This window comes from Lissotriton vulgaris, chromosome 6 (genome assembly GCF_964263255.1).
Source record: "Lissotriton vulgaris chromosome 6, aLisVul1.2, whole genome shotgun sequence".
NCBI classification, from domain to species: Eukaryota; Metazoa; Chordata; class Amphibia; order Caudata; family Salamandridae; genus Lissotriton; species Lissotriton vulgaris.
Genome location: NC_141694.1, coordinates 380,650,318 through 380,794,496, shown reverse-complemented (window position 1 = coordinate 380,794,496; position 144,179 = coordinate 380,650,318). Strand labels below are relative to the sequence as shown.

The 144,179-nt window shown below is 45.0% G+C and overlaps 1 protein-coding gene across 1 annotated transcript; it reads right to left on the bottom strand.

Annotated features, from left to right (window-relative positions):
- Positions 1–111,211: 111,211 nt before the first annotated feature.
- On the bottom strand, positions 111,212–112,863 carry LOC147707362 (uncharacterized). Its single transcript, XM_086925204.1, has 2 exons — positions 112,437–112,863; positions 111,212–112,161 (listed from the first exon to the last, which is right to left on the bottom strand). The coding sequence occupies exons 1-2, from the start codon at positions 112,861–112,863 to the stop codon at positions 111,212–111,214; spliced, it is 1,377 nt and encodes a 458-aa protein (XP_086781330.1).
- Positions 112,864–144,179: the final 31,316 nt, after the last annotated feature.

Here is a 144,179-nt window from a genome sequence, read left to right as displayed (position 1 = left end):
AGGTCAATCGCGTACCAAGAGGGCTGAGGATATACACCATTCCGGCCTACGAGAACCCGGATCCCCAGTTGTTAGATGCCTGGGCAGAGCATACGATTCAAAAAGGGGGTGGTGACGAACAGAGTGTCTGAATTAAGCAGACCACTCTTACCCAGTCAAGAGATCAGGGCTTGATCCATCACCGTTATTTAGCTCACTGCCTCACCCCAGTTCAGAACCTGGTTATATGCAAATTAGTCTGACTCAGTGGCTCATGGGAACAGGGCAGACCAAACTACCAAGCCAATTCTTCACCGGAAAGGAGACAAGCTTCCGGGGACCGGTTTCTGGCATTTCAGCCGTCGTTGTCGGAAGCAGTACCTGAATTGTCCTGATTTCCGTGGGAGCGAGTGACCAAGGCTTCTATGAAGATTATTTCCACATTCCCAATCACCCCTGCACCCGGATTGCTCCAAGCCCAGGAATGGAAGGGAAAGGGGAAGTGGATAACAAACAACAAAGAGAGACTTCCACACGGGTGATTTGAATAATTTCAGTGTATGTAACACACAATACACATTTCCTTCTTACGGGGACCCCCCTTTTATATGTATCACTAGTACACTGAAAGGCTGAATCACTGTGGAGTCTATTCGGAGTCACAAATACATCTTCTCAAATATTCGGAGCTACTCTTCCTGACAATGAAGTCTCTGACTCAGGAATTGCTCAATATAGCGCTGGACTGGAAATGCGCAAAAAAGTCTTTTGAGGAAATAATATTCTTACCGCTAAGGTGCTGAGGAGATGCGGAAGAATTACTTGCCAACTGGTATTGTCCTCTGAAGAATGCCGCTTTCATGAATAGAGCCGACTCCGCTGAACACTGGAATAGCGAAGCTGCGACTGAATACAGAATGCTGGAACCGGACTGGAACTTAGACGAAACTTGCTACCAAAGCCCAGAGTTAAAGTCTCAAGAGTTTCTGACTGGAATTGGGCCAAAAACCTGGAATTACGCAGTGACTTGACAGGAGCCAAAATCAGGGCGTCGAACTGCCGGAAACGAACAGTTGAAGTGCGCCACATAGAACGCGCGGGATAAGGAAATGGCGGACTGAATTGGAAAGACTAGAACGCTAACTCTACCACTAAGTGGCACAATCAGGAAGCGATAACTAACCCTCCCTCTGACTGCTGACATGAACTAATTTCTGGATGGAGCCCCAGATTGGAAATTGCTGCAATGCGTTAATTCTTCTTTTAACTGTAGGGACTGAAAGAGGCCTCTTGACGGAACCTGACATGGACCTGACAGTACCCCCCACCAAAGCCCCCTCCCTGGGCTTCAGAGGGTGAGTCTTATGGAACTCCGTGACCAGTCGGGGAGCATGAACATTGCTGATGGGTTCCCACGACCTTTCCTCAGGACCATAACCCTTCCAGTCCACTAAATAAAAGATTTTCCCTCTTTTCAACTTTGAGTCTAAAATTCTTTTGACCTCAAATTCTTCTGAACTCTGCACTTGGATTGGAGCTGGAGATAGGACACGTCTGAAATTTGGAGGGCTTCTTTTAATCAACGAGACATGAAAAGTTGGGTGGATCTTCAGAGACTTTGGGAGCGCTACTTTAACACTCACCGGATTCACCATTCGAACCACAGGGTAAGGACCCACAAACCTGGGTTGGAACTTCCGATTCCCCCTCAATCGCATGTGTCGAGTGGAAATCCAAACCTTTTCCCCTGACTCATAAATGGGACTGATTCTTCTCTTCTTATCTGCCTGCACCTTGTATGCCCCTTTTGCCTTCTTGAGAATAGAAGAGGCTACCTGATAGGATCTTTGCAACTCTTGTATCACCTCCCCTGCTGCAGGGACCTCAACATCCACCCGCCCCACCAGCATATTGGGATGACGACCAGAGTTAAAAAAGAATGGAGAAAAGCCTGTAGCAGAATGAACTGCATTATTGTAAGCAAACTCAGCAGTGCTCAACAAAGAAGGCCATTCCCCTTCCTGGTCCATCAAATATATCCAGAGATATTGTTCTAAATCCTGGTTCACTCTTTCCGTCTGTCCATCCGTTTCTGGGTGGAAACTGGTGGACAAGCGTGAGTCGACTCCTAAACCCTTAAGGAAGGATTTCCAAAACCGAGAAACAAATTGGGGACCACGATCGGAAATAACCACCTTAGGGACCCCATGCAGTTTGACAATGTTTTCAATGAATAGTGTGGCTAACTGAGGTGCAGTGGGGAGTGCCTTCAGAGGGATGAAATGGCTCATTTTAGTAAATTGATCCACCACCACCCAAATCACCGAATACCCCTGACTAGTGGGCAGATCTACAATGAAATCCATGGAGATTGTGTGCCAGGGGGATGGGGCAACAGGTAAAGGCATTAAAAGACCCTGCGGGGATTGTCTCAAACTCTTGCCCTTAACACACGGTTCACAAGTGGCGATGTACTGCCTCACCTGAGCGTCCATGCCTGGCCAGAAGAAGATTCTCTTGATCAATTCCAAAGTCTTCTTGGCTCCTCTATGGCCTGCTAACGGATGATCATGGAATTGCTGAATGACTTCATTTCGTAACTTATCACTGGGAACAAACATCTTTTCTTGCAAGAATGGTTTCCCATCTCTTACAGTTCGATCTGGACCTTCCAATTCCCAATTGGAAAATTCTGTTTTAGCGAATTCTTCTTTAATCTGATTCTCCAATTTATCTTCAACTGCAATAGCTACGATCTTTTCTTCGGGAATGATAAATCCTTCCACCTTGGCTTCAACTTCTTCTCCCATACTCAAACGTGAAAGGGCATCAGCTTTTCCATTAGCGGAACCTGGCTTATAGGTCAAAACAAAATCATAGTCTGCAAAAAAGAGTGACCAACGCAGCTGCCTAGGAGTTAACGTGCGAGCTGATTTTAAGAATTGCAAATTCCGATGATCTGTAAAGACTGTGATCACATGTTTCGCTCCCAACAAGTAGTGTCTCCACACTTTGAAGGCCTCTTTTACCGCCAAGAGTTCTTTAGCTGCAATGGAGTAGTTGATCTCAGCAGGGGATAGTTTACGCGAATGATAGGCCACTGGATGAAGTTGACCCGTATCCTTCTGACGTTGGGACAGAATTCCACCTATTGCCAAATTGGATGCGTCAGCTTCGATGAAGAATGGTTCTTTCAAATTGGTGTGTTGCAGAACAGGAGCCATAACAAAAGCTTCCTTTAACTGTTGAAAAGCCTCCTCTGATTCACGATCCCAAATGAATCGTACGTTCTTTTTGTGAAGACGGGTAATTGGGCTCACTTTTTCAGAGAAATTCAGAATGAAACGCCGATAAAAATTGGCGAATCCCAAAAAGCTCTGTATTTCTTTCACAGACCTTGGCACCGGCCAAGACTTGATCGCCTGTAACTTGGAATCATCCATGGATACTCCTTCTGGGGACAAAATGAAGCCCAAAAATTCCACACTGGAGGAATGAAAGACACATTTTTCCAACTTGATGAACAGATGATTCTCTAGCAGCCGTTCCAGAATAGCTCGTACATGGCCAACATGCTCCTCTCGACTGTTTGAATAGATGAGGATATCATCAATGTAAACCACCGCAAAGCGGTCCAAGAACTCTCGAAGCACGTCGTTCACAAAATGCTGGAAGGCTGCTGGGGCGTTACAAAGCCCAAAGGGCATCACTTGGTATTCGAACAACCCAAACCTTGTTCGGAATGCAGTTTTCCACTCCTCACCCTCAGCCATGCGCACCAAATGATATGCCCCTCGTAAATCGAACTTGGTATACACGCAAGCATCCTTGACCTGATCGAGAAGTTCAGAGATGAGGGGTAGTGGATAACGATTATTTTTTGTAGCTAAATTCAAAGCTCGATAATAGATGCAGGTTCTCAAAGTTCCATCCTTCTTTGGGATGAAGAATAGGGGCGAAGACACCGGAGATTGTGAAGGTCGGATGAAATCGTTGGCTAAATTTTGTTCTATATAGTCCTTCAAATGGATGTTCTCGGGCTCCGATAAGGCGTAGATTCGACTGCATGGCAGAGAAACCCCCGGCTCCAATTCAATCCGACAATCATACTCTCGATGAGGTGGTAATTTTCGAGCTTCTTTCTCATTAAAAACTTCCTTCAGATCTTGATATTCTTCTGGAATCTCTGGAGCCTCCAAGGCACACATCATCTGAACTTGATTAGCCAAATTCAATGACATGGTGGAACTGGAAATCTCAGGTATAGACTGAAAACAATGCTCACGACAAAAATCCGAACTCATTTCTACTGAACGTCGAGACCAATAACCAGGTTATGCTTGGTAAGCCAGGGCAAACCCAGTATGAGTTGAAACTGAGGAACATCTATGAGTATGAATCGAATGTAACTCCGATGTTCTCCTGGGCCCACTACGGTTATCAGTTTAGTATCATAGGCTATGGGCCCGAAGACAAATTTTTGCCATCCACAGCTCGAACTGGTTCTGGTCTTAACTTCTTTTCAAATTGAATTCCTAAAGATTTGGCAAACTGGATGTCACAGAAATTCCCTGTAGCCCCCAAATCAACCATCACGGAAACTTCCTCCATGTGAGTTTTTCCAAACACAATTTTACTAGGCAAAATTAAATGCGGGGCTGCAGACTACAGGGTATTTGCTAAAAACTGTGGCTTTGGAGTTGTCTCTTCACTCGCTCCCACCAGTGCAACTCCATCTACTGGTGGAGCCGGTCTTTTATCCACGTGCTGGTCTTAGGTTTCTTCGGACATTCCTTGACAAAATGGCCCGACTGACCACAATACATGCACAGCTTGCCTTGACGTCTCTTTTCTCTTTCCTCCTTGGTAAGAGGACCTCGAATTGTTCCCACCTGCAGGGGTTCTTCATTGGAATGACTTTGGCCTTCTAGGTTCTTTGCCAACTCCGACCTAGCCCGATCAAATCGTGGTGGGAGAGTACGAACGTCCCTCCGACGTTCACTTCGTCTTTCCGCCTACCGCTGGTCAATCTGCAACACTAAATCAATAAGTTCAGATACATCGGTTGGTCTTTTGGGGATCTGGGCCAGTCCATCCTTCAATTCATCCTTTAAACCTCTGTAAAAAATGGCCGCCCTCTTAGATTCTGGCCAACTGGTTTCAACAATTAATTTGTTAAATGTGCTAAATAGGCCACCAAGTCTCGATTTCCTTGCTTCAACTCTAGAAGTTCATTGTCTGTGGTCTGTGAAACGTTTCTTCGATCAAAGATTCGCAAGAATTCGGCCTTGAATTCTTCTAATTTATACAACACAGGATCGTTGCAAGCCACCAGGGGCAATGACTACGCTGCGGCATCTCCGCTCAGGTAGGACAGCACAAACGCCACTTTAGACTGATCCTCCTTAAACAAAATGGGCTTACAAAAGAAATGTAGCGAGCATTGGGTAAGGAAAATTTGGGCCTTATGGGGATCTCCTTGAAATCTCTCGGGGGGGGCCAATGGGATTGTAGGGGACATAGCGTGCATTACCTGTGTGGTTAACTCGGTAGAGGAAGAGGAACCAAAAGCTGATGACTTAATACTCCCAAAATTTGGACGAGGACCCTCAGAAAGCTCTTCTATTCTCTGACGCAAATAACTAGCCTCCTGATTGGATTTCCTAACTTCCTCCCTAGTTTCGCTCAACTGTTTCTGTAATCCCTCTAACACCGAGGCCAAGGCTTTGACGTCCAACCCTTCTGCCATCTCGCCCAGACAGAAGGTAATTAAGGCACTTCAATCTGTCAGAAGCAGTACCTGAATTGTCCTGATTTCCGTGGGAGCGAGTGACCAAGGCTTCTATGAAGATTATTTCCACATTCCCAATCCCCCCTGCACCCGGATTGCTCCAAGCCCAGGAATGGAAGGGAAAGGGGAAGTGGATAACAAACAACAAAGAGAGACTTCCACACAGGTGTCTTCGTCACTACCTCTGGGATGAGTAGCTGGTGAACACCTGAAACAGTTAACAGATCATTACTAACATTCAAAACCTCTTTTGGGAAAACAACTCTCTCACTCTTTCTCTTTTCTCAGCTCACTTCTAAATACCTGATGCTGTGTGGAAATTGCCTCTCTCTTGCAGAGCCCGATAAGAAGTTCAATTGGAAGATAGAGGACTCTTGTTGATGTTAGTGTCTATAGTCTGTTAATTGAGTTGAGGTGGTAGACAACAGTATTACCATATGCATATAATATATACTCTCGTTTACTTGTTGATTGACGTAGATGCAGAGCAGTAGAAGAATTCCTACACTTGACAACCACGGTCTAGTACACTGAAAGGCTGAATCACTGAAGAGTCTATTCGGAGTCACAAATACAACTTCTCAATATTCGGAGCTACTCTTCCTGACAATGAAGTCTCTGACTCAGGAATTGCTCAATATAGCGCTGGACTGGAAATGCGCAAAAAAGTCTTTTGAGGAAATAATATTCTTACCGCTAAGGTGCTGAGGAGATGCGGAAGAATTACTTGCCAACTGGTATTGTCCTCTGAAGAATGCCGCTTTCATGAATAGTAATCAAAAAACAGGGGTGCCAGGGCTCGATTTTGAATCACTGCAGCTTGTTTATTTAGCTGGTGTGTACCTCCATTTCATTATTTCACGAAGGTAAACATTTGTCATTCTTTCAACATTTCAAAGAATATTTACATTTTAAACATTATACAGAAGACAAAACATTCCTTTTTCTGCGGAAACAATACTAACAAAAATTCATATGTTTACAATACTTTTCGTGTGTTCAAACAAAACAAAATAAGAAAGATTCATATATGGTTATGCTTTCACTGTTTCGGTATGAGATGAACAATGAATCATGTACACCTAGGCTCATTCAGGTACCGATCCTATGATTAAATAGTCATAGTTAAGTGGACCAAGTATGATGGGCACTATTATTTTTACTGCATCGCCCTATGGTGTAATTTCAACCCTTAATATTCGGGTTGCCTCTTGCGGACAGCCGGATCGCCAACGCGTTTCCAAACCCTTCTTTTAATCAATAGGGTTCTTCTTCAGGGCTGGGCTGTGTACCTGTGGTGTAAAATTGAGGGACATTTAATATCTCCTTATCTCAAACTTCTTCTATATACTTATTGTACAGGTGAAAACCTTTTGACGATTTTTACCTTTTCTCTCGAAGTTTTTGGCTGATGTTTTCCAAAACGGGGCATCAAATACACTGAATTTTCGCCATATCCTGAATGAGATTAAAGGATGGCGATTTTTGTAAGTATGTGACGTTCTTTTGCAGTGATTCAAAATCGAGCCCTGGCACCCCTGTTTTTTGATTAGTATATGTTGTCCAGCCAGGACCCGTAGGACAAAACCCTTCGAGTTATACACTTAAAAAGAGCAGGCAAAAGCCTGCGTGGGTTTTCAGGCTTAAAAGCCAGAACAACTTCTAAGTAATCTCCACAACGGGTTATAGAATATAACCTGTTGGAACATGTCAGAGGAGGAAACCCTTTCCTTTTCTGAGGCACACATCAAAAATTTGATTTCGGGACCCTCTCCGTTCTCCTCAATAAAACTTAGCACAAACGCACAACAACAAAATGAAAGTGACAAGTTATTAAGATTACACAAGAAACACACACGCACAGAATTGCACGGGCACTTTTTGTTTGAACACCTCAAGGCAGGTACTATTCCTTGGGGGCCTTCAAGTAAAAAACATACCGGTGGTGTTCACGGAGGACCCTCTATACAAAAAGGGTTTTAGCTACATAGCGACAAAGTGCAGCAGAGACCTTATGGTCCATACTGTTGAAACGGCCAAGAGAATTTGTGAAAAAGAACAGGAAGAAATAGAGGCGCTGATCAAAGCCATAGAGGACAACCACACTGTAGACGAAGCCAAAGCTCTACTTGAAAAGATCAACAAGGAAATTGCCACATTTAGAGACAACACTATTAACTTCAGGTCAAATAAATTTGATAAAGACGTTAAGGCTTTTAAGATAGAGTCAGTGTACCCATACCTAAAGGAGGATTATTATACTCAAACAGAATCCCGAAGAGTGCTATCACAATATCAAGGGAGGTCCAAAAACAGATTTGTCACTTTTTCAGAAAGTTCGTCATCAGAATCCGTTAATGACCCAGACCCCAGGGAGGGATCTTCTAAAAGAAATCCTTTTTTAGAGAAGGGCGAAGGCAGAGGAAGAGCCAGATTCAAACCGCAACCCCAACCATGGGAAATGAGAACACGAAGAACCCAGTACAAGACATAGACCTTACCTCCATTGTTAATATATCAAATAAAGTATTAACTGTACATGAAAAATCGGTTTTGGAATTAGGTCTTAAATTCGTGCCAACAACCAATACCGACCTGACGCATTTAAAAATTGAAGCACTAGAGTTTTGCCGGAAATTGAGACTCAAGGCATTTTTTCACAATAGAGAAGATACTAGAATTCCAGAACCCTCTAATCTATCCAACAAATCTACATTCGTTCCCCCAACTTACACAATCCCAAAGGAAATAATAGCCTTTGAACAGATCGTTCTATCCTCCATCACACAATTAAGCAAACAAAAAATGTTCCTCAAAAGGAACATCAGTAGAGAACAAGAAAAGGCATTGAACAACTTACGCAATGATGATTCCATAGTGCTAAAACCAGCTGACAAGGGGGGAGCACTGGTGGTCTGGGCCAGAGAAAAATACATTGCTGAGGCCAACAGTCAAATTAAAAATACCGAGTGGTACAGAGAAGTCAAAGAGGATCCGACTCCACAAATAAAAGCTGAGATCCAGATAAAACTCACAGAGGGTCGTGAAAAGGGGATATTAGGAATGAAGGAGTTCCAATATCTAGACAAAAAAAGTCCACGTATTCCAGTTATTTATTTTCTACCGAAAATACATAAAAGCTTAACTGAACCACCCGGAAGGCCTATCGTCTCCGGGTGTGATTCATTACTGGAACCATTGGCAAAGTATGTGGATGTGTTCCTAAAACCTTTTCTACCTGAAGTAACATCATATCTCCAAGACACTAGAGATTTTATTAACAAGATTGAAGGGATCCCATTTGATGGAACTCAAGAGTTGATGGTATCCTTCGATGTCACCTCTCTATACACCCAAATCCCTCAAGAAGAGGGACTAGAAGCAATGGAGTACTACCTTGAGGCACGACCCAGACCACAAAGAGTCCCCACAGACTTCATTATTGACTTAGCGAGAATAGCACTCAAAAGAAATTACTTTCGGTTTATGGATGCGTTCTACGTGCAGGTGAAGGGCACCGCCATGGGGTGTCCTTATGCCCCAGAAATGGCGGTGCTCTTCATGGCCCTGTATGAGGAGCGCTTCATTTACCACAACAACCCATTCCAACAAAACATAACCAAATGCTATCGCTTCATTGATGATATCTGGTGTCAATGGAAAGGGTCCGAAGAAATGCTTGCCCAATTCCATCAGTGGCTCAACACCAGACATCCAGATATAAAATTTACAATGACATCCAGCAGAACATCCCTCACTTTTCTGGATGTGGTGGTTTTTCCGTATGAAAACAAGTTAACAACCACTTTACATCGCAAAAATACGGACAAGAATACAATCTTACATTATGCAAGTTACCATCCTAAAAACTTAAAATCAAACCTGCCGTACGGACAAATGTTGAGAATCCGACGGAACTGCTCCAGAAAGGAAGACTTTTTGACCCATTCCCAAATACTCAGTGATCAACTTCAACATAGAGGTTACCCTCCTAAATTGTTGAAACACTCAACCACACGGGCATGGCACACCCCAAGAGAAGAACTACTGAGAACAAAAAAAGACAACAAACCCCTTGAAAGGCCGGTATGTGTCACCACATTTGGGCCATACACTAACAAGCTGAAGTCTATCATCTTAAGAAATTGGCATCTGATCATGAACTCGGAAGTACCAATGGAGAAGCTGTTGTTCGCTCTAAAAAAAAAACAGAAGCATAGCACAGCACATTGTAAGAGCAGACCTGGGGGTCAGCCAAGTAAAAACTGACTTACGCACACTGTGGAAATTACCACCCATAACTGGCCACCATAAATGTGGGTCGTGTGCGTCCTGCCCCAATACAATAGAAGGGGAGGAATTCCAATTCAATACAACAAAATGGATACACAAAGGATTCTCAAACTGTAAAACAACCAACGTAATATATGCAGTCATGTGCCCTTGTCCCAAACTCTATATTGGGAAAACCACCCAAAAAGCAAACCAGCGAATAGCCCAACACAGATCAAGAATTAGACACATAGTGCTGTCTGCACCCATGGTACAGCACTTTGTGGAACACCAACATAATGAGACCGAATTCAAATGGACAATACTACAAGCCATGAAAGTTCCTCCCAGAGGAGGAAACATCGATGCCATGCTACTGAAGAAAGAAGCTTACTTAATTCTGAAATTTAATTGTGTGATGGATGGCCTGAACGAAATGTCTGAACTACAAAGATCAAACTATTGAGCCCCCCGTGAACCCCACCCTTTAAAAAACAGCACCAATTCATGAGGCGTTAGCCACCGCGCTATACACTACGCCATTCACTTAATCACAAACTGAACACAAGATAACGTAAACACGCGCTACCATGCAGCAGCACTACAAGTCCCAAAATGCCTCTCAGCATATTTAAACAGGAAACTGAGAGCCGACGGGTGTTGAAACGTGACCTCGTTAGCAGCATACGGAGTGAGAGTTACGCGGCCCTACTGAACCCCAAGCACAGCTCTAAAACCAATAGATAGAGGTAAGAAGTCGGCAAGCTATTAGACTGAACCGCAGGCTGAACAGAGATATGACCGTGAAGTAATGGCAGCCAACTTTGTGTTCACCTTGCAGAAACACGAAGCAGTCTCGGAACACATCCGTATAAACAAACATACAACAGTCTAGCAGTGCCTGGGTCCTCCGCCGCGCCCCATACAAGTAAGCTTGATAGAATTCAAACGCGTTAAAATTTCGAACAATTGTTCTACTCGTGGACTGATTTGAATTTTCATTCACACAGAATGGAATCATCGCGGAACACCCAATAGACTCCTCCAAAAAGCCACTTCGATGTAGTGAATCATTAGAAGCGTTAAAAACAAGTAAGTGTTAGCGCACCATAAAATTGAACAGTAAAATGTGTGAATAACCAAAAGAACGTCACATACTTACAAAAATCGCCATCCTTTAATCTCATTCAGGATATGGCGAAAATTCAGTGTATTTGATGCCCCGTTTTGGAAAACATCAGCCAAAAACTTCGAGAGAAAAGGTAAAAATCGTCAAAAGGTTTTCACCTGTACAATAAGTATATAGAAGAAGTTTGAGATAAGGAGATATTAAATGTCCCTCAATTTTACACCACAGGTACACAGCCCAGCCCTGAAGAAGAACCCTATTGATTAAAAGAAGGGTTTGGAAACACGTCGGCTATCCGGCTGTCCGCAAGAGGCAACCCGAATATTAAGGGTTGAAATTACACCATAGGGCGATGCAGTAAAAATAATAGTGCCCATCATACTTGGTCCACTTAACTATGACTATTTAATCATAGGATCGGTACCTGAATGAGCCTAGGTGTACATGATTCATTGTTCATCTCATACCGAAACAGTGAAAGCATAACCATATATGAATCTTTCTTATTTTGTTTTGTTTGAACACACAAAAAGTATTGTAAACATATAAATTTTTGTTAGTATTGTTTCCGCAGAAAAAGGAATGTTTTGTCTTCTGTATAATTTTTGAAATGTAAATATTCTTTGAAATGTTGAAAGAATGACAAATGTTTACCTTCGTGAAATAATGAAATGGAGGTACACACCAGCTAAATAAACAAGCTGCAGTGATTCAAAATCGAGCCCTGGCACCCCTGTTTTTTGATTAGTATATGTTGTCCAGCCAGGACCCGTAGGACAAAACCCCTCGAGTTATACGCTTTCATGAATAGAGCCGACTCCGCTGAACACTGGAAATGCGCAAAAAAGTCTTTTGAGGAAATAATATTCTTACCGCTAAGGTGCTGAGGAGATGCGGAAGAATTACTTGCCAACTGGTATTGTCCTCTGAAGAATGCCGCTTTCATGAATAGAGCCGACTCCGCTGAACACTGGAATAGCGAAGCTGCGACTGAATACAGAATGCTGGAACCGGACTAGAACTTAGACGAAACGTGCTACCAAAGCCCTGAGTTAAAGTCTCAAGAGTTTCTGACTGGAATTAGGCCAAAAACCTGGAATTACGCAGTGACTTGACAGGATCCAAAATCAGGGCGTCGAACTGCCGGAAACGAACAGTTGAAGTGCGCCACATAGAACGCGCGGGATAAGGAAATGGCGGACTGAATTGGAAAGACTAGAACGCTAACTCTACCACTAAGTGGCACAATCAGGAAGCGATAACTAACCCTCCCTCTGACTGCGGACATGAACTAATTTCTGGATGGAGCCCCAGATTGGAAATTGCTGCAATGCGTTAATTCTTCTTTTAACTGTAGGGACTGAAAGAGGCCTCTTGACGGAACCTGACATGGACCTGACAGTCGTCTGCCCGGCTTTCTTGAATCCTGGTGGTGCAGTGAGCAAGGGACTCATGTCTGAGTATACCCTGCCACACTTGTGGTGGCCAAAAAATGATTCAAAAAGGGGGTGGTGATGAACAGAGTATCTGAATTAAGCAGACCACTCTTACCCAGTCAAGAGATCAGGGCTTGATTCATCACAGTTATTTAGCTCACTGCATCACCCCAGTTCAGAACCTGGCTATATGCAAATTAGTCTGACCCAGTGCCTCATGGGAACAGGGCAGACCAAACTACCAAGCCAATTCTTCACCAGAAAGGAGACAAGCTTCCGGGGACCGGTTTCTGGCATTTCAGCCGTCGTCGGCCCGGCTTGCTTGAATCCTGGCGGTGCAGTGAGCAAGGGACTCATGATACCCTGCCACACTTGTGGTGGCCAAAAAACGATTCAAAAAGGGGGTGGTGATGAACAGAGTGTCTGAATTAAGAAGACCACTCTTACCCAGTCAAGAGATCAGGGCTTGATCCATCACCGTTATTTAGCTCACTGCATCACCCCAGTTCAGAACATGGCTATATGCAAATTAGTCTGACCCAGTGCCTCATGGGAAGAGGGCAGGCCAAACTACCAAGCCAATTCTTCACCGGAAAGGAGACAAGCTTCCGGGGACCGGTTTCTGGCATTTCAGCTGTTGTCGGCCCGGCTTGCTTGAATCCTGGTGGTGCAGTGAGCAAGGGACTCATGTCTGAGTATACCCTGCCACACTTGTGTTGGCCAAAAAATGATTCAAAAAGGGGGTGGTGATGAACAGAGTGTCTGAATTAAGCAGACCACTCTTACCCAGTCAAGAGATCAGGACATTATCCATCACCGTTATTTAGCTCACTGCATCACCCCAGTTCAGAACCTGGCTATATGCAAATTAGTCTGAGCCAGTGCCTCATGGGAACAGGGCAGACCAAACTACTAAGCCAATTCTTCACCGGAAAGGAAACAAGCTTCGGGGGACCGGTTTCTGGCATTTCAGTTGTCGTCGGCCCGGCTTGCTTGAATCCTGGTGGTGCAGTGAGTCCCTTGCTCACTGCGCCATCAGGATTCAAGCAAGCCGGGCCGAAGACGGCTGTAATGTCAGAAACCGGTCCCCGGAAGCTTGTTTCCTTTCCAGTTAAAGAATTGGCTTGGTAGTTTGGTCTGCCCTGTCCCCATGATGCACTGGGCCAGGGACAGACTAATTTGCATGTAGCCAGGTTCTGAGCTGGGATGGTGCAGTGAGCTAAAAACGGTGATGGATTAAGCCCTGATTTGCTGACTGGGTAGTAGTATTCTGCTTAATTCAGATACTCTGTCCATCACCACCCCCTTTTCTGAATCGTTTTGTCCACCATAAGCCTGGATGGGTATACTCAGATGTGAGTCCCTTGCTCATTGCACCATCAGGATTCAAGCAAGCCGGGCCGAAGACGGCTGTAATGCCAGAAACCGATCCACGGAAGCTTGTTTCCTTTCCAGTTAAAGAATTGGCTTGGTAGTTTGGTCTGCCCTGTCCCCATGATGCACTGGGCCAGGGACAAACTAATTTGCATGTAGACAGGTTCTGAGCTGGGATGGTGCAGTGAGCTAAAAAACGGTGATGGATTAAGCCCTGATCTGCTGACTGGGTAGTAGTATTCTGCTTAATTCAGATACTCTGTCCATCACCACCCCCTTTTCTGAATCGTTTTGTCCACCATAAGCGTGGAAGGGTATACTCAGATGTGAGTCCCTTGCTCACTGCACCATCAGGATTCAAGCAAGCCGGGCCGAAGACGGCTGTAATGCCAGAAACCGGTCCCCGGAAGCTTGTTTGCTTTCCAGTTAAAGAATTGGCTTGGTAGTTTGGTCTGCCCTGTCCCCATGATGCACTGGGCCAGGGACAGACTAATTTGCATGTAGCCAGGTTCTGAGCTGGGATGGTGCAGTGAGCTAAAAAACGGTGATGGATTAAGCCCTGATCTGCTTACTGGGTAGTAGTATTCTGCTTAATTCAGATACTCTGTCCATCACCACCCCCTTTTCTGAATCGTTTTGTCCACCATAAGCGTGGAAGGGTATACTCAGATGTGAGTCCCTTGCTCACTGCACCATCAGGATTCAAGCAAGCCGGGCCGAAGACGGCTGTAATGCCAGAAACCGGTCCCCGGAAGCTTGTTTCCTTTCCAGTTAAAGAATTGGCTTGGTAGTTTGGTCTGCCCTGTCCCCATGATGCACTGGGCCAGGGACAGATTAATTTGCATGTAGCCAGGTTCTGAGCTGGGATGGTGCAGTGAGCTAAAAAATGGTGATGGATTAAGCCCTGATCTGCTGACTGGGTAGTAGTATTCTGCTTAATTCAGATACTCTGTCCATCACCACCCCCTTTTCTGAATCGTTTTGTCCACCATAAGCGTGGAAGGGTATACTCAGATGTGAGTCCCTTGCTCACTGCACAATCAGGATTCAAGCAAGCCGGGCCGAAGACAGCTGTAATGCCAGAAACCAGTCCCCGGAAGCTTGTTTCCTTTCCAGTTAAAGAATTGGCTTGGTAGTTTGGTCTGCCCTGTCCCCATGATGCACTGGGCCAGGGACAGACTAATTTGCATGTAGCCAGGTTCTGAGCTGGGATGGTGCAGTGAGCCAAAAAACGGTGATGGATTAAGCCCTGATCTGCTGACTGGGTAGTAGTATTCTGCTTAATTCAGATACTCTGTCCATCAACACCCCCTTTTCTGAATCGTTTTGTCCACCATAAGCGTGGAAGGGTATACTCTGATGTGAGTCCCTTGCTCACTGCACCATCAGGATTCAAGCAAGCCGGGCCGAAGACGGCTGTAATGCCAGAAACCGGTCCCCGGAAGCTTGTTTCCTTTCCAGTTAAAGAATTGGCTTGGTAGTTTGGTCTGCCCTGTCCCCATGATGCACTGGGCCAGGGACAGACTAATTTGCATGTAGCCAGGTTCTGAGCTGGGATGGTGCAGTGAGCTAAAAAACGGTGATGGATTAAGCCCTGATCTGCTGACTGGGTAGTAGTATTCTGCTTAATTCAGATACTCTGTCCATCACCACCCCCTTTTCTGAATTGGGCAGAGCATACAGCAGAGTCCTGCAAAGGCATGTTAGTAATTTTGGTGCGATTTGCATGGAGCGTTCGAGATATGGCTTTAGCCTTAATCAAGGATCTGGAAGATGATTTACGTAAAGAGCAAGATCAAGAGACTTTAAAAAGAGATTTGATGAAAAAACTGGTAGAAAAATATGAACAGAAAATAAAACAACGTAATGAAGAAAAAATGTATAGAGATGAATGTGACTACAGCTTAGGAAGGGTCCTAACATTCGCCAAAAAATATGATAACACAAGGAAGGAACTAAGAAAAAAACAAGCGGGACTACCTTTGGTGGTACCAGAAACTTCTGAATCCTCAGTAACAGCGGATGAAGACTCCTCTGATGATGTTGAGAAAGCAGCAATTGGAGGGTGGCAGGGGCAAGCCACCGGAAAGAAAAGCAGCAAGAAGAAGACGAGGAGGGGGGGGGGGGCTGGAGCAAGAAACGTCTTAGGATCACCCCCTATGACCCACAGCAAGAAGACCTACAACAAGAGGAATTAATGGATACAGATAATCTGACTATCACCAACCTGACGCCAAAAACATTATCCCAAGAGGAAGAATCAATACTTAAATTAGGTCTTTCTTTTTGTCCTCAAAAAAGTTTTGAATTCACCCAAACAGGAATCGATCTTTTCAAATTTACAAGGAAGCTGAAGCTACACAAATTTTTCAAATTGAAACCGAAACCTATTCCTATGAAACCCACACTGGTATGTGAAAGTAACATTACTAACGTATTTGCTTGCAAAGACTTGGGCGGCATTAAAACTATGGAAGAATTAAGGTTAGAAGTGAATGAAGGCAGTGACATTGAACTCAGATCCACACAACTGTTGGCGGAGATGGAAATTCAACAAAAAGGAGGGTTGAGTATGTTTAAACCCACGTCAGGATTTATACCCCCGTCGAGTATGGATGCTATCGATACTTTTGCGGATGCCGTCATCAAAGATCTCTTGAGACTAAGACATGATACACAATATAAAAACAGACCTAAAAACTTTTCCATGACTCAACAGTTGGCATTAAAGAAACTATGCGATGATTCCTCCCTAGTGTGTAAACCCTCTGATAAAGGGGGGAACATTGTGTTAATGACAAAAGAATATTATGAGATGGACGCTTCACGCCAAGTGAGTGACGTTTCTTGTTATGCCAAGGTAACGAATCATGACTACCAACAAAGTATTACGGATTTTCATGAAATGATCAAAAGATGGTACAAAAAAGATATGTTAAATACGGAGGAATTTTTATTCTTAAAATGTTTAAATCCAGTAACACCTACATTTTATCAACTGCCTAAGGTGCATAAGGATAAAAACTTTCCACCAGGTAGACCCATTGTGGCTTCCCAAGGGGGTCTTACAGAACATCTTTCTATCTATATTGACTCTTTTTTGTCTCCACATGTAACCTCTTTGAAATCCTACCTCAAGGATACCACTCATTTTTTGAACTGTATGAATAACATCAAGTGGCATAATGGTTTTTGCATGATGGTATTAGATATGACTAGTCTATATACTAGTATAGCCCACAATATTGGTTTAAAAGCTGTGCAATGTTTTTGGGAAACTAGACCGGTCAGGTTTTATGAGCATAATAAAATGCTGATTGAGTTACTGACATTCAGTCTCCAGAATAACATTTTTATATTGAAAGGCCAATTATACAGACAACTGTAGTAGTAGTAGTAGAAAAGCTTTATTCGATTTTAGAACAATATAAAATCATAAAAGAAACAGTCATTATATACAGATTCATATGCATCGTAAGTACACAATAAAAATAGTATTAAACAATATATGTATATATACATATGATAAAGCCTTTCAACCATGCAATAGATCATATAAAAAAAGTTTGGATTCTGTCTGCTAATTATGCAAAATCAAGCATAACAATTCAGAGTGGTCCAATTTTAAGTCACTGTGGATCTCCATGAGTGGCTCGGATTTTCAAACAGGTCTTAAGAAACATGGCTATGCATTTGGCATTTGATACTGTATCTAAAAATTGTAAAGCCATAAAAGCTGGACGGCATCTTCTCAATCCCAGGGATAGCAGGATTGGAATAATCCAGCGTATGCGTGGTACATCATAATATTTTCAAAACAGCAATACGTGAATATTGGACTGTTCAGAGGTACCATCACAAGGGCACTGGGTGATGGAGTTTGACCAATCCTTTCTCCCTGGGAATGTGACCAAGCGGAAAAACAAATTAAGCCTTAACCGAGTTAACAAATATTTTTCATAGGTAGACAAACAAAAAGTAAGATACGGCTGGATGCCCAAAGTACATTGGATAGTTAAAATATGGCGATTGGTGACTTTATGGATTTCTTGAGCCATACGAAGTTCTCCCAGGTGAGATAAACAAAGCGATCTCAGGGCCTTTCTAGTAACAGTATTTAAGACTGCCGGTTCTTTGAAATATTTGGAAAGGCCCCGATCATTTAAAAAGTTATGTACATATATCAACCATAGGACATCCTGCCAGTAGTCTAAGACCGGGCAATCTGCAATTAGTGCACAGGTTAAGCTACACTGCTCCGTCGTCCAGATGCGATGCCACAGTAATATTGGCTGGATTTTTATATAGTCAGCAATATAATCCATGCCTAATTCAATATGGCAGGCAAAGGTTGGAGAGTACTATGGAACGGCCAGAAAGTAACGGATAAAATTGTTCTTTGCCCTTTGCAAGGTGACCACAGATACGTAGCCCCACACCCCAGCACCATATACAGCTACGCTATGGCACTTAGCGTAGTATTTTTGCAAGAGTTCTTTTGGGGGTGGTTTTCCTATTTTACGAGAAAAAGCAATCAACGCAGAGGTGGCTCTTAAAAATAAAAGATATCTACTATCAATTGGCGATTTCCAGGAGGAGGTATTGTCAAATAATATACCTAAGTAAGGATATGTCCTAGTGCAATCCAACTTAGCTTTTTCTATACATATCGGTTTTTTCTTGGATCTCTTTTTGCCTAAATTCATGACTAGTGTTTTCTTAATATTGACCATTAAGTCCAATGAGGCATGAATTTACAGTATGAGTTTAGTTGGTTCTGGAGTTGTACTGGGGTTCGAGCCATAATTACTGCGTCATTCGCGTAAAGTAACGCGGGAATCGGACGACGGGCAATTGTTGGGAGGTCCTGACTCCCTTCTAGCATGGCCTTCTCAAGGCAATTTGTATACAGATTAAATAGAAAAGGAGCCAGGACACACCCTTGTCTGACTCCCTTAGTTACTGCAAAAGAATGGGTGAGCTCCCCATTCACCCCAAATCTCACCCTTGCTGATGCTCCTGAATACAGCTCACGCAAGAAGGATATTATATGAGGGTCCACTCCCATTTCCACAAGGATTGACCACAGACTAGAGTGTGATACACAATCAAAGGCTCCGGTCAAATCCACGTAGACCAGGTGAAGATTGCCTTTCTTTGCCTGGTCGTATTTCCCAATTAGAAGGGAGAGATTCAAAGCTTGCTCCACAGTACCCAGTCCCTCCCGGAAACCATATTGCAGGTCTGTCATAATGTTGTTATCTTCAGACCAGACCCGCAATCTCTCCAGGATCAAACGACCTGCAACTTTACCAAGGGAATCGAGGAGGGAAATGGGCCTGTAGCATGCTGGATTGTTACGATCTCCCTTCTTAAAAATGGGGAGCAGGATAGATGTAGACCAGGTTTTTACAAGACCGCCTCTTAATGCCGCTTCGATTACTCTGGTTAGTACTGGCGACCAAAGCTCCTGGGTATGCGTATAGATGTCCAGTGGAACGCCATCCGGCCCAGGAGCTTTGCCAGGTTTTGAAGAAGACAGAGCATTAATTTCTTCCTCGTGGCTAAAAGATAGTTCGAGGGGATAGGGGGATGAATATAGGTTTTCACTAAAATGTGCGTCCTCACCTAGAAAAATCTGTGAAAAGTGGGAAACCCAACCCTCTGCGGTGATTGCTACTTCCACACTAGGGCCATTCTTCGCCGTGTTCAAGAAGGGCGAGTTAAACACTTTCCAGAACAGTAAGCTATCTTTCTTTTTACAACTCTCATGGAGCTTCTCCCATAGATCTTTTTTCCTCTCTTTTTTACAATCTTTTTTCGCCTTATTATAGAGTTTTCTCAGCCTCCTAATTTCTGGTTGGTTCCTCTCGGTTTTATGCAGGGCTGATTTTAAGGCGGATAGGGCTTTACGACTATCAGAATTAAACCATCCTTTTGCATGTTGGCCATTTTGCTTTTGTTTGCGGAGGAGCTCCTTACTAATCACTTTGGTTGTATCGATAAAATTATTCAATATTTCCTCTACAGTGGAAAGAGGGTTTAAACATATTTCTAGCATAGAAAGAGATTTAACAATGACATTTTGTGTAATAACGTCTGGGTCGACTTTAGCACATTTAATCGAATACCCATTAGTTTTATCCAAGTTTACAGACAATTGTTGGGGGTGGCTATGGGTTCCTGCTCTTCCCCCAGCTTCGTGAATTTATTCGTGGGCTGGTGGGAGGAGCGGGTTGCCTGGGCTGACACCAACAATAGGTGGTTCAAGAAAATTATAACGTGGCATCGATACATAGACAATCTTTTTATTATTTTTGAAGGATCGATTGAAGAAGCTAATGTCTATGCAAATATGTTGAATGACAATGAGGTGAATTTAAGGTTCAGTGGAGAAATTAGCACGTCAAGTGTAAACTTTTTGGATTTAACTGTTTATATCGAAAAAGGACAAATACAGACTAAATTATTTCGAAAAAAGACAGCAGGGAATTCTACCTTATTCGCTACTAGTAACCACCCCAAAAAACTGATTAACAATATTCCGTTTGGGGAGTTATTAAGACTCAAAAGGAACAACTCCGACACTAAAGAGTTTTTCAAGTCAGCCAAACACAGTCTAGATCGTTTCAGGACTCGCAGTTACAGTGAAGGGGTATTGAAACAAGCCTTAAATAGAATTAATAACTTGAAGCATGAGGATTTATTGAAAACTTAACCTAAAACTACCTCAGAGAACATGAGTTTTAGACTCATACCACGTTCTCTGACAATGCAGGGGATTTGAAAAGGATTCTAAAAAAACATTGGAGTATCCTATTAACTGACAACAGTATCAAAGAAGATTTGCCGACTAATCCATTAATCACTTTTCGGAAAGCTAGAGCTTTAAAAGATCATTTGGTACATAGTCATCATGCCACAGCAGGAATGAAACCCAAATCATTACAACCACTAAAAGGTTTTTATCCCTGTGGCCGATGTAAAGCCTGCAAAATGAGTAAACGTATTTTGAGTTATAAAATACCAGGCATTCAGAAACCTAGAAAAATCAACAAATTTATAACCTGCACAACACCATACGTGATTTACTGTCTAATATGTCCCTGCGGACTCAATATATCGGCAGCACGATTAATCCAGTTAAACTTCGCATATTCGAACATATGCGTGCAATCAGTAATGTTGATGAAGCATACCCTGTCACCAGACATTTTAATAAAGTTAATGGGCACAATAGGGACCTATTGGCCTATTATTGTCTGGATTGCATACCCACACATGCTAGGGGGTGAGATCGCTTACAGAAGTTGAGACGCTTGGAGTCTCGTTACATTATTAATCTCCGAAGTAAGAGTCCATTTGGTTTGAATACACATGAGAAATTAGCATCACACTTGGGCTAATATGAACTGTCTCCCTGCTCTTAAATATCTGACATCTGTTAGAATGAAATGCTTACATGATTTTGATGTGTTGTTTCTGATTTAATGTAGATATGTAATTAATCTTTTTAATGATTTATGAGCTGTCATTTATGGTCATTTGAAGTGTGTGATGTGCCCATCCATGGGCGAGATTGTGGTACTTTTGCGTTCCGCAAATGGCCAAATAGTGAGCCCATCCAGGGCTACATAACTTAATTTATTTGAGTATCATCAATTCTTTTCATCCTTTAAACATAGTGATGTAATTGAATGAATATGATTTCACGCATTCACTCGATTTCGATTTTGAATGTTGACTGTATTTTGCATATTCAAAGATGGCGGGACTGTGTTGATTACTATGTACCTTCTCTATGTTCATGATACCTATGACGTAGACAGCTGAAGTAAAATTTAAAAATGACCGCAGTGCGTTACGTGGTGCAATAGACAAAGGCTAAGTGCCGAAATGCGTCTTGCTGGTGCCTGAAGGTTTCAATAAAATATTGGAAACCTCCCCCTCGTGAGAGTGCTTTCTTCTTTCTTTATCGTATTTCGAAAGGACTTTGGGAGCTTACTTTGTAAAGCGGGTACACCTCTGCACTGACAGCACCCGCTCGTGAGTGCAACTGGCTGATGGTTCTTTGGAGCGGATGATATATATATATATATATATATATATATATATATATATATATATATATATATATATATATAACATATACAGAAAATCCTAACTGCATCGAGTTGCACCCTGGTTGAAACATTTGAGAAATTTCATCTTATAAGATCTTGATATGCGATACTGAGCTTTGTAATTGTTAGCCTCTCGTCCGAACTTCATGTATATATTGTTGATGGATTATTCTTTGTTATCAACAAAAAGTTTTTTTGCTTTCACTATTTTAATACTATCACTTAAACGCAGCAATCACTTAGGGCTTGTTTCAATATTATGGGCACTGGGAGCATATATTGACATATTCCATTAGCAAGTAAAATTTCCCTATATGAATTCTGAAATCCAGTGTACATATTATCAGTTACTGGGATACTGAGTCATGAGATTTGAAAGGTGTAAATAGTAATGTATATAGACAGATTATGTGTATATTAGTGTATATAGGAAAATTTGTATATATATATATTCATATATATATTTTTCTACGTGTTTATATTTTCTTTCTAATTTTGGTTGGAGCATTGCTCCAACAAATTTATTTGTCATGACTTTAGAAATCAGGAGTAAAAGATGTATGAGTATTGGTTTATGCATTCATGCAGTTATATCGTTTTCAGTGCCTTTCAATTTTTATTTAAATTTTGGTGTGCACTTATTTAAAGCATCAATAAGTATGTTTTCTATGTTTATACACCATGTGATTCACAATGAAGGTGGAGCATCACGTAGCAAAAAAAGTGTATAAAAATGTTTGCTGACCAGGTGTTTGGTGTGTGATCAAGAGCACTAGTTGCTCGAAACGCGTCGCCTGAGAGGTTGAAATAAATCTCCCTTACTGCAGCCTTTGGGTCCGTGTCTTCATTTGCAGGAGTGTGCTGATTGAAGATTTGGTTTATATATATATAGATATACATATATACATATATATACCAATACCAGTTACTACATACCCACTCACTGATTCCTAGGTCTACACAAACATCCACTCATTCACCCATACAGTCACTCATACATGCAGTCACTTATCAATACAGCACTATCATTTGCACTCATATGCCTATACAGACACTCACCCATCGCCATTCATCCATAGTTACTCACACACCTAGTCAATCATGCAAAGAATTATTCACACTGCCATTTACTCACCTATACAGTTATACACACACCACCTCACTTATATACCCAAACCACATTGCTTTTCCACATGGGGAGCTGCATTTTAGCAGTTCCCCCTTGTTGAAAAGTAATGCCACCTTCCGCATGAGGCAGGGAGCCGGCGGGACCGTGGGGGAATTGGGTACCCCCCTCCCCATTATAAATTTTTTTGTTTTAACTGAAAGGGCTGCCCGGGGGATGGGGTTCCTGGGGCCCTAAATGGCCTGAGGTGGGGGGCCATGCAACCCCCTCCAATAATTTAAACAAACAAAAAAAACCTGGCCATGCCCCAGGGGATGGGGTCCCCGGGGCCGAATGTGGCCTCCTCTGGAGGGGGGCCACGCGGTCCCCTACCAATTTATAAAAATAAAAAAAATAGGGGTCAGGCCCTGGGGGATGGGGTCCCCAGGGCCAATAAAAAAGAAAAGGAAGGGGGGGCACACTGCTCCACTTCTGAAACAAAATTTAAAAAAAGGACCGGCATCGCGCAGAAGGCTCCGCCCCCTCCCTGCAGCACTCTTCAAACGTGCCCCCTGTTGTGTTGTAAGATGGGGAGCTAATTCCCATTGAATACTGGGGGTCCCTGGGGGCCAACTAGCCCACCCGGAACCTCCAGTATGCGCCAGGGAGCTGCGTTGCAGAGAGGTGTTCATAGACCATGCCCCTTTTTACACCTCTCTGCAACACAGCTCTGTGGCGCTTACTGGAGGTACCTGGTGGGCTACTTGGACTCCAGGGATGCTCAGGATTGAAGGGGACTTAATCCTTCAACTTAATACGTGCCACGGGGCGCGATTGCACAGTGGTGAAGGGAGGGGGCGGGGCCTGAGGTGATATGTGTGCAAACATGCCCTGTGGTGCATTTTAAGTGTGGTAATCAATTCCTCTTCAATCCTGAGGGTCCCTGGGGGCCAATTAGCCCACCAGGTACCTCCAGTAAGCGCCAGAGAGCTGCATTGCAGAGTGGTGTGAAAAGGGTTGTGGCTCTGAACACCTCTCTGCAACACAGCTCCCTGGCGCATACTGGAGGTACCTGGTGGGCTAGTTTCCCCCCAGGGACCCTCAGCATTGAAGAGGAATTAATTTCCCAACTTAAAAAGTTCGGGAATTAATTCCCCTTCAATCCTGAGGGCCCCTTGGGGGCCAACTAGACCACCAGGTGCTTCCAGTAAGCGTCACTGCGCTGCGTTGCAGAGAGGTGGTCCAGGCCATGCCCCTTTTTACACCTCTCTGCAACGCAGCTCTGTGGCGCTTACTGGAGGTACCTGGTGGGCTAGATGGACCCCAGGGACCCTTAGGATTCAAGGGGACTTTATCCCACAACTTAAAATGGCCACATGTAACCTCGGGCCCCCCTCCCTTCACCAGTGTGCAAACACGCCCCGTGGCGCGTTTTAAGAGGTAGTTTTAATACAAAAGCCCTATTATGTACTAGGGACTTACAGAGGAGGCCATGCTAATCACAGGGTACCCCAACGCATAGTGTTCCCTAGTGTATGTAGGTGATTTCACTGTATTGTAAGTGTCTGTTAGCATAGTACTAGCTCTAGGCCTTGTTAGTTAGAGTCAGTTACCACCAGTACCCGTCTGAAAAAGTTGTGGACGCAGGAGGACTTTATGCTCCTCTGTTGGTTCTTTCTGCACATCTCTTCTTCTTCCTGCACTTTTCTTCGTCTTTGTGGACTTCTGTTGCTTCTTTGTACATTTCCTTTTTTTTCATTTTGTCCGTTGTTTCTTCTTTCATCACATGTCCTACCTCTGTAGGCATAGTTAGAAACTAGCATTTAAAAAACCTTTGAAATTCACTGAAAAACCATAGGTTTCAGGCACGTTATAGTTAGAAATTAGCATTTAAAAAACCTTAGAAATTCACTGAAAAACCATAGGTTTTAGGGAAAGTTATAGTTAGAAATGAGCATTTTAAAAAACCTTAGAAACCTTAGAAATTCACTGGAAAAACTGTAGGTCTAAGGGAAAGTTATAGTTCGTTGGACATTTCACTCGTACAAAACCATAGCAATTCCCCGTTATAGTTAGTTCAGCTAACTATAACTTGTGCACCCTCAAAAATGCATTGCTGATGAAGTCACATATTGCATCACTCATGACATGGTCAGTGACATCACCGATGACATCACTGATGACATCTCAAATGACATCACTGATGACATTACTGATTAAATCAGCCATGTGATAATTTCATGCATCTTCTCACACCCTAATATAACTTTTGATACACCCACTCTAAATTACAGATTGCCATTCTCAAAACCATAGACACTCCAACATCAATAACTACATACCCACTCACTGATTCTTAGGTCAACACACACATCCACTCACTTACCTGTACAGTCATTCATACTTACGGTCACTCAGTACAGGACTATCATATACACTCGTACACCTAGTCAGTCATGCAAATAATTAAGCACACTCTCATTTACTCACCTATACAGTTATACACACACCAGCTCACTTACTCATACAAATACTAGCACATGTTTACGCTCTTATACAATCACTGATACAAGCACACACTCATGCATACAGCTACTCTCATAATCATACACTCTCACTTGTAGCCATTTATATACTCTAACACACATATATACTGCCATTCACATATGTAGCTACTCACACATGTATCACTGAGATATACATTCACTCACTAACACACACACTCACCCACCCATACAGTCCATCACAGATGCACTCTTGAAACCATGCACCCAGTGAATCACCCACTCACACATCTATGTATAGAGTCACACACACCTCACCCACACAAACACTCAGGCACCCATACAGATACTCAGACAACCAATCAATAACCATATAGACACTCATGTAGCTATTCACAACCCCATGCAGCCGCTTACACACCAACAGACAGACGGATACAGACATTCACACAGTTTAGTCACTAACCCATGCATTCAGTGAGATACGTTTCATCACTTACTTATAGACTCAGTCACACACCTACTAAATCATCCATTCGGACACTTATACACCCACTCATTCTTCAATATGCCTTTCCCTATATATATATTAAACATATTTAAACTTTACTGAAAGACACAGTCACTGGTTGATGTAATCAGTGATGTCCTCAGTAATGTCATTTGAGATGTCATCAGTGATGTCACTAACCATGTCATGAGTGATGTCAATATGTGATGTCATCAGCAGTGCATTGCGGGGGCCCGAGTTATAGTTAGCGGAACTAACTATAACAGGGGAATTTCTCTGGTTTTGTACAAGTGAAATGTCCAACTAACTATAACTTTCCCTAAAACCTATGTTTTTTTCAGTGAATAGAATATAAAAAAATATATATGTATGCACGCAGGTATAGTCAGTTTCAGGCTTTCTTTATTTAAATTACATCCATCAACGCGTTTCGGGAGTCAAGCTCCCTTGATCACAATATATATATTCACTTAAAAAACCATAGGTTTCAGGCCTTATATAGTTAGGAATTAGCATTTAAAAAACATTGAAATTGCTCCTATATAGTTAGTTGTACTAACTATATTTCGCGCACCCGCAATCCACTGCTGATGAGGTCACATATTACATCATTCAAGACATGGTCAGTGACATCACTGATGACATCTCAAAAGACATCACTGATGACATCACTGATGACATCTCATTTGACATCACTGATGGCATCACTGATGACATCATCCAGTGACTGTGTGTTTCTGTAAAGTTTAAATATGTTTTACATATTGAAGAATGAGTGGATGTATAAGTGTCTGGATGAAGGATTTAGTAGGTGCGTGACTGACTGTATGAGTGAGTGATTAAATGTGTCTTACTAAATGCATGGGTTAGTGACTAAACTGTCTGAATGTGTGCATCAGTATGTCTGTTGTTGTGTAAGCTGCTGCATTTGTTGATCAGTAGCTATATGAGTGGCTATATGGGTTATTGATTGGTTGCCCAAGTATTTTAATGGGAGACTGAGTGTGTGTGTTGGTGGCTGGGAGGTGTGTGACTCTGTGCATAGATGTGTGAGCTGTTGATTCACTAGGTGTATGAGTTCAAGAGTGCATGTGGAAACAGCTATATGGGCGGTTGACTGTATGCATGGGTGTGTTGGTGAGTGAATGGATATCTCAGTGCTACATGCCCAAGTAAGTACATATGTAAAACACAGTGCATGTGAGAGTTGGCATATATAAATGACTATACATGAGAGCCAGTGAATGTGCGAGTGGCTGTATGGATCATTGTGTACTTGTATCGGTGATTGTATAAGAGAGTAAGCATGTGTTAGTATATGTTTGAATAAGTAAGGTGTTGTGTGTATAACTATATAGTTCAGGAAATGGAAGTGTGATCGATTCTTTGCATGACTGACTAGGTGTGTGAGTAACTCCATGGATGAGTGGCAGTGTGTGAGTGTCTGTATAGGTGTATGAGTGCATATGCTAGAGTTGTATTGATGAGTGACTGTATGTATGAGTGATTCTATGGGTCAATGAGTGAATGTGTGTGTAGACCTAGGAATCAGTGGGTGCGTATGTAGTAACTGGTATTGGTGTGTCAATGGTTTCAAGAATGGTAGTCTGTATTTAACACTGGGTGTATCAAAGGTTATATTAGAGTGCAAGGAGGTGCATCGTATTATCACATGAATGATATCATCATTGATGTGATCAGTGATGTCAAATGAGATGTCATCAGTGATGTCAGTTGAGATGTCATCAGTGATGTCACTGACCATGTAATGAATGATGTAATATGTGACATCATCAGCAGTGGATTGCGGGTGCGCGAAATATAGTTAGTACAACTAACTATATAGGAGCAATTTCAATGTTTTTTTAAAATGTTAATTCCTAACTATATAAGGCCTGAAACCTATTTTTTTAAGTGAATTTGCAAGGTTTTTAAAATGCTAATTCATAACTATATAAGGCCTGAAACCTATGTTTTTTTAAGTGAATTTGCAAGGTTTTTTAAATGCTAATTCCTAACTATATAAGGCCTGAAACCTATGGTTTTTAAGTGAATTTGCAAGGTTTTTTAAATGCTAATTCCTAACTATATCAGGCGTGAAACCTATATTTTTGTTCAATAAATTTCAAAGGTATTGTAAATGCTAATTCTATTAGCGGATAACGTTTATATATGTGATTATCCTTCTGGGACCACCTGAGCAGCCATCTTGTTTCTCAGGAGAAGTGAGGCACAAGAGAGCACAGAACAAGAGTGGAAAACGCGAAAAGGGAGCAGGGTTGAGACCCCCTGACTCCCTAGCCCAGAAGGACCACCAAGTACAAAAAAAAGTATTTTTTTTTTAAATCGCGGGGTAAGCGCACGGTACGCCTACAGTACGCGTACGGTGCGCGTACCCCGGGATTTTTTATTTTTTTTTGCCCTCGGGGTTCCCTTTTGGGATCCCCTGAAAAAGGCTAGAGGGTTGGGGGGGTCTCTACCCTGCCCCCTTTTCGTGTTTTCCACTCTTGTTTTGGGCTCTATTGTGCCTCAGTTCTCCTGAAAAACAAGATGGTGGACAACACTTCCTGGTTTGGACAGTTTGTAATGTTGACAGTCGACTGCCAGGCAATCAGAAACTCGCTCGCGCACGTAAGGGTACGCGCACGTATGCCTACGGTACGTGTACCGTACGCGTACGGTGCGCCTACGGTGAGCGCATATAGATATATAATTTGCTCAAATTCAATTGAGGAATTTGCGTGTAATTTTCCAAAATTTAGGCCAGCTCCGCTCTGCTCCTTCCCTAGCAGTTTCGGGGGGATTCGTCATGCGGTGGCCGAGAAAAAAGGGGGGTCCCAAAACGTGTTTTCCTCATGTTAATTTCCATAGGACGAATAGACAAGACTACAGCCCGAACCGCTGAACGGAATTACACCAAACTTTGCAAAATTGTAGGGACTGGTACGCAGAAGTGCCTTTTCTATATTTGGTTAAAATTGCTCCAGTGGTTTTTACGAAAATTAGGTTCAAAAACACATATATATCTATATGCGCGCTTCCAGCGCTTACGGGTACGCATACCGGGGAGCGCACCCGGCGCGCCACAGAAGTGCGCGAGCGGAAAGCTGATTGGCTCTCGGGTGTCTGTCAACATTATAAACAGTCTGGAGAGTCCACCATCTTGTGTCTGGGTAGAATCGAGACACAAGAGGTGAAAATAAAAAGGGGGAAATGATTATAAGGGGGCAAGGTAGACACCCCCTGACCCCCTAGGTTTTCTGAGGGGGGCCTAGAAGGACCCTGTGGTGCAAAAAAACGATACATTTTTTTTCAAAAATTTCGCGGGGTAAGCACTGGGTGCGTTCCCATGTACTTTTACAGGTACGCGTACCCTGAGCGTACAACGAGGAAAACCAGAAGAAAAAAAAAGTGGGGCCTGGGGGGTCCTTGTGGGACCCCCTGAGCAGGCCTAGGGGGTCAGGGGGCTTATATGCTGCCCCCTTTGCATGTTTTGCACCTTTGTTTCACTGCTTTCTTGTGCCTTGGATCTACCGAGGCACAAGATGGCTGCACTCCACACCACTGGATTCAAGCAAGCCGGGCTGAAGACGGCTGGAATGCCAGAAACCGGTCCTCGGAAGCTTGTTTCCGGTCCAGGGAAGGCATGGCTTGGCAGTTCGGGCTGGACTGTTCCCATGAGGCACAGGGTCAGACTGATTTGCATATGGCCGTGTCTGAACTGGGGTGGTGTGGAGTGCAAAAAAACGATGGATTTAGGCCCAGATCTATGTACTGGGGTGAATGTTGACATTGTTCTGCATTCTGTCCATCAACTGTGGTTTTTGCATTTGTCACCCCGAGTGGGATGGGTATGCTCAGACGTGAGTCCCATGCACTCCACACCACTGGATTCAAGCAAGCCGGGCTGAAGACGGCTGGAATGCCAGAAACCGGTCCTCAGAAGCTTGTTTCCGGTCCAGGGAAGGCATGTCTTGGTAGTTCGGGCTGGACTATTCCCATGAGGCGCAGGGTCAGACTGATTGGCATATGGCCGTGTCTGAACTGGGGTGGTGTGGAGTGCAAAAAAACAATGGATTTAGGCCCAGATCTCTGTACTGGGGTGAATGTTGACATTGTTCTGCATTCTGTGCATCAACTGTGGTTTTTGCAAGAGATGGCTCCCAACACTTCCTGGTTTGGAGTGGCCGCCAATCAGCATGCCTTTCACAGAAAAGCAGGAAGTGTTGGCATTCATCTTGTGTGTAGAACGCAAAAAGGGGGCAAGGTAGAAAGAACCTGACCCCCTAGGGCTGCTCAGGTGGTCCCACAAGGATATTAACATATGTAAACGTTATCCGCTAATAGAATTAGCATTTAAAAAACCTTGCGAATTCACTGAAAAAACCATAGGTTTCAGGCCTTATATAGTTAGGAATTAGCATTAAAAAACCTTGCAGGGGGAGGAGCTTCGCTGCCAACCAAGATGGCTGCGTGAGCTCGGAGCTCCGAAGACCTCCCGATCCTCCGCAATAATCCTGTGATCCATCCTGTCCCACGATTGTGGGAATCGGTTGCTAAGCCGGTCCTGAGGCGGCACCCGCTTTCGGAATGAAAATCGGACATTCCTAGACCCAGTTAGCTCGACGGATCCCGGAGGCTCCGCCCGCATCACTGGCGACCGTTGTGGGATACAGCGGTGTCTCCACATGGCACCTCCCTGCCTACGCTTCTTCATCCCGATGGGTGCTTCTGATCCTTGAGCGCCTTGCTGGGCGGCCTCAACACTGGACTTCGGAGATATCGTCGTGTGCATTGGGCATACTACACTGGACTCTTTCGCCCCTGGTGTCCCCCCCGTCCCGATAGTGCCAACATGGCGGGCAAGGGAGGCTCGGACGTAGGCAAATCTCAGCGGCTCAACAGGAAACCATCCCAGTCCCAGTCCACCATTCCGGAGCGATTCTCCCAGTCTAAGGGATCACTGGTACTGGTGGTTCATACTAAGGACTCAGGAAGAGATGAATCGCCGGACGACTCCGAGATAACGCTTCGGGACGTCATGGGAGCGATATCGGGGGTGAAGACGGAGATGCACACTCTCCGCGAGGAACTGTCCAGCAAGGTTGACTCACTGAAGATTGAGTTAAACCTCATCAGGACCGACCTCGGGAAAACTAATGACCGGGTGAAATCGCTGGACCTTAAGACTTCCAGCCTGGTCACGGATGTGTCTGATATGCAGCTGGAGGTGCGCGACCTGAAAATGGCTAACGGAATGCTGGCGCGTCGACTGGACGAGTTCGAGGGTCGCGCGCGGCGCCAGAATGTTCGCATCACCGGTGTACCGGAAAAGGCCGAGGAAGACTCGACTGAGCTCTTTGTGGAAGAACTGGTGGTTAAGAACTTGGCACCGGGGGGCCTGAGCAAGTTCTTTTCGGTGGAACGGGCCCACAGGATCCCGGGTGGGCCGCCGAAATCGGGTGCCTCCCCTCGCCCCATCATCGCGAGGCTGTTCAATTACAGGGACAGAGACGCTATCCTGCAAGCATCGAGGACCGCGGGCCCTCTCCGCTTCCAGAACTCTGATGTGAATTTCTTCCCGGATTTCACCCAGGCTGTTCAGAAGAAGCGCCAGAGCTTTACGGGGGTGAAACGGAGACTGAGGGAACTGGGCCTACGCTACTCTATGATCTATCCTGCCAAGCTTCGCATTGAGCGTGACCACCGGACCTTCTTCTTTGACTTTCCGGACGAGGTGGGACACTGGCTTGATACCCTGCCCCAGGAACGACATGAGCCGACCGATCAGACGGAGGAGACCACCGGAGGCGCGGAAGCACGGGAATGATTGTTTGGTTACTTGTCTTCCGTGAGCTGGGTAGCCGTGAGGGACCTCGGCTTTTGACATTGCTGCTATTATTTTGACTTGTTTTGTAATTCATATGGGGGGTGACGGGGGGGATGGGATGTCTCCTTTCTCCTCTGTGGGCTTCTTGTAGGTTAGTTAAGGGGCGACAGGCACACTGCTAGTTGGGGTGGATTATAGTTTGATGCAGGGGTGCAGGGTGGTGGGTAGTTGGGGTGTGTTCTTTCATACTTTTTCTTTGTTTTACTCTTTGTCCTGGCTGAGGAACTACTGGACTGAAATGTTATTGCTGTGGGCGCTGTTGTGGGTGGGGGAGGGGGCGCGGAACGTCCTTGATGATGGGGGGTAAATCTCTTAATTTGTTGAGCTGGAATGTTAACGGGTTGGGGGACCGTATTAAGAGGGGAGTTGTGTTGCAGATGCTCAAGCGCTGTTCGCCTGATGTGGTTTTTCTACAAGAGACCCACTTGGTGGGACATGCTTGTAAGGCCTTGAATAGACGGGGATACAAAATGGTGGCACATTCAGGGTTCTCCTCGGGTTCCAGAGGGGTGGGCATCATGGTGCGCACGTCCCTCCCGTTGGAGGTGGAGTCTGTACTTGCTGATGAAAGAGGCAGATACGTGGCGTTGGTGGGCAAGTGGGAGGGCCGCACGCTAGTTTTGGTTTCGGTTTATGTTCCCCCGGGGCTGCAGGAGACTACTTTCAGGGACCTGGGAGGCGCCATTTTAGGTCTCCCCGAGGGATTGTTGCTGGTGGGTGGGGACTTCAATTCTGTAGTCTCGGGGGAGTTGGACCGCTTTCCCTCCAGGGATCTTCGACCCTCCCAATCTTGGCTGCCTGATTTTTTGAGTTCCATGGGGATGGTTGATTGCTGGTGATTGTTACATCTTACCCAGCGGCAGTACACTTTTCTCTCGGGTGCCCACGGTAGCTTTTCCAGAATAGACTACGTCCTCACCCCGGCTGCCCAGGCGCAGTCTGTGTCCACCGCGCGTCTCTTAGCTAGGGGCATTTCAGATCATTCCCCGGTCTGGGTCTCTTTTGACTTCCAGATCCCCGTGTCATCGCGAGTGGCTCCCATTAACCCGTGGTACTTTCGCGATCCGAAGACCAGGGCTCTCCTGACTAAAGCTATGGACCGGTACTTTGTCGAAAATACTGGCTCCGTTGAATCCGCCGTCTCCCTTTGGGAGGCCTTTAAAACTGTGCTTCGTGGCGAGGCCTTCTCCCTGATTGCGGAGGCTCACCGCCACCGGGATGAGGAAGTGGTACGGCTGGAGTCTGAACTCGCTGACCTGAGCGCCCAACTGGAGCTGGATCCGTCCCCCGACTTGATTCACGCTCTCTCCCTTAAACAGTCCGAACTCCGGGCGACCACCATTGATGCAGCGAAGGCCTTGAGCAAGGAACAGCCGGGCAGGATATATGACTCGGGTGATAAGGCGGGCAAGCTCTTGGCGTGGCTGGATAGACGGGAACTGGCGTCCCGGGTGGTCCCAGAACTGGTGGGTGAGGGTGGTCTATCCCTGACGGACCCGGCGGCTATAGTTGGGTCCTTCGCTGAATACTTTGAAGGGGTATATACCTCCGCAAATCCTCTCCCAGAGTCTGTCTCGGCCTCCTTTCTGGAGGACATTGACCTTCCCTGCCTCTCGGATCTTGACCGAGAAGACATGGATCGAGACCTGTCTGTGGATGAGGTGGCCTTGGCGATCCGTTCGCTGCGCTCTGGCAAAGCACCGGGACCCAACGGTATCCCGGTCGAACTTTATAAACTCAAGGCCGATGCGCTGGCCACGCCTTTGCTTAATATGTTCCTTGAAGCCCGCGAGACGGGAGAACTCCCCCTCGACCAGAGACTCGCCACCATTGTGGTGATCCACAAAGAAGGAAAACCTCGTGATTTGTGCCGGTCCTATAGACCCATCTCGCTACTGAACGCCGAACCCAAGATCCTGGCCAAATTACTGGCCAACCGGCTGGTGGGTGTGATCACGGACTTGGTCCACCCGGACCAGTCCGGCTTCATACCGCACCGGAACAAGGCGCTCAACTTGAGGAGACTTCACGCGGTCATGGCACGTGCTCACCTGCTTCGTGAGCCTGCAGTACTCGCCTCGCTTGATGCCACTATGGCTTTCGACTCGCTGGAGTGGAATTACTTGTGGGCTGTCCTAGCCAAGTTGGGGTTTGGGCCCACTTACATCGGATGGGTCCGACTGCTGTATACCGCACCGTTGGCCAACGTGGCCGTCAATGGTCGGCTGTCGGCCTCCTTTGCGCTGCACAGGACCCCCTTATCTAAACAAGCTCCTTAGTATCCACCGCCCAAAACGTCACTTAAGATCATCGGGCAGTATGTTGTTTTCAGTTCCTCGCATTTTTAAAGCCAAAATGGGCGGCCGTTCTTTTTGTTATTTAGCGACCTCCCATTGGAATAAATTACCCCTTGAATTGCGGATGGAACCCTCCGAGAGGAGATTCCGCTTGAAACTTAAGACGCATCTCTTCCCTAAAGACTAGCGGTATGTGTCTGGCTAGAGATTCTATTGATCTGGCTGGTCTGATGGTTTAATGATGGGGTTTGATAGCGCGGGGACACACTGTTCAGTGTAACCAGGCGCTCAATAAATGGTTTTATTATTATTATTATTATTACAGGGGCACCAGACAAGGTTGTCCGCTCTCGCCGCTCCTGTTCGCTCTGGCACTGGAACCCCTGGCGGCTTGGATCAGGACGCACCCTGATGTCTCCGGGATTACGTGGTCACCTGGCCTTGAGGACCGAGTGTCGCTTTACGCGGACGACATCCTCTTGTATCTCACCTCTCCTTGTCGCTCACTTATTGTGGTTTTTGGCCTGCTGGGTACCTTCGGGTCCCATTCCGGCTTGGTGATCAACTGGTCTAAATCCTCACTGTACACGTTGTGTGGAGACACTCCGCGCCTCCCCCGTGGGTGCTCAATACAGATCGCCCAGCAGGGCTTTCGGTACCTGGGCATTTACGTGTCGCGCGACCCCCGAGCCCGATACTCACACAACCTTCCACCACCGCTCGCGCGATTACGCAGAGATGTCGAGGGATGGAAGAAGCTACCGATCTCCCTCATGGGCAGAGCCGCTTTATTCAAAATGATGGCGCTACCTCGCTTCCTTTACGCTGTGCAAAACACCCAAGATCCGGTCCCGGCCAAATACTTTGGAGAGATCGAATCCCTGCAGCGAGCACTGTTGTGGGATGGGAGGCCACGAATCTCGTTGCTCAAGCTGACCATACCGTGTTACGACGGGGGTATCGCCCTACCGGATATGCGACGCTACTACTGGGCGTCCCAGCTTGCGGCCATCAACCACGGCCTCTATGGCCCAGCGGCCAGCCCGGGCTACGCCATGGATCGGTGGCTCGTGAACGACGGGAACTATTATAGAGCCTTATACTCCAGGTCCTTGGACCGGAAGCTGACGGGCCCCACCAAAACGATGGTACATATATGGCGAGCGGTCACTGACACTCTGGGCTGGAAAGATAGGATTACCCTGGCCACACCCCTATATGACTCAGACGTACTGGGAAAGCTGTGGAAAACTAAAGGTTTCGACCGGTGGGACACCATCGGGATATCTAAGGTTGGGGACATGATGGTGAGGGGGAGGGTCAAGTCGTTTGACATGCTACAGTCTGAGTACCAGCTGGCGTCGACGGAATATTTCCGACACGCCCAGCTTAGTCATGCCCTCTCCCCTCACATATCTGACGGAGATGCGATCCCTGAGTCATCACCCCTGGAGGATCGGGTGCTGGACGGCCACATGCCGGACAGCGCTATCTCTCTGACGTACAAAAAACTCATCAATGTGAGAGTGGATCTGCTTGAACGATTGAGGTTGCACTGGGTGAACGATGGTATAGAGATGGACGACGAGGAGTGGCAATCAGCGGTCTCCTCCCCCAGGGAGGTAGCCATATCAGCACGACTCCGCCTTGTTCAGTTGAAAATACTACACAGGGTGTACGTCACTGGCCCTAGACTCATACATATGGGACTTTCCACGGATGGCCTGTGTCGGAGGGGTTGTGGTATGCTTGCTACTTTCCTGCACATCATGTGGGAGTGTCCTGGGGTTGCCCGGTATTGGACGCGAGTGCATGGGGTGATGGCGGAAGTGACTGGTGTGGCCTTACCGGCTGAGGCCCGGCGATGCCTCCTCAATGTTTGGTGTCCGAATGATTACAGTGTAGCCCAGACCCGTTGGGTCACCCTGGGTAATATGGTGGCCAAAAGGGACATCGCCCAGAAATGGGGCGCGCCTGCTCCTCCCTCCCTTGGCTTATGGGAAACCAGCATGGACTGGTGCATGCTGCGTGAAAAGACGGTGTACGTGGCCAGGGGCAGGCCTAAAATGTGGAGGTCTGTGTGGGGTGCCTGGAACTCCTACAGAGGTGACATTTGTGACCCCCCAATAGAGACTGACTCTGAAGTCCAACCTTCCCCGTAGAGCCCCTTCCCGTAGTTGCAGATGGGTTATCCTGGAGTGTTACCCCCCACGTGCCTTACTGTTGTCACTACTATTGCGTGCTTTCATGGGTGTGCGGCCCTTGACCCCCTCCTGCTGCGCAATTCCACTGCTTCTGTACTGTCCTCAGCCACTTCTCTTTCTCTCTGACTCCCTTTCGTGCCTAGCGCACGCCTTTTCTCTTAGCCTATTTGAGGCTTTCCTATTCTTTGGTTTATTTATACTAAGTTTGGTGCTATTGAAAATTAAACCTGCTTGCTTCTGTGCACAGTATTGTACACGATCTTACCTGCTACCTCAATGCTGCCTGGCCTCCGGGATATAAGGCTGAAAAGCGGTGTACTTTTTCTACAAATAAAGGTTTTCCAAAAAAAAAAGAAAAAAAAAAAAAAAAACCTTGCAAATTCACTGAAAAAAACCATAGGTTTCAGGCCTTATATAGTTAGGAATTAGCATATAAAAAAACCTTTGAAATTCACTGAAAAAACCATAGGTTTCAGGCTTTATATAGTTAGGAATTAGCATTTAAAAAACCATTGAAATTGCTCCTATATAGTTAGTTGTACTAACTATATTTCGCGTACCCGCAATCCACTGCTGATGATGTCACATATTAGATCATTCATGACATGGTCAGTGACATCACTGATGACATCTCAAATGACATCACTGATGACATCACTGATGACATCATCCACGGGACAATCACATACACCTTTTCATACACTAGTAAAATCTTTCATCACTCTTTGTAAAATACAGAGTATCATATTTGAATCCATTGTCACAGCAATACAAGTATCTAAAACCCCACTCAATGATTCATAGATGTATACACACATCTAATCCCTTACCTGTAGATTCACTCATACATGCTGTCAATGAACAATAGAACACTATCAAAAATGCTTATGCACCTGTATCGACATTACACACCAGCACATATTCTATTCACATATGAAGTCATCCTACTCACTTATGCAAACAATGGATCATACTTACATATTTACTTAGCTACACACTTATACAAACACCACTTCATCTATTCATTTAGATATTAAGTCATACTTAGTGAATTATAAAATCATTATTACAAGTATACAGTTATCCATACAGTCACTCACACAATCATTGAGTCTTATGTATACTTACTTATATACAATTGACACATACACTGCCTTTTATTTTTCTAGTTTGTTGGACATGTACCATTGAGAAATATATTTGCTCATCACCACACCCATAAAGAGATCCACTCACCCAAACAACTGTTAGAACATGTAGTTTTAACTTCATATATCTACTGAATCAACTATTCACACATCTTTGGACAGTCACAACCCCCACACCGAACCACACACACTTTCACTCTCCCATACAAATACTCAGTTAACTAATCAATAACTAATATAGACTTTCACATAGCTAGTAACCAACTGTAGAACCAGTTTACACAACAACTGACAAAGTGATACAGATATTCACACAGTTTAGTCACTATCCACTATATTTAGTGAAATATAATAAATTGGTCAAGAAAAAGTCAATTACATTGCTACTAAATCCTCCATCCAAATATTTATTTATATATATCCACTCATTCTTCAATGCAAATTGCTATATATATAATGCATATTTAAATACCGAAGCAAACCACATTCAGTGGATGATGTAATCAGTGATGTCATCAGTGATGTCTTTTGAGATGTCATCAGTGATGTTACTGACCATGTCATGAATTATCTAATATGTGACATCAAAAGCAGTGGATTGCGGGTGCGCGAAATATAGTTAGTACAACTAACTGTGTAGGAGCAATTTCAATGGTTCTTTAAATGCTAATTCCTGACTATATAAGGACTGAAACCTATGGTTTTTTCAGTGAATTTGCAAGGTTTTTTTATGCTAATTCCTAACTATAACTGGTGTGAAACTATGGTTTTTTTCAGTGAATGTATATATATATATATATATATATATATATATATATATTCACTGAAAAAAACATAGGTTTCACACCAGTTATAGTTAGCTGGAAATTTTACTGACATAAAACCATAGAAATTCCAACGTTATAGTTAGTTGGACTCACTATAACTTGCGCGCCTGCAATGCACTGCTGATGACGTCACATATTACATCACTCATGACATCGTGATGTGATACACGACACCGGTGAGCGTCCCGTTAGCGCTATTGCCGCAAACGAAAACTCATCGTGACGTATCACGTAGCCGCGTCCGCGTGATACGCACGGCGTAAGCGCACCCGGAAGCACTCGAGCGAATACGATCGCGCAACGTAAGCATCTGACGCGCTTACGCGAGGCGCCCCGTGGCGCGTTGCGTAAGCGCGTCGGGTCATGTGACCTGAAAATAACACTTTTTATTGGTGCAGAACAGTTTTGGTTTCCAAATGATGAAAGCCCGGGTCATGTGACCTGAAAATAACACTTTTCATTGGTTCAGGACAGTTTTTTTTGCCAAATGATGAAAGCCCCCACCTTTTTTCCTTTGACTGAGGAAGACTTGTTTGGAGATCTAAGAGTAATATTTTGTACTTTGAAATGGCTACAGTAGCAGCAGCAGCTGGAGCATCTGCACCACCACCACCACCACCAAGAGGACCACCACAACATCACATTGATGGTCAAGAAGAAGAGGAGGAGGAGGAGGAGGAGGAGGAGGAGGAGGAGGAGGGGAGGAGGTGGCTGCCAGAAGACAATACCCCATACTGGCCAAGGCAGCACATTCTATGGGAGTTTTTTTCCATCCCAGAGGGCAAGAAGAAAGTCAATGCACCAAAGGTGACTTGCAAAATCTGTGGCATTGAACTTTCAAGGGTGAACCCTAATAAAAAATATTCATTTGGTAATAACACCATGATTCGACACATGCAGCGCAAGCATCCCAACAACTATGCTGCGGCAGAGGTGAGAGAACTGGCCAGCAACCCTCCCCAATCTACACCCAGCACCTCCAAACGAAAGCAACCCACTCCATCGGGACCAGAAACAAGGGAGATGGTCCCAAACATTCAATCAAAGTTTGGGCAATACAAAATCTCTTGTATTTTTTATGGTAAGACCATCACCTATGGTGAGCAAAGCATAACGCTCGTCAACCGGGCTGGTGACAACCACAAATGCCCCAAAAATACTTAATTTTTTCCTGTTTTTTTTCGCTCGAGTTGAGCCATTTTCAATTCCCTGTTTTTTGTTTCTCCCCATAAAAATAACAAGAAAAATATAAAATAGTTCATAAAAGCCAAAAACAAGTACAAAATGTTCAAAAAAAATAAAAAAAATAAAAAACAACTAAAAGAAGAAAAAAACAGTTCTTTTTAGAACTACCTCCAAATTATAAAAAAAGGCTACATTTTTTAAAAACTCTATCATTCTTTTTTCCCCATGGAACGCTTCTCGGTACGCTTCGCGGTGCGCGTACCTGGCGCTCCCCCCACGCAAATAAAAAAAAAAAAATTATTTTGCCCCGCGGGGCCCTTTTATAGCCCCCACATCAAACCTAGGGGATCAAGGGGGGTCTACTCTGCCCCCTTATGGTCATTTCCCCCTTTGTTTTTTCCACCTCTTGTGTCTCGATCCTACCGAGACTCAAGATGGCGGCCGCTCCGGACTGTTTGGAATGTTGACAGGCACCCGAGAGCCAATCAGCTTTCCGCGCGCGAACTCGCGTAGCGCGCCCCGGAGCGCGTACCGGGGCGCGCTTATAGATATATATATTTTTTTGAACCTAAATTATTTAAAATCCACTGGAGCACATATCTTGAGACATAGCAAAGGTACATCGGGCTACCAGTCCCTTCAATTTTGCCAAGTTTGGTGGAAATCCATTCAGCCGTTCGAGCTAAAAGTGAGGTCGACCGCCCTACGGAAATTAACATGGGGAAAACACGTTTTGGGACCCCCCTTTTATCTCGGCCCCCGCTTGACGAATCCCCCCCAAACTTTCAGGGAAGGACCGGAGCGCCCCGAGGCAAATTTGAGGAAATTTTCAGGCAGATTCCTCAACCAGCGCCAAAGTTATTCACAATAGAAGGTTGAGATTTTCTATTGAAAATAATCCTAACTTCAACTACCTACTGGCGACCGCCAGTAGGTAATATAAATGTATATATATATATATATATATATATATATATATATATATATATATATATCTCAAAGAAGAATCCTGCTCCAACAAAGAAGAGGCATGTACATCAGGTAAGTAGGAATAGGGCTCATTTATTCAAAGTCAGATCCTCCACGACCTCGCATTGGAAGGGAGATGCTTTTCGCAAATCACTTAATCTCCACGTGCATAATTTTTTTTTTTCTTTTCAAGAATGTGTCCATCTGTAATGCAACTGGTGCTCATGTAAAGTGCTGTGGTGCCTTTGGGTCGAGTATGCGCTATATAAAACTGCAAAAAAAGAGAAAAGATAATAACACTGTCTTCCTCATAGCTCATTTATGAGAGACATTCTTGTGAGTTGTTAGAGGCACGTTTACAAGAGGGACTGGTCTAACAACATATATTATTTCAAAATTACTGCAAATGGAGTTCCAGTTCACAGCTACAACACCTGCTGCCAAAACCTTCAGCCCATAGACTAGAGAATCCAGTAACATGAAGCATGACCATAGTCTATGCTGGCATATGTTTGTTTCATAATAAACCTGAATAAAATGTAGTTTATGCAAGCTGGAATGCAATGTTGACTTTTATAAAGGCTAAATGGACAGACGGTAGCTCCATCAAAGGATTCCAAACTGCAGGTTTTTTTTTTATTCGAACTCTGAGGCTAGGTTGAGACTGCCCTTTTCACCCTTTCACCCTTCCCAGGATGCTAAAATGATTCAGATTTTGTTACGAAATAATAAAAAATGTATCACATGCATCAAGACTCAATTCACTTTGTCAGGTGCTCTAGATACACGGCTATTCTCATTCTTAGTCCAAGTAATTGATAAACTCACTTTCTGGGCAGGGTTAATCTGCAATTAAATAAGCATGGGCAAATCCAGCATATCTAACTTTAAAGTGCTAATCATCATAGCCAAGTACACATGCGCACAGACCTGAGGTGCCTCTGTGCACCTGCCCCATTCTGTCTCATCCATGCCTGTGACCTGCTATTTATTCAATTTTTGACTTAGATTGAATAATTATTAGCATTCAGTAACAAATTACCAAACCCCTTTGTTAAAAAAAGTTTCAGCTTGTCTCCGGTATAGTGCCTAGATCACTCTGCCATTACAAGCTGTGTGTGTAACTTCTGAACGGCTGAAAGGTCTGGTTTCAACATAAACGTTTAGCGTATTTTACCAAGAATGGCGCTATCTGGTCTGCTGTAACCCTTGGCCAAGATAGTGTAAAACAGCTTATCAGTGGAGCTAGACAAAGTGGCTCTGGCTCGTTGACATGTTTTGACTGATAGAAATACTACCATATCTGCGGAAAGCATATGGAGAGATAGGTTTGAAGGCTACCTACTCTGAATGTATTAAATAACATGTGAACCAAGCTCACTTTAATAAATCATAGAATATCCTGGCAAATTTTGAACATAATGCACTTGCAACCGCCTAGTGTTGTATTGTTGATGTTTCTAAGAAGCACACGCCGTTTAACATTAATGCATGTCCTTAATTACTATAAACTTAGTTCTAATTTTCTAAAACATCCTTTTAGTTTTCCGAACAGTGACGTTCAGTTACTAATGTGGCATGACCATGCAGGCTGGCGAATCCATCATTGTCTAAATTCTGACAAGCTAAAAAGCCAGTGTGACCAATTACCATCAAATTAGCAAGCTCACATCACAAAGTTTACTAGCGTCCCACGGGTTCAGAATGATAATATTAGGAAGTGCACCTATTTGTAGAACCATTTCTGAACACTTCTGATAACACCAATAATCGGTTTGAAAAGTTTATCTTGTACTTAAGAACACGAGGAGCTGGAATTCCTTCAAAAGATTACTTACTTGTGAAAGCAATTTGTTAACACTAAACTGCGCACGTTCAATAAAATTGCACTCAATTCATTTTTTTGGTGCAGAGGAAAATCTGTTTTTACTTAGGTGAAAACATTTGAAGTAGCATTCCTTTCTTTAAAGAGTTTGCTTATATAATACCCCTGACACCCACCCTCCACACCACTCCCAACGGGCCCTGTGACTGCATGGCTTGTCTCACCTTAAAAACTGTTGAAAGACGTATTGCAACAGATGTAATGGCTTTGTGTCTGGGTGGTATGGGTGCAACAGTAAGATAGTTTGTGGTGTTCCCACAGTACACTGCTTGCTCTGGTGTGAGGTGAGGTAATACTCGGGCCTAAGACTGGTGATTGTATGATACATGCCAGAGAGATCACTCAAATAATCCACACACTTACTTGCAATAGAATTACCAACCTCACGTAGTAAACTAACGTGTTAAAACGGTTGCTTTTGTATTGACTGGTGTTTGCACCGAAGCTGGTATTATGATGGTTTAAAGATGTGAGTTTAACTCATGTGCTCACAACATCTAGCAGTAATTTAGGGGGCTATTTATCAAGTATATGCGATAATTATTGCAAATCGCGCATAGCGCGATTTTCATTATCGCCGTCTATCGCTGGATTTCAGCCACGGGTTAGCGACGTATTATTAACGCTTTTCACCCAGGCGATGTGAAATCCAGCGATAGAGGGTGATAAGATGCATTAGTGTCAGAAAAGCTGTGAAAAATGTCCTGCAATAATGTTAACCTTGATAATAGGCAGGTGTGGACTTAGCCTTGAGATCCACCTCCCATGTTACAGATTGCTAAAACGGATTAATAGCAAGAGTTAAAATCCTGCGATACAGGGGCCTTAGCGCGACTTTGATAATCGATTCCCGGGTCTGGGGCATCCTTGTAAATATTGCGATGCAGTTTTAGCGATGTTTACCCAAGTTCTTCTGTGAGGAACGCCCCCTTTGCATGTCATTAGCGATAATAATCACTGACATTGCAAACTGGAGAAAAGACGGCTGCCTACTCAAGGAAAAACGCGTTAGCGTGTCCATGATAATAGAGCGATACTTAAATCGCCGCTTTTCGGCCAAAAACGACAGCTAAAGCGGCAAAATTGGTCTTGATAACATGCCCCTTAGTGATTTGGAGAAGCTATGATTCAATTAAATATACAAAAGGTGATGCAAATAATGTTTGCAATTTGTCTAATCAGTGACAATCACTCAGGGTAGCATCCCAACTCATCAAAGCTTTGCTCACCATGCTACCTCAGTTTGGACCCAGCCATATGCAAATTACTATTGACCTTGCTCTTCATGGGAACAGTCCAGCCTGAACTGTCAGGCCAGGTTCTCCTGAACTAGAACACAAGCAACCCAAGACCAGTTTCACCCTAGTTATGGGCTCATTCATTATCCGGGTACAGTTTGGTTCCAGTGAGCACGAGACCCACGTCACACAAGACATGGCATACACCACTTATCCGTAGTACTGACCAGTATTTTCCACCAAACCAGACGCTATGTGCATTAGTTACATTTAAGTCCTCGAGTGTATTGTTTTGTTATTTTAAAATGCCCCAGATGAGACTTTTCCTGGAAGATTATCTACTCAAGAGCATCCTTGAGGTTCACGAGGGCCATTACCCTTTCCTCACAGCATCAAACCTCAATACAAACCAATATGTATTGGTCTTGGCGAAAGGTGTTTGTGCAGCATTTCCAGCAGGTATCACCCGTTTTTTAAATTCAGGTGGACACATGGATTTAGATTTTTTTTCTGTGACATCTGTTCTGTCAGGCTTACTTAACAATTTTTAGAGACATGGCCCGCTTAAACTAATAATTCCAGGCCTGGATGTTGGTGCCGAACCATGCTGAAAATCCTATAATTTAAAAATTGTAAAGTAAGAAAGATGCCCTGGTTACTAACATTACAGTTATGGCATTGAGAAGAAGCATAAGTGAATTGCCTTCTACGTGGAGTAATGTCGTGACAAGACTGCAGCTTAATCGGTAGCATTCTCTTGAAAGTATCAATGGAATTTAGGGGCATATTATCAAGAACAGGTGCTAAAATTATCGCTGCTTTATCGGCAGGAAACTGCCGCTAAAGCGGCGATAATAGGCTTGATAATAGGTCCTTGTGTTTCCCATAGCAGCCCAGGTTAACACCAGAACCTGGGCTGCTATAGGTATTCACAAGGCCCTATTATCAAGCCCATTATTGCCGCTTTAGTGGCAGTTTCCAACCAATAAAGCGGCGATAATTGTATCGCCTGCTCTTGATAATATGCCCCTTAGTACCCAGAATTTTCATATGCACGGAAGTGGCAACTTATGTTATCAGCCAGCATTGAGAAACATGTTTCTGCCTGGGGGTCCAAATATTTAATTAAGTATGTGAAAAACGTTACTGTCAAAAGTTACAAGAGAAAAAAGAAATATCTCATCCAAGTCTAGAAGAAGTGAGCGTACTTACTGACTTAAGTCACCTTAATGTGAGTGAAATATTAAGTAAGCAACAGTAAGTGATGTGTTGCCGTACACACTAAGCACGTCCTTTCCCTGCTGTTTATTCATGCTAAAAGCCCAACACAGACCTTCAGTAACTCCGTACTTACAATGGGTGCAGCAGATCGTGCCAAAAAATGCTAGAATTCTGATTTTTGTCCATGGGGTTTGATTAATGAAATAAGGGAGGAGCTTGAGGCCTCACAGGGCCTCAAGTAAAGGGCATCAACTTGATTTTTCTGTCTCTGGAAAGTTTTCTGATTGGCAATTTCCTGGGCAGGCAGTAAATAGCTATAGTTACAAAATAAGGATATGCTGTGTCTTGGAAGTTGTCAGGTTGATTGGAGGAAAACTTTCCACCAAGTGTATAGTCTTGCAGTCTCCAAATATTCCTGCCATGGCCACTCTTTGGAAGTTCCTTCTTGAAACTTGGAAGCGGAAGGAAGGAGCTCTGCCCCTAACACCTAACTTTGAGGGTTGTACCAAAAAACACTCCTGAATATTTGACACCTATGAACATAGGGGTCTTTCTCAGTGATGGATGCACTGTTAACTGGTCTGAGCTTGCTGTACTGCCTCTCCTGTGGGTCTCTATATCCGTCTACCTGAAGGTGCTATAGATAGCATAGTTGCTGGAGTGTTTTGGAGTGAAATGTGTAACTATTTATGAAGAGATGTGATTATCTTTGGCGACTGGCATGAAGTCATGCAATAGCTTGAAAGTACTCTTGCAACCTTTTTCAAGTCGGGCTGCTGTACCAGAGTTTGATTATGTTCCCAGAGAACTACATTAGGGTCAAATCGGGTTTGCTGAATAATATGAATTAAAGATGCCTCTATTTTTCTAAACCTATTATGGACCCTGACACTCTTTACATCTTTTTATTGCATTGTTAATAAAATGAGACATGCTCGTCAAGTTGCTTTATCAAAATTGAACCACCTACTTTTCCTTAGTAGGACTGAATTGGGACACCAGTCTAAAATGCAGGAGATTTACAAGAATCTTGGTGAGAAAGGTGAAGGCTAAATAAGGACGAAGTTCCTCTTGGCTCAGAGAATCTAGGGAAAATTGCTTTAATGCAGATAAAATTAACCAGGGTCGACCTGGGACAGATAATAGGCCCTGCACCAACAAAAGAAATGGCTGCTACTAATAATTGAGATACCTAAAAAAGTGTCCCATGGTTGCAAATTGGGGTGGTTTGAGCATGCAAAGACACTTGCTGCAGGCAATGGTTATTATAATCGGAGAGGAACACAAGAAAAATGAAAATAATCGAATAATTTAGAAAACAGGCCAGGCCTTGTTCTATGAAGTCCATTGTACACTGTAGTTTGCAAATCGTTTTTATCAATGTTTTAGTTATGTTTCCAATTCAGGAAGGGATAACGTTTTTGCTGTTCAAATTTTCAGTCTGAAAATCTTTTTAATAGTTTGCTTTTATGCTAGACATGAATGGCAATGGGTAGCGGAAGACTGAGAAACAGCATACCAGCCTTGGCAGAATAATTGGTGGGTTCAAAATTAGGAAGATAAACAAGGAAAGATGGCATGGCCGTCAGCCAGTTTAAGAATTGTTCAGAGGTCCCATAACTCGAATTTACAGTTGCAGACTCTGGAAGCATTTGAATTCATGACTCAACTTTAGGTCTAAGTTTATCTTTGTGAATACCGAAAAGTAGTAAAGTTAGACTTTTGGGCTAAGTAATAAACTACCATAAAAGTGTAAGTTTACCTGTGTGAATCCACCTAGCTCTCATGTCTTAGAACTTAAAAGGTAGGTAATTGGCCATTGAAAGATACCGTTTGGCTGAAATACCTCTGATAATAGGTCTCTGCTATTTTCTTTTTTACATCTTCTCGTGAGCATCCTCAGATCAGTTTTTATCTGACAATTCTTTCGATGTTCTCTCCTTACCTGCCTTTTGTTGTAGCTCCTGATTTAGGAAAATATGGCCTATTGTGTAATCTAGGGCTAATGTTTTTTAGGCTGTGGTTATGTCTTTTTATTGAAGGTATTGTGAAATTGGCCACAGGCTTTGCGGTGTTAATCTCATTAACTGCGCAGACAGTTATTATTAAGTAACATAGTGAAAGGGCCGGATGTCATCTGTTCTTAAACATTAGTATGTACATGTCATCACAGACTACTGTGGGAGTGAGCACTCTGATTGGCTGATTGCAGCATGAGAAAAAGTTTGTTAGCAGCCATTTCACGACTCTGGGACTTAGTCCCCTGTCCTGAAGTTAGAAAAAACTAACACTATAAGAGGGCAGGGTAGAGGTACCCGATGGAGGGGGATACAGAGGGACCCACTAGGGGAAAACAAAAAGAAATATTATAATGAAGCGATCCCGCCGGACTCTTGCAGGATCAAAAAACGAAAAATGGTGGCCGGGCTGCATTTATAATGCTTAAGACCTGGGACTGTGGGCTGTATTCATGAAGGGGAAAGGGGTTGTGTGGCCCCCCACTCTCTGAACCTCCACAGGCCCCAGGACAAAATGTGTTTATATGGGAGGGTGGTCACGTGACCACCCTCCCCAGTCTCCAGAGCCCCCAGGGATCCCACCCTTAGGGACGGTTGTATGGCATTACAATGCGGGCTTTTACCACGCATGCCATTACAACGTTGTTTTTACAACGCAAGTTGTTACAACGACTTGCGCTGTAAGCGCTGGATAGTGGAATAGTTACATTTTCTATTCCAACTCTAGCCCACGTTACAGTAGGGAAGGTGTTGGAATAGAAAATTAAACTATTCCCTATCCAACAGTGCCCTCCAGAGCAAGTCGTTGTAACGACTTGTGTTGTAATAGCAGCGTTGTAATGGTAGCGCATGGTAATACCACGTTGCAAAGGCTGTTCCCCTTAGTGACACCATGTGTTTGCCTGGGGGGGAAGCTGCATGCCCCACTCCTTAAACCACAAAAGGCCCGTGAGGCCAACCCAGGGCCGGTTACCTTAAGGAAGGGTGTCATATGGTCTCCCTCACAGAGCCATTAGTGGCCCCAGGGACTCCATCCTCTGTGGCCATCTCACAAGCAATGTCCCACACCCAGGACTTAGCAGTTTCCCTGCCTGCACCAACATGGCAGGGAACTTGTTTTTGCTCTCACATGGCTGCAGCATTTCTGAATTTCCTGCCAAGCGGGAGCAAACACCAAGTTTGCTCTCAACGGGCAGGAGCTTTAAAATGCTCCATCCGTTGGGAATTAACTTTTGATCTGTTTCCCAGACTGACCAACTATTTAGAGACCAACAGCCTATTGGACCCTATGCAGCATGGGTTTCGTCCAAGGCACTCTACTGAGTCTGCTCTGATTGCGGCTTCAGAGGGGATTCGGAGGGCAGAGAACGAAGGAGGCAGGGCGATTCTTGCTCTCCTAGATTTGTCGGCCGCATTTGACACCGTATATTATACGGTGTTGGTGCGGCGACTAGGGGAGGTGGGAATAGAGGGGTCGGCTCTGGATCTCCTCTCCTCTTTTTTAGAGGATAGGAAGCAAAGTTTGAGCTGGGAAGGGCTACAATCTGACAGCTTCACCCTGCCCTGTGGTGTGCCACAGGGATCAGCCCTGTCTCTGACGTTATTTAATGTCTATGTAACACCGTTGGCAAGACTTGTCAAGAAGCATGGATTTACATGTGTATCGTATGCTGACGACTCGCAGCTGGTAATATCCGTATCGGATAAGTTAGAGATCACAACTGCTAGTTTTCATAATTGTCTAAAGGACATTATGAATTGGATGAACCTTAGTTTTTCTAAATCAATACAGAAAAGACTGAGGTGATCGAATTTGGGAAGGGAATGTCGCTGTGGAACAATTCCTGGTGGCCGCCGGAGGCGGATGAATGCCCCTGACCCATTGAGAAGGGCAGAAATTTGGGAGTCATTTTTGACAACAAGCTTAACATGTCGGCACAGGTCAACAGCTTAACAGCGTCATGCTTCTTTTTGTTAAGGACTCTTCGTAAGATCTTTCCCTTTATCCCCCTCTATCTACATAAGACGGTGATGGCTGCTCTTTTCTTGACTAAACTGGACTATTGCAACACAATATTTTTGGGATCTGATAAAGCCCAAATAAAGAAAATGCAATCATTACAGAACGCTGCAGCATGGTTACTTTTGAATCTTCCTAAAGGCCATCCTACGTCCCAGGCAATAAAAGCATTACACTGGCCCCGTGTTCAGCGGAGAATAGAATTTAAGTCACTTTGTCTAGTGCACAAGGCCTGCTATGGAGGCAGCCCAGACCTTAGCCAGGAAATGTTCAGGTTCTACACCCCTGGGCGAAACCTTCGGTCCAGTAATTTGGGCCTGCTATGTATTCCTAAGTTTCAAAGAGCTAGGTGGGGGAAGGTCTTTGTCAAGCTGTGCAGGAAAGCTGTGAAATAAGCTGCCAATGGCCCTGAGACTACAACCCAATCTATTGCTTTTCAGGAAAGCTCTGAAAACACGGCTATTCACACTTGAGTAAGTTCAGTATTTCTCTAGGTCCTACAGACACACTATAGTGCCAAGACGCCTAGGAATTCGAGCGCTTAATGAGACACATATCATCATCATCATCATGTCTGCACTGAAGAGGGCAGGGAAACAGATCAAAATATTGCTCCCGCCCGCAGGTAGCTGCTCCCTCCAGCAGGAGCAATACCGGTTCCAGTTGCATATGGGGAGCCAACTGGGGCCTTGGGACTCCCCCCAATGCCCCCAATGGCTATATTTGAGATGTCATCAGTGATTTCATAAATGATGTAATTGAGCATGTCAAGAGTGGGGTCAAATGTGAGGTCATAAGCAGTGCATGGTGGGGGCGCAAGCATAATTAGCCCTGCTAACTATAACTGGTGAATTTCTGTCTTTAATTTTGTTCAAAATATTAATGTTGTCACCGGCAAATTCATCTAACTATAGTGTTACTTTAACCTTTACTTTTTTCAATGAATATATATAGGGGCACGGGAGGCAGCTAACATGAGATCTGAGCTGCGAATCTACCTTCATTATGCTCGCATTCAGACTTTCACTCACTGCAAGCAAAAAACATCGAAGCTGCATGAATTCCACTTTCCGGCTGTTCAATATGCTGCATTGTGGGAGTTGGACTCTCTACCTTGAAATACAACGAGGGCTGGGACAGAATGAGAGACAGGTGAGCCCTCTCCATTGGTGGGAGAGGCAGGACTATTTTAAAGACTTTGCAGAAGTCAAACCAGAAACTAGCGGCATTTGAAAAAAGAATTATCCGAAATGCGCCATGCCATACAGTTCAATAAAGCTGCCATACCTTGCTCCGCTGTGTCCCACGTGTCTAGTTTCAATGGAGGAGACCTACCTTGTCATATGAAGCGCGTTAGCCAGTGGCACTCAGGGGGACCCTTCCATTAAGCGTCCTTGCATCAGTGGCAACATTTGTGTATTTTTGCTCCAAGGTATCGGAAGCCGAGGACCGCCACCGGACCCAAGAAGGCTGAGGAACTGCTGTCAAATACAGGCCATCACTGCATGGAGTGACGTGGTCACTGTTACCCTCTTCTCCAGTTCCCTGCATGAATTGGTGTAGTGCGGCTGGAAGTAGGGGCACGGGAGGCAGCTAACATGAGATCTGAGCTGCGAATCTACCTTCATCATGCTCGCATTCAGACTTCCACTCACTGCAAGCAAAAAACATCGAAGCTGCATGAATTCCACTTTCCGGCTGTTCACTATGCTACATTGTGGGAGTAGGAGTCTCTACCTTGAACCACAACTAGGTTCTGGGACAGAATAAGAGACAGGTGAGCCCTCGCCATTGGCGTGAGAGGCAGGACTATTTTAAAGACTTCGCAGCAGTCAAACCAGAAACTAGCGGCATTTGAAAAAGGAATTATCTTAAAAGCGTAGTGCCATAGACTTCATTAAAGCTGCCTTACATTGCTACGCTGTGTCCCTTGTGCCTACTTTCAATGGAGGAGTCCTACCCTGTTTTATACATATATATATATATATATATATATATATATATATATATATATATATATATATATATATATATATATATATATATATATATATATATATATATATATATATATATATATATATATATATATATATATATTTAGCAATTCTCAGGGAGAACGAAATGCGTAGTTGCCTGTGGATTAATTTGTATTTTGGAAAATAAATGCTGGATGTAACCTTTCTCTTGAGTGCGCTCTGTTTGTCACTTTTCAAGGACAGTGATTCATTGCTTGATTTATATCGGCTGGGCTCAGCCGAAGGAGCTTGCACGACGGAAAAGAGAACCACAAAGAGCAGTGAAAACTGGGCCCTTTCTGTTAGAATATATATATATATTTATATCTATCTATCTATCTATCTATCTATCTATCTATCTATCTATCTATCTATCTATCTATCTATCTATCTATCTATCTATCTATCTATCTATATAAATAAAAATGTAAATGTTCGTTTGTTCAAAATCGCAAATCTCTTTCAAAGTCGATTGCTTTGAAATTTTGACACAATGTTGGATTCGAATAGGGGGGTGTTTTTATATACACAACGTTGGATTCCAATACACGCGTGTCTAATATGCCCGTGTTTTTAATCGAAAGCCCCAACAGACACATTAAAATGTCAATATTCCTTTGTTCAAAATCTTAAATCTCCGAAAGTTCTTCACCGATTGATTTGAAATTTTGACACAACGTTGGATCCGATTAAGCGCGTATTTATATATACACAACATGGGATTAGAATACGCATGTGTCCAACACGCGCATGTTTTTAATCGAAAGGTCGAACAGACCCTATCGATTTGGTTGCTGCACGAAACGACAAGGGACGCATAGAGACAATAGTCTACATATATTAGGATGGACAGTTGGTGTCAGGATGGCAGACCGGGAAGTGGGTGGAGGGAGGGGGGAGGAGTTGGTTCACTTTGCAACATTAAGAATGGACGCATAGAGACAACAGTCCACATATATTAGGATGGACACTTGGTGTTAGGTTGGCAGACCGGAAAGTGGGTGGAGGGAGGGGGGAGGAGTTGGTTCACTTTGAAAAATTAGCACATGTTTATATATACACAACGTTGGATTCGAATACGTGCGTGTTTTTAATCGAAAGGCCGAACAGACCCTATTGATTTGGTTGCTGCGCAACAACTACAAGGGACACATAGAGACAATAGTCTACATGTATTAGGATGGACAGTTGGTGTCAGGATTGCAGACCGGGAAGTGGGTGGAGGGAGCGGGGAGGAGTTGGTTCACTTTGCAACATTAGCGCGTTTTTATATATACACAACGTGACAATAGTCACAAAAACATATTGTGTGCCCACAAGCATTCTGAAATTAAACATATTAGAAATGTGCGCTTACTCTTTTCTTTCTCTTCCATTTAACCAGCCTGAGCCATGTGTGTGTGTGCGTGTGTGTGCTTCACTGCCTGCAAATTAAATATTGATGAAGAGTGCTACATGTGGAGAGCGCGGGTGTTGCTTCGGATTATCTACCAAGTTTCTGATTTGATATATTTATATATCTATGTGCCTGATTGTGCCAGTGCCACTGGCCATAGCATAGCGATTTTAGAGACTGTGCCCCAATCTCGTCCTGGTTCGCTTTTGTTTTTGCTGCCATCTTGTTGTTGTGCCTCCTAGCCCATCACTCCACCCCGTTCCCGCCTCCCAGCTGCTCCTCCCTCCCACTGAAAGTTAAGGAACGTCCCGTGTGTCTAAGCGCTGTGACCGTCCTGACTTTCTCAGAAGCGGTCGCTCCTCACGCTCCCTGGTCATCTGGGTATCGTAGCGCTATTCTGATCTCTGCCACTTAGAATTATCTGAGCATTTCTCGCATTGACGATATCGTAGCGCCATACTGCTCACTGCCGCTTTTATTAATTGTGCTTTACTCTCATTGACTGCATTCTAGCGCTATACTATTCACTGTTGCTTTTAACCATTTGCATTGCTCGCATTGCTGATTTAAATTACATGTGCCTGATTGTGCCGGTGCCACTGGCCATAGCATAGCTATTTTAGAGACTGTGCCCCAATCTTGTCCTGTTTTGCTTTTGTTTTTGCTGCCATCTTGTTGTTGTGCCTTCTAGCCCATCTCTCCACCCCGCTCCCGCCTCCCAGCTGCTCCTCCCTCCCACTGAAAGTTAAGGAACGTCCTGTGTGTCTAAGCGCTGTGACCGTCCTGACTTGCTCAGAAGCGGTCGCTCCTCACGCTCCCTGTCATCTGGGTATCGTAGCGCTATTCTGATCTCTGCCACTTAGAATTATCTGTGCATTGCTCGCATTGACGATATTGTAGCGCCATACTGCTCACTGCCGCTTTTATTAATTGTGCTTTACTCTCATTGACTGCATTGTAGCGCTATACTATTCACTGCTGCTTTTAACCATTTGCATTGCTCGCATTGCTGATTTAAATTACATGTGCCTGATTGTGCCGGTGCCACTGGCCATAGCATAGCGATTTTAGAGACTGTGCCCCAATCTCGTCCTGTTTCGCTTTTGTTTTTGCTGCCATCTTGTTGTTGTGCCTCCTAGCCCATCTCTCCATCCCGCTCCGCCCCCCTCCACTATCCACTTATGTCAGAGCAACATACGCGCAACGGTTACACGCAGCGGGCGCGCCCTATGCGCGCCGAAGGCGCGCCAAAGGTAAGCCCGTTTAAGCCCGTCCACACCTGGACCGCGCCCAGCGCCAGGCCCCCTGGCCCCCGCAAAGTCCACTCCTCCCGCATAACGTACGACTCCGCAACCCTCTCTGCTCTTAACTCCGACCGTCTCCCAGACTGCTACCAAGCCGCCCCAGGACTCACCCATGGACCCTTCATCTGCCACTCCTGCAAGTTCGACTGTATCAGGACCCACACTAAATCCACAAACGCCAAACAGAGCTCCGACACTAACCACCTGAAGTGCATCCTGCTCAACACCCGATCTGTCCACAAACACGCCACTGAACTATGGAACCTACTAGACACCAATACACCGGACATCGCCTTTCTTACAGAAACGTGGATGAACGCCTCATCAGCGCCCGACATCGCCATAGCCATCCCGGACGGTTACAAGATCATTCGAAAAGACCGCATCAACCAAACAGGAGGAGGCTTAGCCATCGTCTATAAGAACACCATCCGCATCACAACCAGTTCCGACGACAACCTCGCAGCTGCCGAACACCTTCACTTCCAGATTCACACCGACCCTAAGACCACACTCAGAGGCACCCTCATCTACAGACCACCAGGACCCCGCACACAATTTAACGAAGACATCACCGACTTCATCAGCCCACACGCCCTCCCGTCCGAGGACTACATTCTACTAGGAGACCTCAACTTCCACCTGGAAAAGAACAACGACAGCAACACCACCACCCTTCTGGACAACCTCGCCAATCTCAGACTCAAACAACTGGTAAACACCCCCACCCACTACGCCGGTCACACACTTGACCCAATCTTTTCCTCCAGCAAGCACATCTTCTTCAATCACGCCACAGAACTCCATTGGACGGACCACTGCTGCGTCCACTTCAACTACAGTAAGACCACGACCCACCACCACCCACAACAAATCCCCTGTAGAAACTGGAACAAAATTACCACCGACCAGCTCACCACATCGCTTTACCAAAACCCTCCTGCCAAATCACTGGACCCAAATAAAGCAGCCATCGACCTCACACAATGGATCACACACAGCGCTAACGAATTAGCACCCTTGAAAAACTATCAAAACAAGCCAGGTATCAAAAAAGCCCCTTGGTTCAATGACAAACTTAAGAAATCCAAAAAGATATGCCGCACCTTCGAGAAAGCCTGGCGAAAAAACCCAACCGCAGACAACATGACCGCCCTCAAGGACGCCACCCGCAAACACCATCACCTGATCCGATCCACCAAGAAATTGGCATTCAAGGATCGACTCGACAACAACGCCCACAACAGCAAGGAACTCTTCAACATCGTCAAAGAGTTTACCAATCCCAGCGCCGGCACCAATGACATCACTCCCTCTCAAGACCTCTGCGACTCTCTAGCCTCATTCTTCCACAGCAAAATCGCAGACATACATAACAGCTTTGGCGACCAGTCTACCCCCCTCACCTCCACCGAACTGAAGCCCCCCACCACCACTTTTGACGCCTGGGACCCAATCAGCACAGAAGACACCATCCGCTTGATGAACTCCATCCACTCCGGATCACCAACCGACCCATGCCCCCACCACATCTTCAACAAGGCCGACTCCATCATCGCACCCCATCTCTGGGATATCATCAACTGCTCCCTCAACACCTCTATCTTCCCAGAAAGCTGGAAATATGCCGAACTCAGTGCTCTACAGAAGAAACCCACTGCAGACCCGACTGAACTTAAAAACTACCGCCCCATCTCGCTCCTCCCTTTCCCTGCCAAGGTCATAGAGAAGACCATCAACAATCAGCTTGCCACTTTCCTCGAGTCGAACGGCTCCCTCGACCCATCACAATCCGGCTTCCGAGCCAAACATAGCACCGAGACCGCCCTCATCGCAGCCACAGACGACATTCGAACACTACTTGACAACGGAGAAACAGCTGCCCTCATCCTACTGGACCTCTCTGCAGCGTTCGACACGGTCTGTCACAGCACCCTCATAAAACGCCTCAGCAACGTCGGGATACAAGGAAAAGCATTGGACTGGATCATCTCGTTCCTCACCGGGAGAACTCAGAGAGTCCGCCTCCCCCCTTTCAGATCAGAGGCCACTGAAGTCATTTGCGGCGTACCACAAGGATCATCGCTCAGCCCCACCCTCTTCAACGTCTACATGAGCCCCCTCACATCCATCCCGCGCCAACACAACCTCAACATCATCTCCTACGCTGACGACACACAGCTGATCCTCTCCCTCACCAAAGACCCAAACACCGCCGAAACCAACCTACACGAAGGGATGAAAGACATAGCCGAGTGGATGAAGAACAGCCGTTTAAAACTAAATTCAGACAAGATGTAAGTCCTCATCCTAGGATCATCCCCCTCTTCCTGGGAAGACTCATGGTGGCCTCCGGCGCTGGGCAACGGACCCAAACGTACGGACCACGCACGCAACCTTGGCTTCATCCTGAACTCCTCCCTCTCGATGACCAAACAAGTCAACGCCGTCTCATCATCATGCTTTAACATCCTACGTATGCTCAAAAAGATCTTCCGTTGGATCCCCACGGAAACAAGAATGTCGGTCACCCATGCACTTGTCACAAGCCGACTTGACTACGGAAACACCCTCTACACCGGAACTACAGCCAAACTACAGAAAAAACTCCAACGCATTCAGAACGCCTCTGCCAGACTCATCCTTGACATCCCCCGCCACAATCACATATCCGGTCACCTAAGAGTCCTCCACTGGCTCCCCGTCAACAAGAGAATAACGTTCCGTCTCCTCACCCACGCACACAAAGCCCTCTACGACCCAAATACCTCAACACGCGCCTGACCTTCTACACCCCCACCCGCCAACTACGATCGTCCAATCAAGCCCTCGCCGCAATTCCACGCATCCAAAGATCCATCATGGGAGGAAGATTGTTCTCCTACTTAGCGGCCAAAACGTGGAATTCTCTCCCCACCCACCTCCGCCTTACTCAGAACCACCTATCCTTCGGAAAACAACTCAAAACTTGGATATTTGATAAATAATGTACCCCCCCTCCCTCAAGCGCCTTGAGACCCTCTAGGTGAGTAGTGCGCTATACAAATTTTTAACTTGACTTTATATATATATATATATATATATATATATATATATATATATATATTCCATCAACTTGGCTCGTCCTTGTCGACCCCTGGTGCTTCTTGGACTGGTGCAGTATTCCTCGGCAGAGCCCTGCCGAAATTTATGAACACACCTCCTTCTCAGGAATGAATACGCACTTGCAGGATCTTCTGTTCTTAAGTTTTAATCATTCGCAATTTCCAGCATCATATAAATACCGACACGTTTCGCCACCAAACTGGCGGCTTGTTCGCGGTGGATATTTACTATTACACAAAATCCTCCATTAAGAAGTGATCTACAAAACACGTGATTTCTCATGTCACTTCCTGTTGCTAATTGCTAAGAACTATGGTTCCACCGTGAACAAGCCGCCAGTTTGGTGGCGAAACGCGTCGGTATTTATATGATGCTTTAACTCCCCACCCTTCCCTGTGCCTTAACCCTTCTATAAATTAAGAATAGATTTCGTATTGACAAGATAGTGTAGTTCTGGATAAGTCAGCAGCATTTTGCTCACTGAAATGTGTATATCATGTTGGGGAGATCAGATGGGGGTCAAAAGGTTTCTGCAGCTCGATTAACTCATGTACATTAATGGAAAATCATTTATTTTTTTTGAAAAATATTTAGTACAAGAACTAGTCCTAGGAAATTCAACAAAAAGATATGCAAGATTTATCTCCAATAAAAAAACAAAATTAATGGTAGCGAAAAATAGTAAAACTAAAAAGTGAGAATGAGAAAAAACAGAAGGAAATTGGTCATCAAAAGGGGAAACAGCCTTTACAAACAGGTTTTTACCACATTGTGACTTAACCACACATTTGTAAGCATGCATGTTTCTACTACGTGTATGTTTTTACAACAGATGCCTTTATCACGCATATACGGTAAGTTGGGTGGTGTGGGGGTTCACCCCCCAAAAATACATTATCTTTAAATAAATAAACAATACGTGGTAATGACATCCGTTGTAAAAACATACATGGTGTAAAAAAATATATGATTAAAAATTGCGTGGTTAAGGCTTGCAATGTATTTCCCTGCGTTGTTCCTTCGTACAACCATCAAAAGTGAGTCCAGAGAGCAGCTGTAGCAGGGAGAAGGAGGGAAAGGTTCGAGAAATAAACAAATGCTCTCACAGCATGTCCAGAGAAGGAGAGTTGTGTCAGGAGGGATGAAAATTAAAGAGGTGATTCGAGGCTGTAGAGAAGGTCTGGGCACAGTGCAGTAGCAAGGTGCCTTGAACTCTCCTGCGCACCGGACCAGTGATAACAGAAGGGCAGAATAGGGTGCAGTGGGCACATCACACCTCTTGCACTGTACGTGTTGCACTAATAGCAGCCACAGGCCGCCATGTCCCTCATTCTACCTGTCTTTCCAGTTTCTTCCCTATCTCCACCCCCTCTTAACAACTCTCTCCTTCCATCCTCGTTCCTCCCTTTCCATTCATGCCTTTTTTCTTCTGTTTATCAAGCTTCCTTATCTCTTTCCTCCCATTTCTTTTTCCTTTCCTTGCTCCTCATAAAACCTCTCCTTTCTTTCTATTTGCATTACTCTTTCCCCAATTGTTTTGTATCCTCTCTACACTGCGCTAACCTTCTCTCTTTGAATTTCCTCCTCACATACTTGTTCTTTCAATCTCCTCCATCTCTGTCTCGCATATCTAGAGCTGGTCTTTTATTCTTTCAGTATCTGCCATCTCCTTGCTCCTGCTCTTTCACTGACATCCTTAATTCTGCCCCATCCTCTTCCCTATGCCCTTTTGGTCAGTCTTATTACCTGCACTTCTGTCACATCTCCTCTCCTTTATTTCATCATTCCCTTTTCTCGATCCAGCTCATTTCTGCTTCATCGTCTACCCTATCCTCTGTAATCCCTCCAGTCCTCACCACCCTGCCCTAGACTAAACACAGTGCCAAGCCCGGGCAGGCACTATGTTTAAATAACTGAAAGCACCTACCTCCAGGCTGTACAGGAAAGGCTGCTCCCAGGGCACAAGTCGAGGGCACATGTGTGTAGACAGCGTCTACCTACTCTTGTCACAGGGTGGGCACCATCTCTTCTGCCAATAAGTTGGGCCCCACAGAAATTTGATGAACTGGTACGGTGGACACATTCAGCAGTGCCTGCCCGTTGTCTGCCTCCGCTCCGAGCAGCAAGGTGCAGGAAGCATGGGGCTTTGTTATTTTAATTTCTAGCCAGGCCCAAAACAAAGGCAGACATTCATGGGCCATCAGGCCTCCCTTTGTTCAAGTATCCTGGCTGGGAGGTATCTGGAACCTCACATCTAGCTGCAAATGCAGTGGAGGGGAAACAAGGGCTCAGAACATATTACTTCATTAGTTCACATGTACTTAAGAGAGGCATGCTTTTGGCTTTGCTCAGTCCCTGTATATAAGACATAGGCATGCACTGCAAGATTGTCAGATGTTTTGGTCCGTCTCAGTATTTACACAAATAACTATTTAAATACCACTATTTCTTTTATAGCGCTAGTCATCAAAATCGAGGGTGTCAGAGTGCTTTAAATCACACATACAGATTATACATTGAAAATAAATCATATGCGTGGAAGTCAATGTACAGGATGTGATACATAAGAGAGTGAGGGTTACAAGGTGTAGGAGTCATAGGTCCTAAATAGCTCGATGTGCTATATTTGAATGATTACAGTTTATGACCTGCAAGTAACAAAATGATCTCTTTGGTAAAAGCAGTAACCCACATATTCATCTACATAAAATAAAACTCTGTCATTTTAGTGTCACATGATGTGCTTTGCAGGAGACATATTGACCCTCTATGCCACTTTGATTTAAAACTGGAACTAGACAAAACACAGATCTCTCCAGCAAGTGCATTAACCTCCAAAGTTATTTTACCAATATTATTCCCTGAGATTTACAGGGCACACAAAGATCTTTGCCGCAGGTACCTTAACTCCAAGATTTTTTTTATGCAGATGTTGCAATCAATTAAGCTCAACAGATTTCCTGCAACGTTTCTGATCATTGTGAATTTCTTTGTGGCAGAGTTTAAAAAAATAAATGTATAAGTTAAGGTTGAGATTTTGCGTCGGGGTTGCGTCCCTTTTTTGGCACAACTCCAACGCAAAATCGAATTTGGTAAATATTATAATAGTGCGCTCCAATGTACTCATGATAAACCTGATAAAAACATATGCGTGAGGTCTTAAGGACTGATGGCGCCTCTGGTGAAGTCATGGGCTGTGATGCCTCTTCCTGTAATGCCACGTACGCTGTCTCGCTTCGTTATACCACATGCTGCAAGTCCGCTCACTTTTGTTTTTTAGGACTTATGCCCTGGCTGGGCCCCTAGCTTCTCTCTGGGCCCCAGTGCCACTGCACCAGCTGCACCACTGATAGCTATGCCTCTTCCTGGGCAAAGATCTTGAATTGGAGAACATCAAGACACCGATTGCCCGTACGCCTCGTCACCTTGGCACCACCAGCCACCGGCAGCATACAGGACAGACAGATGGCTGAACATTGAAAGTCATACAACAGAGTCCGAAAGATATTTAGGACTGGTTTACCAGTGCAGGAATAAAGAACAAGCGTGTTATGGTCGAATGTCCCTGCTTCAAATATGAAACAGCTACACAATGGAGCAGGCAAGTCGGAGAACCATTCAGAATGGTATTAACACTGTCCAGCCTGGAAAGGACGAGGAATTGAACAGTGCCACAAAAATCAGAGGGGCAAGTGAAGGCTCTGTCCGAATATCCAGGTAGCACGCGATTCATAACTGGGAGCTGTTTTGTCTTTTTAGAGAGGTTCGTGCTCGAGTGGTCGATGCTGAAAAAATAGCGTAGAAAAGTTAAAATGCGTATAACGAGTGCCTTTGGAAATCGTTACCTTATTGTTTTCCTACATTAATTTATCACTAGCACACACGTAGCCTTAAGAAACTTCTGTGTTATGCCGTACTTATTACTACTAACATTTAAAATGGACAGGACTCCTCACTTGTTATCGTTACTTGGCAGCAGTTTCTATTATAAATTCAATGTTTAAACATGTTTTTGCTCCATTGCAGCGAATGTCACAAGACTGGAGGTTAAGAAAAAGCCCAGGTGTGCAACATTGCACAAATATATGATGTAAGAACGTGCATTAATTACTTAAGTAAGTGTACAATATAGAGGACAGCCTCAGCCTGCCTTTTACCCAATAAAATAAACATTTGAACTAAGTGCATTAGCCCAAGGCTGCTCGCGCAGTAGCCGCTGTCTCATTCAAGGCCGGACTTCTCCCCTCCTGAGCGGGACCATATGCTCGTCAGTGTTTACATCGGTGCCAGTGGCTGCCATGGCACCCGGGATATTTGACATGTTTAGGTTCATTCGTCAAGTGATTCATACATCTCGCTTACACCTTCAGCTGAATGTCAAACTAACTCAGTTCCTGCAAGGAAGTTTTATAACTTTCATTAGCAAAACGTGTTAGAGCTAGTGGAGCTCCCAGACTTTTCGGAGGGTTCGGGGTGAGCAAGAGCATGTCTGAGGACAGCAACTTTAACAAACAAAGGCCGTCATTGATTTAAATATTATATTGATTTCATGTCTTTATATATTGTTTCTCATGCCATATTTCTACCCAATTGGGGCTTTAGTTAAAGTCCGCACCGCCAGGTCAGTGGAGGGATGGACTTCACTGACATGGCAGAGAACAGTCTATCCTGCTTAGAGAGCTAAGCCAGGCAGGCAGATGTTTCTTTACCTTCAACAGAAGGCACTGAAGCTTTGCTGGGACGCAGAAGATGCATGAGTTTAGCAGACATAGGGGCACAGGAATCATTTAAAATTGCGCTTACAAAGGGGCAGATTCGCAGAAACTGCCCCTTTGCGACCGCAATGTTTGCATTTGGGATGCAGCATCCCAAATGCAAAAATCGCAATTTGCGATTGCATTTAAGGAATCCCAAATTGCGATGCCTAAATGCAATGCAAGATTGCATTTAAAATAGCGATTTTGCTAATATGGTCCGCTAAATACTGATTATTTCAACCTGATGGTATTTCGCGAAAACTTCGAAAAATGCACTAAAGTGCATTTTTCAAAGTTTCAGGTTACACACACACACATGCCCTTGGGGCATGTGTGTGCGCAACATGGGTGTACATCACAATTTCAGGGGTGCACCTGGGTGTCCTTTTGACACTCTTGCACCCTTGAAATTGCATGCGCAATTGCGAGTACCTATTGGTACTCGCAAATTGCGCATGCAATTTCCCATCCATTCCCATGGGCCTGCTGGCCCATAGGAATGAATGGGAAGCCATTTCTTAATTGCGACTCACAATTTGCGAGTCACAATTAAGGAATGTTTAGGAATCGCTATTTAAAAATCGATTCCTACATGCATAGTCTTTTGCGAGTCCTTAATTGTGAATCCTTAATAATCGCACTTAATGACTCGCAAAAGTATATCTTGATGCATGTGTCCCCTAGAGCGCCACCATTTTTTGGGGTGGGTAACTTATCTGGCAAATTTAAAGTAAATCTTCAGTGTCAAGATTTCTCTTTTAGCTGATTAAACACAGTGGAATCAATGTATTTACATTAATTTATGAGAAATTGAAAATCGTCTCTGATTTAGGCATTATCTACAATTGCTCTAATTATTTATAAATAGGTTTATTAGACTCTACTTTCCCTATAAACTGCAGAATCCACATTAATAGTGCATCCAAAAAATAAATATCAATCATAAAACCTCAATGTCGTCATTACTTCGTTGCAGTTCCCAAATAAATTGACACACAGTTAATGGAGCCTTTGGTGGTCCTATGGAAAAACATCCTTAGATGATGCTATGGTAATAAACTGTGGTCGAAGAAGGCGCAGGCTTGTGCAAATAATTTACCCATAAAATTCAACATGAAAATCTTACTAGTTGTCACATTCCATTTAACCTAATTATGCAATCAATTGAGAACCAAACCTATTCCAAGGCTTTGATTATAAAATGCCTCGGAGTAAAATGTGCCAATTATCGGACCAAATAAATACCAAACCCTGGGGTGAGTAATTTAACAGGAGGGTTAAATATCACTTATAATAAGTTTTTCCTATTGTGTAGAAGAGTTACATGGAAATGTTGGTGCTTTGTACATCAAACCTGCGTGTTTTATATTTAGTAGGCCTTTTCATATATCAGCAGCTTTGACCTGTCAATATTTACCTTGGTAATTCTCTGACAGTTTTGAAAAACTGCATCTCAGTTATAATTGTGACACACATGCAAACATGAATCTACACAGGTGGCGCAGTTGAGCACGGCATTCGTACAGCACCTGTACTCAGGGTCAGTAGTAAAAATTGAATACTGGCTGGCGCCTAAAGTAGTGGCAAACTTTGACCACACACCCATGGGGCCTGATTCGCAAAGGTAGACTTACAATCTGCAGCCATTAACTTACTATTAACTCGAAGTTGGGGGTACCGAAAAAAGAGTAAACATAAACAATAGTGCAAGTTTTCCTTTGTGAATAAGGCCCGTACATGGTTTATCAGCAACATAACTCAAGTATGCAAGGCTAGTCTTCAAGTGACAAACCTGAAAATGGAATTGATACGATTTAAGAAGTGGACATAGACTTTGGGGATCTCCTAATTAAAACGAGTTCTAAATGCATGTCTATTAAGAAAGCACTCAAAGAGGCGGATTAATTTTATAAATAAATACATTCTACTCTGCTCAATTTTTACATTTTACTGAGTGGTAACATTTGTCTTCATGTAGGAAACAAACACTAAATTAAAGCTCCCTAGTACTCGCTGTCCAATGACAATGAGTGACTAATTAAACAATAAGGTTTATTTGCTCATTTTCTAAATTCATCATCCTTGTTGTAGCCTAGTGCAGCCGCTAACACTATAGTCAATTTGAGCCCTTGCTATCCAATGACTATGAGTCACCAGTCAAGTCAAGTCAAAGATCTTTATTCGGATTAAACATTCATAAAAGTACATAAAATCACAGCATCATGCAATTTCATAAAAACACTGAGTCCAATATGGTTATAAAAAGAATTAATAAAATCACATAATAAAATCATCTGGTTCATCATAGTGTGTATTTACAGTTAATTGCAAGGGTAGGAGTATCATTAAATCTCAAGTGCACATTAAAAAGAAACTACGATTGTCGACTCTTCAAAGATCATTTCTATAATATGTACAAAGGGCAGTGATTTGTGCAAAATAAGCAATGTGCAAACTAAGCAAATCACAGTGCAAAACTTTTTCAGGACAAGTTCAATGACGCTCTTGAGCGGACTGCAGATTTGAGAAAGCAACTAACTCTAAAAATTACTTCGTCACAGCTCAACCTTAATAAATCATCAAAAGCTAAGTTAAAATCAAGCTGGTCAGTTTTGCGAAAGCATGGCACTATGAAATGTTTGGTGTTTTTAACATAAAAGCCGCAAAACAGTGTAAAGTGTAAAAGGCTTTGTTTGCCACCTTGGGTACAGGGACAGTTTAGGGTTTCCAAATTTCTATTAAATCCTATTGGGAAGGATAATAGATTTTTAATGCTCCCGTCCCTGAACCGAAACAGCAGGCTCCTGTTCCATTTACTCATCTTTCTACACAGGTCGCTTCGGGTAAGTTAAAAGGCCTGACACTGGGTATCAGGAGGGGTAGATACCTTATGACGACCGGCTTTGTAAGGTCTTTCTTTTCCCTCTCAGAGTTGTAGTGGCTGTACAAGGCCCTTTTTACTAAATTCTTGTGTGAGCAGACTAATATGTGGGGAGATGTAAATAAATGCCCCTGCTCCACACTCACTAGGCTTTTTTCCACCGCCGCGAGCCATGGTATGTGACATTTTAAACAGTCCATAATGATATCACGGGTCAATGACGCGGCTTGATTCCTCCATATTTTCAACCAAAACAAAGCAGGTCTAGATCTTATGAAATCCTCTGTATACTTGATGCTCAGTTCTTGGTGGCACAAATAAGTTGGGGCAGAGATGACCCTCCCCAAGATCTTCCTGCAAAACCGATTCTCCAATGTCTGTATATTGGTACAATTTGAATAGCCCCATACCTCAGCGCCATAAGTTCCTGTAGGTAAGCATTGGGTCTTGTAAATATGTAACATTGATGTAATGACCTCTGCACTTTGTGGTTGGCGGAGAGAGGTAACTGAGTTTATGGCTTAGCTCAGTTTATTTCTTCTATGTGCAACATGTGGTTGCCATGAGCCAGAGTCAGCGAACAACAGACCTAGGTATGGAAAAGTGCTTGTGCATTTTAAAACATTCTCCCCTATTGAAATACAATTGATCTTGTGCTTTTTTGGGCCACAACACATTATGAATGATTTGTTAAAATTTGTACAGAGCCCCAAATCTGCCATATAGGTAACAAAGCCTGAAATTAAAATTCGTAGTGCATTAGGTGTGCGGGCCATGAGTACCGCGTCATCCGCATCGAGGAGAGCGGGAAGTGGTCTACCATTAACTTGCGGGACATCGGATATTAATTTACACACACAATTCCTTAGTTCATTTATGTACAAAATAAAAAGCAGGGGGGCTAGGATGCACCCCTGTCTGACCCCCCCTGCCAATAAAAATATCACTGGATACCTCACCAAGGGTGTACAAACGGACGCAGGCTCTAAAATCACTATGTAAATGAGCCAGGAAGTGAACTAAGGATTCATCTAAACCATAATTCAACAAAACTGTCCATAAACGGGAACGATTAACAAAATCAAAAGCAGAACTTAAGTCCATGAAGCCTAAATAAAGAGGGGATTTTTTTGCAATAGTGTACTTTGCCATTAATAAGTTTAGATTTAGGCATTGTTCCACAGTGCCCACATGGCTTCTAAAACCAAGCTGGCATGGATGTAAGAAGGAGTTATCTTCCACCCAGGCTCTAATCCTGTTAAAAAAGACCCTGCCTAAAATCTTCAAGGTGTTATCGATTAAAGATATCGGTCGATAACAGGCAGGGTCCAATCTATTGCCTTTTTTAAAGATGGGCACGATGGCACTATTTGACCAAGTTACTGGCGGTGGAGTATGGGATAAATGATTAAAGATGTTACAGAGTAGTGGCGCCCAGAAATCTGGTTCCGATTTAATTTGGTCGATGGATAGACCGTCGGGGCCAGGAGCTTTGTTCCCTGCGCTGTCTGAGATAGCATCTTCTACCTCCATTAAAGTGATGTTAAGTGGGGTTAAAGGAGGGACGACGCCCAAGATGTTAGATGGGGCCTCATATATTTTCGAAAAATGTTTCACCCACTCGTCCCCTGGTATATTACAATTTATCGGGGTGGTGTTGGTTCCTAATGATCTTAGACTCTTAACCTCACTCCAAAATCCAGTAGTATCCCTCAGTGTCGCAAAGCGCACAAGAGAATCCCAGTGTTCTCTTAGTAGCTCCTCTGTCCTTGTTTTGAGTACATTTTTGTAACTAGCCCTCAATCTCCTCACAACAGACTGGTCACGTGGGACCGCTGTGAGGGCTCCCCTAAGTTCACGATTGGCTTTAGAGCATAGGGAATCGAACCACCGTGGTTGTTTGTTATCGGTGGTTCAAGCTGGTTTAGAGATCTCCTTTTTTATGGCCTTACAAAGGTCCGTGAAGGCCTCTATAATCAAGTGTTCAGGACTGTCGGTGGATAGACAGACTGACACTAGTTGGGGGTGCGTTTTAATAATACGTGCTAGGACTCCCTTATTATCGACCCCCCTCCAAACCACCCTAAGTCTATCCATAGAAGCTACTAAATTTTGTGCGCCAATTGTGGAGAAGTGTGGCTCAATGATTGGAGCGGCAGACTCTGATGCAGAGATCTAGCCCGGGACCAGGGTTCAATTCCCCGCCTCTCCGGTCTTGGGCGCAAAATTCCACGGACCTGATAATTCTCGCCTCAGTGCCTATTCCAATCATGGAGTCCCACTCTGCAACTCTGGGCAATAGCTTGCTTAATCTCCACAACGGCCCCCAGAACGCTAAGGATGCCTGGCCTCCACCTTGGGGGTGCCCAGGAGTGGGCGCCTCACAGGGAAAGCCAGGATGGGTTCCACAGCGGTATTCGTACAAGCGCCTTGAGACCCTTGCGGGTGAGTAGTGCGCTATACAAGTATCAATTTACAATGTATTTTTTACAATTTCTCTCACATTCCCCTGTTTTTTAATAGATTTTAAACTGATTAGAATCGGGTAATGATCGCTATATGGCACATCAACCACCTTAGCCTTTAATAGGAGATCTCCTAAGATAGAGGATAGGAATACATAATCCATGGCGGTTGAGCACCCTCGCCCTACATAGGTGGCCTGAGGTTCATCAGTCCCCTTACTTTTTACCTCCTCCATGGCGTTAACTAGATCGCGAGAGGTTAAATGGTCAAGTAGTTCCACGCCTCTTTTACAACTAGGGGTTCTTGGATAGATATGGGCATTAAAATCACCCCCTATACAGATACTATCAAAGTTGCCATATTTATGTCCCTCCACAATTTCATCTATAAAATCAAATAGTCTTATAAAATTAGGATTAGGATGGGTTACAAAATCATTGTTGTAAAAATTGATTATACAAAGCTTTATCCTACTAATATATGCCAACACCTGAAAGCTCTTATCATTAACCGGTAATAGTTCAGTTTTAACTCCTGCCGTGATTTTAGCCCAGATGGCGAGTCCCCCACTAGGACGGCCCATAGCTGAGGGGAGTGCATTCTGATTATACCAACTGTACCCTTCCAGGAGTACCACGTGCACCACGTCTCTTGGAACATCAGGACATCAAAATTAGTAACCCACTCTGTCCACTCTTTAATTTGTGTTTTGGCATGGAGACCAGCAATGTTCCAACTCAGAATACTCAAGTTGTCAGTGGGTGCTAAAGTGTTAGTGCCCTGGGGAGATGTTAGGGGTGTAATCGGTAGGGCCGGTGTTCCTGATTCGTTGGGCACCATTGTGTTAGGGCAAGTTGTCATTTCAGCTATAGAGTAAGTTATGAGCGGCTGATCAATTTGTATTGTGACCCGGGGGGCTGGGGGTGATGGTCATTCAAAGCTACTCATCTCCGATAGGACACTAAATCTGTTAAACAAGGGGTAAGGTGGTGGTGCTTGATTAAATGATCTCTGGGGGGGGCTGTAGAAATAGCCTAGTGGAAGTGTGGTTATGACAGTTGATGGGCCAGGGTAGGTGTTATTGTTATTAAGAATGTATTTGGCTGTCCCAGGGTGGCGAAAATTAATCACAATGCAGTCACCATTGATGTTCTTAAATAGGGGACCAACCCAACTTACCCGGCGAGCTGACAAGATTTCATTTGAAATGTCATGGCCCACCTCTTTATGTTTACGCAACCAATCTATGCATTTGTTATTTAGCTGGACCCAAGACTCGCCTTGGCCATCTTTGAGTGGTGGAACGCCGGCTAGGACTAAGACATATGGGCATGCATCTGGTGGTAAATGCAAGGTGGGTCCCATAGGCTTCACAAGCTTTGGTGTGGTAGCGGACCCTTTATCAGGGGCAGTAGTGGTTGTAGCACCTGATTTAGGGACAGCAGGAATGGAGACATCCTTCAGCGGTCCGCTAGCCACACTGGTAGTGCTGGTAGAGCTTGGAGGTGCAGATGTCATGACTGGGGTTTGCTGTGGTTTCCTGACAGATGAAGTTTTCCCAGCGATATTACTTCTAGGTGTGGCAGTAGGTGCAGATGTTGTTGTAGGTGTGCTACTACTGACAATGTTTGGCCCTTTACCCATATTGACCTTACAAATAGACTCTATGTCTTTCACTAGACGATCTCCCCTCAATAGATCAAGGCTAATCTGTCCCTTCCTTTTTACGTCTTCCTTCTTTACAAGATTTTCCAGCCTGTCTAATCGTTTAAAAATAGTATTAAATTGCTTGATCATTTGACTTTCCATTTGTTTAAAAATAGTGTCTACAATAGTTTCAATCAAGTTCCCATTGGTTTTTGGTTGGCTGATGCTGTCAAGTAATGATTCTGTCTGCGTGCAGACAGAGGTATAGTCATCATTTGCCGGGGTTGTTGGGGGTACAACTAAAACCACGTCATCAAGTGGTTTAGACTCGCTTGTGTCAGTGCCACCCCTTGAAAGTTCTTTATTCCCTTTGGACAACATACTCTGAGGTGTTGGCTGGCTCTTGTTGTGAGGGGGTTGCTTCCTCTTGTTTCCCGTTGGTTTGGAGACCCCTCTTTTTCTTTTCTCACCTACCGGTTTGTTACTCGGGGTCAGAGGGACAGCTGGGTTTGGTAGGACTTCCATTGTGCTGGTGGAAATACTCCCGCCTAACAATAGATTTAAAGAACTAGCTGGTGGTGGTTGTTTCGAGACCGTGACCATGGGGTAAAGTGGGTGGGTGTTATTGGGAATTGGCAAAGATGTTTCAGAAAGTGTACTTGCTAGGCCCATTGACATCCTCCTCTCGGTGTTTGCGATTTCATTAGTTACCATGTTGAAAGCATTTTCCAACATGCTTTCTAGGGAGATTTGGGACACAATAGATCCTTCGGTAACTGGTACCACATTTGCAGTATTTCTTTTCACCATTGTGGGAATTGGTCAATCAGACTCACCTATTACAGCAGCTTAGAGGGGTGGCCCAGCCCAGCCTCTTCTGGCCTCTGAGGACCTAAGAGGGCCAGCCCTTTGCCCGGGCTTAGCCCGGCGACCGCCCGTGTGCCTCCCGAGACGCGGAGGGAGCGTCCTGGTTAAATAGCGCCTCCGGGCGCGCTGTGACAGGAAGCAGGAAGTGGCCGCAAGGCTCCCTGGGAGCTGTAGTCTCCAGCCGCGAGGTGGTAGGATGCAGCAACGGCGAGACCACAGCGTTTGGGCCCCAGGAGCGAGTGACTGGCCGGCAGGTGGTTTGTCCGGTATCTGGTTCTGCTCAATGGCCCCCGCTCCACCGATGGAGCGTCCTGGTTAAGTAGCGCCTCCAGGCGCGCTGTGACAGGAAGCAGGAAGTGGCTGCAAGGCTCCCTGGGAGCTGTAGTCTCCAGCCGCGAGGTGGTAGGATGCAGCAGCGGCTAGACCACAGCGTTTGGGCCCCAGGAGCGAGTGACTGGCCGGCAGGTGGTTTGTCCGGTATCTGGTTCTGCTCAATGTCCCCCGCTCCACCGAGGGAGCGTCCTGGTTAAGTAGCGCCTCCGGGCGTGCTGTGACAGGAAGCAGGAAGTGGCCGCAAGGCTCCCTGGGAGCTGTAGTCTCCAGCCGCGAGGTGGTAGGGTGCAGCAGCGGCGAGACCACAGCGTTTGGGCCCCAGGAGCGAGTGACTGGCCGGCAGGTAGGTTGTCTGGTATCTGGTTCTGTTCAATGGCCCCGCTCCACCGAGGGAGCGTCCTGGTTAAGTAGCGCCTCAGGGCGCACTGTGACAGGAAGCAGGAAGTGGCCGCAAGGCTCCCTGGGAGCTGTAGTCTCCAGCCGCGAGGTGGTAGGATGCAGCAGCGGCGAGACCACAGCGTTTGGGCCCCAGGAGCGAGTGACTGGCCGGCAGGTGGGTTGTCCGGTATCTGGTTCTGCTCAATGAGTCACTAGTGGCAACAAAAGAGTTTATTGACTCATTCCCAGATCTTGGGAGTCTTTGTTTAACCATAATGCAGCCATCGGTAATACAATCAACTTGAAGCCTTGCTATACAGTGGCCATGATTCAGTAATGGACACAATCAGGTATTTGCATTCATTTGCCAAACTCGAGAATCCTTGTTGCAGCCTAATGGAGCCTCTGGCAAAAGAGGTTGAAAATGTCCCAGCAAAAAGGACTCCCACCCAGGAGATGTTACCACCATTATACAGAAAGCACATACAGGTATATTGAAGATTGGGTGAAGTGCACTAGCGGTGAAGACAAAAAGTATTTTTCAAAGGTAGGTAACTTTTACAATGAGTGCTTGAGCAATGTTTAATCAATCTATCAATCAGTCATTTGTAGAGTGCACTACATACCCGCGAGGGTTTCAAGGTGCTGGGAGGGAGAGAAGCGCTACTGGTCAAACAGCCAGGTCTTGAGTAGCCTCCTGAAGGTCAGCAGGTCATGGGTCTGTCGTAGGCTCAGTGGGAGGGTGTTCCAGGTCTTGGCGGGGAGGTGGGAGAAGGATCTCCCGCCGGTGGATGTTCTTCGATGCGAGGGATGGTGGTGAGTGCAATGTTGGCGGAGCGGAGCTGGTGGTTGGGGATGTAGAAGGAAAGTTGTCTTTTGAGGTAGGCTGGGCCGGTCTTGTGGAGTGCCTTGTGCGCGTGGATGAGGAGCTTGAAGGATATCCTCTTGTTGACGGGGAGACTGTTCAGGTTTCTCAGGTGGGGGTGATGTGGCTGTGGCGAGGTACATCAAGGATTAGTTGTGAAGAGGTGTTTTGGATGCGTTGCAGTCGTTTGATGAGCTTGGTCGGGGCTCCCGCGTAGAGGGCGTTTCCGTTGTTGAGTCTGCTGCTGATGAGGGCCTGGGGGACTGTTCTTGTATCTGTCAAGATCCACCTGTAGATCTTGCGAAGCATGCAAAGGGTGTTGAAGCAGGAGGATGAGATGGCATGGACTTGCTTGCTCATGAACAGCATTGAGTCGAGGATGATTCCCAGGTTGCGTGCATGGTCGGTGGGTTTCGAGCTGCCCCCAGTGCCTTCAGCCACCAGGAGTCATCCCAGGCTGAAGGGTTGGAGCCAAGGATGATGACCTCCGTCTTTTCCATGTTCAGCTTCAGTCGGCTGATCTTCATCCAGTCAGCGACGGCCTTCATTCCTTTGTGGAGGTTGGATTTGGCGGTGATGGGTTCCTTGGTGAGGGAGAGGATCAGTTGAGTGTCGTCGGCGTAGGAGATTATGTTGAGGGCGTGCTGTCGGGCGATTAGTGCGAGCGGGCCATGTAGATGTTGAGACATTATTTTAAGATTCTAGGTTTAAACTCAGTTCAGAACAATTGGCAGCTTTTCTAAACCGGTGCAAACAAGCTACAAAGCATTAGTAATAATCTGAGGTGCAAGGACTGAAAAACATCTATAAGAAACGGAGATATCAAATTAGTCACTTGATGGAACGGTTTGTGTTCCCACTGCACTGCTTCTTCCTTATATGTTTCCCAAATCACTAGTGAGGTCTCAGAAACTGTAGAAGAAATGTAGAAGGATATACTAGATGCTCTGAGTTTCTCTATGCCAGCAGGAGTTGATGGAGGTGCACCACAAGGTACTCCTGGGGACAGAATTGGACTGGTCAATGCACAGGCAAGACTGGCACTGGCAAACCCAGTCAGTGGCCTGTGCAAGGAGTGGAGGAGCAGCTAATAATGCCCAGGACCAAAGATGAATGGGAGTGGAGGAAATCACCAATGACAAGCCATGACAAGGGAAAAGAGGCACAACATCCTGCTGTGGGGCAAGCCCAACTCCATTACCTATTCTTACTTCCTGAGGATTAGGTTTTTAAAGGCTCTCGACCTGCTGTATTTGATAGGAAGATTGTCTTTGCTAGGACAATACCATTTCTGACTAACTGGTCTCATCCAGGAAGGCACTAACCGTAGCACAGAGAGACCTTGGATAGCAATAATTCCTCAGACCATAGGTGGATAGGATGGGAATGAGCACCTGCGGTAAGCCTTGCCAGCACCCTGAAAGCCCATTGAACAGGCCAAGGTTTGTCTGAGTGACAAGAATGGAATAGGTAAACCCCCCTCATTATCTTACTAATGCCCCCAACTTCAACTCCCAGGCCCTCCTTACCTCCCCAGACCCCATTTTTAATTCTGGGAACCCACCCTATCACCCCTCTACTCCGACTCTAACCCCATATCTCAACTCCCCTCTCCTCCCCCTCCTGGCTTCCTACCTCTTCCACACACCAGACCTCCACCCCCGACCTACATGGACTTTTCTCACCCCCCCCCCACATCCTGATCTCTTAGTCCCCCTTCCTAACACACTTCTTACCGAATCTCTTCTCAACATTGAACTACACCTCTTGACCCTCGGATAAGAACTCTCTTCCCTCAGAAATGACGTCTCCTCCCTCACCACTAATAACCCTCCCAATCTCACCTACCCCTTAGTCCCCTCTCAAACTTACCATGCACCATATAACCAAGGAATTATTTCCCCTATCGTCAATTCTCCTTCTAGACCACTGACCATAATAGTTTATTCAGCCCACCCCGCCTTCCGAGCCCCATGACCTCTATGACCACAATAAAGTTTACCCACTCTCTGCCTCGACTTCGAACTCTCCCCCCAACCCAGGCATCTATTCCAGTGATTTTGGGAGGTAGTAGGATCCCGTCCTCTCCTGTATCTCCTTCTAAACTGACAGACTGTATTACCTCACTCAGTCCTCCCCCTCCCGAGTCATCTGTCCCCATGACCTCGCTGACCTCAATAAAATCTACCCCCCCACCTCGACTGCGAACTCCCCATCTCATTCATCTATTCCAGTGATCCTGGAAGTTGGTAGGATCCCGTCTTCCCCAGTTTCACCCAGACTCCCTCAGCAACTCACTTCTATCAACTCCTGTTCCCCTACAAAACTTAGCGACCCTAAACACCTCAACTACATGCTGGTCAACTGCCGGTCGGCCTCTTGTCACGCAACAGAAATCGCTTAAACTATCCTCAGCGAAAGCATTGACATCGCCTTTTTGACTGAAACCTGGCTCAACTCCCACTCCGCTTTAATCCTTGACATGCTTTCTCCCCCGGGCTACTCCATCCTCAGAAAAGACAGGCTTGAAACAATTGGAGGAGGCCTCGCTATAGTTTATAAAGAAGAACTTAAACTCTCATCTGTCCATCACTTTTGAACAGTGTAGTCACGTTTTCCCTTGGCTAAGTTCAATGGAAGCTAAAGCCCAAATACTAGTCTTGGACACAAGCAAGTAGAAGTTCAATCATAAACATGGCAACATTCTTTGTATAAAAGTATATAGTATTTTATTAAAACAATTATCAGTTCAGGGCCACATGGACAAATACTTCATAAAAATAGAGTTAAAGAGAACTCAATGCATAAATTATAAAAACATCACCACATAATAATATTAAAAATCATGAAACAACATTAATCAAACAATTTTTCAAAGGAAGACCTGCTCAAGTTAATAAAGACATAAAGAAAAGATTTTTGGGGAGAGAAACAAAACAAAAACAGACATTCACAATTTGTCATTTGATATTCCACATTAAATATCCGCATTAGACTCAAACCCAGACCCGACTTGTCCTCGTTGTTCTTGGGGCGAGTTCGGTTGTTTAATTGTGCACTAGTATGCGTCGACGCGTTTCGATGGTCTTTTTAGATGAATACCATCTTTATCAAGACTTGTAAATCTTGTTTATTGCTCTCCTACAATGGCACTGGATGGTTGCCTTTGTACATAGATCCTGTTGGTAAATATATTTAAGTAAATATATGGCATGGAGTTACATATTATTTTCATTAAGAACACTAAGTTAATCATGCTCTTCATTCTTCTTTGCTATTGTTATAAGCGTATGCCTTTTCTGTTCCACATTTGCTAAAAACGAGGTTTATAAGCATTTATCCGCCCTACCTTCTTAGTCTAACAACAATACATAATTTGTAAACACATTCTGTTAGGATGTTTATTTTGATCACACCTTACCGGTCCTACCAATATGTGGGCTTCTGTTTTCAAAATTTACCCAATTACTCCACATAAGACCCGCCGTATTTTAGGATAATAAAAGGCGGCGAATTTGGGGGAAAGGGCAAAAAGGGGAACCTCGCTTTGATAGTACCCAACCCTTAACTCCCACTTGATGTTGCAATAAGGAGGCAGGGGTTTACCTTAAATCATACTTCTTATGTGTTTTACAGCTTTTAGCATCTTATTTTGATGGATAGTACTCGTTTTCTTCACTGAGTCTTTGACCTGCTCTGCAAAGATATAATGGGATGGATTTAAACTCTAATATCCAGTTTTTGGTCATTAGCTAGTTTTCACTGTGTAGGGTATATAGATTACCTGTAAATCGTATCTCACTCGTTATTAATCGACAGCCAAATATTCTTGGTCTTGAATCAGGAGATGTGGATGCATAAATACGGTAACACCTACGCAGTAAATATAAGTAATATTCAAATGAATTCTCTTTAATTTTGCATCAGTTGTAAGAACTCTTGTTGACTATTAGATCACTTAAATAAAAATACCTTCACTTAAACAAAAATACCTCAATTTTTGTTGTCCTATGTGAAGTAGTGTGGCTCACTGGTTAGAGGCGGCAGACCCGAGAGCAGAGGACGGCCCGGGACCAGGGTTCGATTCCCGGCGCGGCAGGTTTCTGGACCAGGGTCAGCGGACTCGATAATTCTCTCGCCTCGGTGCCCACTCTGATCAGCGATCACACTCGGCAACTCTGGGCATTAGCTTGCCTCATCTTCACTAATGGCCCCACCAGACCGCCGGGGATGCCTGGTCTCACCCTGGAGATACCCATTAAGGGACTATCTCTCAGGGAAGCCAGGAAGGGTTTCGCAGCAGTCGAAGCGCCTTGGCACCCTCCGGGTAAGTAGTGCGCTATATAAATGCCTATACATTACATACATTACATTAAGTTACATTACATTACTATGTTTGGTACTTCCAATCCACTCTGCTAGCTGCTCGCTGTATTGTGGGGTTCCCCCTCTTACATAATGTCCTAGAATACATATTGGTTGTTGTTATATTTTATGAATGAGGATATCGCTACTCTATTGCATTTTATAACTGGGGACTAACAGTTGGTACTCCCTTACCTATTGGTAACAGGTAGCGAGTCTTTGGATCGGGTGGTTTAAACAGGGAAAGGCGCCCAGTTTCCTCGCCGGGTTTCACTGACGATCCTTTAGGTAATGAGAATGGGAGAGTGCCATTAGTTCGCTGTCACATTAAACGTAACTGAAAGCCCCCGGGGTTGTGGATCCTTACCTGTAGCTCTGTTTCTCCTTGCGTACCACCCGTCCGTATCACATCCGTCCTACTCGTAGTCTTCCGAGAAAATGCTAATTCTCGTGGACGGTTGAGGGTCTTTTTAAACTCTGTTTTCAGCAGGTAATTGGTCAATATCTAATTGCTACCAGCTGGGTTCTATTAGGTCTAAGCGGGATCGTATCTTAGCCTGTCAGAACGCGGGTTGGATTACTTCCGCGTTCCACGCCTCGTTTTAAGTTCATACACGCCTCGTTATAGACATACTTGCGCGTGTTACAGACTCCGTTCTGGGCAGTTGTTTTTGTTTCCCTAAAAACTATTTCAGCTGTCAGACTTTATTTGCAATAAAAACAGATTATCCTGATTAGGTCTTTGCGTGTCCTTTTGGATTTAGACAGAACGATGTTTTTTATGTCAAAGCGCGTGGTAAGTTGCTTCCGCATTCCACGCCTCGTTGTGAGTTTATACACGCCTCGTTTTGGATGTATTTCCACGCGTTGAAACCCTTGTTATAGGCAAGAAATGTTTTCTCTATATAAACTATCAACCCTTATTTACAACGAAGTCAAATTGCTCCCTGTCTCCCATCGTAAGGATGCTAATTTAAATACGTTTTTGGTTACCACTATACCTTCTATATTATTCACATATCAGCTGACACCCTATTTGCAGTGAACTCGGATTGTACCCTGTGTACCAGCATGAGGGATTTAAATTTTTATGGGTTCTTTATTATAGTTGAACGTCCTATATTCTTGTTGGTGTTAATTGTTGTGTGTTTAATTATGATTATACTGGTACCTCTGGTGCATTGTACGGGTTATTTTTAATCTTACGGATTCGAAATAATTTTTGTCCATTCTTCCCTAGAATTAGGGCCATTTTCAATGGTGTCAAGGTAGCATATAAACCACTGTTCTCATTTTTTTCTTTTGGCCTCAATGCTGCCACCACGTCTGCTTACAGTTGTTTTTTCAAGAATGTACCAGGTAAATTCTTCACAGCCATGTTTTTTATCCTGATAGTGCTGTGTTAGTGGTGCACTTTCTTTCATATTTTTGATCGCTGACTTGTGTTCTAAGAGTCTAATCCGTAGTTCCCTGCCCGTCTCCCCTACGTAGCCTAAGCCACAAGGACAGACGAGCAGGTACACCACGTTTTTGCTCCTGCAATTGTTTAGACTTCTAGGTATTAGTGTTTTGTTATTGAAAATGAGTTTCTTGGTGACAATACAATTGGGGCAGATTGCGCAGGACCCGCATTTGTAGTTCCCTGTTGCCTTTGCATTATTTGTTAAGGTGGTTTGGACAGTGTCACCAGAATTTTTGTAAGTTCTCACTAAGCTGTTTTTGATCGTTTTGTTCCTGCGGAACGAGAAAAGTGGTTTGGGTAGTGGAGCAATCAAGCCACTATTAATGACTTTCCAATTTCGGTATACTATGTTTTTGATTTTATTGCTTATGTTAGAGTATTGACTTACAAAAACTATCCTGTCTTGAGCTTTATTGACCTTTTTGTTTATGTCTAATAATTGTTCCCGGTCGTAAAACCTAGCACGTTTTAATGATTGTTTAATTAGTTTTTTAGGGTAACCCCTATCTTGAAGTTTCTTTTCCATGATTTCTGCATGTTTGTAGAAATCGGTTAGATTTGTGCAATTACGTCGTAAGCGTAGAAATTCCCCAAATGGGATGTTATTTTTCTGGGCTTTCGGGTGATTACTTTTATACTGTAGGAGAGTGTTTTTGTCGGTCGGTTTTGTGTATAATTCTACTTCCAGGTGACCGTTACTCTCTTTAATTTTTATGTCCAAAAAGTTTACGCTGCTGTCATTTTAATTTGCAGTGAATTTCAAATACCTGTCTCCAAGATTTAACCATTCTAAAAATAGATCTAGGTCCTCACTGGCACCATTCCAGACGAAAATGATATCGTCAATAAAACGATGCCAGTGGGACACATTCTCAAAGAACGGCGCTAACTCATTGTATATATGTTTGAGTTCAAAATGGCGTACATATATGCATGCCAGGCTGGGGGCACATGTAGCCCCCATGCTGGTCGCTTTTACTTGCTTGAACAGCTCATCCTTGAATAGGAAAACATTATTTTTCAACACTTGCTCAACACAGCCAAGGATGAAGTCTTTGTTGCCTCCCTTCAGGTCTTCGTATTCCAAAATTGAGGCCAAAACCTCTATGGTGTCATTCTGGGGTATATTCGTGTACAGAGCTTCGATGTCCAAGGTGACCAGAATCTGGGTCACCTTGTCGAAGCTCTGCCCCTCGAATACCGCAATTGCATGCGCTGTGTCCCTCAGGTATGACCGCTGTTTCTGCACAATAGGACGCAGAAAGAAGTCCGCATATTTACTAAGCGGCTCTAATGTAGAGCCCAAACTGCTCACTATGGGCCGCATCGGAGGGTCATTCACATTTTTATGAATTTTCGGCAATCCATATATTGCCGGTGTGATTGGATTACTGTTACACAAGAATCTGTACTCGTCTTCACAGATTAAATCATTTTCTCTTCCAAAATTTAAGAATATGGATACATCTCTTTTCAGTTTGTTGATCACATTATTTACGACTGGGATGTAGTGTTCTCTCACATTCAAGAGGGTTCTCATTCGCAAGTTGTAGTCATCACTATTAAAAACTACCACCCCTCCACCTTTATCGGCAGGTTTAATCGTTATTAGGTCATTTTCTTGCAATGATTTTAGAGCTTCCCTTTGGCATTTAGGTAGATTGTTACATTGTCCCTGTGTGTTGTTTAAGATGCTCTGTATTTCAATTTCTACTATTCTTTTGAATAATTCCACATTCTTATCTATTTGATTTAGGCTTGGGTTTCAGACCTGTCACATTGGGTTTAGGTTCATATTCTTTGTCAGCAAGGAATCTATTGAGTCTGATTTTTCTAAAGAAACTTCTTGTGTCTTTTTCCAATTCAAATTTATTTGGGAAGCTGTTGGTGCAAAACTAAAACCTAATCTAAGTACTTCTTGCTCATCTCTAGAGAGAATTTTATTGGAGAGGTTTATTATCGGGAATTCGTTTACCTCCAGTATCTGGAATTTCTGGTTTTCAGATAGTTCGGGGTTGTTTGGTTTGGAGGTGCCGGGTTCCTCTTGGGTTCTTGTCGAGAGTGATTCCGATAACCCCTTTGGCCCCTGTATTGGCGGTTCCCTAAAAAATGTTGGGGTTCGTTCTGATAGTTGGACGTTGGTCTTCCACCGAGATCATTAATATGTTCTTCATCATCACTGGACCCCGAAGTTTCGGAGAAGGTTACTCTTCTATTGTTACCTCCTCTCGAAAAGACCTGTCTAGGGTATTGGGGCTTTTCCCACCTTTGATCACTCCTGCTCGTGTAGTAGTCTTTGTTTAGAAATGGGTACACTATTTCTGCGCTAAATTTCTCAATGTCTTTCCTCAGTTTTATTGCTTTTTTGTTTGTTAAATATTCTCTGTACCCTTCAGTTTTTTGTGTTAATTCATCTAATTTCTTTTTTATATCCTCTATTGTTGTATTGCTTTTAATTTTTACCTCTAATTCTTCAATTTGTTTTCGTTCGAGGACCATTACTTCTTGTGCTGTCTCGATAATTAAGATTAGCCAGTCGCTACTACATCTATTGGCAATGTGGGTCCAAATTTCAAGAAATTTCTCATTATCGGTAAAGAGCCCCGGTTCATTTCTTATTCTGAGGCCCAGTGGTATCACTCCTGCTCTTAGATACCCTGTTAAGAATTCGGCGTGTAACTCGGTTCTTATGAGTTTTTTCCTTAAGTTTAGGATCTTTATTAGTTCTTCGTGTCCGTTTTTATCGGTCACGAAATTCCCCCCTGATTGTGGGTGCTGATTTAATAATCTATTTAGTTGATCCTCTGTAAAGCTAAATGTTTTAAATTTATCCATTATTGGCTTCTCCTATACACCCCGATAGGTGATCTATTTAGGACTCTAGATTGTTCTTTTATTACTAGGGTCCTAATTCACACAATCTGCAGTTCAAAGAACTGTACTCAAGTTTTTTTAAATTTTTTGAGAGAGACCCCTTAAAACCAGGGGAATAGGGTACTGTTACACAGTGTAGTCACGTTTTCCCTTGGCTAAGTTCAATGGAAGCTAAAGCCCAAATACTAGTCTTGGACACAAGCAAGTAGAAGTTCAATCATAAACATGGCAACATTCTTTGTATAAAAGTATATAGTATTTTATTAAAACAATTATCAGTTCAGGGCCACATGGACAAATACTTCATAAAAATAGAGTTAAAGAGAACTCTATGCATAAATTATAAAAACATCACCACATAATAATATTAAAAATCATGAAACAACATTAATCAAACAATTTTTCAAAGGAAGACCTGCTCAAGTTAATAAAGACATAAAGAAAAGATTTTGGGGGGAGAGAAACAAAACAAAAACAGACATTCACAATTTTTCGTTTGATATTGCACATTAAATATCTGCATTAGACTCAAACCCAGACCCGACTTGTTCTCGTTGTTCTTGGGGCGAATTCGGTTGTTTAATTGTGCACTAGTATGCATTGACGCGTTTCGATGGTCTTTTTAGATGAATGCCATCTTTATCAAGACTTGTAAATCTTGTTTATTGCTCTCCTACAATGGCACTGGATGGTTGCCTTTGTACATAGATCCTGTTGGTAAATATATTTAAGTAAATATATGGCATGGAGTTACATATTATTTTCATTAAGAACACTAAGTTAATCATGCTCTTCATTCTTCTTTGCTATTGTTATAAGCGTATGCCCTTTCTGTTCCACATTTGATAATAATTGTTCCCGGTCGTAAAACCTAGCACGTTTTAATGATTGTTTAATTAGTTTTTTAGGGTAACCCCTATTTTGAAGTTTCTTTTCCATGATTTCTGCATGTTTGTAGAAATCGGTTAGATTTGTGCAATTACGTCATAAACGTAAAAATTCCCCAAATGGGATGTTATTTTTCTGGGCTTTCGAGTGATTACTTTTATACTGTAGGAGAGTGTTTTTGTCGGTCGGTTTTGTGTATAATTGTACTTCCAGGTGACCGTTACTCTCTTTAATTTTTATGTCCAAAAAGTTTACGCTGCTGTCACTGTAATTTGCAGTGAATTTCAAATTCCTGTCTCCAAGATTTAACCATTCTAAAAATAGATCTAGGTCCTCACTGGCACCATTCCAGACGAAAATGATATCGTCAATAAAACGATGCCAGTGGGACACATTCTCAAAGAACGGCGCTAACTCATTGTATATATGTTTGAGTTCAAAATGGCTTAAATATAAGCATGCCAGGCTGGGGGCACATGTAGCCCCCATGCTGGTCCCTTTTACTTGCTTGAACAGCTCATCCTTGAATAGGAAAACATTATTTTTCAACACTAGCTCAACACAGCCAAGGAGAGCAATAAAAGACCATCGAAACGCGTCGACGCATACTAGTGCACAATTAAACAACCGAACTCGCCCCAAGAACAACGAGAACAAGTCGGGTCTGGGTTTGAGTCTAATGCGGATATTTAATGTGCAATATCAAATGACAAATTGTGAATGTCTGTTTTTGTTTTGTTTCTCTCCCCCAAAAATCTTTTCTTTATGTCTTTATTAACTTGAGCAGGTCTTCCTTTGAAAAATTGTTTGATTAATGTTGTTTCATGATTTTTAATATTATTATGTGGTGATGTTTTTATAATTTATGCATAGAGTTCTCTTTAACTCTATTTTTATGAAGTATTTGTCCATGTGGCCCTGAACTGATAATTGTTTTAATAAAATACTATATACTTTTATACAAAGAATGTTGCCATGTTTATGATTGAACTTCTACTTGCTTGTGTCCAAGACTAGTATTTGGGCTTTAGCTTCCATTGAACTTAGCCAAGGGAAAACATGACTACACTGTGTAACAGTACCCTATTCCCCTGGTTTTAAGGGGTCTCTCTAAAATTTTTTTTTAAAAACATCACTTTTGAACACCTTGGTGCTGAACTTACTGTACAGGGTTCCCCTCCTATCTGCCTGCATAATATCTACCACCATCCTGGCGATCCTTTCTCTTTTGCTAAGGAGTTGTCCGATCTGCTTATTCAATCATCAGTCTCCAAATCTAGAAACCTCTTCCTGGGGGATTTTAACCTCCATTGGAACAAATCTGACGACTCTGCTGTTAACCTCATCAATGACTTACTTGACATCAGTGACTTGATGCAACTCTGCAACTCTCCAACTCATTCCAAAGGTGCCACCCTTGATGCTATTATCACTAGCAAGAATTTGTCTTCTCTTTCCCACATCATCCCCATTGACTGGTCCGATCACCACCTCAACCTCTTCACAATTAACAGCTCTAGGCCCCCTCCTCCCTCTCACACCAGCATACAAAAGATGCTTACCTGAAATCTTCACCTTATTTCTCCTGGTGTGCTGGAATCTACAATTAAAGCTCGCCTACAATTTTCCCCTCTCTCCCAAGGTACCGCTGGTCTTACTGAACATTACAATAATTCTATCCTTGAAGTAATTGATCAAATTGCCCCTGCCAAATTAAAACTCCAAAAAACCTTTCCCTCCAAAACTTGGTTCAACACTAATATTAACAAAGAGAGATGAGCTCTCAGACAGACTGAAAGTACTTGGAGGCATCAACTTTCCACCCCGAATCTTGTCCACCTCGGAGCTGCTAGGGCCAATTACAAAAACACATTTTTTACGATAAAGCTTCCTTCTTTCAAACACAACTTGATCGGGCTAGAAATCGTCCTAGGGAGCTTTTTAACATTCTCAAAAACCAAACTAACTCAGCCCCTCCCAAATTACTAGCTACGGTTGAGAGGTGTGAAGAAATTGCCAGCTTCTTTTCTGACAAAGTCACCAAGATTGATCAATCCTTCTCCTTAACTCCCTACCACATAGTCTACCCCCTCCTTAACATTCCCCCTGAGCATTCTTCCACTCCTAACCCCTCCTGATTCCTCCCAACTCCCCCTCTCTATCACCCACTACGAACGTTACCTTACCCCCTCCAGCTAAAAAATAAGGCCTCCTGGGATAATTTTTGTCCAGTATATGCAAGTGATGTCCTTAATATCATCACCAAGATTAAACCATCCTCACCTACTAGAGATCCACTTTCTGCTCATCTGGTACAAGAACTAAAACACATTATCGCCCCACTATGGACCCATATCATCAACTCGTCCTTTGCCACTGGCAACGTTCCTGCTTCCCTCCAACTAGGCCAAATTACCCCAATCGAAAAAAACACAGTGGCTGACCCCAACGACTTAAACAACCTGCAACCTATCTCTAACCTTCCCTTCCTATCTAAAGCCCTCGAAAAATGCGTCCTGCTACAGTTGGACAAACACATCGACTCATTCAACCTCTTAGACGTTATCCAATCTGATTTTAGAATGGGATGTAGTACGGAAACAGCAATGCTCAACATTACTGAGGATATACATCGCTCCCTTGACAAAGGCGAATCCTCCATCCTCCTTCTTCTTGACCTCTCTGCAGCCTTTGATACTGTAAACCATGACGCCTTACTCAATATTCTCAAAGACCGTTTCGGCTTTGACGGTGATGTTCTGAAGTGGTTCACCTCTTATTTCAAAATAGAACTCAACAAATTAAAGTCAGTGGTTGCCTTTCCAAACCTCAACCTGTCTTCTTGGACATTCCACAGGGCTCGGTTCTTTCTCCCACTCTATTCAACCTCTTCATGGAACCCCTCACCCTCATTCTTAAGCAAGCGAAAATCAGTTATTACCTCTATGCCGATGACACACAACTATACTACAAGATCAAATCCAATGACGACATCTTACATCTTAACGATGCTCTGACTAAGATTTAATTGCGGTTCCATCAAAATCACCTCAAATTAAACCCCAAAAACCAGAAACCAACCTCTTCTCTCCCAAGAATAACTCGCTCCCTATTCAACACTGGATCACGGACATTAAAGCTCTCAACTGCTCTCTCGCCATCTCCAACTCTGACAAATCCCTTGGTATTAGCGTTGATCAGAACCTCAGTCTTTCTCCCCATATAAAAAGCTCGGCTAAAGGTGCTCTCTTCACACTACACGACCTTAAAAAAATTAAACCCTTCATTCCGGCAGATGACTTTAAATCAGTTGTACAATCATTAGTCCTATGTAGAATTCATTACGGTAACCTCACTCTTGCTGGTACCTCTAAAGTCCACCTAGCTCTTATCAAATCCGTTCTTAACCTTGCTGCCAGGCTTATTACTGACTGTAAGCATTTCAATCACATCTCCCCTGTTCTCAAAAACCTTAAATGGCTTCCAATCGAAGGCAGATCCACCTACAAGATGGCCTTCATCACGCACAAAGCCCTTCATCAAAATACCCCTTCTTACCTCTCTGACAAACTTCAAAAATCTGGGTGTTCTAGAACAATGAGGAGCACTAACGCTCTTGTCCTTGTCCCTCCTCTGCTAAAAAAGAAATCAACTCAATCTAGCTCATTCTCTGGTAATGCCTCTTCTATCTGCAATACCCTTCCCAAAGACCTACATTGCAACCCCTCCTACCCCTGCTTTAAAAAAGACCTCAAGCTGCTCCTTCTCAACAGATACTGGGGTTCTTAATTTAACTTACTGTCTCTGGCCACAAACTCCCCCCTTTTACACTGTTTATATAGGCCCCCCTTTACTTTTAATCTCACCTCCTCTCTTCCCTCCTCTAATATACCTCATTCTCTCGCTTCTCCTTCTAATGACACACTTTATAATTCCACACTGTCTTCCTGATCGACTATCTTCGATCTTATACCTATTTTGATCTTCCACACGTAATACTTTCTTAAAGTTCACATTGCCTTGCCTTATTTTCCCAATTGTACTACATGTGTCTGTTATTCTGTGCTACCAAATCCTGTAAAGCGCTCTGATACTGTTGGGCCCAGCTAGCGCTATATAAAACCTTTATATAAATAAAAAAATATAGAGCCACTAGTTAAAAGAAAAAGGAGAGGTGTTAAGATCAATAAGGCAACCACAGTCTCTAAGTCAGAAGTTGAGAAGCTCTTGTAAAGGACAGGACCTCTACTTGTAATGATGAGAGTTTGTCTGTACTTACAAAATGAGGGTCGTACAACCATGTTGTTAAATATGGCGGTGGGAAAATACAAGTGCTAGCCAGGGACAGGTTGAGAATAGTTTGTATACCCAGAAAGCCCCAGTAAAGTTATTAGCAATGGGTGGTGCCCCAAGCTTAGTAGGAGTAGTATGGGAGCTGGGGGGGGGGGGGGGGGAATAGTGCTAAATCCCCAGCCTCAGAAGGGGACTACACTGTTGGAAGGTGATGGGGTAAGGAGTAAGGAGTTTGACCTCCTGGTCAGAGTCACTGCTCTCCCCTCGTGCAGCTCCATCATCGAGGCACTCCCTTTAGCGCCAACTTGAGCTTCAGATAGGTGTTCTAGGCCCTCCTCCATCAGCAGTCTCCTGTCTGTGCCTCATCCCTAGTGGTCTAGTGAAAGAGCCTGCTCTTCTGCTAGTCCGCTCTCTGTGTGTCATCCTTTTTCTGTTTTGCCTTTTTCTGTCTATTTCATCTTTGCCTTTTCTTGTTTTTCCTTTTCTTGATGCATTTTCCTTGCTGCCGCTGTGGGCCCTGCCCCCACCAGCGTGTTCCTGCTCCCATCTTTTACCTCCAAGCTGTTCCACCTCCCCCTACTTAAAGGCGGCCACTGCATGGCAAGGAGAGCAAGACCTCTAACCACCTGGTCAGAGTCACTGCTCTCCCTTTGCGCATCTCCACCATTAGGGCCCTGTCCTTTGTGCCAACATGAGCTTCAGTTAGGTGTTCAAGGCCCTCCTCTACCCACAGGCTCCTGTCTGCGCCTCATCCCTGGTGATCTAGTGGAAGAGCCTGCTCTTCTGTTAGTCTGCTCTGTGTGTGTGTGTAATCCTTTTTCTGCCTTTTTCTGGTTTGCCTTTTTCTCTCTTTTTCCGTTTTGCCTTTTCTTGTTTTCCCTTTTCTGGTTGCCTTTACCCTTCTGCTGCTGCTTTCGTGGCACCTCCCCCCTGCAGTTTCCTGGTTCCGCCTCCCAGCTGCTCACCCTCCCCCAAACCCTTGCTTAATGGTGGCTGGGCATAAGCATGGGCGAATTTTGCGGATCTCGCGTTCGCGAATTTTGCGGATTTGCGGATTCGCAATCTGCAAAATCCGCGAATTCCCGCGAATTTGCGGATTTTTTTTTTTGTGTTCGCCCGTGTTTCTGCCAGTTCGCGAGGGTTTTTACAATTTCGCAATTTGCGAACTTACCTGTCGGGTCGCAAGTTTTGCGAACTTGTTGTTTCTACGTGTCCAGCCTGTTTGGGACACTCTTCTTCATCACTGCCACTCTCTGTCACCACTGCCACTCTCTGACTACTCATGCCACCCTCTGGCCCACCCATGCCACCCTCTGTTTCATCACCACACCCTCTGGTTGTCCAGTGTACATTATTTTCGGCAAAGCAAAGCACACCTTCCCTGCCTCAAGTGACCTGAATTAATTTGGGGCTGATTAATGTGTCACAGAATATTTTTTTAGCTGGCACCTGCTTCCTTAGTGCGCCCTGATTAGTGATCTTTTGCACTTGCTAAGTGCTTTCATTGTTGCAAAATTAGTTACAACACCTGCCCTGCCCCAACTGACAATAATGAATTAGGGGCTGATTAATGGATTTTAACTTCCAGCCTGGCTCCTGCTTGTCTCCCTTAGCTGTAATTCAGGACCTTTGTGGCATATGTGTAACTATTCTGAGGTTCAGAGCAGGGTCACATAATAGTTTCAACTGGCAACTGAACTCTGGAGGGGCCCCTCAGGAAGCACTACAGGAAATGGCTACTAATGATGAGCCTGAACTTTTGAACCTGGTAAGTAGTTACTTTCAGTTTTGCTAAGATCGTATTTCTGCAATTTTGCACTTATTCGCGGGGCGCGAACTCACGCGAACAGTGCGAGCAGTGCGAGCAAAATCCGCTGCTCGCGGATTTGCAGATTTTGCGGGAGATTCGCGAATCTCGCGGATTGCGAATTTCCCGAAAATCCGCAAAATCCGCGAGCGGAACGGATTTTCCGCCCATGCTTAGCTGGGCACCAAGGAGAGCAAGACCTCTGAACTCCCGGTCAGAGTTACTGTCTCCCCTCGTGCAGCTCCACGGTTAAGGCACTGCCCTTAGCAACAACTTGAGCTTCAGGTAGGTGTTTGGGCCATCCTTCACCTGCAGGCTCCTGCCTGCTCCTCATCTCTGGTGGTCAAGTGGAAAAGGCTGCTGTTCTGTTAGTCCGCTCTGTGTGTGTGTATTCCTTTTTTGGTTTTGCCTTTTTCTGTCTTTTTCCATTTTGCCTTTTTCTGTTTGCCTTTTCTTGTTTGCCCTTTTCTGGTTGCCTTTACCCCTCTGCTGCTGCCCCCACGGTCCCTCCGCCACAGCGAGTTCCTGCTCCCGCCTCTCAGCTGTTTACCCTCCACCCAACCCCTACTTAATGGTGGCAGCTGTGTGCCAAGGAGAGCATGACCTCTGACCTCCTGGTCAGAGTCACTGCTCTCCCCTTACGCAGCTCCACTGTTAAGGCACTGCCCTTAGCACCAACTTGAGCTTTAGATAGGTGTTTGAGGCCCTCCTTCACCCGCAGGCTCCTGCCTGCTCCTCATCCCTGGTGGTCAAGTGGAAGAGCCTGCTGTTCTGCTAGTCCACTCTGTGTGTGTCATCCTTTTTCTGTTTTGCCTTTTTCTGTCATTTTCTGTTTTTCCTCTTTCTGTCTTTTTCTGTTTTGCCATTTTCTGTCTTTTTCTGTTTTGCCTTTTCTTGTTTGCCCTTATCTGGTAGCCTTTTCCCTGCCGCTGCTGTCTCGTGGCCCATCTCCACCCAGCATGTTCCCGCTCCCAGCTGCTCACCCACCCTGACCCCTACTTAATGGCGGCTGCTGCTTGGCCGCACCACTGGCATGCAAAGCGCAAGCCTATCTGTGCCCGTCCGCGACTCGACTATGACCAGCCCCAGGGACCCAGGTCCCCCGTCCACCTGCCGCTATGACCCCAGGACTTTCCACGCACTGAACCCTGGATGCAACAACAAGTACCAGCTCTTTATGGGGGAGGAGCCAAGCTCGCGACCGTGATGGCCGCACTGTAGCTTGGCTCCGCCAGCCTTCCCGCCCAACACACATATCCTGCCAAGTATCCTGCCCCGAGACGACACACTCGGGAAGAAATGGAAAGGTGAAGTAACGCTCGTACTCACCGTCTGACCCGGGGCCTCCTGCGAGCTGCGGATTCGAAGCTGTGCTCCCGCTTGATCCGGGGCCTTCGCGGCGTGGAGACCGGGGACGGATTGGTGTCGTTACAACGCAGGCTATTACAACGCCTGCTGTTACAACGCGGTTTTTACATCGCATACCACTACAACGCATAGTGCTTTTAAGCGCTGGATAGTGATTTATTTAATTTACTATTCCAACTCCAGTCCCCGTGGATAGTAGGGAAGGTGTTGGATAGTAAATTAAATATATTCCCTATCCTAGAGCGCCCCCCAGCGCAATGCGTTGTAATGGTTTGCGTTGTAATGGTTGCGTTGTAATGGTAGTGTGTTGTAATAAATGCGTTGTAAGTGATGTTTCCCCCGGGGACTTGCCTGTGTGAGTCGGCCGGAGTGACAGTGTTGGCGGCGGCCCCTGGTGGAGGAGAGGGGTCGGCTGGGAGAGGCCGTTGTGCGGTTAGGCCAGTGGAGACTGACCGGGCCCGGTCCGGCGGCCGGGGGGCCCCGTGGTAGGGCGCGGCACGCCGTGGATGGGGGAAGACCACGCAGGAGGATACCCCCCCTTTTGTTGCCCTTTTGTTGCCCTGTCTGGCCATCTTGAAGCCCTGCGCCCGGAGTCGGCGTGTGGCACCCACGGGGCGGTGGCGCTGGCGGACCCCCCTTTTGGTGGCTCTCCTTTCTGCACCCAGGTTGGATTTTCTGGGGCTCGAGTGAACTCCAGCGGTGGCCTTGCTTCAGAGCCCGCTCCAGAAGTTGAGGTGTGCGGAGACGCGGCTGGACCCGCAAGATGCCCTGGGTCACGGATTTACTCAGGGCGGCGAACTTGTGTCGCTGCAGTGCACGGGGGCCTGGTCCTGTGAGCGTGAGCCCACGCTTGGCGATGTCCTTGACGCCCTACAGTCTTTACATGCGGCCATGCCCCCGTCGCCCCTGTGGAAGATAGACGGTCTGCCGCCATTTTTGTTGGGCCGTCCCTCATGAACACGGCTCGACCTCGAGTGTGCGCTGCTTTGTCCCCCTCAGCTGCTGTGGGGAGTGCTGCCGCCGTGCACCGCCAAGACTGTACGCCTGCGGCCCCGAATCTCCAGGTAGCTTTGATTGTGGTGTGCGCGGGTGTGGGCTCCACGCTGGGGCCCGTTCCTGCTCGAATGGTCGGGGAGCGATGTGGATTGCCGATACGACCTGCTTCGGTGAGGTCCCGTTGGTACTTCGTGGGGGAGACTTTACTTTCCTGTGCGGCGAGACTGCACCCACACTGTTTGCTGCTCCAGTTGTCACTAATGGAAAGTCTGGACTGCCGCGAAAAGTTCTTGCTTTGCTGCTGGTTGCCGGGGTCCTCTGGTTTACACCCCTGTCCCGTTTTGTTCCGATCGAGTGGCTTCTCCACCTTGAAATGTTTGCTGCCCACTACTCTATCACGTATGATGGCGATGACTAGGAAAGGACAGGGGTGAACCCGACTGAACCCGGAGGACTACTGGTTAACGGATGGAAATGAGGAATGCCCCCAGTCACGATAATATGGACGATTTCTTTGAGGGTTTATGATACCTTAGACAGTGTCGATCTCGTTTTGATGTTGCATAACTGTGTGGGACGGCGGAGGGCAGGGGCCGAACGACTCGATTGATGGTCTCCTCCCCCCCCCTGGTTCTTTTCCCTTTTTGCCTCTTTTTTCTTTCCCTCTCTCTGACTTTTTCTATATTTCGGGTTCCTATTTAGGGCGACAGGCACGCTGCTGGGGGGGTAGGCCGTAGCCTTCTGCAGGGGTGCAGGGTGGGGTGGGTGGGTTGTGGCCTCTTATCTGTTCTTTTCCCCTTAGTTCTATGGCTCTTTTGTATCCCTTTATCGGGGCACCGTGTCTGTGCATGTCGCCCATGGTGTGATTGCAGGTGGGGATGGGGGGGCGAGTTGTTCTTCCTTTCGCGGTATTGATTGCACATATATTATGACTCAGTCACTTTGCATGCCTTTATCGCTGTGGGGCGCGTGCAGCAGCGCGATGTTCTTTCTTTTCTTCTTTGTAATACATCCCCCCCCCTTTTTTTCCTACTATTTAGGTTAGTATAGAGGATGATTGTAACCATTGTTGCTGTTCTGGTTCCTCCGTTATGTATCAGTACGATAATTAGGTGGTCGGCCACGGTGGGCACTGATTTGGAATATGGCGTCTATATCCTGATTGATGTGAACTGTTGCTGATAACCGTCTTTATCGATGCCTTTATGTCTTGATGCTTGATTCTTGCCCGTTATGGGAACTCAGATGATTAAAAACTGCAACTGATCCTGCTATACTTCCTATTATAAAATTAACCGTCATTGATCCTGTTTTCAACGGTCGGACTGAACTAATTGCTTGCACAATGCTGGGTGCTACCGGGAAACCTCCTTGTTGATTTATGTGCTTCTCATAATGTGTCGTGGCCGGCCTGACTGGTTGTAGGCCTGTATTTGTATGCTTATATTTGCACAATAAAGGTTTCCCAAAAAAAAACAAAAAAACAAGTACCAGCTCTCAACGCCAAGCAACACCCAGGGCCCGATCTCCTGCTGACACTGCCGCCGCACCTTCACCCACCTCCGGACCCAGGCAGTCACTCCCAACCCACCGGAAATGACAGCACACAAGCCACTGAGCTGCATTATCCTCAACATACACTCCCTGCACAGACACAAAATTTAAATTTGGGACCTCCACAACACTCTCTCACCCGACGTTGTCATCCTCCCAGAGACCTGGACCCAAGCCAGCTCAGCACCTAACATCACAACTGCCCTACCCGACGGATACAAGATACTGAGGAAGGACGGCCCCAACCGCTAAAGAGAAGACCTCGCCATTGTCCACAAAAGCTCCCTCCGACTAACAACGACCAACTCGGATAACGCCTCGCCCCTCATGGAACACATCCACTTCCAGATCCAGCCCAACCCTAGAATGAAGCTCTGTGGAACATTCACCTACAGATCTACCGAACCCTGCAAACCGTTCACCAATGTCATCGCAGACCACATCGCTCCCCATACCCTCACCTCCATGGATTACATACTGCTCAGAGACCTGAACTTCCACCTAGACAGCCACAGTGATTCCAACAGCATTGCCCTCCTGGAGAACCTCACCAACAAAGGACTGAAGCAACTTGTCTCCACCACCACTCACATAGCAGGACACACACTCAACGCTATCTTCGCCAGAGGAAACAACATTCACTTCAGCCACACCCACAGAACTGCTCTGGACAGACCACCACTGCATCCATTTCTCTTTCTTGAAACCCAACACACACAAGTGCTCACCAAGCCCGCCACGCAGAAGCTGGAACAAAGTCTTCAAAGAACACCTCACCTCTGCCCTCAACTGCACTGCTCCCCCAACTACAACAGAAGCCAACAAAGCGGTGAGCGACCTCGACCAATCGATTGCCAATTGCATCAAAGCTCTCTCCCTCCCCCCAGAACACTATGAAACAACACCACATGAAAGCGGCCTGGTTCACCACGGACCTCCAAGAATCTAAGCGCTCTTACTGATGACTGAAGAAAACGTTGAGAAACATCAAAACCTCGGAAGCATGATCCGCCTACAAGGCAGCCACAATGGCACATCACCAACTCATCAAATCAACAAAGAGAAACTTCATCCAAGACAGAATCCTCTCCAACTCCCAAAAACTTCAAGGAACTCTTCTTACAAGACTTTGCCAGACCCAACAGCGAAACAACCTACGCCCTTCCCTCCCAAGACCTCTATAACAAACTCCGCTCCTTCTTCCACCTCAAGATCAAGATGCTCCACGACAACTTCGATGACCAAAACCACAGCACCGCCTCAACACTCCCCAAGCAACTCAATCCACCAGACCCTCCTCACCTGGACCTCTCTCACCACAGAATACGCAGTAAAGACAATGAAAAGCATCCACTCTAAAGCACCTATTGACCACTGCCCACCGCACATCTTCCACAGGGCCACTCCTGCCAAACGAACTATGCTGAACTATCAACTGCTCCCTCAAGACCGCCAAATTCCCTGATGACTGGAAATGTGTCGAAGTCAACCCCCTCCTAAAGAAGCCCTCAGCAGAGCTGATAGATCTCAAGAACTTCAGGCCCATCTCATTGCTCCCTTTCACCGCCAAAGTCATTGAGAAAGCCATCAACACCCAGCTAGCATGCTTCATAGAAATCAACAACTTCCTATAGGCACATCTCAATTCGGATTCCGCAGCAACCACAGCCCCGAGACTGCCCTCATAGCCACCACCAATGACATCTGCGCTCTGCTCAACCAAGGACACACCTCATCCCTCATAATCCTGGACCTTTCTGCAGCCTTCAACACTGCACACTAGCCTCCAGGCTCCACCAGGCCAACATTCAAGGAACAGCCTTAGACTGGATCTGATCTTTCCTCTCAGGCAGAACACAAAGAATAAAACTCCCACCCTTCCTCTCCAAACTAACAGAAATCATATGCAGGTTACCCCAAAGATCCTCCCTCTGCCCCATCCTCTTCAATGTCTACATGGCCCCCCTCGCAACCATTGTCAGAAAACACAGACTCAACATAGTCTCATACGCTGATGACACCCAGCTCATCCCCTCCCTCTCCAAGGAACCTGACATCACCAGACTCAATTTCCAAGAAGGGATGAAAGACGTCACAACCTAGATGAGTAACAGCTGCCTGAAGCTCAACTCAAAAGTCCTATTCTGCTGTTCTACCCCCTCAACTTGGGACAACACCTGGTGGCCCCCCACCCTCGGAAAACCACCCACCCCAACTAACCATGCACGTAACCTCAGCATCATACTCAAGTCTTCACTCACCATGAACTGCCAGATCAACGCTGTGTCCTCCGCTTGCTTCAACACCCTCCACATACTTCTCATAATATTCAAATGGATCCCCCCTGACTCCAGGAAGACCATCATCCATGCCCTCATCACCAGCAGACTGGACTATAGACTATGGAAACGGTCTCTACGCTGGAATCAACAAAACTCCTCTGCAAACTCCAGACCGTCCAGAATGCCACAGCCAGACTTATCCTCAACATCCCACGACACAACCACATCACCCAACACCTCTGCGACCTCCACTGGCTCCCCGCCAAAAAAAACAATAACCTTCAAACTGCTCACATAGGCCTACAAAGCCCTCCATTACACTGTACCCCAATACCTCAACAAACAAATCTTCTTCCACACCCCCAAGAGAAACCTCAGCTCCACCGACCTCGCCCTAGCCACGACCCCTTGCATCAGCAGGACCAGAGCAGACCAGAGCAGGTGGCAGATACTTCTCCTACCTCGTGGCCAAGACCTGGAACGAACTCCCGCACCGCATCTGACAAGCTCCAGACTGCACCAATTCGGAAAGGACCTCAAGACCTGGCTCTTCGTATTACCAACAGAGCTGCTCGAACCCCCTCTTCCCCAGTGCCTTGAGACCCATGTGGGTGAGTAGTGAGCTTTAATACCCCTGATTGATTGATTGAACACCATACCACCCCGACCTGCTACCCATGGGAACCCAGCAAGATCCACCCATACAATCCAACCTCTCTATAGACCAGCCGCTTCAACTGTGGATGATACACTGGTTTGGCTCACTAAGCAGATGAGGCAAGGGGGAAAGTTGGCACAAAAGCTAGATTTCCCTCCAGCTGTATGCCCATATGTTATAATACTAGTAAATACCCGAGTTGAGACGGGCACAGCTGGAGACAACTGACCAGCTTATGACATAAGTCCTTCATTGGTTGTCCAGATTTGTGAGGGGGCCAGAAAACCTTAGTAGACATATTATTATGGCAAGGAGAGTGTCGTTGGTGGGCATGAAGCCAAAAGCATCAGCAGGCAGCTGCATAGGACTTAAGTCTAATGACCAAAGAGTAGTGGGTACTTCCCATTGCCCCTCCCCAGCCTGACAGATGCCTTCCCTTTGGGATATTTCTATAAATCCACTAGGTCGCTGCACCCGAGCCTGTATGGGGTAGGTTTGCAACCCTCTACCCTATTGTGCACCACAACATCGAACCTGCCAGGTTTTCAAGGTTTGAAGTAAGGGTTGACAATCGTTTTAGCCCTTTGAGGATTTGGAGTCCTGTGATTGACTGATAAAATAATATTTGGCCCCACATATGGCAATATGTTCTGAAAATATGAGACAAAGGTGGTGGTGATATAGTCAGTGGACAGGTATCGAATAAAAATGGCCCCTTGGGATGTAGCAGGTTTAATTCAGAAGATGGGCAACCCAAACTGGAAAAGCCTTGTGTTGGAGCATAAAATGTGTCTCCCCGAAACTTGGAAAACAGGTATGATTGTTCTGGATGAATACTACTCATTTCAAACCCCAGTCTATGGCTGGAAGTGCACGAGGTGGTATTGTGACGATGATAGCCAACACAGTAGTTCTTCTTTATATTTCCAAATGTTGTTATGCAAAGGGCTAGGTGATGGGGACTGGTTACTGATTAATTATTACAATGAGAATTTCCGAGGGACTTTAGCTTTGGTGGTCGGAAAAGGAGGTTGACGCCATTTGTGAAGCACACATAAAATGTATTAATATTTTGTGGATGAGTGATTTCAATGCTCTCTGTTGTGAAAATATTTCAAAGCCTGTGTGTGGATAGTGGATGGTGAGGGAGATGTAACTCACCATTTCTTACATAATGAGCATGGCTTTTAATAAATAGAAACCTTGAGATAATGAATAAATCAGATCCCGACACAGAATTATTTGCCAAGACCTTTGGGAGTGCGGAGAATGGCTCAACAATAGATTTTATATTGGCCTCAGAATCTTTTTCCGGGCTAATGGTGATCATGAGACCCTTTTCCTTTCTTTGGCATGGGAGGTTGACAATAAGTCTGTAGCAGACAAGGTTCCAAACCCAATTTTATCAAGGAATAACGGCTTCACACTAAAGTGGGATAAGGTTAATTAAGAGAAGGTAGTTCCATTGATATTATCTAAAAAAACTGAGAGAAAGTACTGGTCTGCCTAGATCCTAATTACAATCTGGAAAGGTTATTGATAGCATTTTCTGGGATATTGAATGAAGTTAAAAGCAACCTGGTCTGGTTCAGTGCCCCCAGGATGACCCCTCCGGTCACCTTGTTTGATGCGGCATATTCAGAGACTTTAAAAAATGTACATGTTGCTCTTAGGATGTTGCCAAGAGATAACAGATTGGTACGGATTTTGCACAGTCTATATAGCGAGGCATGGGGAGCCAGATTAAGGGACCTGAGGGAGGAACCTTGGGAGAATTTGTAACAAGAAGTGGCTAATAAAAACTGCAGGGATTATGGGAGAGTGATAAATGCCCCCTCTCTCAAAGCTCAGAGTGACCCGACACAAGATACCCATGACGATGAAGAAGCATGGGTGGCTTTTTTGGGCAGATATTTGGGGCGGCAGTTGGGGATCAGACCTCTTCAATGAATACATCTCAGATAGAACTTAAAGATAACTTGATCTGGCAGAGGTGAGGTGTGGGATGGCCCAATGCAGTATTACAAAGACTCCTGGGCCAGATGGGTTGCCTACATATTTCTTTTTAGACTATCAAGATCTCTGGGTACATCTTTTGACCAATATGTTTAATGCTATAAGCCAGGAGGGACCTCCAGCCTCAAGGAACAGAACAATAATAATCCCCATCTATGAAAAAGGGTAAAAGGCTCTTCCTCAAAACTACAGACTCTTTGGTAGACAGTCTTGCTAAATTAATGAGGCGCTTATTATTGAATAGGTCAGAGGATTGGACCAGTGAGAGAAATATTCTAATACCATCACAGTGTGGCTTCCAAAAGGGTAAGGGAACCGTATACCAATGCCTCAACCTGAGTGTGACTACTTCCAAATATATGGCGGTGAAGAATGGCCAGATCCATTGGCATTTATGGATTTGTCAGCCGCCTTTGACTGTATTACCCATCCAAAGTTATTGTTGTTCTAGACAGATATGGGCATAGATGAGGCCATAATTAGTTTTATATGTCAGATGTACATACAAGCAACTGCTTGCATCCGTTATGGTAGGGATGAAAAGTGTATGAGGCCTTCTCAGATTAATCGGGACATTAGGCAGGGGTGTGACCTCACCCCTTTTTTATTCTCAATTTACTCTAATGGAGTGGATGCTGCTCTAACCAGGTCTACTACAGATGTGCCCTCTTTCAATGCAGCTTCCCTCCCAATACTTTTTTATGCAGGTGGTGCTGTGTTTTTAGTCAGGACTGGGGTGGCATTGCAAAACCTAAAGAGGCATACTCAAAATTTATGAAAAGCCTGGACCTTCATCTAAATGAAACAAAATCTTTTGTATTGGTGGCAGGGGTACGCCCTAAGAAATGTCCAGTATTTCAAATAGAGAAATGTAGGCTGGAGGTGGTGGATACATTCCCTTACTTAGTGGTTCTTTTTGATAGGAAGCATTCCTGGTCAAATATGGTAGTGAACATAGCCCCTGTAATGGAAGAAAAGTGTAACAGCCATTATCAGCTTCATTAAGAAGCTTGGGTCTAAGCACATTGAGGTAATAAAAAAGGTATACTTAGTTAAAGCCATTTCTACTGCAAAATACGGGGCAGAGGTAAAAAAAAGCTACTGGCCCTTCCTTGCAGCGGTTCAAAGTATAACTGCCATACCGAACTTGATGCTCCTTACCTCTTCGATGTTGTGCGATTAGCACCCATTTTATTATGGCACTTGATCTGCAGGAGGGAAACTGTTAGCTTGACCCAAAGTATTATCAGGGATTGTTTAAACCTGGACTACGCATACAAGATTGTTTGGTTACAATATGTGACAAATACATTCAGATCTCTGGGTTTAAATGAGATATACGAAAACCCATCCAGCTGCATGTCTATCTCCAAGACGAGAATAAAGGAAATCTTTCTAGCGAAGACTGTGAGAGTAAGTTCGGAGATAAGTTGTTCAAAATCCTCTGTAAGGGGGGCATGGTCTGCAGCCGGGAGGAATGGCTGCGTTCTGAAGCGGCTCCTCGGCCCTCGCCCATATCTCTGGCATTACTCCTTAGCCATTGCCACTAATTCCCCCTACACCAAGGGGTACTGATCACACGATCACCTGGACGCTGTTACCTGCTCCCTGGCCGCCTCCGAGCTCCTGTAGACGCGACTGGTCCCCGGGGCTCTGCTGTCTCTTGGCCATAAAATGGCAGCCGGGGCCGCCGACTGCTGCGGGGTCTGACTCTGGGATCGATTCTGGAGCCTGGGTGCCGCTGCAACGAAGATCTGGCTGTGTCGGGACCTGCAGAGCTGACTGCCTACTGCCTCGAGGAGATCCCATCCGGCTGGCACAAGTGAGTGCCGACCTGTGCTGCTGGTAGTGGCCCCCCTGGTGCCTGGGGTAATTTCTACGCGAGTCCCCGGCTTCGGGCCTGCTGCTGGGGACCGCTCCATATTGCCCACAGTTGCACCGACTGCTCCAGCTGGCTATCGCCTGCCACACTGCTTGACGCGGGGTGTGGCGGGACCCGCGCATTGCGACGTGGTGCTCCGTGGGCCGCCCCGACTGTGAGGAACCGGCGCGGACTGAGACCTGGCCTTGCGATGCCGGAGGGGACTCCCACGGCCTGGCTCTCCGGCCCCACACGAACTGCCCTGGAGTGTCCTGCACTCTGGACAACGTGGTGGCTGGGGTGGAACACTCTGAATAGGGCCTGGCCTCCTTTGACAATCTACTACACGGAGCTTGGACGGATGGGGATCTACCCCTAATTGAGTATATCCACAACGTGGCCGGGTCTCCGGGAGCCCCCCTTCTCCTCATCTACTGCCTGGCTGGACTCTCTCCTATGTGGGGCGCTCCTATACGCGACCAGGGACCTGCTTCATGGAGAGTGGCGCTTTTGCGCTCCCCTGCACAAAATTATCGCTCTGCTCCTTCTCCCCTGCTCCCGCCTAAGCCTTCATCACTCTGGCTGTGGCGACCTAGCGGGAGTGGTGACAGGCTGCCTGGACTGGGAGAGTGGGAGCCTACTCCCGTTTGATTGTTTCCAGACCCGCGCCAGTGGATTAAACCGTGCATGTTGGCGCCCAAGATGGCCTCCAATAAAGGCAACAGACCGTCTAATTAGAGACAGATTATTAAACTCTCGTGGGGATCTAAAGGAGAGAACAAAGAGGTAAACCCTGAGACTGCGCCTAAAACTGCAACCCCCCCTCCGGCAACATGTACCCCCACACTGGAAGATGTGATGGAGGCGATAGCTGGGGTCCGCTCGTCGTTGGAGACCCGAATAGACTCCGTGAACATAGAGGTCACCCTACTATGGGCAGACCTCCGCAAAATGGACTCCAAAGTACGAGACATAGAGGTTAAAACTGCAGCGCTTATAGATGACACCTCCGCCCTCCAACAACAGGTGACCCAACTACAAAAACAACAGCTGCAAATGGGAGAGTTCCTTGACGACTATGAAGGACGCGCAAGGCGCAACAACCTCCGCATCCTAGGAGTTCCAGAATGGATAGAGGGGCCGGCCACTGATCTCTTTGTCGAGAATTTAATCCTGAAACACCTCCAGCCAAAACAACTGTCTAACTACTTCTCCATTGAGCAGGCGCACAGGGTCCCAGGGGGTAGACCGAAACCGGGCGCCCCCCGACCCATAATTGCTCGGGTGTTTAATTTCCGAGACCGTGATGTCATCCTTCAAACGGCGCGAGCGGGGCCACCCTTACGCCTGGAGAACGCTCAGATCATGCTCATCCCCGACTTCACAGTGAAAATCCAGGCTCGTTGACGCAGTTTCCTTGAAGTAAAAAAGGTGCTCCGTGCCAAGGACATAAAGTACGCTATGCTGTTTCCCGCTAAACTACGTGTGGAGTCGGAGGGAAAAACTTGGTTCTTTTTGTCCCCTGAAGAAGTTTGGGACTGGCTCGAGAGATGGTGTCAGTCAGGTACCACTCTGAATCTTCGCCGAGGATCGACCGAGCATGCCAGCCTGAGCTTGCTCCCAGAAAGCCAGGATTTGTTCTATGATGGCAATCAAGAAGACCTGTGACGTTCTCAGCTGCCCGCTCCTTTTCCGTTGGTCGATCAAGATGTTGTCCCAGGACCCGCCTGGTACGGTTGAGGTCTTATATTCTTGACCGGCTGGGTGTCTACTGGTTTGTGCTCACCCATGATACTTTCTGCGGTCCGGACATCATGGATCGTCCAGGTTGTTTCATTGTTTAATGTACTATGTAAACGCTACTGCTGATATAATTCGACTTAAGCTGCACTAGGCTCTATTATCTTGTTGACTTTGGGCGAGGGCACTCATGGCTCTCCACACACCCTGTCTATGTTTGGGAGGGCGACAGGAACTCTGCCTAGTTGCGGAGTGGATAGTTTCAAGCCCTCGGGCAGGGGGGCAGGGTGGGGGGTTCGGTTGGAAGGGAAGAGGGTCCTAGGTTGTTCTGTTCTGTTTTTTTTTATTTTCTTTGGTGTTTACAGCAGAGTCTTTCCTTGTCACACTTCACTTCTCCATCAGGGTCCAAACCTGGCGTGTCAGCTCCCTCGGGTATCACCTGGTCCCCGAAAGGTTCGGGGACCTCCTGATCCTGTGTCCCACCTTGTCTTGGTAGACCGGCGGTACACATTGCCTCTCCTCCTGCTATATTTCCACAGACCCCACATTATCCACCATCATGTCACGGCCCATCTCTAGGGCCATCACGATAATGTCATGGAATGTTAACGGGTTGGGGCACAAAATAAAACGCGGTATAGTCCTTCAATATCTATGGCTCCACTCCCCCGACATAGTATTGTTGCAGGAGACACACTTGGTGGGCAACTCTTGTCAAGCTCTTCAGAGAGGTGGCTACAGGCTACTAGTACATGTGGGTTCACCTTTGGATCCCGTGGCACGGGGATTCTTGTTAAAAAGAGTCTAGCACTCACTTACACGATGACATGGGCTGACCCTCTGGGCCGTTTTGCACTAGTTGAGGCCGCTTGGGAGGGACGTCCACTGAACATTATATCTGCATACCTCCCACCGACCTTAGGTCGGGATTCCCTCAGAGAGCTGGGCATCCGACTGTTAGGCCTCCCCACTGGCACACTCCTCATCGGGGGAGACTACAACATGATAATGTGTGACAAACTGAACCGACGACCTAGGCGCAGCTCACATAGACAGAGCTCTGACGTGTCCGACTTTGTACAGGCTATGGGACTTGAGGACGTTTGGGGCACTCACTATCCCGACACACCTTATTTAATGCACTACTATAACGCATGTCCCGAATTGATTATTTATTCTGCCCCGCAATAGATATCGGCTTTTTCACTCACCCGAAAGGTCTTTCCTGGGGCATCTCTGATCACTCACCTCTTAGCGTTCACCTAACATATCACCGCCAATTGACCCGTGGCCCCATTATTATTAACCCCTGGCTTATGCAGATTCCGGACTTCAAAGACAGCCTGATAAAGCGAACCGATTTCTATTTCACGGAAAACGTTGGTTCGGTGAGCTCAGCGGTCACGATCTGGGGGGCATACCTAGCGGTTGTTAAGGGTGAGGCACTAGCGCTCAAGATGGGATATCTACAGAAGCACAACGAACAGATCCATCAGGCCGAATCTGACCTTCTTAGCCTCGAAATGTCCCATCATGCTGCCCCCTCGGAAGAGACGTCTCACCGTCTCCGAGCTCAGCAAATAGCCTATAAAACACTAACACAGAAAAAGGCACAGGCTCGGTTACTCCACACACGCCACCGCGTATACGAATTCAGTGATAGTGCGGGGAAGATGCTTGCGTGGCTGGAACGGCGTGATCAGGGGACTAGATGGGTGTCATCTATAGTAAGACCGGATGGGTCCACGACCGTGGATCCACAAGAAATAGCGGAGGCTTTCGCCGACCATTTAGAACTTATTTATACTGCTGGAGAGTGTTACACTTCGGAAGAGTCCAGACAACTTCTGGATGAGATGCGCCTACCTACCATCTCAGAAACTGAAAGAGAGACCTTGGACGCCGACATTACGGCGGAGGAGCTAACTACGGCCTATTTGCCGTTAACTCTGGCAAGGCTATGGGCCCCAACAGGGTCCCCATTGAATTTCTTAAAGGCATGGCTCCGGGAATTGTTCCCCATCTAAAATACATGTTTGAAGACAGCCGTGATAGTGGTACACTACCGCTCGATCAACTACTAGCCTCCATTGCGGTCATCCTCAAGCCGAATAAACCGCCCACCGACTGCGGTTCTTATAGACCGATCTCTCTGATTAGTGCGGAGGCAAAGGTCCTGGCTAAGCTTCTGGCTAATCGCCTTCTCATCGTGCTTCCCTCCCTAATACATGATGACCAATCGGGTTTCCTTCCGGGACGTAACACAGCTCTAAATTTACGGAGGGCTAATTAATGTCCTGAGTCGGCAATCTATCATACAACAAAATGCCGCCATACTGTCCCTTGACGCCACGATGGCATTCGATTCGATCGAGTGGCCCTATCTCTTTGAAGTCCTGCTTAGATTTGGCTTTGGATCCAAGTTCATCCCCTGGGTACGACTCCTGTATGCAGACTTATTGGGCCAAGTCCGGGTCAACAATCATATGTCTTAACAGTTTAGACTCCACAGGGGAACCCGGCAGGGCTGCCCCTTGTCACCACTGTTGTTTGCCCTCACCCTGGAACCCCTGGCCCACTGGGTCCGCACGGACGTCTCTATTAGAGGCCTCCAATGGAACGACGAGATAACAGACAAGATTTTCCTCTATGCCGATGACATCCTGGTATATGTAGTGTGAGAAGTTGGCCTGATATATAGTGCTCACTATTCTAGTGATCACTTTGTATCATACCAAACGACCCTTATTGATGATTGGTTGTAAGTCAACCTTATAGACCAGCTATCCTAGTAGCATGGACAAGAGCAGTCTTTAGGCTAAACTCTAGAGGGCGTGTTAAGCCAGCTGTTATACCATCACATGTATGTATGTATGTATGTATGTATAAACTATTTTGTAGCGCGCTCCGTTACTTGAGAGTATCCTGGCGCGAGGGGAAAGGCGGGAAACAGAACCACAGAGAAAACAACTTATATTAAACTCTTGAATAAGTGTGTTTTTAAATTTTTCTTAAATAACGCCACAGTTTGGGAGGAACGCAGATGAAGAGGTAGAGCGTTCCAAGCCCTGGCCACAATCACAGAGATTGACTGGCCACCAAGTCTGGCACGTTTGAAACGGGGAAGGTACAGTTTCAGCTGCGTGGATGATCTAAGAGAGCGAGTTGGCACATAACAAATAAATCTCTTTCTCAGATAGACGGGGCCTTGATCGTGAATGGCTCTGAACGCCAGCACCAGAGATTTAAACAAGATGCGCTGCGCAACCGGGAGCCAATGAATGGTGCTTGTCCCCCTTGAACGTCAAGTGAAAGGACACCACACAAGTTGTTATGAAAATAAAAGGATATTTATTTATAACAAGTCTACCCTGAACTCTTTATGAGTCAGGGAGCTAAGCACACAACAAAACTCTTAAGAAAATACTTCAAGTTGCACAATTTACACAAATGCCCGAGGGGCACGAAAAACCATATACACTAAAAGTGGAATGCGAAATACTAGCAGGTAAGTAACAAGATCCAGAGGCTTCAGGATCGCTAGGACTACACTACTGAACCCTTAGGTTAGGAGCAGGAGGCCTAGGGAGATCGGGTGCAGAGTCTGCACTCTCACGCGGGATGTGGGACAAAGTCTATGGATGCTAGTATTCGTAAAGTTACTGTTATCGGACGAATCCGACTAGATAGACTGAAAACGACAAAGGATCTGGACACTTAGATAGTGAACCTACGTTGGAGCCCCGAAATGCTCAGGTTACCTAGCCCAGGGGCTGCGGCTGCATATGGTTCAAAAGACGTCGGGAATCCTTGTTGAAGTCTATGGAGCCTGAAAGAAGAAGTTGCTGGCAGGCGACCAGTGAAGAGGTTCGATGTGATCCAAGCCTGGATCGATGATGGAGACGACCTGAAAGCAGAGGGGACTCAGTTCTTAATCACTAGCCAGTGATTAGATGGGCACCAGGATGGCACCGGATGAAGTCACCTCGACCAGGTGAGTGGGAGACGCTGGACTCTGCTGTCCCTCGGACCAGGAGGCGTTGTCGGTGACCAGGCTGGAGGTGCAAGCTGTCCCACGAAGGTGTCTGCTGTCGGCAATGCTGGACCCAGGATTGGGGCAACAAACCTTGGCAAAGTCAAGCCCACGCGGTGGAGTCAAGATGGCGTCTGAAGTGGACCAGGAGGGTCCGGGGTGCTCCTCTCTTGGAAGGGAGCAAGGGCCAGTCTGGAGCAACCAGACCAGCGATGTAATCATCGTGGTTCATCGTCAGAAGGGCCACTAGCCAGCAGGCAAGTGACCGGACAACGCGGTGAGCAGCAAAGAGCAGAAGGGCCCCACGCAGATCTTGTGGATGCTGGGGGGCTGGACTTCGGTGCTGGAGCTGCTCAGGGTTAGGGCTTCTCAAACCCCAAAGCCCTCACTCGAGGATCCCTCGGCGGTCGTGCTGGTTAAGTGTCGTGCAGGTTTTGAAGATGGCCGGTCCCTCAGGTCTCGTCACACCCACGAATCTCAGCTGGGCTGATGATGCAGGTAGAGGTCAGAGATGCCAGGGAATACGGGTCTCGTCGAGCTGGTCAGTCTTGATCCGGAGGATGGACGTGCAGCAAACCGCAAGCGCTTAGATGGTGCCCGCTGGTGCAGGGTGGCTACTCCTTAGTCACAAGGGAGAGTCTTCAGAAATAGTCAAGAGTCCTTTCGTGGAAAGTAGTCAAGATTCAGAATTATCTAATTTGGGAAGGGGGCCTGCTCCTACCTTTATTCTCAGAAAAGGGGCTGGCACGCGACTAGGTCCTGCCCATGGGTGGGACCAGGAGGGGGGTGGTTACACCCCTCTCCTTTGTCCAGTCTCTCCCCAGCTCAGGGGCTGGTGTGCCCCTGGAACTGGTTTGAGCCGGCATATGCACAGTGAGCACCGGGGTGCCACTTGCAGTCACCTTCCTCTCAGCCCTGCCTACCTGGGATACACAAAACCCTGTCTGGGATGGTGCTAGCACCGCCCCTGACAGGAAACCCTTTGTCCAAGCTCTCCTCGCTGGAAGGACTCCCAGCAGCAGGAGGTCAGACTTGTGTCTGTGGTGGCAGCATCCATTTTGTGATGCTGAGGCTCGAGTTAGCTTTAACCGGGGTTCACAGTTACATACATGTCGTGTCCCTCTAGAAGGGTGGAATGCTAACCCCGTCACCAGAATTGGTGAGGGGTTAGTATTCCAATTCGTATGACACCTTACTCGACATGTTTTGATAAAGCGATACCAAAGTTGGCAAATAACCGCGAGGATTATAAGGCACTTAAGAGTATATGGTACGCGTTATCATGGAACAGCTAATAGGACTTGGTTCCGCAAGCTGCAAACGGGCTCAGCTCATGCCAGAGCACCATCTCACATAATTCCAAGCACTCTGCCTTCAGGATTGTTAAGGCCTGCCATAGGAGTGACTGATAGGAATACATGTGTCCATTTTAGGGTTAGATATAGGAATACTATATCTAAAGCAAAGGGTGTTTACACCACCTTGCCCAGCTGTCGTGCAGCCAGTTGTGTCAGATTTGGATGGCCTACCAGGGGTGGCATAATACATGCTGCAGCCCCTGGTAGGCCCTGGGTACACCTATGCCCTGGATACCTAAGGTATACTGTACAGGGACTGATAAGGTGGCCCAGTACCAATTGGTAAATGCACCTAAGGTACATGCTTGACAATTTAGAGAGAGAACAGCTAAGCTGTGGGTCTGATTAGCAGGCCCACAGCCAGGGAAAGTCATAAACCAGTGAAGCAAAAAGCAAAAATCTGGGGTGATCATAGGATTGCAGACCCTACTCTCCTACATGTAGCTTTCCCCAGGTCCTCTATTAATAGTTTATTCCATGTCCTTACTAATTTCGGGAAATACTCGGGCTATTCGATCAATTGGTCTAAATCAACATTGTACATGCTACATGGCCCCCCGCCCCTGCTACCCCGGGGGTTTTCCATCACAGTGGCCCCAGACGGATTCAAATACTTAGGTATTTATGTTACATCATATCCCAAAGTGTTCCATGACCGAAATCTATTGGGTCCCCTACGAAGGTTACACAGTGACGTGGCCCACTGGCGGTCTATCTCAATCTCCCTCCCTGGCAGGGCGGCCTTATTTAAAATGCTGGCGCTCCCGCGTTTTTTGTACGCTCTGCAAAATTGTCCCTTCCCGATTCCTGACTCCTATTTCAGTACTGTGGAGAGTGACATCCGCCTTCAGTTATGGAACGGTGGGGCAGCCCGTATCACCCTCCATAAACTCTTCCAAGGCTGGTACGACGGCGGCATTGCCTTGCCTACCCTGCGCCTTTACTATTGGGCGTCACATTTGGTGGCCGTCAATCACTGGATGCATTGTTCACCCATGAATCCGGCCTTCCTCCTTGACAGATGTCAGACCGGGTGGGAGGGCAACCTGGGGGCCCTCTACAGCAAACCGGTCAGGAATAGATATGTTGGACCCATGGCACACATGGTCGCAATATGGCACAGGGCCAACAAGTGTATGGGGTGGTCAGATAAACTTACCGGGGCAACACCCTTATGGTCGTCGCAACAACTGGGTTCCCTTTGCTTCCTTCAGGGATTCGACAAATAGGACACAATAGGGATTTCAACATTGGGTGACCTAGTACATAAGGGCAAGCTACTGACATTGGCGGATCTTCAGGCCAAACATTCCCTTGCACTGACAGAATCTTTCCGTTAACTTCAAATCAAAATCGCCATCCTCACCGCCATCCCCGACCTCACATCCATACCTGAGATTTCCCCCCTGGAGGATAGACTACTATCGGAACCTCTGCCTGCAAAGGCCATCTCCTACACTTACCGCAAGCTCTGTAACAATCTCCCTGACTCCTTCCAGCCCCTGCGGAACAAATGGGAGGGAGACTTGGGTCTCTTAGATGATGAGGAATGGCAGGCGGCTCTAATGTCTCCTAGAGAAACAGCTATTTGCCATCCGTTCCGACTAATCCAACTGAAGGTTTTACATAGAGCCTACATGTCCGCTCCCACACTGGTCAAAATCGGTAGACGCCCTGACGCGTTGTGTCTAAGGGGCTGCGGCTTACCTGGCACCTTCTATCACATCCTATGGGACTGCCCGGTAGTGCCACACTTCTGAGGGGGGAAGATTCGTAAGATGGGCAACTCCCTGGGTAAGCCAATCCCACCGTCCCCAACAGAGTGTGTCCTTAATATATGGGGGGCCACAGACCTGAACGAATTGGAATTACAATGGGCGGCGTTGGGTTTCCTGCTTGCTAAGCGCTCCATTGCTATGAGGTGGGGCTCTCCTGAGAGGTCGCTGGTGGTGGGCTGGATGGCTGAGATGGACCAATGCATGATTGCTGAAAAAACAGTGTACAAAATCAGAGGTTGCCCCAAGAAGTGGGACAAGAAATGGGGACATTGGAACAAGCATCGAAGTGAACTCTGTGAATCTCCGACAACTGAATTAGCTATGGCCCAAGCTGGACCCATATGACGAACTGTATGCTAATTATTTTTCTGCCTGATTTGTACCTTGATTCAATTGTGTCGTTTTAACTGTGACTGATTTATTGACTCTGCTTTTCCTTCCAATAAAGTCTTATATTAAAAAAAAGAAAAGAAAAATCCTCTGTAAGGCTGTATCAAACATCTCCCTCCTTTACACAGGTTGAATACTCGTATTTAGTGTTTGTGATGAACCCTCAACATTGGCTTACTTTAGTGAGATACTGCCTTAATTCTACTCCTCTGATGATGGATTTTCCAAGTAATATGAATTCCGTAGATGCTTTGTCAGCCTGCCCCTGTGATGGTAGGTCAGTCCAATTTGACCTTCATATATTGTTTTTTTGTAATTTTCATAAGATACTAAGGAAGTGGTACATTCTCCCTCCTTAGCGTAAATACAATTTAGGCAATGCCAAAAAGCAATTCATTTCATTAAAAAAAAACATGTTGATCTTTTTCTATGTTATGCAAGGGCATCATTCCCTCACAAAATGCAGGAGAGCCAATTACCTCACAAAAATGCAGGAGAGCTCATACAGTTTTAGAGTTGGGAGTACAGATGTGATATGATTGTAAAACGAATCCTGATGGCACTATGCACTTTACAAAACTCACATGGTGGCGTTTTTTTATTGGATTTTAATATCTTAAAATTTTGGATATTATTTTTGGTTTTTATCTTGTTTTTAGGCTCTATGGTGTCTATTGTATACATTGAGTATGTTTTATTATATGGTGTACTTTATATGCTTTGGAAACAGTGCAAAATAAAGAATTCTGACTGACTGATTTCTTCCATATGGTTTGGTCATGCCTGGTTGATTCACTCCTATTTGTCTACCATTCTCAGGGCCTTCTCTGTGGTGGTGGGTTTAACCATGCATTACACTGTTGGGTATCATGGAGGATGTTGGAGGGCCGAGAGGGTATAGATCTTTAATTACTCTTGGCACACTCGTAGCAAAATGCAAGTTAGCTCCCAGTTGGGCATCCCCCACAGCCCCTGCTGTGAAAGCCTGGACACCAGGCATGGACTGGTGAGGCAGTTTGGAAGAGGCAACGTGTGAAGGGAGGGGCTACCATCAAAAGTACATTAAAATTTGAAGGAATTGTGGGGACTATTATGGTCTGGTTAGTTAATATAATGCATTGGTGCCAGATTGCTTACCCGGTGGGGCTGTGTGGTTATGGGGGTCTGATTTCACAGTGGATTATTGTGCATCTGTTTGTAAACAAACCAGAATCATTGTTTCTGATAACTTCTTTTTCCAAACAATAACATCTTTCTATTAAAAAAATGCAACTTGTGGCTATCTGAAGACAGGTATTGAGGTGAGATCTTTCTTTCAGGCTTCGGAAGGCGATTGCTGGGTTCCAAGAAAAAAGAGTCCTTCCTTAAGGAGGAGGTAAATATACTACAATATTAGAGAAGCTGGCAATAAACAGCCTGTAGAAGGTTGCAAATCCTAGGCAGCATTGAATTGCCTTGACACAAGAGTGTGAAGTACTTCAAAGTAGCATTGGCCCTTCTTTTTCCCAGCCGGAATGATCAAAAGCACAATTTATAGGGTGCAGCAATGTTCCTGTATGTAGGTGCAAGGGGTATTAAAAGAATTCAACAGTAATTTTACAATCCAAACAGATTCATCTAGCTTTCACTAGCTAATCACTACCTGAGGCCTCTGAAGTCACCACTGGAAGAAGTCAAAGAGTTCTAAGGATCAAAGAAAAGTATTCACAGAGCTCCAAGGATGTAAGGAATTTCTTTGAAGTGATGCTGCAGAAGAAGAACACTTCCGAGAAGATTAACTTAACATCTGGCTTGAAGGAAGGGTGTCTCAGCAGAAGAGCAAGAACACAGGTGAGGAGCAGAACCCAATGAAAGGAACGTGAAGAGTAGACCTCAAGCATAACTAGGGAATAAAGCCAACCACCTGCCCACACCCTGGGTGTGGCTTTGATAGTATGTTGGCTCCTGGAATCCCACTGTAGATGGCCAAATCCTGAGATCAGTGACTCCTGCACTAGATGCAAAATCTCAGGATCCTCAAATCCTGCTACAACCTGCCACTCATGAAGGGCATACCGCCACAGCTTTTGGGGTGCCCACAAGAGGACAGGATTGACTCTTCTGGTGATGGGAGGCGGTGCCACAATTAGGCAGGATGTATGTGATGGCCACAATCCTGGGCTACATGATTCCTATGACATCAACGTAGATGACAGCCTAGGTGGCCATGCTGTGATTCAGGGTTGGATCGGACAGCCAATAATGGTAAAACAAGAGGTGGATGGAGGTGGGGGTAAGCACCTGTTCTAGGCTATTGGCATAACTGTATGTTTACACCAATAACCTAATAATAGATTTAAATAGGAAAGGTTAGCACCTGGTTTGATGAGAAATACAAGTTACACATGCAAAGTAGTTTTTGCCCTCACTGACAGTTGAGCAGAAAAAACAATTGCTACTACAGTGATGGGTGGGATGGCACACAACATCCTGGAGACTTTCCCACTCCACATATGCTCAACCCTGCCACTCAGGAAAACAGAACCTCACATTAGACGTGGCTGACACAAGCCCTGGATTGTATTAACCTAGTACACACCTGGTACCTCCATGGCTGACACATTGTCAGTTGTCCAGAAATGTGTCCCAGTGAATGCTATGGAGCTAGGGGCCAGATGTAGGTAGGCGTTTACCGGGTGGTAACGGCCGAAAACCGGTAAAATCGGCCGTTACCGAGGAAATGAGATGTAGGAGGCCATTAATTACCGATTTTAGAAAATCCGAGTCGGAAACATACCGACTCGGTAAGAATGACCCGGTAAAATTACCGTGTCGGAATATACCGTATACATAAATACCGAGTTGGTATTCTCCGACTCGGTAAATCAGAAACTGTAAAAATTAGCCTTGGAGATGTAGGTAAGCACAAAAATACCGATTCTGCCGAAAAACGGTATTTTTTAGTCGGTATTTACCATGCATTGAAAGCAGGTGGTAACCAAGGGAGGGCTATAAAAAAAGTCCCAAAATGCACCTCAGGACCCATGATGGCGGCTTTTTACATCATAGCAAGACGGCAGAGACTACAGGCAGCAGGACAGAGAGAATGGCTAAGGGAGGAACAAGTGTACAGGCAGAGGATAACACTGTTCCAACTGACAGAGCCTGAAATACTGCAGAGGTACAGGCTACACCCAGACACCATCAAGCAATTGATCAGGGACCTACACCCTCTCCTGGACCACCCAACACCCAGGGCCCATGCCATCCCACCTCATGTCCAGGTGCTATGTAGCTTACACCTGCTGGCCTCAGGGAGCTACCAGAGTGTGATAGCTGTAGTGGGTGGCGTGTCCCAGGGCTGCCTGTCCCGCTTCTTCAGGAGGTTTATTGACGCCATGATGCAGAGGATGGGGCATTATATTTCATTCCCTGTTACACCGGCAGAATTAGCCAAAACCAAGACTGACTTTTATCAACTGGCACACTTCCCTCACGTGATCGGCTGCATCGATGGCACCCACGTCCCACTCTGTCCACCTGCAGCCACAGAGCACATATACAGGAATCGCAAATCGACGCACTCCATCAACGTCCAGGTCATATGTAATGCAGGTAACCTCATCACTGACATCGTAGCCAAGTTCCCCGGAAGTACCCATGATTCATACATCTTTCAGAATAGTGGAATATACACACGCCTACTTGCCGGAGAATTTGGAAATGGATACCTGCTAGGTAAATCACATTGACACACCCTGACACTCACATTAGATCTACGTCTCATGTACTTGCAATTAATGTCTATCTTTCTCCCCCTAGGCGACAGTGCATATGCCCTGCGGTCCTTTGTGCTCACTCCCTACCTCAACCCATCCACCAGGAGTGAAAGGCGATACAACGTGGCTCACAGATCCACACGAAACGTAGTTGAGCGCACATTTGGACTCCTAAAGAGCAGGTTTCGCTGCCTCCACAAGAGTGGAGGTGCACGGCAGTACACCCCAATCATCTGCTGCAAAATAATAGCGACCTGTGCAATGTTGCATAATCTCGCCACCAAGCAAGGCACTGAGGTGGAGCTCACATATCATGAGGACATTGATGACGACCCAGAGGTGGCAGAGCCCCAAGCTACAGTGGCAGCAGCAGCTACAGATGGGAGACTGAGACGGGCAGAGGTTACACAACAATATTTCTGAGTGAGTAAAGAGACACAGGCATGAATGTAACTTTGTGGAAGTAGTTTAATATTCACTACGCCACAGCATTGTTAGCTCACATTGGGCTCACTAATACAAACACTCCATGAGTGTGATGTCACAGTTAACACCACCGTGACTACAGCCTTGGGTGGAGTGCAAAGTCATTGTTTGTGGGCACGGGCCACAGGGCGGGGCTGCTGTGGCTGTGAATCAATGTCCTCACGCTGGCCTGTCACACTTCCCCCACGCCTGCCACTCCTCCGTAACTCATGCACAGGAGTGCTTGCACCACTCCTGCTGGTGGACCCCTCGCTTTCGGCAGCACAAGTGTCGCCTCCAGTGCCAGTCTGATGCGCGAGCACCAGCTCCATTGCAGAGGTCATCCTGGCCATGCCTTCACTTAAATTGTTGCAGCACTGCACTATGGCAGTTGCAAACATGTTCAGGGCCTTGGTTTGCTGGCGCACATCCACACGGGCCTTGCGTCTCTCCAAATGGTCCCTGTCCAATTTGTCACACAGGACAGTCATGCACTGTGTTATATCTGATATTCCTGACGCCATGGATTGCATGCTCTCTGCCATTTCCCCTATGCCCTTGCCTACTGCTTCCAGTTTATTATTTGTTGTGCGTGCGTGCCTCTGAACCCCCATCATTGCTTTTGCCTGCAGGCGCTGCACCTTCACCATGGTGGCCTCCAGTCCGCAGAAGACACCTTGGACTTGCCGCACATCCTCTACCTCCCGTGGCCGTCGCCCTCGGACACTGGCCCGCGTGACTCTGGGACTGGGCTGCTGCTCGGTGTTGCCTCTGTCCTGTGTGTCACCCTCCACCTCCTCCTCCTCCGATGATGTTTGCAGTATTCTGCGAGGGGGCACATCATGGCTCCTGACTCTTCCCAGCACTGGGGATGGTGATGTGGGGGTGGGTGATAGTTCTGCCGCTCCTGTGTCCTGACTACCGAATAGGAGAGGGGATTGTGGATTTTCTGCAGTTGCCTCCTCAGGTATCGGGGCTGCCTGCTCTTGGTCCTGCCCTCCGTGAGATATGCTAGGTCCGGCTCCTTCCCTCCTCTTCTCTCTGACCTCAGCTGTGCTGCGCTTTGACTCTCCTGTGGACAGACATGGACATTGTGTCAGTAATGTTGTTCACCTGTGTCATGAGATAAAATACACTTCTATAGCACTTTAGCCTGTCTCTCATTTGCCTATGCTACTTGTCTGTTGCTCCCCTTGCTGCAATGCACGCTGACTGCTCTGAGGTATCTACACATGACTACATTTCACAGGATGCATTGCAGGACATTAGTTAAACCTGTTGTGGAGTCTGATTTGTCCTGTGAGGGGAATAGGTAAAAGGGTAAATGATAATGTTCTTGCATCTTACCTGGTTTCTTTGCTCCTCTTGCTGAGCTGTCTGCGTCTCCAATTCCGTGAATACATTCCTTCTCAAGGGTGGATGCGACCATCTCCTCGATGTCGGTGAGTCTGGGGGCTCTGTTTCTTCCTCCGCCTGTAGCATCACTTTCCTTGCGGTGGGCAGCAAGCTTTTTTTTGGTGATTATGCGGATGTCATACCACCGTTTTTTTAGATCTTCTAGGTCACGGTGGGTGACACCAATGGCATTTACCTTGCCTTGTATGTCCAACCAGGTGCTGCGTTTGATTGATTCAGCAACATGCAGAGTTTGCTTTCCAAAAATTTTGCCATAATGTCTGACAACCTCCGAAATCAGCACCTGCAGTTCCTCCTGGCTGAACTTCTGCTTCCTTTTGCGCTCTGCAGCATCTCTCTGTGCCTCCTGGCTCTCCATCTTGCTGTGTATTTTGTCTCAGGTAAGGCTGCTCCACACTCTGTCCTCCTGCTCTCCTGACTGTTTGTTTCTGCACCTGCATGGGCGTGGCCTGTCCCAGGTACTGGGGTGTGGTGGTTGGATCTGATTGGTTAGTTCCCCTGTGGCTTGGAATTTGGGTGTGGTTGAAGTACCTGATTGGTTCACAGGCACACATGTTTGTCAGTTTCAAATTCTTCGGCGGATAGTTCCGACACGGTAAATACCGGGTCGGTTTTTACCTACTCGGTATTTTCCGGGTCGGGAGTTGCCATTCATTCCTATGGGCCGTGGCACCGGTGGATCGGTTTGGGTTTTTCCGTCTCGGATATTACCGTGTAGGTATATTCCGAGACGGTAAATACCGTTTCCGATTACCGACAGGTTCCGAGTCGGTATTTGTTACCGACATTCTTACCTACATCTCATTTTCCTACTCGGTAATACCGAGTCGGTATGACTCGGTATTTAAGAGGTCGGTAAATATAATTTACCTACATCTGGCCCTAAGTGTGCTGTGCTTAATAGGGTAGTGGGAAACTCAGCACTACAGTGAAAGTAGATAGTCTCCTGTTTTGATCTGTTCTGTTCAATTGCTCCTTGAGCTACCTGTGTCTTGTTAAACTGTTTGCAGCTAAACAGTGAATTTGAGAAGGAAAGTGTAAGAGTGTTTTCCGCAGAAGGATACCTTCCAGGTCTTTAAGGGGAATTGTACCAAGTGAGGAGGCAGCCCATCCTTCATTTGCCTCATTGTCTGTGTTGGTAATGGCCCAAACCTTTTGCTTCCCTCCTCCTCCTCTTTTTCTGACCTCACTTTTGCCAGCTTTAGGAGTCTGTGCACTTTACCACTGTTAACCAGTGTTCTTTACTCAAAACACAGTAACGTTGGCTTATCCATAATTGTCATATTTAATTAATTATTTACTTATAGGTCCCTATTAAAGTGCTCTATATGTGCCCAGGGCCTGTAAATTAAATGCTACTAGTGGGCCTGCAGGACTGATTGTGTCACCCACTCAGTAGCCCTTTAAACATGGCTCAGGCCTGCTATTGCATGGCCTGTGTGTGCAGGTATTAACTTCCAAACCACACACAGTAAAGGGGACCCACGGGCAATTTAGTGACCAGCTCTGAGTACATGCCCACCTAACATTAATCACAGAAGGGTACCAGAGGGTCAAAAGTAAGACAGGCTGATTAACAGAGACAGAGACGGTGTAGCGCTCCCACTAGCCATATGACTGTGAAAGGAACAATGGAAAACATGCCAGATCAAGAACAGTGTCTGGTCTCTGGCTCCCATCAGTCACCACTCGGAACCACCCTTCATCATTTGGGGCTCCGAGGACCAGCACTATACCGGATCTTGGTTTCACAACAGAAAGGAATGAACCTTCCTGTTGGTAAGTAAGTGTTGGTGTAATGGTAAAGACCATATGTGTTGGTGAAGTAACTGACAGGGATAAAAAGTGTAGTGTGCAGTGCAAGGAAAACCAGGAAGGGTAGGGAGGAGTGGATAAAATTGGTTAAAAGGAGCAAAAAAATAGTTTAATAGGGTGTAGCTCCTAACACCAATATTAAAAGATAGCCAAGACAGGGTAAAACTATGACCTGTCTAGTGGTGTAACGTGGTCGACATGTTTCAGCAAATATTGGCCAATAGCCTTGCTTTCTTCAGGACAACTAATATACGGCTACTGCAAACAAAACACCAAGTGTGACAGATAAGTGAAAAATAATTAAAAAGAAGGAACGACACAGAAAAGTCATCTGGACCTCCAGGTGTGTCTGTTCCGAATCTTCTCACTTGATCAGCAATGGGCTGAAAATAAAAAAGCATGGCATGAGCTGATGTCCCATCCCTGTCTGAAATAAGCCTGTCATTTGCACCTGTCGCAAACGTCAACATGGGCGTAGTTCATGTCTCGGGATCTGAACAACCACATTGACAAAGCTAGTGTATACCAACGTTCACAGAAATTGAACCTTTTCAAGTTTCACAAGATCCTTCTTACCTGGCCAGTAAGAAGTGTATACCTCACCTCGCCTGGCTACGGCTCAGGACTGGTGAAGCACCGCTCTAAAAAGGTGAATAAATTCAAAAGAAAGAATCATCCACCATGTAATGCCTGGAATTTAGTCAAAGAGAACCATTATAGATGCTAGTAATAAATGAAAAAGCAGCGGAGGGTGTTACATCCGCTTTGGAATTAGAAAATATGCCATATTTATGAGCCATTATTGCATGCTTCCTTCAGTGCCAACTAAACTGTGCCAGCAAAGGAAAGAGACCGTCTAATGATCTACGCCTCACACACCAAGGATCGTGGGTGCCCCGTGAGCAAAGAGCCGCCAAACCATAGAGCACACCCCCGAAATCAAAAACGACCCGCTAAATAGCCGATCGCTTACCAAACATGCGTGTCGCCGCTCAGAGCCGTTAGCAGACATTGTAGCGACCACTCACCTATCCGTCGGTACTTCCTAGCGGCATCTGTGCCGTCTGGGGAGGTACCGACGGTCTGATTCCTTCGGAGTTATATTCCGTCTAACCTCAATGGCCGGATCTGAGCCCGTGACGCGTCATTCTGTGCGTCACGCATCCGAAAAGCTACGGAAGCCCTGATTGGGGCAGCATGCCGGTCAACCGACCAATGGCAGGTCAACGAATTCTGCAATGTCAACAAAGCATCGGAGAGCCTAGCCCACGGATCTTTCGTGATAATTATTAGTAGACAAAAACGGGATAGTGCAGCCGCGCGAAAAGCGTTAATGGCATCACCTTATTAGACTGATGAGGCACCACATTGCGTAATGGGTGATGTAGGGTACTAGGAAATGCAGTGCAATGCGTGACGTGATGGCAACAAAAAATTTTTATTATGTGTGACCATATCGAAAATGCAGCTATTGTACATGATTAAATGGTGTGGTAACGGACATGAGGACATAAAGAAGAGTCTCAAGCTGGCTTTGATATATATGGCATAGTTACTTGGTGGAAAAAGCATGGGTGTACATAGCGATGTTATACAAAAGTGTATTTGCTAGATAAAAAGCTACTGAGTCATATCTTTGAAGGGTAAATTGTCACGTGAAGTGCATCTTCTGCGAAATGGTTTAAAATGATGACCACGGAATGTCATCATTCAGTCCTGTACGATCGCTACCTAATCTCAACACCCATCTCTGTTCCTTCTTGTGCAAAAAATCACTCACATTGGTGACGTGAGAAGGAATGAACGGTTTTTCTAAGACCGTCCATTTGAAAGAAGTGGGTGAGTGATTAAGTGCAATGAAGTGGTTAGTGAGCTTGGTAGCCTGTCTCCTGCAATTAATGGTACTTCTGTGCTCAGATAGTCGCACCTTTATTTTGCGAGTGGTCATCCCCACATACCTAAGATTACATGGGCAGGTTATGAGATAGATTAACCGGTCGCTGTTGCAGTTGGTGAATTTCAGCTGTCTCCAGGGCCTGGAGGTCCCGATGTCTATCTCCGTTGTTCTAGAAGTTTGGGCACATGATTGACAAGTGCCACAGGGATGGTGGCCAGACACCGGCGGTGGATCCCAAAGGGTACCAATTGCTCTCGGAGTATCATCTGGGGGTCTGGTGTGTACCATTCTGTCCCGCAGGTTGGGTCCCCTTTTGAAGGAGAATAGTGGTTGTGGAATCGACTGCGGTCCTGAGTTTAAGATGGACCAGCGTTTCTTGACCGCTTTCTTGATGTTATGGGACAGTGTTCCAAAGGTATGTACAAAGGTCAGCCTTTCGAGAGGTGCTTTAGGAGTGGTAGGTTCTAATAGTGCTGCCCTATTGTTGTTACTGGCACGTTTCATGGCTCGATGTACCAAACGGGGAGGATATTTCCTTTCGATGAGTTGGTTTTGGAGTGCAGAGGAATGTGTCCTGAAGGCCATGTTAGCTATCTTTTAATATTGGTGTTAGGAGCTACACCCTATTAAACTATTTTTTTGCTCCTTTTAACCAATTTTATCCACTCCTCCCTACCCTTCCTGGTTTTCCTTGCACTGCACACTACACTTTTTATCCCTGTCAGTTACTTCACCAACACATATGGTCTTTACCATTACACCAACACTTACTTACCAACAGGAAGGTTCATTCCTTTCTGTTGTGAAACCAAGATCCGGTATAGTGCTGGTCCTCGGAGCCCCAAATGATGAAGGGTGGTTCCGAGTGGTGACTGATGGGAGCCAGAGACCAGACACTGTTCTTGATCTGGCATGTTTTCCATTGTTCCTTTCACAGTCATATGGCTAGTGGGAGCGCTACACCGTCTCTGTCTCTGTTAATCAGCCTGTCTTACTTTTGACCCTCTGGTACCCTTCTGTGATTAATGTTAGGTGGGCATGTACTCAGAGCTGGTCACTAAATTGCCCGTGGGTCCCCTTTACTGTGTGTGGTTTGGATGTTTGTGAGCAGTCGCTGGACTGCGGACCCGTGTTAGTGTAGTGATCTTAAGTAGACTACATTGTTTCCACCCACAGTTGGGTGGTTTTCTCTCGCTCTCTGTAGTGCTTGTATTTTGTCTTGTGTTGAACACATTAAGTCTAGTAATTATGGCGGAAAATCATGGTCTGTCATTTGATGATGCGGACCTTCAGTTGGCCTTGGCCGATTTTCCGGACCTACTAGACGTCACACCCCAAACGGTGGTGACTAGCGAAGAGGAATGGGGAAAGTTGTTAGGCCTTAAGAAATCCATGACTAGAACATCTTTACATGGTACCATCATGGCCCAGTACTTACGTAACGACTGTGCCCCCACTGGGCTTTTAGTTACCAATGCCCCCCGACTATTTCTAAATGATAAAGAGTTCTTGAAGAGCTGGGCAATGATTGCTTGGCGTTGCACGAGGGATTGGCTGATCTTGATCATCAAAACTTCCAAATCTGCAGCCGATGCTATATTGATCGAGATACAGATCACTGAATCTAAGATCAAAACTACCCTCTCAGATAAAATCTTTCGGAAGAAAAAAGAGAAGTCTGACAAGAGTAATAGCGACTACAAAGACCATATCCTTTTCACTAAAATGGAAAAGTTCAAGAAGGACTTGGATAAATTCAAATTTGAACGAGTATATCCTTACACTAGCGACTCTTATGTTCCGCCAGTGTACAACTCCAATAGTCGCAAAACAAGCTCCAACTATGGTACTTCTGACTCAGATGGTAGCACCACGGGTAGTGACTCTGGCAGTGACAATTCATCCAGACCTAATAGAGGACGGGGTAGAAGAAATTTCAATCAGTTCTGGCGAGGTAACCAACACAATCAGGGCCCACAACAGTGGTGGCCACCAAACCCTTGGCAATATGGGGCTCCTGTTTTTCCTCCCAATCAACAGAATCCCTTTCAACCTCCTATGGGTCCCTTCCCTCCCAACTTTCCACCAGCCTTTCCAACCAACTTTAATGGGCAGCCTTTTTTAGGGTATGGCCATGGCAGGTCACGGGGCAGGAGGAGAGGCCAATCCACAGCCAAAACATCAGCACAACCCCAAGTGCAATTCAACTCTCCGCCAACAACGAGCTCGACTCGGAACTTACGGAGCACCACGGCCAGGAACAAAGAACAAACCCCCACGGAGATAGCATCGTGATCAATCTTAGTAGCCGCTCTCTGACTCAGATTGAGTTAACGGCTCTCAACAGAGGACTGGGTTTCGTTCCTACATACAGAAATGAACATTTTGAAACTCGTGTTGAACTGGCCAAGTTCATCAGAAAGGTGCGATTACACTTCTTCTTTTTGGACAAAGAGAAACTGGACCAAGAAGAATCAATGGCTAATACTGGACTAAGACCTAAATCAACTTTTAATCCACCAACTCATCTTATGCCAGCCAATGTCTTGGCCTTTGAACAGGCTATTGAAGGGGACATCGATGAGCTCTTCGAACACGAAAGGAAAACGTTTTGCAATTTACCCAAGGCTGAGCATCAGGCTCTTAAATCTTTATCAGTCGACAAATCTATAACGATAAAGCCAGCTGATAAGGGAGGAGCAATCGTCATCCTCGACACTGATACATACAGGGCCGAATGCCTTCGGCAACTCAGCGATGTCAGATCGTATCGCCTATTGGACCAAGACCCCACACCAGATCTTCAGAGGACGATTCGTGACATGACAGAAGAGGCACTGAACGAAGGATGGGTGACTGAGCCAGAGGCCAGGTTCCTTAATACTGAACATCCTGTGACTCCGTACTTTTATATACTACCTTTAGTACATAAGGAGAAACGCCCACCACCAGGCAGACCCATCATATCGGGCATTGGGTCCGTTCTGGAACCCTTATCTACGTTTGTTGACCACTTTTTACGCCCCATGGTCCAAACTATGCCGACTTACCTCAAGGATACCACCGACGTCCTACGCTTACTACCTGACCTCCATTTTAACATCGATACGGACCTTTTGGTCTCGTTTGATGTAGAGGCATTATACACCTCAATACCCCAGGACGAAACCCTCGAGGTCATCCACTCCCTACTTGACACCACCGAGAGAGACACCATCACTCCAGTACATTTCATCATGGCCTGTGCAACCTTAGCCATGAAGAGGAACTTCTTCAAGTTCGAAGACAACATCTATTTACAAGTGTCTGGAACCAGCATGGGGAGTGTTTATGCCCCCAGCCTGGCAAACCTTTATGTACACTACTTCGAACAACGGTTTGTCCTAAATGAGTCCAACCCATATCGTGAACATATAAGAACATGGAGACGATATATTGATGATATTTTGGTGAAGTGGCGGGGCTCCAGAGAAAGTTGTCAAGACTTCCTAGGTTGGCTCAATAGTAGAAATGCTTTTCTACGCTTCACGGTTGAGATTGGCGAAAACCAGCTAGCATTTCTTGATCTTATGATCAAGGCCACACCTACGGGTTTACAGTCTGAACTGTACAGGAAACATATGTCCAGGAATTCCTTGCTGTTATATGACAGCCACCATCCTAAGTCCCTGCGGGACAATCTTCCGTTTGGACAGTTTTTGAGAGTCCAAAGAAATTGTTCCACTAACATGGCCTTCAGGACACATTCCTCTGCACTCCAAAACCAACTCATCGAAAGGAAATATCCTCCCCGTTTGGTACATCGAGCCATGAAACGTGCCAGTAACAACAATAGGGCAGCACTATTAGAACCTACCACTCCTAAAGCACCTCTCGAAAGGCTGACCTTTGTACATACCTTTGGAACACTGTCCCATAACATCAAGAAAGCGGTCAAGAAACGCTGGTCCATCTTAAACTCAGGACCGCAGTCGATTCCACAACCACTATTCTCCTTCAAAAGGGGACCCAACCTGCGGGACAGAATGGTACACACCAGACCCCCAGATGATACTCCGAGAGCAATTGGTACCCTTTGGGATCTACCGCCGGTGTCTGGCCACCATCCCTGTGGCACTTGTCAATCATGTGCCCAAACTTCTAGAACAACGGAGATAGACATCGGGACCTCCAGGCCCTGGAGACAGCTGAAATTCACCAACTGCAACAGCGACCGGTTAATCTATCTCATAACCTGCCCATGTAATCTTAGGTATGTGGGGATGACCACTCGCAAAATAAAGGTGCGACTATCTGAGCACAGAAGTACCATTAATTGCAGGAGACAGGCTACCAAGCTCACTAACCACTTCATTGCACTTAATCACTCACCCACTTCTTTCAAATGGACGGTCTTAGAAAAACCGTTCATTCCTTCTCACGTCACCAATGTGAGTGATTTTTTGCACAAGAAGGAACAGAGATGGGTGTTGAGATTAGGTAGCGATCGTACAGGACTGAATGATGACATTCCGTGGTCATCATTTTAAACCATTTCGCAGAAGATGCACTTCACGTGACAATTTACCCTTCAAAGATATGACTCAGTAGCTTTTTATCTAGCAAATACACTTTTGTATAACATCGCTATGTACACCCATGCTTTTTCCACCAAGTAACTATGCCATATATATCAAAGCCAGCTTGAGACTCTTCTTTATGTCCTCATGTCCGTTACCACACCATTTAATCATGTACAATAGCTGCATTTTCGATATGGTCACACATAATAAAAAAATGTTGTTGCCATCACGTCACGCATTGCACTGCATTTCCTAGTACCCTACATCACCCATTACGCAATGTGGTGCCTCATCAGTCTAATAAGGTGATGCCATTAACGCTTTTCGCGCGGCTGCACTATCCCGTTTTTGTCTACTAATAATTATCACGAAAGATCCGTGGGCTAGGCTCTCCGATGCTTTGTTGACATTGCAGAATTCGTTGACCTGCCATTGGTCGGTTGACCGGCATGCTGCCCCAATCAGGGCTTCCGTAGCTTTTCGGACGCGTGACGCACAGAATGACGCGTCACGGGCTCAGATCCGGCCATTGAGGTTAGACAGAATATAACTCCGAAGGAATCAGACCGTCTGTACCTCCCCAGACGGCACAGATGCCGCTAGGAAGTACCGACGAATAGGTGAGTGGTCGCTACAATGGCTGCTAACGGCTCTGAGCGGCGACACGCATGTTTGGTAAGCGATCGGCTATTTAGCGGGTCGTTTTTGATTTCGGGGGTGTGCTCTATGGTTTGGCGGCTCTTTGCTCACGGGGCACCCACGATCCTTGGTGTGTGAGGCGTAGATCATTAGACGGTCTCTTTCCTTTGCTGGCACAGTTTAGTTGGCACTGAAGGAAGCATGCAATAATGGCTCATAAATATGGCATATTTTCTAATTCCAAAGCGGATGTAACACCCTCCGCTGCTTTTTCATTTATTACTAGCATCTATAATGGTTCTCTTTGACTAAATTCCAGGCATTACATGGTGGATGATTCTTTCTTTTGAATTTATTCACCTTTTTAGAGCGGTGCTTCACCAGTCCTGAGCCGTAGCCAGGCGAGGTGAGGTATACACTTCTTACTGGCCAGGTAAGAAGGATCTTGTGAAACTTGAAAAGGTTCAATTTCTGTGAACGTTGGTATACACTAGCTTTGTCAATGTGGTTGTTCAGATCCCGAGACATGAACTACGCCCATGTTGACGTTTGCGACAGGTGCAAATGACAGGCTTATTTCAGACAGGGATGGGACATCAGCTCATGCCATGCTTTTTTATTTTCAGCCCATTGCTGATCAAGTGAGAAGATTCGGAACAGACACACCTGGAGGTCCAGGTGACTTTTCTGTGTCGTTCCTTCTTTTTAATTATTTTTCACTTATCTGTCACACTTGGTGTTTTGTTTGCAGTAGCCATATATTAGATGTCCTGAAGAAAGCAAGGCTATTGGCCAATATTTGCTGAAACATGTCGACCACGTTACACCACTAGACAGGTCATAGTTTTACCCTGTCTTGGCTATCTTTTAATATTGGTGTTAGGAGCTACACCCTATTAAACTATTTTTTTGCTCCTTTTAACCAATTTTATCCACTCCTCCCTACCCTTCCTGGTTTTCCTTGCACTGCACACTACACTTTTTATCCCTGTCAGTTACTTCACCAACACATATGGTCTTTACCATTACACCAACACTTACTTACCAACAGGAAGGTTCATTCCTTTCTGTTGTGAAACCAAGATCCGGTATAGTGCTGGTCCTCGGAGCCCCAAATGATGAAGGGTGGTTCCGAGTGGTGACTGATGGGAGCCAGAGACCAGACACTGTTCTTGATCTGGCATGTTTTCCATTGTTCCTTTCACAGTCATATGGCTAGTGGGAGCGCTACACCGTCTCTGTCTCTGTTAATCAGCCTGTCTTACTTTTGACCCTCTGGTACCCTTCTGTGATTAATGCAGGTATTAACTGCCATTTACACCCGACAAGTTAAACTACTTGCCGGGCCCAACCCTTCCCTTTTATTACACATACGCCATCCTCAAGGTAGGCACTAGGCAGCCTCAAAGGCAGGGTGCAGGGTATTTAAAAGTAAGACATGCATTTTTGAGTGCTACATGTCCTTGTAGTGAAAAACTGCTCCATTCGTTTTTCACTACTGCAAGGCCAATCTCTCCCATAGGTAACATGGGGATTGCCTTAAAACATATTTTAACTGTTATTTCCCATTGGGAGCAGATAGAAAATTGGAGTTTGGTGTCCATTGACTCACAATTTCGAAACACATCTTTAGTAAAGTTGGTCTTTAAGCTGCAAGTCTGAAAGTGCCACTTTCAGAAAGTTGCCATTTTTCCTACTTTAACCATCCTGTGCCTCTGCCCATCTCTGATTACATGTCTGGGTAAGGGTGATAGCTGGACTTTGTACATTCCCTCTAGACAGTCACATAAAGGGAAATGTGATGGCTCAACAATAGGCTGATGGTTCTTCCTGAGGTAGATTTGAAGGGAGGAGCTGACACGTGCACCTGAATAGGGCTCTGCCTGTCCCTACACAAAGAGCCGCATCCTCCCCTGTAGTGCGTCTGGAGCCAGAGAAGGAATCATAGGGACCTTATGAGGTTCATAGGCCTCTTAAATGTCTTACCCACTTCAATGGCTAATTTGGGAATAAGTACTGGACCCCTGACACCCCCAATATAGTTCACTTTTGGGTCCTGAGGAAACTCTGGCAAGAAAAGGACCGCCACTTTGCTAAGTCGTCCGCTTTGTTGGTCTGCTGACTGCTGCCTCTTGCAGGTAATAGGACTGAACCCACACTACAACCTTTAAACCCCAAGTATCTCCAGGGGCATGTTGGCTTGCCCACTCTTCTTGAAGTCTCAGGGCCATAAAAACCAACCGAGTCACCAGTGCTCCGCTCTGCATACGGAAAGAACTCTGTGTGTTAAAGATCAGCACTTCAAGCTCCAATAGAGAAGTGCTTGGTGTACCTACAGCATTTCACAATATAACAGAGAAGTGCTTCACGTGCCTACAGTACTTCACACCTCAATATAGAAGTACTTTGTCTGCCAACAGTGCTTCACGCTCCAACAGACAGGTGTTTCATGTGACTACAGCGGACCCGCATTTCTTTTCCGATCTAAGGCTGAGTCTGGAGTAGCAACAGAACATCAGCCCTACCCTCTGCCTTCCTGTTGTCAGGGTTGCTGAGGTAACTGTGTGCCTCACCTTCTATGTTGCCTACAGGAGGCCAGGGTGCCCACTTGGTGTAAACCAATGCTGCACAGAGATGGTTCACAGCGTCTCCGGAAAGGAGACCGTGGCATCAGGAACCCTGTACTCAAGGCTATTACCATTGGAAGCTCATGTACAAAATCTTCCCTTGCCATAAAAAAGGTGCTGTGACCAACAGGATATGTGTTGGACCTGTAGCTGCACTGCATTCTCACAGGCAGGTGAAATTGCCAGTGCTCGACCGCAAAGGTCCAGGAGAGGACTCTTGGACCAGCAACTTGTGGGCCTTGTATGTTATCCCCCCTCTACAATTGTAAAGGTATCCCCAGGACTTTTGGAACACTTCTTGATGGGAACCGTTACCCTTGTATGAAGATTACCATGAAGCCTTGAATTGAAGTGAATGTATATTTCCTACCACTAAAAAAAGGCTCATAACTTGAAGAGTGTTATTTGAATTTTTGTCAATTCAGTCTTGTTTTAACCAAATACATTTTATTTATTTTTCTAAACTAGTGTGGAGTATTTTTGTGGTGGCTTTAATGTGTTACTGTAATTAATGTGCTGTACAAATACTTTACACATTGCCTCTTAATTTAAGGCTGGCTTCTCTATGCCAAGCTGCCAGAGGGTGTTTTCATAATTAGCTTCTTTGAGGGCACATGTTAATTTAGGTTATGTATCTGACTTACTCTGACTAGGACTGCGGCTCCAGCTTGGACAGGGTGTATACTCTGCCAACCAGAAACCTCAATTTCTAACATTTTCTCGAGACCATGATTTCCTTCTAGGTGATAAAAGGCTTTATGGCCTTCTTTAAAAGACTGAGAGTTAGAATAAAACTGAAAAAGGCACCCTGCCCCTTTTGGACTCCAGTGCCTGTGGCTACTGGCTATTGCATCACAAGAACATAGAGAGCAGTCAAGGTGAGCTTCTTCCTGAAACGAGCAGTCAAAGCAGTCATCTTCCTTTAGGATTGACTTTCACCACAGACAGTCATCTGGGCGATAGGAGGGTAAATAGAATTCTGGTACAGGGAGTTCGCCTGACTTTGCGAGATCCCTCAGAACTGAAGCTGTTGTCCTTTGCTGATTATCTGTAGGTGTGAAGTCCTACATAATGTTGCCAACTAGAAGCCTATATTGTATCAGGTGAGGACAACATTTCTCTCAGACTGATTTTATCACAGTCATTGCACTATCTTCAGCTAGAAAAAAAGGAGCATAATGGCTTCTGCATTACCTTGCAAACTTTGAAACTTGGTGGTTGTTGACAATCTAATTTTCTCAAAGCAACTTTAAGAGAAGCATAAAAAGTCCTTACTTTAATGTGAAAATCCAATTGCAGAAATGTTTGAAAAGTATGGGTAACAATAGAAAGGGTTAGGGGGATTTCAAATCTCTAAAGAAAATGCCAGTTGACCAGGCCATGGACTCTGGAGACTATCTGGGGTACTCTACATACACTTGTGTCCTTGCATGACAATGCAGTGGGGATCCCAGAGATATTCTAAGATCCAAGTATCTTTAGGACAAATAGTAAACCTTAGGACTATTTTACTTTGCCGGCAGTGGCACCCCTAACAAAAGTGGAATCCCAGGAATTGCCACACCATTACCATACGTGTGTATGGGGTCATTTCCACCCTAGGGAAAAGAATCCTAAGAATTACCATTACGCTTTTGCAAATGGGTGCTACGGTGGGCACTACTACTGGCTCTATTCCACCCCACGATCATCATTTCAACTCTCAGCCATGTAAAAATGAATCATCAAAAAGTGGCACTCAATCTTTACAGGGAAGTGTGTGATGAACCACAGGAGGAGGTGAGGACACCTCCATATGCTTGATCGCTATCCCCATCTGTGCCACCGCCTACTGAGTGGGATCATTCTAGCCTCTGGGTCGATGCACTATGATAAAAGGCACACCGCTTGGCTTTGACAGTGGTTTATAATGCTAGCTTCTAGATGCTGCAGTAAACCATACCCTGGCAAATTCCTCATGATTTCTGAAAACATGTTTAATACGCGTTTAAAAAAAGTTATTTTAGGAACGGTGTCCCCCGTGCTAATCTTAGTCTCTGGTAAAAATCTGCTAGAACTATTTGTAAAGAATAAATAAATGTATAACTCATTAAAGTGTAGTCAAAACAATAACTCAGTAACCTTAAGTGAAGTAAATAAAACTAAGTCATGGTATTCCGAGACACTTATATAAGTCTGGATTTATCTTTACGAGGTACGCATTCTGCTTTTCTTTCCTTTCCCCCGGACAAGCCATGCGTAAAGCCCGTCTTTTATTTCAAGTCCCATTTGCTGGCTCGCCAGTATTCTGCGCTCTTGACTTGCAGGTATGCTAGATGGAGTGGAAAGAGAAGAGCCTCTTTGTGACTTTAAAATGTCACAGCCTGCTGCATCCACCCCTCCTTTCCGCCACTTACCCGCCAAACACAAAACCTTTCCTAGTGTGCCTGAAATCAGTGATAACATCTACAGGCCTCCCGAGCTTTGCTGTCGTAAGTGTTCTATGTTTTTTTCCATCTGTCACTCTGTTCCATTTCTCATGCCTCGATTAGCAGCAGCAGCCACCAGGGCATCATCCATTATCTACACAGAAAGGCTTTTAAGTCAGTTGTTATTTGAGCATCCTGTATCCGAATGCTTGGACTTAGAGCTCACAAACCTTTACCTCTTTTCATATGCCGTGTATTGGTATCCCTGCTGGCCACCCTGTTTACTCCCATGAATGCAATTTATATGTTGTGCAAAAGATTCGTTTAATTGTTGATTAAGGCACGGCTGCGTGCCCCAAAATAACGTAAACACAACATAGTATGTGGCAAAATTAAAGACATAAGTGTACATTTCAGAGGCGTAGACTTATGTCTTGGGATTATCAAAACTTCTCGTCCAAACTTCTTAAAAGTCATATATTTCCTGACAGTGAAAAGTAACCACATTGGTGGAATTTCCACGGTCTCCAGTGGAATATTTTCGGCAAGAATATTCCCAAAATGTTGATTCTGTAATTCGAAGTTTAAATAGCTTGTTCGTAATTCAACTTTGCTCAATGTTTAGGGACACCCAAGGCAGGAAAAAGTTTGTAAACCGGGCCCTCAATAGATCAAACAATTCATCATGTAGAGTTATTGAGAAAATCTTTTTTTTTAGCTGGGACATGATTGAAGAAAATATTTAAGTGGTATTTACTAACCTCCGATTCTTGTAAAGCTAAGTCTGTTCAAAGCTACTCGGGATACCTGCCTAACTCGACAAGAAGGAAGTAAGTGTTGCAATGAAGCTATATTCCAAATAAAAGAGGACACACCTACAACTTCCTGGTGCCACAACCAGAGCACCTTCAACATAACAATAAGGAGGAACCGTTGCCAGCCACTCAAAATAGATTTGTAGGTGTGTCATATGGGTAGGGTGATTTAGCCTGTAATGCAAGTCTACATCAGAAAGTTTCTGTCTAACAAACTGCTTTCTTTTAGCATGGAGGAGCAGCTACAGTGTAAGTGTTTTATTTGGAAATTAACTGACTGGTCATGGAAGAAGCACACTCTATGTGAGACTAAGTATAAAAGTGAGGAACAAATATTGATTTATAGTCTAAAGAGCAATTAATTTACAAATATAATTTACAAATGCCATAATTTCTATTTTGTATGCAGTTTTTCACTGGTCATGGAAGAACTCTCCCTTCATATTTGCGATATAAATATGCTGCCAAAACATATAACTGAGTATCCAATAAGTAGTAGGAAATTTAAGAAATTTATATATTTTATAAGCCAAAATGTTGGAGAGCATCTCTACTGGAGAAACAGTGTAAAGCGGCCAGCTGCGCCACACAACCTATTTTGCAACATTCCTAGTTAAGCAGAAACTAGATGCCTGAGTAACAGAATGACCTTTTCAGCGAAGGAACGTTCAGATGTTATGAATTTAATATCCGGCTACTGTTAATATGTTTTTCACAAAAAAATATGTTGCATTACTGCTTTGCAGATGTTTATTAAATACCTGGACTAGGGCACTCTTCCCCACAAAATGTATTCCCATGCAGAAAAAAATATACAGTAAGATAATTAACACAGTGATCTACCAGTTGCGACTCTTATCAAAGGAAACACGTTATTTTTAGTTTGGATATTGCTAACAACACCTGAGAATCGTGTTGTGCCACTAGACTTTAAACATGACCTCATCATCCAAAGCGAATTATGTTACAAAGGGGTTTGTCGGGGGCGTGGTTTTGACACTGAGGGAAATGGCTGCTGGTCCGGAGGGCTCCGCAGAGACGTAGTCACGATGGGAAGCTTTCGAGTGCTCCCAACGACTACGGGCCCTCAAAACCCGCATAATCCGCAACCGGAACACCCGCGGCACACATTGGTGCCTTTTCCGACGTCAGGAGACAACGGCGGTATGTTTTTCTTCATCCCTGCGCCATAAATCAAGCGTGTTGGAGTCGCGACCGCCATCTTGCCGTTTCTACCACTTCTGCCGTGCACATGCAAGGAACAGGAAAAATGGAAAAAGGAGGAACAGATCTACACTGTTTTTTCAAATAGGAGACAATCAATTCTCCTATTTCTATGACCTAAGTCCAATGCTAAATTAATCAAACATTCTGGACATCATCACTCACACAAGGGGACATGATTACACATTTTATTTTTTGTAATCAACACAAATAATTTTTATCTCATTTCTTATTCTCTTTTTTTCTTAAAACAAATGAAAAGTTTTACAGGCACTTTATGCACCATACACAAATATATACACACCTATATACAATGTATACAAACAGTCAACAACATAAACACTTTTGACAAAAAATCAAAAAAATGACAAAAAGCAAGAAACTTTTTCTTTTCCACCCTAAAGAAATATGCAGCAAAGGCTGAGTGCCCTCCTATTAACTCTAGGGGGTGCACTAGGAGGTAGTCGGACACCACTGGTTCAATGCGCAAACTTACAGAACCTAAATCAAAGAGTGTGTCACAAGGCATTCATTTCCAAAATCAATTCAAAACAAGGACTCTTCCATATGGAAAGTGTCGACGCGGTCGCGTTTCGGCCTTCCGGTAAATCTGGCCTCTTCAGGACAGGGTGATAAAGAACACAAAAAGCTCAATCCGGCAGCAGCAGGTAACCGGTCACTCAAGGGACACCAACTACTTCTTATATAAAGCTGGCTTTGGTGCGTTTTCATTCGCATCTCAATCTTATTCCAACAAGGTCCACAAGGTCACTCAAATCAGCGTGTATCTCCTCTTCTAACCAACACACAGGGCCGATATGATGGTCGGAAGCACATGAGCGCTGCCTGCAGTCTCCTCACACCATGACCTCCATATTTCTACAACGCTATTTTTCTGGATATTTGGGCTTCATTAAAGTATGAGTACAATACTTCATGACTAGTAAATGCGTATTTTTCATTTTTATCGTCCATTCACTTATGCGCTTCTTCCTCATCAGCATATTTTTTTCTGTTTCTGATATACATTTTATTTTTGATGAAAGCGCTGTATAGTTTATACTTCACGAATGCTTCAGAGGTAAATGACTGTTTTTAAAGGAATTTTTTGCGCTTTGCTATTTTTTATGCAGTTATTTCTTCACCAGTCTGGCTGCTTTGAAGTTCTGTGATGCGGTCACTGTAGCTTTGGTGCAGTCCCTCTTCTATAATGCTTTTGTAGATTCCTTTCTTCATGAACAGTTTGCTGCGTCTTCATTGTGCATGCTCAGGTTACTTATTTTGTGTATTGAACTTTGCTGGCTATGATATTTATCTTTTTGATGGCGATGCCACGTCACAACAGAAGTTTCACTCAACAAGTAACTGCCACCAGTATGCTGTTACAGGATGTTAACCCCTTTAGCGTGTTACAAGAGAATTTGGAGGACACACCTAATGACTCTACTTCTATGAAGGACTCCTCTTCTCATTCCTCTCGTTTAAATACAAAGAACACTTCTAAATTACCATCTGCGTCTTCCTCTACCATGGGGAAATGAGTTAAAGCCAACCCTCCTTCTCCACCTAACGCTTCTTCTTCTATCTCTATGGAGCTCCTACTGGAAGAAATCCGATCTCTTAAACCCTTCATGGAAGAAATTCGTTCACTCAAGCCATACATGGCTGACACAAACGCTCACCTTCAGAGCCTTGAAGTCAATTGGTCACATACGGAGCAAAAAGTTGATCATCTTAAAAAGACTATTTCATCAGTTCAGGCTCTCACGGATCAAGTTCCTGGCATGCACAGAGAAATTCAAATCCTCAAACAACAGGTGAAAAATTTAGAAAACCGAAACAGACGCAATAATCTACGCATTTACGGTCTGGCGGAGGGACTTGAGGGGTCAAATTCCATCAAATTTTTTCAGACTTTTCTGCCTCAGCTCTTCGGTCTCCCGAATTCTCCAACTTTAAACATCCAACGTGCTCATCGCCTAGGTCCACCCTCTCGTATCTCTTCTTCTTCATCTTCTACAGTTAAACCCAGAGGTGTTATTTTATATTTTTGGGAATATACTGATTTACTCAAAGTCCTTCAGGCAGCCAAGCAAAAAAAGGGAAAATTACTTGACAGGGATTCAATCTCTTCTTTGCTCAAGATTACGTCAAAAGCACCGCTGATCGTCGTAAGAAGTTTCTGGAAATGAGGCCTGCTCTTCGCTCTTTGAATGCTCGATACGGATTATTACATCCATGTCTCTTCAAAGTGACTTATAACAACAAGACGACGAACTACGAAGACCCGGTTATGCTTCAACGATTTCTGGAATCATGTTCAAGTGTCTCAATGGAAATTCCTCGACCATGAATTCTTCGTATGCGTTCTTCGCATGCTAGAGTGATGACGCGTCTTAATGTCCTTTCTGTATTCCTCTACCTTTCGTATTTTGTATCTTGTATTTTTGCCTTGTATTCTGTATTCTCTTTTGTGCTTTGTTCTTTTCTCATGTTGAATTATTAGTTTTGTTAACATCATTTCTTTTGATTTTTTCCAGATGCGGATTTGTGACACCCTACATTGTCTGCTCTTTGTATTCACTCGGAAGTCCTTCTCCCTGTGCGCCTTCCTGTGGTTTCCTCCCTGATCCGGTGTGCTGTTTTCCTCATGTGGCTTCACCATCCCCAGTCTCATTGTTTTAGTGTGGTACGTCTCTTTAATGTTTCTTTTCATTATCAAATGTTTTTATTATTTTCCATTTTTTGTTCTCTGTTTCCTTCTTTCTCTGTGGTCCTTTTTCTTCTATCTTCCTTTCCTCTCTCCCACTCTCTTTACTTCTCCTTCCTGCACTATTCTTTTTCTTTTCCATCTCTTCACCGTTTCTTGTTTCTCTGTTTATTTCAGACTCAATGTCTCTATCTCTTCTCTGTTATTTTCTCTTCTTTTGCTAATATGATTCTGCACTGTTATACTGTTTGCATATTATTAATCACCAACCTCCATGATACTTTCTTTTCTTTTGTTTTTATAAGAAGTTTTCATGTTCTTATCCATAATGTCAACCTAGGTTATTATACAGTTTATATTCTTGTGTTTGGTTCATATATTCTATTTCATAGATGTTATCTTACCGTTAATTCTGATAATACCTGTGCATGTTCATTTTTATGATTCTCATTCAGAGTCTTAACCTGGAATGTCAAGGGAGTTCATAACCCTATAAAGAGATTACGAGTTTTAACCCATTTAGCTAGATTGAATGTAGATATTGCCTTTATTCAAGAAACCCATTTCTCAGATATTGAGGCAGCCAAGCTGAAAAGAGATTGGGTGGGTCATGTTTTCTCCTCCCCAGCCTTTGGAAAGAAAAATGGCCTATCGATATTATGTCATAAGAAACATCAAATTACAATAGTCCATCAGGAAAATGATCTTGAAAGTCACTGGGTAATTGTCAAAGTACTTATTGATTGCATTCCCTTGGTGTTGTTTAACGTTTATGTACCTGTTAATGTGGATAATATGTTCTGGAATCAGATTTCTGATAAACTCCTTATGTTTGCTGATGATTATCTTATCTTGGGGGTGATTGTAACCAGGTCCTTGACCCTATTCTAGATAGACACTCCTCTGTTAGATTCACAAACACTAAGATGCATTCTCAGTTCACTTCTGCTATTCACCGCAAAGCTTTAACTGACATTTGGAGGCTTTGTAACCCAGATTTACAGGAGTATATTTTTCATTCCCCTCCTCATAATTCACAATCCAGAATTGATTACCTTTTCTTTAGTAAACTCTTATCCCAACTTGTTACACATGCTGAAATTGGGTCCATATTGGTATCAGATCATGCCCCAGTTTTTGTAGACTTTGATCTTTTACATTTTAGTCCCCAATAAGGGTAAATGGCGTTGCAATAACTCATTACTTTTGGATCCTAATTTCACAGGCCAATTCACTTCTTTTGCAACTGAATTTGTCTCTATTAATTCTACCTCAGAATCTTCTCCAGTAATGATCTGGGATTCCTTTAAAACAGCGGCTAGAGGATTTGTCATAAGTTTTGTCTTCCGGAAAAAGACGTTTTTTGAAGCCAAACATACTCAGTTGTTAGCCAACATTAAAAACCTTGAATATTCCTATTATTGTTCTAATTCTGAAACCTCATTAAAGCGTCTCATAGATTCAAAAATGTCTTTTAATAAATCATCTACGGAAGCTCCATCTTCCTATCTTTTGAAAAGTAGTGCTCGATATTATGGAGGCCAAAATAAGATGGGCAAATTGCTTGCAAATTATTAAAAAATTCGCCGTGAGCATACTAAAATTGATTCCATACATAATAATGCTGGTGGTTCGTTATTTAAAAATAGTGATATTTAAAATGAATTTGTTTCCTTCTATAAAAATGTGTACACGCCGGAAAGTTGTCCGTCCTCTGCTGTTCTTTCTTCTTTCTTTCATTCATTACATCCTCCCTCCACGGAGGATACAGACTTTGCCTCACTGCAGAAGGATATCTCTTTATCTGAAATTACTGATGCTGTTCCTCAACTAAAAAGAGTTAAAGTGCCTGGTCCTGATGGCTTCACTATTTAATTTTATACTCATTTTGCCTCTTTACTACTTCCATCATCCTATCGCTTTATCAACATTTTGTAAAAGAAGGCTCTTCTTCAGGTTCTTTTCAGGAAGCTGTGATCTGCTTGATTCCTAAAGAAAATAAAGATTCCTCCCTTTGTAAGAACAACCGACCGATTTCCTTAGTTAATCTAGATTACAAGATATTTGCAAAGCTCCTTGCTCTCCGTCTTGATCCCATTCCCCGAAACATTATTGGTCCAGACCAAACTGGCTTTGTTAAAGGTCGTCTGTCATCCGATAACTCTAGGGTTTTCTTCAATATTCTAAGTAAGGCCTCTTCTCTTGATTATACCATTGCTGCTATAGCATCGGACGCTGAAAAAGTGTTCAATAGGATTGGTTGGGATTTCATGTTTCAGGCACTTAAATGGATTGATCTTCCTGCTAAATTAATTTCTATCATTTCTTTATTATATTCCGATCCCAAAGCCTCTATTTTTGTTAATGGTGTATCCTCTGACTATTTCTCTCTTTCTAGAGGAGTCCGTCAGGGTTGTCCTTTATCCCCTCTTTTATTTATCATTGCCTTAGAACCTTTTTTAACGAAAATTCGTCTTGATGACAGTATTTCTGGTTTTAAACTTGATTCTTCCCATTTTAAAAATGCCTGTCTATGCTGATGATTCAGAAAAGGGGGTGGTGATGAACAGAGTGTCTGAATTAAGAGGACCACTCTTACCCAGTCCAAAGATCAGGGCTTGATCCATCACCGTTTTTTAGCTCACTGCACCATCCCAGCTCAGAACCTGGCTACATGCAAATTAGTCTGTTCCTGTCCCAGTGCATGATGGGAACAGGGCAAACCAAACTACCAAGCCAATTCTTATACTGGGAAGGAAACAAGCTTCCGGGGACCGGTTTCTGGCATTTCAGCCGTCGTCGGCCCGGCTTGCTTGAATCCTGATGGTGCAATGAGCAAGGGACTCACATCTGAGTATACCCTTCCACGCTTATGGTGGACAAAATGATTCAGAAAAGGGGGTGGTGATGAACAGAGTGTCTGAATTAAGCAGACCACTCTTACCCAGTCATAAGATCAGGGCTTGATCCATCACCGTTTTTTAGAATTGGCTTGGTAGTTTGGTCTGGCCTGTTCCCATGATGCACTGGGCCAGGGACAGACTAATTTGCATATAGCCAGGTTCTGAGCTGGGATGGTGCAGTGAGCTAAATAACGGTGATGGATCAAGCCCTGATCTTTGGACTGGGTAAGAGTGGTCTGCTTAATTCAGACACTCTGTTCATCACCACCCCCTTTTCTGAATTGTCTATGCTGATGACATCCTTCTTTACTGTTCTAATCCTTCTATTTCTCTACCAGCTTTTCTCTCTCAAGTGGATACATTCTCTCAAATATCCGGCGATCGTCTTAATTCGGATAAATGTGTAGTCCTCCCTTTAAATTTTCTTAGTCTAAAACAAGATTTTATTTCCTCTGGGTTTGCTTGGAAGACTTCTAAAATCAAGTATTTAGGCTTATGGTTTACCCCCTCTATCCCAGAAACTTTGAAAGAAAATTTTGATACTCTTTCTAAATCTCTCTCTACATCTATTGATCGTTGGCACCCACTTTTTCTTTCCTGGTGGGGACGATTAGATTCAATTAAAATGATGCTCTCTCCGCTTATCCTTTATCTTCTTGCTATGATTCCAGTTCACATTCCTGACTTCTATTTTAAAAAAATTGATTCTATTTTAAATAAGTTCCTTTGGAAAAATAAATCTCCTCGTATAGCTCTTAATGCTCTTAAAGCTGATAAATCGTCAGGTGGCCTCAAATTCCCTGACTTCAAATCATATCCTCATGCTTTTTCTCTAAGACAATCTTTTTGTTGGTTGGATCAAGACCAAAATATTTATCCTACTCTTTGGTTGAAAATAGAGCAACACTTTATACCTCCCTTCCACTTTCGTGAATCTCTAGCTTTTACTTATAATATTTCTTCATTTCGACCTCAAGTGATCTCTCATACTCGTAAATCATTAATACCTATTCTTCCTTCCTCCTATCCGGCCTTATCTTCAGTGAACACTCAGCCTATTTGGCATAATCATTTATTGCGTATCAAAGATCGTACCATTTATTGGAAAAAAATGGAGACTCAAAGGTTGGCTTTGGATTTCGGAAATTGGTGTTTAATTGCCGTCCCCTCTCTTTTTCAGACCTCCAACTGAATTGCTCTTTACCCTCTTCTTGTAAATAGGCACGTGACCCCTTACACCGGCGCCCTTCGCCGCTGGCCACGCCCACCGCTAGGCCACGCCCCCTTCCCGCCCTACATAAGCGCCGATTCTCGAGCGCTCGGTTGGGTTGTCTCCTGAGGCGAAAAGCCGGGAGTAGACGCTCTTGCTACGATATTTAAGACTTGCTCACTTTTAAAATTGTATTTTAATCCTGCAAAGCACTATTGCACTTTAAGGGCATCACGGAGCAGATCTAGGCTCACGTGACCCCTTACACCGGCGTCCTTTGCCGCTGGCCACGCCCACCACTAGGCCACGCCCCCTTCCCGCCCCACATAAGCGCCGATTCTCGAGCGCTCGGTTGGGTTGTCTCCTGAGGCGAAAAGCCGGGAGTAGACGCTCTTGCTACGATATTTAAGACTTGCTCACTTTTAAAATTGTATTTTAATCCTGCAAAGCACTATTGCACTTTAAGGGCATCACGGAGCAGATCTAGGCTCACGTGACCCCTTACACCGGCGTCCTTCGCCGCTGGCCACGCCCACCGCTAGGCCACGCCCCCTTCCCGCCCTTGAGGCCTCCTATATCAAATGTGCATTTACAGAACGCGCAGCGGACGTGCGCAGCGGGCGCGCCATTTGCGCGCCGAAGGCGCGCCTAAGGCAAGCCCGTCTGCGCCCGTCCGCGGCCGGACGGGGCTAGGGGCACGACTCCATGCCAATTTCATCTCGTACTCCTCTCAGGAGCTTACTACCCTCCATGGCCATTGGCCACTTTCGGACTCTGTCCGTAGGCACATAACATCACTAGGGCTTGTACCTTCTTCCACTCCTACTCTGCCGCTCTCCCCGCCCGCCTCTTCTCCACAATGCCCTCTCCCACCCGACCCTCTTCCTCCTACTCCGTCACTATCCATTCTCTTACTTAACACCAGGTCAGCGGTCAAGCACCATCATGAGCTCTTTGTCTTGCTCGATTCCGAGAAGCCTGACCTACTGCTCTTGACCAAAACCTGGTTTTGCGATTCTTCCCTTCCTGTTCTCTTGGCTACCCTCCCCTCCTCCTACGTGGCCCTACGCGCTGACCGTCCGGCAGGTAGGGTTGGTGGTGGTGTGGCGATAATCGCTCGGTCGGAACTGAACTTTCAAACCATCTCCTCTCCCCCCATTCCTCCCACTGAATTCCTTATAGTTCGCTCCCTCGCCTTCTCCCCCCATCACCTGTCTTCTAATGTACCGTCCTCCCCAGTCTTCGTCTCAGTTCTTGACGGCTTTCCAAGACCTGCTGGCCAACATGGTGGTCAACTATGCATCGGTATTGGTTCTAGGGGATTTCAATTACTGGCCCTCGGACCCTTCTGAGTGCTCAGCCTCGAAAGAATTCACTGAGTCTCTCACATCCTTAAATTTTATGTCACACATCTCTGTCCCCACTCACTCTCATGGTCACATACTTGACCAGGTCTGGTCCCTCAATCTTCCAGTCTCCCCAGTGACGGTTTCCCCCTGTCCTTGGTCCGACCATGCCCTTATTTCCTTTTCCATCTCTCCCAATCCGGTACCCAAAGTCCTCCACGCCAAAAATACCTGGGCGCGGAATTGGAACAGAGTTGACTTTCCCACTCTGACGTCCCACCTTCTGAATTCTATCCCGTCCCTCTCTGGTTTGCCGTCCGACTCTCAAGCCAAGTCCATTAACACCTGGTTGGCTAGAGGCTGTGACTCAGTGGCTCCCCTGCGTCGCATCTCCGTTTGGCGACCTAAGGAGTCTAATAGGTGGTTTAATGACCACCTAAAAGAACTAAAACTGTCCGTTCGACAGGCAGAAAGACACTGGAGGAAAAATTATTGTCCCTCACTTAAAACCCTCTATCTGACATCACTCGCCGACTACAAGACCGCAATCCTTGCCGCTAAAACCTCTTATTTCTCTACTAAAATAATGTCTGCTGAAAACAAACCTAGGGAGATCTTCGGCATAGTGCAGGACCTGGCCTACTCTGATAGGGCTTCACCTCAAATCCCCCCATCCCAGCCTCTATGCAACCAACTAAACACCTACTTCCTTGACAAGATCGCCACCATTAAGGCCAACATCCCCCCCCCCTCGTCTGCCTTTGTTGATCCTTCCCCTCCTACCATTCAAAACCTTCTCACCTCCATCCCTCCCCTCACCGAAGAGGTATTTCTGGAGTTACTCCCCAAAGTAAAATCAGGTTCTCCGGCAGACATCTGTCCGGCGCGAATCCTCCAACAAATCTACTCCTCTTGTCCTGAACCTCCCATTGCCTTCCTTAACAACTCCCTAGCACAGGGAGTAGTGACCCCTACGCTCAAATCAGCCACCATAGTGCCCATTCTAAAGAAGTCCGGCGCTGACCCTTCCATCTCAGCCAACTACCGCCCCATTTCCCTGCTGCCCTACCTGGGCAAGGTGCTGGAGCGCTATGTCACCGCGGTATTCCGCACCCACGTAGAGGCCAATGGGGGACTGGCTTCCCGCCAGGCTGGCTTCCGACCTAGGCACTCAACTGAATCAGTCGTGGTATCAGTACTGGACAACCTCAGGAAGGGCATGGATCTCAACAAACACCAGGCGCTGGTACTCCTCGATCTGTCCGCCGCATTTGACACGGTAGACCATACCATCTTACTGTCCCGTGTCAAGGCGGCCGGAATTGAGGGATCAGCCCTGGTGTGGCTTTCCTCCTTCCTGAGGGACCGCACCCAGGCGGTCCGGCTAGGAGATTTCACAACCACCCCACTCCCCGTCACGTGTGGTGTCCCCCAGGGTTCTTCTTTGTCCCCCCTACTATTTAATCTTTACATCTTTCCCCTCATCTTCGCTCTCCAGCAGCTGGAGGTCACCGTGTATAATTACGCAGATGACCTCCAGCTCATATTTGATCTATCCTCCTCTCCTCTTTCTGTCTCCAGTTTCCAGCACACCATGACATTCATCAGGGACTGGATGAATCACAACCATCTCAAGTTAAATCCGGACAAAACCGAGTTGGTTCTTACCGGAGGTTCTTCCAGTCCCTGGAACTCTCTCTTCTGGCCCCCTACTCTTGGTCCCGCCCCCACTCCTTCTACCACACTGGGGGTTAAAATGAATAACCAGCTCACCCTTCACTCTCAAATCAGCTCGGTGGTTTCCTCCTGCTTCCTCACCCTCCGAACTATCCGCACTGTCGCTCGTTTCTTCTCCCCCCAGGCACTCAAAATGATCATGGCCGCTCTAGTGATATCACGACTGGATTATGCCAATGCTCTCTACAACGGCATACCAGCATACAGTCTAAGGAGGCTACAGCTGGTCCAAAACCAAGCTGCCCGGCTGGTTTTTGGCCTCCCACGCTATCATCACTCCACACCACTCCTCAGGGAGCTCCATTGGCTCCCCGTTAAGGAACGCTCTCTGTTCAAAACCGCCTGCATGGTTTTCCAGGCTCGTCAAGGCACCGCCCCCGCCTTCATTTCCTCATTAATAAATGAATACGTTCCCTCCAGAGAACTCCGTTCCTCCACCAAATCCCTCCTTCAAATTCCACGCTTCAGGCGCAAAAAGTGGGGTGGGTCCAATTTTTCCACCCTGGCCCCCACGTTCTGGAACTCCCTCCCAGACCATCTACGCGCGGCCACCCATTATGTATCCTTCCGCAAGGAACTAAAAACGTTCCTTTTTAAACAGGCATTCCCTGTGTAATCCTCCCTTCCCGGCTCTACCACCGGTTCTCACCTTTGCCTCTGTAGCCAATACCCTCCCCTAGCGCCAAGAAACCGTTCGGTGCACGCTGCGCTTTATAAATGTTTTAAATTAGAAATTATGATTCTCTTCTTCCTTCTCTTCTTCAATATCTTCACTCTTTACCCCCTAGCCCAAACATTCCTACTACATCTTCTAATATTTTTCCGCTGTTATCTATTCATACATTGGCCTCTTCTTTATATAAGCACCTATTTTTCGCTACTGACAGACCTAAGGGAAAATCTGAATTGGCCTGGGAAAATGTTGGTCTATTCCTTTTTGGGACTCATTATGGTTAAAACTTCATAAAACATCAAGAGCAGCTAATACATCCCAGACCTTGTATTTTATTTATAAACGCCTTCTTTTCACTCCAATGAAATTAGCCACTTTTTCAGCAGACCTATCCCCAACCTGTTGGTCCTGTAAAAGTACCTCAGCGGATTTAAAACATATGCTCTTTGACTGTACCTCCTTATTTCGGTTTTTGCTCTCAGTTTGGTCCCAAATTAATACAATTTTCAATACCCAAATCTTCTTTTCCACTTCCCATATCTTTTTAGGGTCATTATCACCCTCTTGGCCTCACCCAACGCATATTCCCTCTTTAATTGACTTATTATTAGCCATAGCCCTTCATTTAATTACTTCCAATTGGAAACAAGCAAATAAAGTTACTTTCAAGGCCTGGTGGAATGCTGTTTGTTTTCACCATCGATTAGAGACATGCAATATTAACCCTCTCTCTTAACGTATTAAGAGAGATCTTTTATATCTTCCTCTATCCTCTTACCTTTCAGATATAGCCTTAGCTTCTTCTATTAAAATTAATACTCCGGATGAAGTTAAGAAACCTCCATAAATTTTCCTGTTGTCTCCTTATCCTCCATTCTAGATGACTGCCTTAAGCTTTTGCTCCCTTTTTCCCTGTTAGTTATTTTATTGTAAGATTTGTGTTTTAAAATATTCTTGTTATTATCAATATTCTTGTTGTAATTTAAAGGTAAGGTTCAGGTGTTGCTTTCACTGATATTATTCATACATGTTATTCCCCCTCCCTCTCTTTCCCTCCCTCTTCTCCCCCCTCCTTCTCTTTCCTTCTTCTTTTGTTACACGAAGACTGTAATGGGTTGTATAATGAATTAGCTTTTTTTTTCATTGTATTTTCTCTTATATGATTCTTTTGTGTTATGGATTTTTCGTTCTCAATAAACATTAAACTTAAAAAAGGGGGGTTTGTCAATCCCAGGCATATCTCCCACTTATGGGTTCATAAATGCAACTTAGTTGAAGCCGTTCTTGAGGGAGGAAGCCCGCTCATCCCTGTCCTGTTTTCAATTTTATTCTTCCTTTTTGGAAGGGCTGCTTCTTTTCTTATCATTTCATTTTCTACTGTAAAAGGGGCAGCTGTGGTCTTGGACCAATAAATAAACGCATTTTGATGACGTATGTGCGTGCCTCCATAGCGATGCATGCGCGTTTGTATGTAATCACACTGTAGTAGGCATTTTTTTGCCAAAGGTGAACAGCATCGGTAGCAAGTGTTTTTTAAAAAACTTTTTGAGGATGCTTAACATTACAAAAAACACAGGAAAAGGTTTTCATACTTGGAAAGGTGAGACTAATTGGCATTGCCAATTCTATTCCTATTGGTAATTAAAACCTTGACGTTATTTTTTAAAAGGGCAACTGCATATTCATGTCTCTACTGTTGTGCTAAGTCTACCCTATCTTTTACCATCATATTTAACTCCCCCTTAGTTATGTGACACTTCATAGGTGTGATGTTGGTCCTTTTTCCTCGTGATGCATGAGCAAACACACATAAAAGATCCAAAGCTGGTCATTTCTGTCTGGATTGTCAATTACCGTACAAGGATGGTACCAAGGAATCTTATGAACCAGATTTGTTTGCAATGATGGACCAAGCTAAAGGTCTTACATTCCATAATTGTGCTTCTTGGAACCAATGAATTGTTGTTCACCGATGTGAGGCTATTAGAAATGGGTTTTCTGGTTACTAGGGTTTGCACCTAACCCAGACAGAATCCACCACTCTATGCAGGATAAGGGGATTACACGTCTAAAATATCCCCTCGTCCCCACCCCCCCTTTGTAGCTTGGCACAAGCAGTGAGGCTTATCCCAGAGGCAGTGTGTAAAGCATTGGCGCATAACCAGCAGTGAAACACTACAAAAGGACACCACACCAGTTTCAGAAAAATACCCTTAAATATAGTTCCTTGAAGTCGATAGCACCGTCGCAAGCAAACAAATCCAACACTTCTAGCCGAATACTGCATTGCGGGCCAGATATGGTGTCAAGGACACTCGTAAAAGAGTACATTTGGACATGCAGGGCATCAGGCTTTGTGGTGAGCTCTGGAGGAGCGGTGTTTGCAGGCATCGGTTCGGACACCTGTGCAAGAGTCGGCGGGCCCTTTAAGTTACACACGTTATAGAATGAACTCTGCAAGTTTGAGCCTCCTGTCAATCAACATCGTAGCGCACTTATGAGCGCCATTTTAGAACAGGATCGACTTGTATAAACTCTAGTCCATCCTCGATTACACCGTCGTCATTAGCCTACCTCTTTCCCGCGCAAAAGACTCTCCTTAAATACGGAAGGCTTCCAATCGTTGGATACTTTGTATCCTGAAGGAGGACGAGTCCCCGCACGCTGGAACACGGAGCAGCTACATCTTGCTGACCGCGAGTAACCTCTCGTTTCTCGGTAAGAAGCTCTCTTAGGTATTCTCTGGGAGAGCGCCCAGATCTCAGCAGTATGTTTGTTGTATTGCATCTTCGCAACTTTGTAACTAACTACGTACTCTGATCTCATTCTTTCAGAGTTTACTTTGTAATTGAACATCACGAAGCGCTTGTCCAAGTCGACTATTCACGAAGTTTTGTTTAACATAAGCGCTGGTCTGTCTTAAATTAAGGTAATTTCGAATATGGATTGTTCGTGGCATATTAATAGGCTTTACAATTCGAATCTGTAACAATTCCTTAGTTTTTAATTAACAATGTGATCTTTTGAAAGGCTAATTGCCATTTCAATTTCCATCTTTTAGTAGTTCGTGATTGCTGCGCAAGAGCACCATTAAAAGCCACTCTGCCTCAAGTAATAACTTTACCAGCCTATGTAACGTTTGTATGAAGGTAATGTCTCTATTCACCACACTTTAAGAATTATTCCATTTTATGATTATGCTGTTAAAATAGGCATTATCCAAGATGAATAAGTTCATCCTTCTCTCATTTTTTTCGTAGTGTATTTTCTGCACCCGTTGATATGAGACAATTTAATTATGGTCACCGCTTGTTATATAAAGAATAAGCCTCATCCAGAACTTCCAAATATTGCACGTGGAAATATAAACCACTAGGTAGGCATCTTTACATTCTTGTCCTTTGGGATAATAAACCCTTCCTAGTGCTGGTTATCTATCGCGGTCATCTATATAACAGTGAGCGGACTACGTTTGGTAGTCTTCACTAATGACTCAAGAGTCCGGTTGGGCCTGAACGTTACCATACATAGGAAATACGATCGATAATTCTCGACATAATTATCCAATGGGCACTGTCTGCATGAACAAGCAGATCTTATTTCCCATTCCTGCATAATCATAAAACTTTGCAGGACTTTCCACATGTTAAGAGCAAGAGTGTGAGCCAATGTGATTGTATATAGATCAACAATTCGGTATACCCACACGTTACTAATTTTGAACTCCTTTATTAGGAATCCCTCCTTCCAACAAAATTTTGAGTAATCGTATCTGTATCACATGAAGATTCTCCTTGGATGCTTTTTGCTGCATGGATAGAGTCCTACTATTGTGAGTATATCTATGGTAATTGAACTATTATGCTAAAAGCCTGGAAGGATATTCTTTTAATAAATGTTTTACGCAAAAGATAATCTACAACTGATACATAATCTGTGTATATCTAGTGTGTCCTAACAGCTCTAAGATTGAGTCTAAATGTTATTTAGAAATAACTCTACTCCAGTCCTTGAATAGGTTTATGACTGGTAGCCCTCCTTATTATAAAATGGTACTCGAGAAGTCTAAAGGGGTGTCGCTCTCAGCTAAGTCAGTTACTGTACAATTGGCAAATATTATGTGGTTTATCAGAGGCCTTCAGTGTGCATAATAATAGTTAGGGTCAGTTTGACAGTTAAGAATAAGGCTTTCTAATATGTTAGGAATAATGTTGATTTTATAAATTCTATGCATTTTGAGATAACAGAAATATTTTCTCTATAATTGTATTTCAGGAATTATATTGTGTCTCCTGAAGAAGGCGGTCCCCTGCCGAAACGCGCGTCGAGTTTTAATGTTTTTTCGATTTTTATGATTATCTGTATATTTTCGTCTATATATTGTTTGATTTGATTTTTTGTACTATGCAATTTATGTGAATCTTTTATGATTATTGCCTGTAATGCTGTCACAGATACTTTTATCTATTCACCATATTGTGTGACCGTTGGTCAGCTTCAATATGGTTTTTAATACATAAAAAATAAAAATATACTTTTTATATACTTTTGCTATTTATTTCCATTTTTTCCCTTCTTGTTAGCTGGCCCAACTTATATGTACACTGACATACCTAGACGTCCTAGGAATTTTTTCGCATCTCTGCAAGTTTGAAGTCAGGAGTGCCATCTTCGGAAAGGCATCAGGGCTGCAGTGTGAAGTGAAGTTGCTGAAGCGCTGTCGCCAGTAGACTCAAGATGCGGTGCGTTACGGGGCGATGTGGTGTGCGGGGCACCATTAGTCTTTTGAAGTCTTTGATTTCCCTCAGACTTCCAACAAGAGGTAAGCTCTACATCAAGCCCTTGGAGATACATAGGATGCAGAAAGCAGAGGCCAGTCCTTTCCCTGCCCAAGAAGCAGCAACTGCAGGCCATCCCAGCAAAGCACACAGCAAAGTGGTAGTCTCTCCTCGCAGCTCTTTGAGCGCTTCTTCCTGGCAGGTTCCTTAGTCTAACAGTAATCTAAAGTCCTGCGGTCAGAGCCCCAGTATTTATTCCTCATTTCCCTTTGAAGTTGGCACAATCAAAGTTCCACTGGCATCCATAATCCAGTTCTGCCTGGCTCAGGC

Excerpts from the sequence above, each read along its gene's own strand:
- LOC147707362 (XM_086925204.1), bottom strand. The coding sequence starts at position 112,863 with ATGGAGAGCCAGGAGGCACAGAGAGATGCTGCAGAGCGCAAAAGGAAG. Across the intron at positions 112,162-112,436 it reads AAGAGGAGCAAAGAAACCAG|GAGAGTCAAAGCGCAGCACA; the intron begins GTAAGATGCAAG and ends GTCTGTCCACAG.